General features: G+C 47.0%; 1 protein-coding gene across 1 annotated transcript; it reads left to right on the forward strand.

The window, feature by feature from the left end:
• Positions 1 to 20,040: 20,040 nt before the first annotated feature.
• Positions 20,041 to 87,342, forward strand: ST8SIA2 (ST8 alpha-N-acetyl-neuraminide alpha-2,8-sialyltransferase 2). The gene is made up of 6 exons (XM_027067980.2): positions 20,041 to 20,328; positions 52,779 to 52,841; positions 56,567 to 56,695; positions 60,583 to 60,840; positions 66,581 to 66,874; positions 82,840 to 87,342. The coding sequence occupies exons 1-6, from the start codon at positions 20,231 to 20,233 to the stop codon at positions 83,123 to 83,125; spliced, it is 1,128 nt and encodes a 375-aa protein (XP_026923781.1). The 5' UTR covers positions 20,041 to 20,230; the 3' UTR covers positions 83,126 to 87,342.
• Positions 87,343 to 144,179: the final 56,837 nt, after the last annotated feature.

The following is a 144,179-nucleotide window of genomic DNA, read 5'->3' on the forward strand; positions in this document are numbered from 1 at the left end:
GGGAAATATTCATGGGTGCTTGATCAAGGGATCCAGATGTAAGATTGGATTGGGCAGGACTGTGGGAGTCATTAATGTGTATGCATGTCATAGTGTAGGGTCCTTCCTCCTGGGACTCAGGTACCTCTTCAATCAAAAATTGGCTGAAACCAAGAATATGGGAAAGGAGATGTAATATTTTATGGAGGTGATTGCCCCCAGTCTTCTTCTCATCCATCCTTGATTTCTTCTGGTTTCACAGCTGAGCAGTAAGTACCCTTGTTGGATGCCATATATTTCATCTCTACTGCCACTGTGTTCTATTACTTGTCTCCAGAACATTCTGAATTTTCTGTGGGTCAAGCCTCTTGGATTCCACTCCCGCCCTGGTCCTCATCATGATAAATGTGCCCACATGGCCTTCATTGTTCCAGTGCCCTCTCATCCCTATTGCTCTCCGTGTGCCCAGCTCAGTAACAGCTTCTCCTATCACCAGCTCTGGCTTATAGAGGAGTAAAAACCAGTGAACTTTTTGGTGATTCTGGTGCTCCCGAACCACTGGTCTTAGAAAATGGTATCTTTGAGACTTCCTTAGATAATTTGTTGAGTCTCCTGGCTTTACATGACATATCCACTTCCTAAGGGACCTACAGCCATTAATTTGCATAGGTGTACACCTAGAGAAGGGAATACTCAAATGTTTGGAGGACTGTTGGACACAGGTCTGAATTAACACAGATACTTACAAACCTAAAGCATCATTATCCTCTCCTGCTCTGTTAGGGAAGGGATCAGATGGGGTCCAGGTAATAAGTGGAAGCCTGGCCAAGTCATGGCTTACAGTAGATCCTCTGGGTCCATAGGCCCACCTACTAGTCACTTCAGGGCCCCAAATGCATATTTATGGTTAACATACATGGGAGTTGATGCAACCCCCATATTGGGTTCTTGATCTGTGAGATGAGAACTATCACAATAGGGAAGACCAAGTGGAAGCTTCTGGAATGGTATTCACATTTGGAGGTAATTCCCATAATTCTGACATTTCTGTTCATCTTTCAAGCCAAAGGCCGTGCAGGAATGTTTCTATAACAGATAGCCTCAGAAGCTAGAAAGAGTGTTTCCCTAAAGATAGAAACTGCAGGAGACATTCCAGGATGATAAAATCTCCCTCCTCCCAGGAGAGGATTTTCTTACCTTCCAGAGTAATGAGCCTAATCTGGAGAAGAGGATGGGCATGTTTGCCAGCAACCCTTATAAGATTTAGCATTTCCTAAGCTTAATGTTTCTTGGCTGTGACACAGACCTGTGTGTGCGGCATCTATCCATTCCACATCACCCCATGGTATTGGGGGAGGGGGGGTGGAATGGGAATCCATGCAAATACATTGTGCCATGACTAATGAATTGTCTAAATTCATTTTTCCTCATTTTTCTCTTACCAAATTTATGGAAATGTAGAAACCAAATTTTAGGAACTGCTTGACTGCTTGGTTTAACACACCCTCCTCCAAAACAAGATAGTAAAATTTCTTTAGGATGGTAGAAATTAGTGACACTCTTAAAGACCTAAAGCTGGGGTTGGCAAATTAAAGTCCATAGGCCAAGCCCATTCTACCACCTCTTTCTCTAAATAAAGTTTTATTGGAACACAGCCATGTTCATTTGCTTATATATTGTCTATGGCTGTTTTTGCACCACAGTAGTAGTGTCAAACAGTTATAACAGAGATTGTGTGGCCACAAAGCCTAAAATATTTATTATCTTGTACTTTAAAGGTTTGCTAAAATCTAAAGATTGCAGGGTATGAAATCCACATCATACCTCAAATGAATTCATCAATATGGCTCCTGGCAGAAACCAAATGGATCCTGAAAAATGACAATAAAGTGCCACAAACTCAACAATAGTACCCCTAATAGCAGCTGTCATGTCAAATACACTGACGTTGTTAGGGCAAATTAACATGGGCTCAGGTACATGGTATGAAAAGAGGATCTGAAACAGTATTCATTCACACGGAATGGGCAACACTATATATTCATTTTGTCCCAGAGATATAGGAACCCTCCTGATAAAAGAGATAGGGATGATTTGGACATCCCACAAAGCCTCACATCTTCTACATTGATTACATTATGATAATTGGGCCAGATAAAAAAGAGTTGGCTAGCACACTGGATGCTTTGGTATGACACATGGTCCTGATGGTGGAAGGTAAACTGTACCTATGCAGGGCCTGCTACATCAATACAATTTTTAGGGTTACAGTGGTCGGGGGCATGCCAAGACATCTCCTTCCATCTTTCTAAGTAAAAGATAAAGTATTACATTTATATCTCCAGCCATGAAGAAGGAAGGAAACATAGTGCCTGGTAGGCTTCATCGAGTTCTGGAGGTATCATATGCCACACCTGACATTACTGTTCCAACCTACAGACTGGGTAAATTGAAACACTGCATACTTTGAGTGGATCCAGAACTTTCCATCATGATCTAAGTCTCTCAGACCCACCACGTCCTAAGGTTGGGCTGGCCCAGCAGCAGCCCATCATAAAACGGAAAAGAAGTGTGCCCAGAGGGCACAAGGAAGCTGCAGGAACAGATTGCCCAGGTGTCTATGACTCCTCCCTTAGCTCATGTCTGCAGCTGTATTGGAACCACGTATAACTGGTTAAAGGAAGAAAACAACAAACCTTGGTTTATAGATGGATCAGTACCATGGACTGCATGCTTACATACCCTCAGAATTCATACGTTGAAGACTTACCCTCAATGTGATGGTATTCAAGGTGGGGTCATTGGGAAGTAATTAGGTTTAGCTGAGGTCATGAGGGTGTGTCCCTTGTGATGGGATAAGTGCCCTTATAAAAAAGGAAGAAGCACCAAAACTCCTCTCTCTACCATGTGAGGATACAGAGCGAAGGCAGCTGTCTGAAAGCCACGTAAAGAGCCCTCACCAAGAACTGAACCTGTGAGAAAATAAATGTCTATTGTTTAAGCCACACAGTTTCTGATATTTTGTTATAGTAGTCTGAGCTGACTAAGACAGCTTGGTACATAGATGTGAGCAAAAACTGGATGATGGTTGCACTAGAGCCTCACTCCAGGGAGTCTTGAAAGACAGTGGTGAGGAAAATTCTCCTGACAAGTAGCATTTCCAGCAGCATGCTTCGTTGTCCTCTTTGTACAGAAGGATAAGTGGCCAAAGGTGAGAATACATATGGCTCATAGTTAGTGTGATTAGTCTGGCTGAGTGGTCGGGAGCCTGGACACAAAGATTTGGAGATTGAGAACAAAGAGATTTGGGTAGTGGCATGTGGATGGGCATATGGCAGTGGACACAAGGTGTGAAGATCTTTACATCAAATGTTAACATCTACCAATGAGCACCTACCATGAATGAGGCCCAAAACAACCAACAAGACAAAATGACTCAGCCATTTGAATCATCCACCCTGAGTTATTGGTCACCCCAGTGCTCATACAATAGGCACATGAATAGAGTGGCCACAGAGGGAGGGGTGAATGCTATGCATGGTCCCAACAGCATGGGATCCCACTTACCAAGGTTGGTAAACTACTGCTGCTACCGAGGGTCCATTTGCCAGCCACCGAGAAAACCCTGAGTGCCTAATATGGCAACATAGTTTAAAAAATATACAGCTGGCCACTTAAATTCTTCCATTCTGGAAGAGCTAGAGATCCTTTTTAAGAGGAATAGACGTATATTCCAAGTATAGTTTTGCCTTTCTTGTCCACATGGCCTCAGCTAGCACCACTCTCCAAGGGCTTAAAACGTTTGATCCACCAACGAGGGATCTTACATAACATTGCATCATAAGAGGCACACTTTGCAGCAAAGGAGGTGTGGAAGTTGGCTCATATGGAATCCACTGGTCATATTACATAATGCACCACCCAGAAGCTGCCAGCCTTATAGAGCAACGGAATGGCTTGTTGAATATTCAGTTGAAACACCGCTTAAACACAATACTTCATGAAGATGGGGTACCATTCTCCAGGATGCAGTATACACATTAAATTAAAGACCTTTATATGGCATTGTGTGCCCAATGAGAAGAATGCATGGGTCTGGGAACCAAGAGGTGGAAGGAGGAATGATCTTACTTAACATCCCTCTCAGTGACCTGCTGGAGAACTTTGTGCTTCCCATCCCTGTAACTGTGCTCTTCAGAGTTAGAGGTCCTTTTTGCCAAAAGGGGCACACTTTTGCCAGAGGCAGAGCAAGAATGCTATTGAATTCTAAGTTATGATTGCCACATGGGCACTTCAAACTCCTTCCGTCCAGAGACAAGGAAGAAAAGCAAGGAATCACCATTTTGACAGAGAAAACTGTCCCTGAATGTGAGGAGAGGTAGAGCTCCAGGTTATCTACTCAGTGCCTGTCAGCTGGTCTTCCCTTCCAAATGTGAAGGTGAGGGGATGGTGCACAACCCTGGCCTAAGAAGGAACGGCGACAAGGGACTCAGACCTCTGGACCACTTTATCAGGTAAGCCACTGAGACCAGCAGAGGTACTAACTGATGGTGGGGGAAATCTAGAGAACAATGAGTTCCAGGTGGGGCCCCAAGACCAGCTGTCATAGGCCCTTATAATCTTTTTCTCCTAAATTTTCCACAGGAGGGGAGCAGCACTCTGGGATCTCGGCAGAGCTGCTTGAGAATGTACGTGAAGAAGTGAGTCTGGTGGTGCAAATAGTGGACTGTGGACACAGAGACATCCACTAAGATCCCTATGGAAGAGAAGGCTTGTTCCTGCAGCTGTGAAGGTTGCTCTCAGAGGACAACTTCCAGCTGTCAACTCCTCCAGGTTTTCTCAGCTGCAGAGAGTGACGTCACCCAAGGGCATGTCTTTCCTAGGGTAATACAACCAATGACCCATTGTGAGGAGTATAATATCTGTCATTTTCCACTCAATGGGGAAAAATCTCTGGTTGGCCAAACATAGTCAAGAGTTCCCCATGTAGTTGGCCAAGCTTTTGTTAGGTCCACATAGCACCACTCCCCAACTCCCAACCCCCAACCCAGCCTTGCTCCCTTTACCTCTTTTTTACTGTGGTTCACAGAAAAATGAGCTGCCCCAAGCCCTATTCAAGGAAAGATATGGTGTCCAGAAAATGCAGTTAGCAGCTCCAGTGTCAGCTCCTTCCTGCTCTGTGTCAGGGACAGACAGCCCCCAAGCAGAGGTCACTCCCCTTGGGGGCAGCTTGCATCCAGTGGCCCAGAAAGCTGGGCTATAGAGGCTCTGCCATTTCAGTCCCATTCCAGACACGTCTGATGGACAATATTTGCTCCAGAGTCCTCCCAGCCCCAATTAGATGAAGCTGTATTAGTGGACACTGTGATTCAGTTCTCTTTTCTGCCCAATCCTGTTCCCTTCCCTTCCTTTCACAGATGTTGAACCCTGATGAACGTCTTGCAAACCAAACTCTGTTTCAGAGAACCCAACCTACAATGAAGAGAAGGGGGGAAATGTGAATTAAAGTCACCCCAAATCACAATTTCCACCATAAATATAGAGTGTGTCTCAGAGACATGATAGCTCTGTCATAAGTATATGAAATCAGCCAAATAAATTGTAAACTGTTAAGTCACCCTTCTGTTTACTCAATGACAATGTCAAAATCTCAATGTTTTCATCAGAATGAAATATAAAAGCCTGTCAGTGCTGCATCTAAGTGATGTGTATCCCCCAAACATTTTAAGAATGCTGGATTTATGCCATCCAGACACATTGACGTCTACTATTTTCCTATATATACCTCTAGATCTCTCACCTGGGGTGTTAGTTATCTATTGCTACGTAACAAATTACCACAAGCTTAGCAGCTCAAAACAACACACATTTACTATTTCAGTTTCTGTGAATCAGGAATCTAGACACAGCTAAGTTGGATCCTCTTTTTAAGAGTCTCCCAAAATCTGCAATCAAAATGTTGTCCAGAGTAGGGTCTCATCTGGAGGCTCAATAGGGGAAGCTCACTCAATGGTTATTTGCAAGATTCAGTTCCCTATGGGCTACTGGCTGAAGGCCTCAGTTCCCCACTGGCTGCTGGCTAGAAGCCACCACCTCCACCCTCACCCCCCGTCCCCGTTCCCTGCCTGGTGGGCCTTTCTGACATAGTGGCTGTCTTCACCAATGTGAACAAGACAAAAAGGCAGCATAGAGAGCCCAAATGCAAGACAAAAGTCACAATCTTTTGTAGCCTAATCACGGAACTGACATCCCCTCAGTGTTGCTGTATTCTATTGGTTAGAAACAAGTTTCTCACAGGAAGAGTGTTATACAAGGCTGCAACACCAGGAGGCAGACATCCCTGGGCGCCATTTTGAAGGATGCTCACCACACCATGCATCTATGTGCATGTTAATAGTTGCAAAACTGGGGTCATATTGTTCTATAATCTTCAACTTACTAAAATGAAAAACAACTTCGATATATCACCTATTTATGATGACATAAATATCACCTATTTATGATTGCTAGTGACAACATTGTATTCCACTGGATAGCTGTCACATGATTTGTTCATGAAGGCCTATTGCCAGCCATTAGGTTATTCTCAATATTTCATTTCTATAAATGACATTGTCATAAACATCATGTGTCTAGACGTGTCCACATTCAATTATGTACTTCCTAAGGAAAAAAATTTCTAGAGATGGGTGGGATTGTTAGGTTGAGGGAATTCTCTCTTTAAACACTTCTGTTATGTTATGGGATGTTTTCAACTCCAATTAATGGACTTGTTTGGTTAACGAGAGGCCTCCACTCCTCTCTGTAAATCATACTGCTAACCGCTTCCAGGGCATGCAGACTGTGCAGGAGGTGCAGACCTCCTTCCTGGTGGGTCTGCACACTTGTATTCTCACTGATCATCAATTCTCGTATAAGTGCCTCGTATAACAGGGCTTCCATATATTGCCAAATTGGCCTCCAGAGGTGCTGTTCCAATTTACCCTCTCTGAACAGTATAGGGGATTCTCCCCCATTTAATATCTATTATGTGAGAAGGTGCTAACCCATCCTTAGTGAGGTACACACTTTCTAGGTTCTTTTTCCTAATGATGCAGGTTTCATGTTGATCCAGTTCCCAGATGGCCCTAGAGCCAGTCAGAGATCACAGCGTGTGAATCAGACTAGATGTACAACGACAGGGAGTGGTGGAGCCTATTGAGAGCTGGGAAGCCTGTGGTCCCCTCGAGGTTTTCAGTCTCAAAAACATTTTCAAACACTTGGCTAGTCCAAGAAAATATTTGGGAGGCTCGGATTAAACTTGGGCTATGAGTTTATGACCCATGATTCACACTTCAGAGAAAGACAGTGGAGAACAGTTATTGCCTCTGAACATGGAAAAAAGGAAAGAAAAAAAAAAAAAAGCATTGCCTAAGCAAAGCCAACTGCCTCAGACAGGTGACCCAAAAGCAACACATCCTTACTACAAAAAAAAAAAAAAAAGTCATACAAAATGGGCCAGCAGGAACTCCAAGATGGACAAAATGCAAAAATCAATAAGCCTTCTCTTCTTGGGAAGCAAAACGAGGTGTCATAAAAAGCATAAATGAATGAACAAACAGTGACAGCTTGTGGGAACAGTGTTCACTTCCTCCTTATCTGCCACAGGACCAGAGCTCTCCTGCTTTCAGAACCTGGGAGCAGTGGGAGACACACTTATAAATACTCTGCACTCACCATGAATTGCAGTAGCTTCAATTCTACATCCCTGGGGGACTGACTATAGGAATCCATTAAGTTAATGAGGGGTTGGGTGCAGCTATATCTGTGCAACATGTGACAAGCGTCACCCCATAATTGAATCAGGGATCTTTTCCAAAGACTCTGGGGGAAGAGTTCTGATTTCTATTTCTTAATACCATAGCACTGGGCACAGTGGTGGGCACATAAAGGGATGATGCCAAATAGTGCCTCATGGCCAGTGCATGAGTTGTAAGGACATGGATGCCGTATTAATATCACCCCCGTCCTCCGTTCCCTAGGAAGCGAGCAGATTTGCAGTTTTATGTACCCTCCTTGGAGGAGGGGGGAAAGGCACCAAGAGAAAGGCTGATTCTTGGTCTAATTATATGTCGGGATAACTGGGAAAGTGGAAACATTTCATATCTTCTAACTCTTCAATTTGAATAGCTGGAAATGCACATCTACTGTTGTTGTGCCCAAATCAGGGTCACTGCATTGATTTTCACCGATAGTGCAAAGTGTCCATCTATTATTGATTTCCATTATGGATTATCTGAAGAACTGCTCAAACTTACTTCCTCCACCAAGGCTGGAAGGGGCATTAATAAAAGGACCCCGCTGCAGAGATAACTTGGATCTTCCAACCAGTTTTAGGTGATCCATGGTCATCTCCTGTTTTGCTTGTCTTGAATACTGATTGCTGGAGATGCTATGTCTACTTCTCATCTCAATCCCAGTTACAAGCTTGAAAACTGGCTGATGGAAACTGGCTTCCGTGAGTCAAACACAGGTCAATAAGCAAAATGCAAGATTCTTGTCCCTCGGGTGCTCCTGTGCTCTCTCTGTTCACATTCCCTCAATCTCTCTTTTTGACCCTCCCTGGCCCAGGATCCACCCCGCACAGGCTCAGCCCTGTAATTCCATTTCATTTTTGGACACCCTTGTCTAGCACGGCGCCACCTGGTGGCCCCTCTCAGCGATTGCAAAAGCCCAGAAAAGTCAACCAAATGAGTGAGGATGAGAACATCCTGGATTGATTGCATGAAAGAAATCAAATGAGGGATAAAGAGAGACAAATTCCTCCTTTTGCGGAACGGCCCATAAATCCCCAACCTGTATGACAGCACAGGAAGGATTGATTCTGCAGAGACTATTTTACAAATATCAAAACTATTCTCTTCTCAACGTCTTCTCTCAAAATACCTTCTACATCGTGTTTTGTCAGTGGACAAGGATCACTTTCGAGTGGTTAACCACTCCCAACGGAAGCCTTCTCTTTACTGGCTTCTGAAAGCAAAACTGTAAAATGGTTTTCTACTATCTAGCAAATTATGATGAATCATCAATATTATTGATACTTAATTCCTGCTTTGCACAAAGCGTCTGGCTCTCACGATGGCTAGCTACGTGCTATAGTCCTGGATCCCAGCAGGTACTCTGCTGTGAGAAGAAAAAAGGAACAAAGTGGCAGTTATCTTTTTAAGCAATTATCTTTTTTTTTTTTTTTAGCTACGCTTTGGAAATGACAACGAAAATGTTTGTTGGATATGATTTTTACATTTCTCTACCTTTTAAAGTGGATGCTGCTTAGTGATTTCCACCACATCGTTATTTGTGGTCAATTACATTCTAGAAACAGAGAAAAAGAAGTTCTTTTCCATCAGCTTCCTCTTTCCCATTGGTTTCCTCGCCCAATGCATGCCCCTAATGGATCTTGAAATGAATATAGTGCTGCTGTTATTTTCTTCCTTTGTGCACACACCTCTGCCAGGGCCAGGCTCCATCTAAGCCATGAGGACACTCATCCTGCAAGGATGACGCCTGCCCCTGGGGTAAGCAAACAGGAAGTAAGAAAGAGGAGGGGAAGATGTGTCCCCCCCTTTGCTGAGCCTGGAACCATAAGAGAACGTTTTCTTTTGAAATGAGCCTCACTACAGAAAATAAAAGAGAACCAAGAAGTTGGCAATTCAGGTGGAAAGGTAGGGTGGCAATACTAGGTGGGAGCTCCTTAGAAAAAGCCAGATGGGGGTGCCTGGGTGGCTCAGTCGGTTGAGCGTCTGACTCTTGGTTTTGGCTCAGGTCATGATCTCATGGCTTAGTGGGTTTGAGCCCCACATCGGGCTCTGCACTGGCAGCACGGAGCCTGCTTAGGATTCTCTCTCTCTCTCTCTCTCTCTCTCTGCCCCTGCCCCACTCTCTCTCTCACTTTCAAAATACAGAAATAAACTTTAAAAAAAGTAAAAGAAAAAGCCAGATGAAGCCCTTTATACCTTTTAAGTACAAAATTAAGTGCCAAATAAGTACTACAAGACTCATCTTAAATGGTCCACACTAGGGATTATTCACACAGAGAACAAGGCAAAAGGAAGGATATTGTAAAGAAAGCGTTCTGAATCCAGCTGTCAGTGGTTCGTCGTCCGATTTGACCGCCCCCGAGCACTCAAGAACCACAACCCACACAAACAGCTGAATCCATGGACGTGAGCCAGTGTGTCCCTCTGGTAAAATTTAGAGAGTTTGGCCAAGGATCTTATGGGCATTTAGAGAAGTATAATAAGCCTCTCTGGGGCCTTTCTGGATCTGAGACCCTGGCATTTTCCTTTTGGAATAAAACTGAAAGATCAAGCTGGCCTTCCTAATCTCTCTTGGACGTATGTTCTGCTGTACTGGGAAAATCACATAGCATTTTTCTGACTCAGTATGTGAGTAACTTAAATGCTCACAGGGACTGCTGTTATGTGCCCAATTTACCTCTGGTGATGTCAGGTGGCTGGAGGCCATGGCTGCTCCCAGGGCCACTCAGGAAAATTTACGAACCTGTTTTCAGAAGAAAGAATGACCCAGAACTTACTTGTCATGTCAGTGAATTTCCAGAAACCTGCAAAATGGACCATATTTCTTCCATTGGATCAAGGCTATGACTGGGGTTCTGTTACTGACCAGCGGGCTTGGAAGCAAATAAATGCTAGCTATTACCAATAATATGTGGATATAAAGGCAGATACACAGCTACAAATCTCCATAATCATTTAAAATTATCAAAATCATCTCCCTGTTGGTGAACATCTGCTCTTAAGCTTTAGTTATACACGGGATCCCAAAGCACTCTGAAGGATATTTGTAACAACAACAAGAACAAAACAAAACAAAACGAAACATGCAACACTACTAAGCCGTAAAGATAATCTTTCTCCCAAAAATGTGAACGATAATAAATGTTATGTAGTAATAATGCCTTTAGAATTTGGAAGAGTTTGAGACAATTTGGATTTTACTGTTCAGATTTAAAAAAAAGTCTGGGGGATCTTAAATTATCGCCTTCTTTTTTCATCTCAATAAATTTCTTCCCACCAAAAAAAAAAAAAAAAAAAAAAAAAAGTAGGGAGGGGTTAGATATTCCAAAATAGGAAGTAGTCACATAGCTGCATTCAAAGTGAGGGTCATTCTTCTCAAAGAGAGCTGTGTACAATGAGATGCAAGGACTTTATGTGTGAGGATTTGAAAAGGAAAGATGTCTTGATTATGTCCCTCGTGTTTCTCTTTCCCCCTCTGCCCCTCATTTTAATACATCTTCAGTACAGTCGCCTGCACAAAAACTTCAGTGGCGGAGTGTGAGCCATGGTGAGAATGGAGAGGAGAGTCAGTCCCTTCAGCCCCAGGAGCTGGGTGACTTGAAGCATCGTGTGGGTGGGAGGCTACTTCCTTCTCTCCCTGCACACCAGTCACCCCTTTGGTCCAGAAGCTGGGACTTGGCTGTGACACAGAGCCACAGAGAAGTCCGGGTTCCATGCTGAGCGGGTGGCATCAGGTGAGAACGAGAGGAAAGCATCTCCAGGGCTCCTAATGCCGGTGGGCAAAGTTTTATGGATTGTGTTTTTCCTTCACCAGAAACGGCAGTATGAATATTAGGCAGCTGCTCACAAAACATCAAAGAAAGAAATTGCAAAACCAATTTTCTTTACTAAATACGTGTGTTTCTATTGGCTTATTAAGAAAGAATATTAAATTCTGGCAGAAAAAAATTCAAGGCAGAGAAAATAGGCGCAACAAATTGTAATGACTTTTTTTTTTCCTGATCACAGAGTAATTTACGGTCATTGTAGAAAACGTATAAAGTGGAAAAAAGTGTGGAGAAAATAAAAAGCAACCCAAATTTCACCACCCGGAGATAACCACGCCTTGCATTTTACATATTGTGTATCTTTTCTCTTTTTGCATTATCCTAAATAATAAACAAAAGCCCGGCTGTAACGAACACTTACTTTATGCAGGCATCCTCCTAAGTACTTGAGTTAACTTCTTACCAAAACTCATGAGCTAAGTAAGTGTTATTATCTCCCCCATTTAATATCAAGAAGACAGGAACTTAGATCAATACCACGGAAAAAGCGAAGTTCCAAACAGGAATCGGTGTGATCTCAAAATCAGCTCCTGTCAGGACCTTTCAAGGTGTGGCACAGGGGCCAGCGCTGGTGTGTGAACTGTACCTTCTTGGTCCATGCTGAGACAAGCACAGAAGCCAAAGACAAACGTTTAGAAACATTCACAGCAGTTCCACGTTTTGCAGCATCTGTGTGTGCGATCAGGGACTCCCCTCGATGAAGAGGGTTTAGTTAGGGGTGCTCGACAGGCATGGTGAGCGGCGCTCGGTGTGAAATGCCCACTAGTGGGTGCTTTGCAATCAATGACATTTAAAAGCGAATAAAAACCCCGGTCCTGTTCCACTAATAGTTTGAGAAGCTCTACCCCAAACCATGTCTTTAAATGTAGGTGTTATTATAATTCAGCTGTGGTGAAGCCAGTGATCTGGAGACCGTGACCATCGAAAAGATCCTTTGTTACAGCTCCCGCAAGGAGAGCACAGGCCGTGCCACACAGGGCCACAGCGTCCTTCAGGAGGCAAAGGAGTGGGAAGAAAACGTGGGCAAGAGCCTTTATTGTGGTTTTCACGGGAACGAACAGGTGGGTGGGTCAGGCTTAGGATTCACTTGTTTGTGTAATTTCAGGGGACTCTGGGGCACAGGGGCTGTTTCTGGCTGTCTGGTATGAGGCCTTGGGGTGATGAGGGCACAGAAATCATGGCCCAGAGAATGAGAGTCCACAGAGGAGGTGGATGGGCTCTGGGCTCTGGATTGGCTGGTTTGCATACGAAAGGCATACTCCCAGGCAGAACCCTTACTATCTCTAGGAATTGACTAGTCCTCGGAGGGTACTTTCCAGGGTCAGGGAAGCCGTAGATGTCAAAGCATTCGAATAGAAAGATCTGCTTAATTCAGATCACTGTGCTGCCTCCCTAGGGCGATAACAAAGAGATAAATGTGGCAAACTAGGGAGCGGAGAAACAGGAAGACATCAACAACGTGGAACTCAGCTTCAGAAACAGCTCTGTTGCCACGGACTCGGGCATTTCTGGTCAGTCCGCACAATTATCTGAAGGCAGGGCTAATGAGGACTGGTGTGCAGAGCTGAAGACGGGAGAGAAAAACCCTGCGGTGAGTGGTCTCTTCGTTGCCTTTGCGGCAGATCCCGGCACTTACCCCTCACATCTGCGCTGCCCTTGTTCCATAATGGACTATTGAGCTGAGCGCCCAGAGAGCCAGAATCAAGGTCTGCTTCATGCTTGCCCTGCAGCTGGGTGAGGCCGTGTGACAGCATTCTTCTGGCTGAAGGGGACTAAGCAGAAGCACCGTGTGGCAGGTTTCAGGAAGTTTCCTTGCTTTTTTATCTCTTCCTCCATTCTACTGCTTGGAATCTGGATGCGAAGAGCCATGAGGAAGAGCCTCATCAAAAGGGAAAGCTGGAAGGACCTGAATCCTAAGGACGTCAGGAGCACCCTGGCCAAAAGCCAGCCCTGCCTGCCTCCTTGGGCATTTGCACAGGACAGAGAAATAAACTTGTTTCGAATAAGCCATTGCCATTTAGGGTTCACTGTTGCTTGCCGCTTAACCTAATCCAAATACACTCATGCAGCCCAAAAAAACCACTGTCTTTAGATCTTCCTGCAGTTTCCCAGTCTGCTTTGTCCAACAAGACTGGGGGAACTGGGGAGAGAGGAAGTGCAACCACAAAGACTCTGAGGCAGGGAGAGGTAGAAGACGACGCCCAAAGGGACATTTTGCAAGAAATGCATTTGGGTCCCAGGGCACTCTCCTTTGGCCACTGCTTTATGCCAAGATCCTAGCAGGTCGATATTCCACTGAATGCTGCCACCGCTTTGAAGACTATCCCATCTGGAGTTTGCTGTAGAGATGTTACTTCACCGGGGCGCCTGGGTAGCTCAGTCAGTTAAGTGTCTGACTTTGGCTCAGGTCATGATCTCCTGGTCTGTGAGTTCAAGCCCCACGTTGGGCTCTGTGCTGACAGCTCAGAGCCTGGAGCCTGCTTAGGATTCTGTGTCTCCCTCTCTCTCTCCCCCCCAATCACTCTCTCTCATTCTCTCTCTCTCTCTCTCTCTCTCTCTCTCTCTCAAAAATAAAATAAACACTTTAAAAAAATTTCTTTAAATGATATTTCACCAGGGCACCTGGGTGGCTCAGTCGGTTGAGCGTCCAACTTTAGCTCAGGTCATGATCTCACAGTTTGTGAGTTCAAGCCCCACGTCGGGCTCTGTGCTGACAGCTCAGAGCCTGGAGCCTGCTTTGGATTCTGTGTCTCATTCTCTCTCTGCCCCTCCCCCACTTGTGCTCTGTCTCTCAAAAATAAATAAAAATGTAAAAAAAAAATTTAATAAAAAAATGGTATTTCACCAAGCATGCTCACCAAGTTCATTGTTGCCACTGGTCACCAGTATTGTGCTGACGGTGACCCATGCTGATTGCTAAACAGAGCCATGTAAACTCCCACTAAATAAACTTATTAAACACAAAAGCCGTACGTACTCAGAACTCATCACTTCCTAATTTTATTTTCTAACTTTTACTACTACCTATGCCCTTGAAATGATTTCATTTATCATACGTATGTGATGGACATACTATACCATGGTGTGCCACTGCACACCCTTCCCAACATTGCCTTCAATGACATGATGTTGGTGGCTTGAAATTGGCCATGGGGGGAACCGGTGTTCATTGGGTTTCTACAGCACTAGATAATGTGGGACCAGAAGAGGAATAAAGCTCTCTACCCCTTGGGACTTTACAATCTCCTTGAAATGTCATGAAAAACGAGATGAAATTGTGTACGTGTGGGACACCTGGCATGGAGTTTAGCTAGGGGACAAAACAGAGAGGATCCTGTTCTCAGCTCTAAAACTCTAAAACTAGCAATGGGCCTGCGGGTTGTCCCTTGATCTCTGGGTCCCAGCATTCTCTACCTGTAAAATCCCATGGGACCCCGAGCTCCACAAGGGCAGAAACTGTGCCTGCAGTTCACCACTGCCGCGCGGGCTTCTAGCATAATTCCAGACACACCATAGGTGATGCAGCAATATTTGCTGAGTGAGTGAATGGACAGGGGGCATGCTCTCTACCCAACTTTCCAGCTCTGACAATGGAGAGGTCTGTGATCCAAACAGAGGCTAGGAAAAGTGATACAAGAGGGAGAGCCAGGGATGGCTGACAAGGGCCAGCTTCCTTGGATGCTCATGGGGAGGGAGTCATGCTGGCGTTTGGGCAAAGTTGGACGAGCTGATTCAGACATCCCAGTTGTAATTTTGCTCAAGCACTGTTGAGAATCATGAGAGCACATTCCTTTTCATTTATCTCTGCCATCTGGTCCTTGACTTCATGTTTGGGTTCAAAACCACCTTTAATCCTGACTGAAGACTTTGGAAAAATCCCAGCAAAATACTGAACCACCACCCTCCCCCACCCCCCACCTTCTGCTATTACCTCCAGCTCCCCTGTGGAGCCCATTCCAAGTCCCTCCCAAGGTCTCTAGCAGATAATCCCAGAAACATTTACAGCACTTGCCTGGGTATATTTCTTTTCTTTCTTTAGCTAATATACAATTTTGCTATTTACGAAAGCTACAAATGGAATGCAAATGTGTCCATTTATTTTCCCATATTGTTATCAACGGGTTTAGATTTTGAAGGGGGAAATGTTGCATTTGTGAGAACATTCAAATTTGGTGTAAATTTCAAAAGGGAAGGCAGGTTCTCTCCTTATGGGAGGTGCAGAAATACAATAGCCTATTAGTCTGTTCCAACTATGATATTCTAAACTCTTTACCCCCTCCTAAACAGCCCCCTCCCCTCTACTAGGCTATTCATAGCTCCTCCTTCAGAGATGTGAAAACGCAAGGCTATTACCACTCTAATTTTTCCTTAAGCGTTCTAAACTGCTTTCTGAATGAATTCAAGGGTGTTCAGGACTGGGTCAGAATTCTGGATAAGAAAATTATCATTTATTATTGAGGGGTTTGGGGTAGGTTTTTGTTTTGTTTTGTTTTGTTTTTTGAGATTGGATTAAGGGGCACCTGGGTGGCTCAGTCAGTGAAGCATCCAACTCTTGGTTTCAGCTCAGAACATGATCTCAGAATTCATGAGATCGAGCCCCGCATCAGGCTCTGTGCTGACAACGTGAAGCCTGCTTGGGATTCTCTTTCTTCCTCCCTCTCTCCCCTCACCTGTCTCTCAAAATAAATAAAAAATTTTTTTAAAAGATTAGATTAAAAGGACTGGTTTCTTCTGTGTGGAGAGATAAAAATTGAGATTTATGATTACAGTCTCACCAGTGATGGAGGGTGTACTGTGAGTGAAGATAAATTTGTTCCCTGAATCCTGACATACCCAGGCCGAAGGGGATTCCATTAGAATCAAAGATGCTGCCTACTTATACATCCATTTAGAACTGCCCAAAGTGCTGAGAGGACCTTGGCATTCCCACAATCCCAGAAGTCAATGAAGCCCAGAGGAGGCCAACTGCATTGCAATTCCCTCTCTGCCAACTGAGCTATCTTGGGCCATCGAGCCTCCTTTGAGCCTCAGTTTCCTCACGTGTAAAGTGAAGATGATGGTACCTGTGCAAAACGATTGCCAAGAGGTGTCTTTTTTGCCCCCAGGAAGTAGTTCAGATGGAAACTCGCCATATCTGGGGTGAGCGGTATAGAGAGTTTGTTGATGTGTCAGTGATACATACGGTTTTGGGGTTTTCATGAACTTCAGCTCTGGATGGGGGCCCCCACTGTTGAGGTCAGCAGCTGGAAAGAGAAGCACGCCCTTAGCCAGAGTCAGAGACAAGGAAGGGCTGCCTAACTGCCACATGTGAATCCACTAGGTGCCTTGGGGGCTCTGCAGAACCTCCTGTTACTCTATCCCTCATTAATATGAACTTCCTAGGGCCTTATCAGTTGCCCAGATAACGAATATACTACCATTAATGTGAGTTAAACTGTTAATGTGTGGTAAAGACTTTTAATTTGCTGTCACTCCCATCTAACACCTGTGTTTTAACCCAAATACTAACTTAACCTAAAGATGTGATCACTGTGGGTTTTCCCAGTTTCTTGGAAAGACCAAGGCAGGAAAAGGGACTTGTTTAAACGGAGGGGTCGGAAAGAGGGGAGCAGTCAGGATGGCTGAGCCAAATATGTGTGCGTGTGGCAGTTAACTCAGCATCCACAGCGATGACACTTACTGCCAAAGCAATCATGTTCCCTCTTTCCAGACTCCAGGAACAAACTCAGTGTTCAGAGACAGCTGTGAGGCAGTGAGTGTGCACGGGGCCATGCAGATTCAAACTGCCTCCAGACAGCATTGCGGTCAACTGTCATGAGGGTTCCCTATCACCCTCCAAATAAAATCCTGTCCCAGTAACTCTCAGTACAAGGACAGCCTCAATAACAAGGATAGCCAGTTTTTTCCCAGCAGGTGTAGTTGAAGATGTTGCTCTGTGGGTCTGGTTACAAGCATTTCTCTATAAGGGATGGAACTGTCCAACAGTGTCCACGTTTCCTGTCCGGTCCTAATGACTCGTCTCAAGTGAGTCCAAAGAAGGAAGGCCCTGATTTGGATGAATTTAGGATCACAATAATCTCTCCATGCTGTTCAGCATAGTAAGAGTGTAGCTGGTAGAGAAGCAGGGAGCAGAGAAGAGAGAGGCCAGCCAGTTTCTTCTTGCTCTCTTGTGTGATCTTATTAATTAGTTATAAGCTATGCAGGAGACCATAGCTATAGTGTAGCTCATCCCATACCATAATTACATCTGTCTTCCTCCTAAACCATGAGCCACTAGAGGGCAGGAAATGTCTCTCTCTCTCTCTCTCTCTCTCGCTCGCTCGCTCGCTCTCGCTCTCGCTCTCTTCCTCCCTCCTTCCCTCCCTCCCTCTCTCCTTCTCCCTCTCTGTCTCCTCTTCATAGCTCTAGCCTGAAGCACAGAGTGGCTAGCACAGGGTAGGTGCTCAATAAACATTGCTGAGTAATGAAGTGAATGAATAAGTGATTGAAATATTGAGTAGCGTAGCAGGTACAACCTGTTCTTTCTTACCTCTCCCTGTTCAGATATCACAACCATTCATCTCAGAAAAATAAAACAACAACAAATGCGATTCAACAACTCCTTAACCACCCATCCAGCAAGACAGAGGGAAAGATCAAGGCGATCAGAAGATGTGGAGACGCGATGGTTAGACCATGTGGCCAGCCACACACACAGATGGTAAACCCTCTTTTGGTGCATGTTACCACCTCTAATGGACTGGGAGATGAACATCCTACATTGTACCTCAACATCACACTCCAAGAAAAATATGGGGTATTCTGGAGAAGCTCACTGTAGGAATGGAGGTGCAAGAGGCTGGGAAAGAAATTAAATGCTGTCGCGGGCATTGGTACACCCCTCCAATGGAGACAAGACGTCTGCTCCCCACAACCAAAGCTCTCCCCCTTTCTAAGGGCTGCTTCCCTTTCCTGCTCTCCAGGCAGGCTGATGGAACCCCTCCTGCAGAACAGAACTTATCTCCACTTCCAGGATCAACAACAGCTGTCCAGCAGCCTCCTAGCTTGGAAGCCTTGGTCCTGTCCCTCCTTCCTAACACAAAGAGGCAGGATTCTGGCCAAAAGCAGTGCTTTAAAGGCCCTCTTACCTCCCCAAGGTGACCCTGAAAGGACTTAGCCACTGCCAGCCCCTCCCCAAACCCTCTGAGAACGGGGCTCTGAACTGGTGGCCCTGAAGAAATAGCCAATCTGCACCCCCCCCCCCAATTCTTCAGTCCTTTCCAGGCAGTTAAGATATTCCACACAGCTTCTTGAACAGGACCCTTTTCCCCAAACTCAGACCTCAAAGACCCTTTCATAAACCCGACCATCACTTCTGGGAAGTTACATTTCCTGATTTCAGGATTGTTACAATTAGTGCAAGAAAAAAAAATTAGGTAATTATCTAATTCCAGTAAAACTTAATGGGGCCCTTCCCAGGCTAATGGTTGGTGCAAAATGTAATTTGAGTTAAATTGTCTAAGGCTGGGAAAGCGAAAAATATTCGGCATGGGGGGCATTACCCCTTTGTGGGAGCCATATTTTCTAGGAGGCCTTTAGATCAAGGTAGGACTGGGTGGCGGGGGTGGGGGGTGTTGATTTTGCAAGGAGAGGGTATAAGAGCTGGGGAGAGGAAGCCCAGCCCAGAGTTAGAAGGGCGAGGGTCAAGGCAGGGTGGGCGCTGAGTCTGCCATCGTGGGTAGAGCCGCCACTCCCGCAAGAGCCCAGAGTTCTAGCCAAGGCTGTGTGACCTCAGGCAACTCGGGGAGCCTCTCCGGATCCACTCTCGGCTGTATCAGTGGTGACCAAGATGACCGCCCTGAGGGGGTGGTTTCTCACGGGCCGAGCACCTGGCCCTCAAATTGCAATCTGCATCTCCGCCGAAGTTGGCCTATCTTAGGTATCTTTTCTCTCCTCCCCTTCCCCCACCGCCCCTCCTAATTCGTCAACTGCTGAAACATCTGCCTGGTTGAAACCGCCTCCTCGCCGAGGTCCCCAGGTGTAGGTCTTTGTGTCGCCAAAACTTTGCAAGGAAGCGAGGGCGCTGGACAAAGAGCGAGCGCGGGAGGGCGTCTGCCAGCCGTCTGGGGACGCCGGGCGGTGCGCGCTCTTCCCTGGGCTCCGCGCGGTACCCGGACGCCCGAGGTGCCCCGAGCCCAGCCTCCCTAGGCGGGGAGTGGCAGGTTCTGGCCACATCCCAGCGCCCTCGGGAGCTGAGAGAGGAACCAGGCGGGAGAAGCAAAGGCGGATGGCTGGACATTGGAGTTGACTAGGGTGGGAGGAGGCGAGCTGAGGCGCGGAGCAAAGCTGTCAAACTGCACTCAGAGCCCCGCGCGGGGCGGAGGAGGGAGGGGAGGGGAAGAGGAGGGAGGAGAAGGGAGGGGAGAGGAGGGGCGGGCAGGAGCGGAGAGGGAGCGAGCGGGCTCGCCGCGCCTGAGCAACCCCTGTCTGCCGCTGTCGCCGCCGCCGCCGCTGGCCCGCACTCGCCCGGAGCGCAGGGTGTCTGCCCCGCTGCGCGCCGCGCGCGGAGGCTCCGGCGCCCGCCGCTGCGCCCTCCAGCCCCCGCTCCTCGCGCCGGCCCGCGCGGGTCCCGGCGGGCGCGAACCCACCATGCAGCTGCAGTTCCGGAGCTGGATGCTGGCTGCGCTCACGCTGCTCGTGGTCTTCCTCATCTTCGCGGACATCTCGGAGATCGAAGAAGAAATCGGGTAAATAGCTGCGCCCAGGCCCGTGCGGAGCCCTGGCGGGATCTCTCCCACCCCGGTACTCCGCCCCCCACACCCGCTTTGTGTGCGCCGCGCCCCCCTAACGCTCAGCTGGAGAAGTGGGGGGGAGGTTTCGGCCCGGGGAGGCGGTGCCGGGGGACCGGGACGGTTTGGGGAGCGGAGGATGGGGGGCGCGGCTGCCGTGGGGTGTCCCCAAGCGGGGAGCACGGGCAGCCTCCAGCTGGCCCGCGTCAGGGAGCAGACTCGCCCACCCTACCCCCCTTCCCTAGCTTGTCCGCGGGCGCTGTCGCCGGGTCGAGGGAGGGCGCCGGGGAGTGTCTGGGGTGGGCGGAGGGGCCGAGAGTGGAGGAGGCAGGAGTTTCTTTGTCTCCAGCTCGGCCGCTTTCTCGCCTTGGCAAAGTGGGCAGGGGGCGCGCGGGGATCTCTGCGCTGGGGGAGGGGATCCCCGGGTCGGAGCGGAGGGCGGGGGCTCTGCACTGGCTCCCGGGAAGGGGAGTGTCCCCAGTACCCACGGACTGGCACACGATCCTCCCGCCGGCCCGGGAGCCCGGCGTTGGGGCGCCGGCTGGTACCGCTAGAGGCGGAGCGCTTGGGGCTGCGCTGAGACTCTCGCTGTCGCCTGGCTTTGGACGCTCAGCCAACCCCGCGGCGCCCCCTGCGCCCCCGGGTTCCCGTGCGCTCCCAGCGCCGATACCGAGACCGAGACCTTTCGAGAAAGTCTGTACCGTCGCCGGGGGGTCTTCGGGGGGCCCCCAGGCGCGCTGTCTCGCCCCGGCTTTTCTGGGATCTCTCCAGAGGTGGGGAGGGACCACGAGCCCCTGCCCTTGGCGCGGGACTTCCAGGAGTGCGCACTTGCGGCTCGGGACGCACCCGCCGTGGGTCCGGGAGGCTGAGACTCGCGCCCCGCCCGGCCACCTCCCGCACGCTCCTCGCGGTCTCTCTGCTTCAGCGCCACAAAGAGCGTCCAACCCGCGGCGGGCAGGTGGGGAGGCAGCTAGGGTTCTGAGGGGCCCTGTGGAGAGCTTCCTGGCCCAGGGCAGGGAAAAGGTGAGGTCGCCGAGTGGGCAAAAGGTCCCCTCTTCTTTGGGGCTACGGCCGAGCCGGAGCCCTACTCGAGTCTGCGCCGCGCGCGCCCCCTCCTTTGTCCCATTTGTTGCCTTCATTATCACAGCGAGTTTAGGGCCCGCTATGCCGACACGTCCCTCAAAAGGGGAATGCCAGGATCCTAAGGCCCTAAGGACCCAGACCCCAGACACGGGGGAAGCGCCCACCTCCTAGTCTCTCCTTTTCTCCCTGCCCCTTCCCATCTCAGGAACCCAAGAATTCCTTCTGTGAACTCCACAGCACTTCAAGAACCCCTCTGTCTGCCTCTTCTTCGTCCTCGGTTTCCCCAAGAGCTCCGCAAACTTTCACAAATACTGTTCAGTTAATACATGACGTGCTCCCAAGCGGAGATAGAGGAACACGCTACTTTCCGGAGCTGTTCGCTTCAAAAACCAGGGTCGGAAAGGAAATCAGGCAAGCCAAGTCTTGGGGTGATGGATGACCCGGTGGGGAGGGCCTTCCTCCCCGTTCTCCCTCTCTCCTCCCAGATGTGGGCTGGCGTGGCCCAAACCACTTGCTGACCTTGCCAGGTGAGAGGGACGGATCAGCAGCTGCCCATTGTTCTACTATAAAAACCTAAGGAGTGCTGCACTCATTCAGGCATCCCTGGCTTATCCATTCCCCAAACTTTTACTGAATAGCTTCTACATGCCAGGGACTTTTAATTTTTAAAACACAGTCAGGAAATCACTTTGCGCAGAATGCTGCACTTTCCTGCCAAATGCCTTATAGAGCCCCCACACCCCACATCAGGTTACTCCAACACTGTATCCAGGAATAAGCCAGAAGGCCTGAGCTAAGAAGGACATTTGCATATATATTTAAAACCCAGGGCTTTTCTGCTATGTGTGTGCCCCTGGAGACCTGTTTCATTGGGAGGTTCCCTGTTTAGGCTGACCCTGGGGAAAACTGTCAGACAGGTCAAATGTGTTATCTTCTGTGGCATTATCCTTCCTTCTTGGTGCCCCTGTCCTCAGGGTGACCCCTGGCTAGACCACTTGTGACCCAAGCTTGAGAATATCCTCCCACTTCAATCCCTCCCCCAGGCCGCCCCACAAGTGTTTAAGTGGAGTGGAGCCGTATCTAGGATTCGCCGTGACTGGAGGAAGAAGGACATGGAGCAGAAGACTAGAATCCCAACAGGTCTGATATCTGCTTCAAAGCCAGGTTTCAAGCTCAGTCGTGTATAGTATATAACCCTTGGAACCAGCCCATCTTCGAGTAACCAGTAGGGGCTCAGTGGTTTAAGAGCCCTGGCACAGTGGCCAGTAAGGGGCGCCAGGAGTAGGGTTCTGTCTTCCTTATCATAGTCCTTCCTGGGGGACCTGGAATCACACTGAAGACCATGGTGCTATTATACCAGGCATGCCCACCCTTCCCCAACTTGACCTCCCCTATGCTAGGGGAGATGGAAAATTACCTGCCGGAGAAGACGATGGTTCTGTAAAAGGATGGCTGTTTCTGGAAGGCAGTGAAGAGTGGGGACCTTGTGATTTTGGTAGGAAGGAAAGAAGGAAGGAAGGGGAGGTGGGGAAGGGGAAGGGGAAAGGGAAGGGGAAGGGGAAGGGAAGGGAAGGGAAGGGAAGGGAAGGGAAGGGAAGGGAAGGGAAGGGAAGGGAAGGGAAGGAAGAAGGAAGGGAGGGAGGAAGCGAGGGAGGAAGGGAGGGAAGGAAGGAAAGAGGGAAGGAAGGAAGAGAGGGAGGGAAGGAGGAAGGGAAGAGTGAAGGAAGGAAGGAAGGGGGAAAAAGGAAGGAAAAAAAGGAAGGAAAGGAAAGGAAGGAAGGAAGGAAGGAAGGAAGAGAAAAAGGAAAGAAGGAAGAGAGGGAGGGAAGGAGGAAGGGAGGAAGGGAGGGAGGGAGGGAGGAGAAAAAAAGGAAGAAAAAAAGGAAGGAAGACTTGTCTTTCTGGAGTAAATATTCAAAGGATTAAGGAATGAGAAGTGAACAAGGAAAGAGAATTGTATATGCATATCAGGTCGAAAAAACTGAGATACACTTTTCTTAAGTTCTCCATCCCCTTTCTTGTAAAATGAAGCTTCTGGTATGGTAGTCTCAGAGGTCCTGTCCTGCCCAAGTAATCGTATGGTGGGTTATGAGGGGCAGGATTTTCTTCCCGAAGCTTTTTCTGAGAGACTCGTTTCTTTTCCTTGGTGATGGTTTTCAACTTCTAACTTGCGCACTTGTGAAAATGCCTCCCTGGGGCTGGAAGAGAAAAGGAAATGTAGAAAGATGAATTCTCTGCAAAGCACTCAAAGAGCAAATTCAAATTCTACATCCAACGTTGGATGGGGCTTTGATAAAACAGCCCCCATGGATTCATGCCATGCCCCAATTTTTAGACTCAGTTGTAAGCTACAATGTTTTTCTGATTGTCCCCTGAGCTTTAGTCTTACATGTAACCCACAAGAGAGGAGCGTGAGGCATGGCTGTCTTGCCCACCATGGTGTCCCCAGAACCCAGCACACAGAGCATTCAATACACATCTATTGCACTGGCCCAGTGATGGCCATGCATGGCATCCTTGGGCAAAGCAGACACCCACACAGCCTTAGGATGGAAAGGAAGTGTGAGTTTCCCCCTAGGAAACCTCCTCCCTTTTTACAGTTAGGGTAAATTTGACCCTGAGAAGCAACTTCACCTATCCAACATCACACCCTGACCTGGTAAAGAGAGGCCAGGCCCGCACAGATCTCCATATTTGCAACCCAATCCCCTCCTCCCCAGAGGATCTCCATGAACATAAAAGAGTCTCTGGTTTCAAAGGAGGTAACTGGCAATAATAATAGTCATCGTGATAATGGTGAAGATGAAGATGATGACGATCATTAGCATTTATTGATTTACTGAGTGCTTGCTAGGAGCCAAAGGCCATTCCAAGTGCTTCATAGATGTTAATACATGTTATCCTCATGGCCACCCAGTGGTCACCTCCCACTGGCAACAAGAGCTACTATTTGTTGAGTTCTGTTGTGTCAAACATGGGCTAATTGCTTTAAAGTACCACTTCACTCAATCCTTACTGAACCTCCTTAAGCTAGGTACTTGTGGCTGTCTCCAAATTATCAATGAGGAAACTGAGGCTCAGAAAGGTTTGGTGATCAAGCAAGTGACCCTAGTTCTGTGAGAAGCCAAAGCCTGTGCCCTTTTTTTTTTTTTTAATTTTTATTTATTTTTGAGAGAGAGCGAGTGGGGGAAGGGCAGAGAAAGAAGGAGAGAGAGAGAGAGAGAGAGAGAGAATCCCAAGCAGGGTCCACACTGTCAGCACAGAGCCCCACGTGGGGCTCAACCTCAGAAACTATGAGATCAGGCCCTGAGCCAGAATCAAGAGTTGGATGCTTAACCAACTGAGCCACCCAGACACCCCACAGCCTGTGCTCTTGACCACCTTGCTAGACTGCCCTGCCCTGTGGGTTCTTTCCCCCTGTGCCAATAGTAGGGAGTGGGTCTCAGAACTTAACCCATTCCCCAGGGATCTTCCACAGGCCCAGAGATTTCCTGAGAGACTGGTCTGGCCTCAGAACCTTATAAAGAGGGAAGGTGAATAAAGAAGACTGTGGAAGCACTGAGCGCCTGTCTCCCCAAAATGCCCCATTGGTCTAGTCAAGTTCAGTAATGGCGCCATCCCCCTGGCTTGCCGGACAAGCTCCCATGCCATAGGCATGGGCATCCTAGACTCACAGCTGGGGCCTTGGCTAAAGCTTCCGGAGGGAAAACTCTCATCCCTCTGCAAATCTGATTCAGATGTCAATTGAAAGAGAATGCTGGCATCTATGTGCCATATGATTGGGCATCCAGGGGCCTGGAGCAGGGGTGATAGTAAAGATATTTAACAACGGGTCTATTGGAAGAGACATCCAACACCCTGGCCAGGGGTCCCAGTGCACCTCAGGGAGACATCAGACCATGTCTGGGGAAAGTAAAGGCAAGTTGGGGGGCAGGGGTGGGGTTCTACCTCTGGTCCTTGGCTGTGACCAGATCTGGGAGCAGGCAGCAACTGTGGCCGTCAGCCAAGAGTGAGATGAGGTGCACCTTTTGGTGGTGGATGAGTCCAGGCTGATGTGAAAGAAAACAAGCTCTCCTCTTTGAACATTTGAAGTGCAGGCACTTTGTAAGAAGCATACATATTTGCTCAAGATGATACAATCTTTTTTTTTCATTCTTTCTTTTTTTTTTTTTGGAAGAAGCTCATTCTTCTCCCCAGTCATGGTGTACTTCCCTCACCTCGTGTAGAAATATGACTGGAGGGTAAAATAAGAGAGAAAGCTCTGGTTTTTAAGTCACTTGCTCCAAGTCCTCTTGCCAACTGTTCCTAGCATCAAATTTAAATTGTAAATACAGATCCGTCTTAGAAACCAATTCACCACTCAGGGCCTCTTTCCCCTTATAAAGCAGGGTTGCTAGGTTTTTAAAAATTATTTAGGTTTTACAAATTGGGGATGTTGTGAGTTGCCAATTATAAATACTTCTCAGAGAGAGTGGAATTCCAGAAGGGCTCTCATGGCTTTTAGCACGGTGTACAAGGTAATACATAATCTGGCCCCTGCCTCCTGTTTCAGCCTCCCTGGGTTCCAGCCATTCTGTTTTGCTTACAATTTCCCGGGATGAGCCATGCCTCCATGCCTCCATGCTTTTGCACATGTTCTTTCTCCTTTCTGGAAAAGCCTTCTTGCACATCCTAGCCCTCCTGAGTCCCACCCCACCCTATCCTTCCTTCCCCTGCCTCCGCTTTCAAGGCTGAGGTCTGGTATCAGTTCCTTTGTAAAGCATTTCCAGACCCCAGACCCTCCTTGAACAGTCCGCGGTAGCTGCCCTTCCTGTGTGTTCCCTTAGCATGCTGTCATGCCAGTATCCACGCCAATGAAGACTCGATTCTGTTTTAGTTCTCCCTGCCCCCAGGCCCCTGGTGATAAGCATATGATCTAGTGCATAAAGCCCATAATATATTTTTTTGGATGAGCAAGTTCAGGCCTAGGACATGGCGAAAATAAGCTTTCAGTCTTTCTGCCCCCAAAGGTCTATACTAGTCTAACAACAAGTAAACACCCTCCACTTAGTCAGAAGGTCCTGCTTTTTCCGCCATATGCATCCAACATGGAGAGCACAGCCCTGTTAAGGGCATTGTTCATCATCTTAGAATGTTGGAGGCGGGCCAATGGAAAAGCCTTTCTAGTTTGTAAAAGAAGGAGACCTGGTGGTATGTTCAGAACTGCCAGTTCAGATAAAAACCATAGCTGTAGAGACCCACCTCCAAGCCTCTGTTTAGCTCTTTATCCTCCACTGAGCCCCTTCCAGCCCTGCCACTGCCCAGAGTGCCAGTGCCCCCAGACGTCGTCCTTTTGCCCGGAGAGAAAGTGCCAGCCCTTGTGCACCTGTATCACCTTAATGCTTCCATACGGGTGCTAAGAGCAGACTTCACTTAGAGCCAACTATTTCCTTCCAAGGGCTGATCCCCAGAGAGGATGCTGGAAGTTGCATGTTTGCAACATTGAGAGGGTAAGAGACGTGAGGTCAGGTCAATGTGTGTGATCTCCAAGACTTTTGTTATTAAGCATTTTTAACTGGTGTTCTGATTTTCAAACACTGAGCAAACCAGGGAATCGTGATGGATGGGTCAAGATTTGTGGCAGCTGTGTGGACCCTAGAGAAGCTCCAGAGATTCTGGAGGAAGTTCTGGAGACAGATGGAAAGACAGAATGAACATAAATGCCATGGTGGGGGGAGGGGGGGGCGCAGGAGGGGTGGACATATCAGGTGGCCATCTCCTACCAGGGGATGGGGTAGGTCCATTTGTCCAAGAGAAGCCCCAGGGTGAGACACTTGGGTGCCATCTGGGTCCAGGAAAACTGTCTCCTGTGTCTGAAGGACTGCCGGTCTGGGGCTTCTCCTTAAGTGTTGAGATTACTCACTCTCCTGGGTGGCAGCTGGGTTGGTTTTAAATTCTCCCCAGTCGCCTGCAATTCGTCACCAGGCTAGGAAGCTGCCCGGTGTCCTGACGGGACCTGTTTGTCCCCGCGTTTTCTCGGCTTCAGCTGTCACAGACTTTTCACAGTGGCAAGGGGAACTGCTCCATCTGGGGAGAGAGCAGTGGCTGTGACGAGACATGTATCCTGGTGACATGCCAGCAGGAGCGGCCCTTCCGGACACTTGTCCACTTGGAATCCTGATTCGCTGCTCTTGGAAATCCAGCGTCCGCCTTGCGGGGTGGGTGTGGGTGTGAGGTCCTAAATTGCTTTGCTCTGCAAACAAGGAGGCTCTTGCTTTGACCCAGACTTTCCCCGAACACTTTTGTGTTCTTATTGGAGGAACATGGAGGCCCTCAGCCCTGCCTGTAGCCCCTTTTTGAGGCTTAAAGTTTTTCCTTCCCCTCTAGCCTCTTAGTCAATGACTAGGGGGTCGAAATGATCCTTAGATCAGTGGTCCTGAAGGCTGATCTGCAGACGGGCAGTGATCTGAAAGGGAGAAGAGAAAGAAAAAAGAGAAAAAGCACAATGCATCCATGACAGTTATGTTCTTTTCAAGTTGCTCATCACCATTGCTGACAATGACTCTTCTTTGTTCAGAGATGACGTCCTTTCTTCTTTGGGGGTATTCCTCCCTGAAAGAGGGTGTCAGTAGATAGTGATTGTGACAGTCTTCCTTAGCCAAAGAGGTTGATAACCCTATGACTCCCCAAGTCCCAATCTGGGGGAAACATTACCCGTCCCTGAAATCAAACATACTGGGGTCCGAGTTTGCCTTGAAAGGTAAAGGGAGGTGGTTGCTTCTGGAAGCATGGCTTCACTACTCACACATCTTTTCTGCTCAGAGGCTGAAGCCAACAGAGAATAACGCATCACCTGTGGGTGTCTGCTCTGCGCTGAATGATACTCTAGACCCATGAGCCTTCTTCACCCCTGTAGCCTTCCCAGAAGTCCTGTGAGGGCTGTGTTACTGCCTCATCCACAGATGAGGAAACTGAGGCACAGAGCAGTTAACCAACTTGGCCAAAGTCACACAGCCAGTAAGCTGTGCAGAGCTGGGATTTGAACCCAGGCTCCAGGAAACAAGGAGAACTATCCAGAAACGATGTGCTAAATAGCATCCAGTAGGGAAGCAGGCATGCTCCTGCTCCAAAGGCTAAAGCTGGGAAACACAAAGGTCTGTGGGAAGCACCAGTGCCAAAAGAGACCCGCGGGGCGGCGGGCCAGTGCCAAGGCCGGGACAGCATCCTGCAGCCTAAGGACCACTGCCGCGTCGAATCACCCTGTGGCACAACGGTGCTTCCGCTCTGCCTTCCGTCTTTCTGCCTCCCCCAGCCACCTGCTTGCCCCGCCGAGTCTCATCACATCGGCTCTGGAGCACGGCATTTGTTTGCCTGTCTCATTACCAGACAGACAGATACACACTGAAGGAAGAGAGAAACAACACAAATGATTAAGGCCTGGAGCAATTTTCTTCTGGGGAAAGACAGAAGGGCTGGGGCTTTCAGCTTCCTCAGGCCGGGCGGTGGGGGGGAGGCTGGCGAGAAAGGAAGGAAGCTGCCAGGGAAGGGGACAGGCTTCTGCCGGGAGGAGGTACCCACCCAAGGAGCCCCCGTGGCCTGGGGGCTGCCTCTGGGCCCCCGTTCTGCCAAGAGCCCCACGGGTCACCCGCTGAAGCCTCACAACCACCCTCTTTGCCCATTTGCAGAGGAGGAAGTGGAGGCCCGGAGAGGTTCCAGGATTTACTAAGGTCCCGCAGGTGGGGAAAGTGAGGAGCTGGGGTTCCAGGCCGGTTTGCCTGATTCCACGGCCCACGCAGGCTGTAGCCGCTTTTGTGCACGGCAACTACAAGGCGGCTGGTCCTGGTCTTCCAGCTCCCGAGGCTTCCTCTGTACACTCTGTGCCACACAGTTTGTACAGGGGACTGGGGACATCTGACACTGCACACTAGACTCCCGGCAGGGGAGGTGAGCCTCCGAAACGCAGCGATGGCCTTTGCCCTTGGGCGCACCATTTCGGCAGATGCTGGGGGAAGGGGCAGCCGCGCTCAGACTCTGCCCGGTGAGGCGTGGGTGTGTGTCGCTAGTTACCCATCTCCGATTTCAAGAACAAGAACATTGGCTGCACTCGAAGGAGCGATACCCAGGATTAAATCACACCTTCTCTCTCAGTAAATGCCACCGTGGCTTAAATAATGAAGGGAGGAGGCAGAAGATATCCAGAGAAAATGAGTTGGTAAATTCATCAGGCCAGTGGCTTTCATTTGCCGTTCTCCTGTGAGAAGCAAATCCTCTCCCATTGAACCTCTGCAGTTCCCAAAATTTGGGAGTTGGTGCTAAGAGGACCCTGGGTGATGTCTGACTATACCCTGATGGGTAGATTTAGTTCCAAGGAGAAGCAAAGAGAAGGGCAAGAGAGAAACCTGCAATGGTGCCTCTATCCCGGCCCTGGGCAGGATGCCTCTTGTGCTGCTGTGCATGAGGACGGCATGCTGACAAACTGCCTTGCATGGGCCCGCGTGGTCCAGCCTTGGGGGTGGAACCAGCCAAAGCGCCATGCCCCTTCTCCAGCCTGCCTGGTGCTGCCCACCAAAGTTCCAACCTCTAGCAGTGTCAGAATAACTCATTTAGGTCTTCCCTGTAAATTTCTCTCAGCTGCCAACCTGAGGGTTACTGTGGGAACATTGAGGCTCTGGTCTCTTGAGAAATACTTACTGCCTGTGTGACCGCAGGCGGGTGCCCTCACCTCTCTGAGCTCCACTTTCCTAATCTAAATAATGGGGTCAATAATATCCAACTCACCGTGTTCTGAGGATTAAATAAAACACGGACTATGGGAATGAAAAATAGTACAGCCGTTATGGAACTCAGGACGGTGGTTCCTCAAAAAACTAAAAATAGAATTATCGTACGATCCAGCAATTCCACGTCTGGGCGTCTACCCCAAAGAATTGAAAGCAGGGGCCTGGACAGGTATTTTATATTCCTATGTTCACAGCAGTATTATTTACGGTGGCCAAAAAATGTCCATGGGTGGATGATAGGATAAGTAAAATGTGGCATATACGTACAACGGGATATTACTCAACCTTAAAAAGGAAGGAAACAACGTGGATGAGCTTTGAGGACATGATGCTCAATGAAATAAGCCAGTCACAAAAAGACAAATAGTGTATGATTCCACTTACAGGAGGGGCCTAGAGTCGTCAAATACATCCAGACAGGAAGTAGCAAGGTGGTGGCCTGGGGCTGGGGGAGGAGGGAGCTCCTATTTAATGGGTACAGAGTTTCAGTTTTGCAAGACGAGGAGAACTCTGGAGACTGGTTTTACAACCACGAGAATGTACTTAGCGCTACTGAACTGTGCAGTTAAAAATGGTTAAGAAGGTGAATTTTATGTTATGCGCACTTTTACCACAATTAAAAACACACATACAGATGCGAGCCGCCGAAAAAGTGTCTGGCAGGTGCTCAACACCCATTGATTTATTTTAGGAGGGTAGTTACGATATTAACCGAGCAACATCAATGGGAACGTGCTTTAGTTCAAAAAATAATATAGTGACCAAAAGCGTGGTGCGGAGGAAGTAGAGGGCGAAAAAGAAGAAGGGACGTAGACGTAGATTTACAGAAATACAAACCGGTGTTTGTTATATTTGGACACACTTGCTGCAGGTGAGCAAATACCCAACACCTGGGATTTAGGATTGTGGAAAGTGCAAACGCATAATTTTTGTGTGTGTGGCGTTCTGTAAATACTTGTTGGTCTGCCTGCCTGTCTCCATTCAGTGGAGGAGCCCATGAGGTCTCGTAAAAGCCCAAGCCACATGTAAGGCGCCAAATGGTGGGGGAAGACCGTAGGGCGGTGCACAGCCAACTCATCCTCCCTAGCAGAACTAGGTCCCTAGCTGCCCCTTTCCTTACCACCTGCATTGGGGTCGCCTGGTCTAGTGTTTGGGGGTCAACAGTGAATCTGGAAACAGAAAAGAGCCCCCACATGCTAATGCCCAGAGATTTGGCTCTTTCTGGCCTAGGAAGGGCTGAGATACAGCTGTCTCGTCCCTTTCAGGCTCAGGCCACATGGTTCCCATAGCACAAGAGGAATGAGCAAGTGCTGTGGGTGGATTCCAGGGACGGGAAGTGCCAGCGCTGTGGCTCAACATCACATGAGGATGTAAGAACACACACACATTGCTAGCCCCACCCCGGAGGTTCTGACTCAGCAGGTCCCGAGTGGGGTCTGAGAATCCAAATCTCGAACAAGTCCCAAGGACCCTTGGTCCTTCCAGGCACCATCCTTTGAGAACCACTGGGCTAGAGGCTTGTCACTCAAAGGGCAGTCCTCAGACCAGCCACATGGCATCCTCTGGAGTTTTGGTGAAAATGAAAAATCTCAGGCCTCACCCCAGGCCCAGACTTAATGAAATGGAATCTGCATTGTAACAAGACCCCGGGTAACTTGTGTATACACTCCCTCCATTGGTGGGAATAGTTGGTTTCTGCAGAGTCCCAGCCCAAGGCAGTGATGTAGGCCCATGAGACAAGGGGAAACCTGTCTGAGGATCCCTGTTACCCATCACAAAGTTGGCCTAGAATTATGTTCAAATGGATGTCAAAAGACATTAATCATAATTATAGCCACTTGCTGGATGCCTGTGTATGCACCGGGAGCCTTTCATACATTGTTTCACACATGGATTATAAAGCCCCTGCAAAACCCACTTTATGGAGAGGTAAACTGAGACTGAGATAAAGTAACTACTTACTAAACACAAAAAAAAGAACTGAATTTTCTCAAGGTCTAGCTGGCCATTTCCCAGGTGCTGGCAATTTAGCCCTAGAGATTAACCTGCTTCTCTCTCTTTGACCATCCCCCAGATGAGGCGAGGCAAGGCAAGGAGAGGAGAAATCCTAATCAAGTATTTAACTGACTTACTAAATCAGTTTTTAAGGAGGCTGCGGCCGGTCTGTACCAGAAACAACTTTGACCCAGGCCTAGAGCACGTGATTGAAATTTCTGGAGAAGCTGGACAGCAGAGCACTCCTCGACTGGATCATTAGGCCCCCTCATGACTTGACTGAGAGGTGGTCATTCACACAGCAAATGGCACTCCCTTTATAGTTGGCATATACAATAACACTCCCCTAGAGTTCTTGGGGTTCCCGAGTGTTTTTGGTGACCTGCCCAGCCTACAGTCTCATTCCAAACTGTGCTCTGTTCTGGAAAGCAGAAGATTTGAGGGAGGAGGCCTCTGGGGGCGATCTAAGACAAGTATAATGGAGCCCTTTAGAACCAACCTGCTCCTTCAGGTAAAGACAGCCTCTGGGCAGGTCGGTAGCAGAGAATTTAACTGTGTTTATTTTTGCCGTTACTTTCTACTCGGGGCAAGGGATATTGGTATTCTATTTATGGCAGTGATATAAAGATTCCTTTTGTGATAAATTCATTTAAATTTTTAAGCGAGTCATTGCAAAGTAAAGTATTAAGTCAATAATGTGGAGCTGGCAGAACACGTGAAGGTGGGTCCAGGAAACCATTGACGTCTATGCAGTGACCACGTGCTAGCCTTTCTTCTTCCCCCTGGTCACTATCTGCCCCTTTGGTAGCAAACCTTCGACAACTCCTTGCAAAATTCCTGTAGAGAAGAAGTGAGTTTCATCTTCCCAGAAAAGTACCTAGTGACAGATACATTTTCTCACTGTACCTGGGAAACTGCCCAGCGTGCAGATAAGGAATGGTCCGATGAAACAATCTTGTGAATGACTCAAAAGACAAGGACAATTTCGACTCGAGAGACCTCCCCACCCCCAGCAATGCCACTAGGTTAGACCCCTATCTTGCCGTCTGAGGGCATGCTCTCCTGCTTTTTTGCACAATCCCTTGGGCTTTATGAGTCTTGTGTGTCTTGCATGGTATCTTTCTTGCCTGCTAGACGGTAGCCCGAGGAAGGCTGGGACCATTTCAGACCTGGGCTCCATGGTACTTCCAGCTCCCTGCAGGGTGCCTGGCAGAGAGTAAGTGCTGGGTTGGAGAAACAAAGAAGGAAAGGAGGGAATTAGCTCCTTGGGGTTCAGAAAGGCCCCTGCCATCGACATCCTGAGATCATGTATATGTTTCTCTCCATGGCCAGAGGTGAGAAATGTATTGAGTTATATGAGCCCCTGCCATAGAACTGTCTTCTGTGAAACCCTTAGAGTTCTACCTTATTTATAGATGAAGCCCCACTTTCCTTCTTCCTGATTGCATGAAGAAAGACCAGCCCCCTGCTAAAGTATTCCTTGCAGGGTAATTCACGGTTCTATACCGGCTCCGTGGCCTGGTACACAGAAGCCAGAGGACTGGAGGGATGTGGCCAGAATCGGGAATCAGACAGGCTGGCTCCTGGCAGGCTGAGATTAAGCTGATAAAGAAGGAGATTAATAAGGGTCTGCAACCTCTTCCATCCTGCAGCATCAAGGAGGGTTTTTAAATCAATGCTGGTCCGACTGGCTTAATGGTACCTAATCTTGCCTTTTGAAGCTGGAACATTTGGGAGTTGAGATCAATTGAGAGAAAATAAAGTAAAACGTGTTGACTTTTGGATTTCTTAGTCTTCATCAGAGTCCCATTGTGTAGCGTTGTTTTTATTTTCTGTCTTGGAAACAGGCGGAGATTAGCCGCAGAGAGGGTCGTTCAGCCTGGACGAGGCAGTGGTCTGTTTACTTTTGTTCTTACTGTTTTCATCTGCCACAAGATGATCTCCGTGAGGGAAGGATCCGTTTCTGTCCGGTTCACCAGTGTGTCTCAAGTGCAGGGCACACGGTACAGGCTCGAGTGTCAGTTTCTCACATGCAACATTTCAGTGTAACCAGGGCATGCTATGCGCCACGGGCCAGTCTGCTGGAAAAGTCCATCTGCTCCCGATGCGGGGCCGGGGCAGAAACAGCAGCCTTACTAGGCGTTCACGGTGCCCCTGGAGAAAAGCCCCGGGAGGCTCCTTGGTGCCTACTTTTCTGTGACAGTGACCATGAGCTCCGTGCAGCCATCACAAAGCTGTGTGAGTAAAATGCATCCGACTCAGTGTATACAGGTGCTCACAAGCCCTCTGTTGGATGCTGGCACCGTGCAAAGCTGAACCCAGTAACAGAGAAAGGACTCAAGGCGTTTGTGGTGTGACGGGGCAGAGAATCCTTAGGGGTTGATGACAGGCGTGTCTGGAGTGAGCAACAATTTGGAGACAGGGCTTTGGTTGTGGATCCACCACCACCGGGCTGTTACCTTAACGGCAGGCCCTAAGCTTTCTGGGCCTCAGTTTCCCCATCTGTACAATGAACATTCGATGAACTCACACATCACAACTGGGTGCCTCCCTGGATGAGCTTCCCTGCTGGATGGAGTCCAGACTCCCTGGAAATAGCAAATCCTTTTGCTATGCCTCTGAATTCCTTGCCCTGAAATTTTAGAGCGGGGCAGTAATAGGTGCTGGTCTATTTTCACCCACCATCTGCTCTACATTAAATAGAATAAAAAGGCCACTGTCAGAGCGGGCAAGCTAACACACTGAGCACCTGCCACACGCGAGGCATTGCAGTAGACACTTATACATCTCAACGAAGCGCCTTGATAAACTTGCAAGAGAGGTGCAGCAGCATTGTTGTTTCCCACCTTCCAGCACCACTTGGAGACTCGTTCTATTACGGCAGGATTGGCGTTCCAGATAAATTATGCTCAATATTCCATGTTTCAGAAAAGCGCCTGAGTGTGTGTAATAAAATACGAAAAAGCTATTATCGAACATAGCTAGGTTGGCGGATTTGAAAAGCCTTCTTCCTTTGGTTTTCAGGAAGATTCATCGTCACCAACCAATCTCTCGGGTGTGCAACGGCAGAGCCTGTCCTCAGCAGTGAGCCCTGCCTTGTAATAAAAATGAAAGTGACATTATTATGCTAACGGTACTGATGATTCGTACTATAGGAGTTCCAAAGAGGGAGTCCCCACCAAGGGCTGGGGACAAGGTAGACATTTTCTAGAGGAGACAGGATCAGGGTGGGACTTACAGGAAGGTTCCAAGGACTTAGCTGGAAAAAAAAATGAAGGTGGTGATCCAGATGGGGAAAATGGCCCAAGGCAAAGAAGGTATGAGTGACAGCAAGGGGCTTGGCTGGAGTGAAGGCTTCTGGGTGCCTGGAGGTGGAGGGAAATATGCCAGGTCAGAGGGTTCAGAGCCAAGCTGTCTGTGCTGAGGAACTCACACTTGGTTCTTTGGGGAGTCACTTCAGGTTAAGCTGGGGTCCAAAGACCTCTAAAGAGTCTGTGATGGATCTCAGGAGATCTGTGAACCTCCTGAAATTGTAGGCATTTTTCTGGGCAAAGGATACATGTATTTTAAAGGATTCTCAAAGGGATCCACAAAACTGAAGACAAGATGCTATGGACAGTGGGGACCCCTGAAAGGTTTTGAACAGGAGTGTGCAGAGAATATGTGAGTTGCTCAGAAGGGGACAGGCTGGGGAGACCAGTCAGGTCATCTACAGGAGCAGCTTGGAGGGTGTGGGGTGTGGTCATGTCAATGGAAAGGAAGACAGAGTTAGGGCATCTTGGTACAGAGAAGAAGTGACAGCACTTTGGGGACCATCAGTGGTGGCCGGGACAATGGCTTGGTCTTAAACATCATGGTTTTAACAAGATGGAGTGTATCTATGTGGGAATGAAGACATTTAAAAATAACTGAATCACCAATTATTGGAGCACAGGGACAAAAGGCCAGGTGGTCCATTCTCCCTTATGTTTCAAGTATGGCCACAAAGGCGCTGAGATGGTGAGAGATTGTCCGTGGTCACCGAGATGGTGAGCAACAGGGGACCAATCCATGAGAGAATTATATTCAGGAGGGAGGTCATGGAAGATGGAGATGGAAATTGGAAGCCATTTGTAGGGAGACGTTGACTGAAGCCACGAGTAGAGATGAAATCCCTAAAGTAGCAGAGACCCTAGGATTAAGCCTTGGCCATTGCCCTCATTTAGAGGGTGGGAAGGAGAGGCCAAGACAGCAAAGGCCATGGAGAAGGATGGGCAGAAAGATGAGAGGGGAACCAAAGGAAAGGCAGTGAGCAAGAGAGGGGAGTGCTCCTGGCAGGAGGACCACAGGAATGAGTGTCTCGGCTGTTGTCAGGCCCCTGGTGACCTGTGAGACAATGATGAGGTGGAAGGAGAGTTCGAATCACGGGAATCTACCCCCAAAACCAACAGCACACTGTACGCACTGTATGTCAGCCAATTTGACAATAAATTATATTATATTCAAAACAAAACAAAACAAAAAGAGGTCCCTGATCAAAGGAGCAGTGATCACAGTCTGGCCGTGCCAGAGGTTTGAGAAGGAAGCAGAAGCAGGTCAGGGGCGGGGAGACCAGGCAGGAGGACACTATTTTACAAAGGGAAGAATGCGTTTGTAAAAATAAGGCAGAGAAACCAGGAGTGGAAGGAGGAACGGGAGGTTCTACGATAAAGCCACAATGTTGAGGTGAAAACAGGCCCGGTATCAGAGGTGGGGAGGAGGAGGGGGGTGGGAATGAAGGTTCAGAGACCATATTCTGGAGTGGGGAGGGTCCAGAAACATGAATTTTAAAGGAGAGAAGGGGCGCCTGGGCGGCTCAGTCGGTTAAGCGTCCGACTTCGGCTCAGGTCATGATCTCGCGGTCCGTGAGTTCGAGCCCCGCGTCGGGCTCTGTGCTGATGGCTCAGAGCCTGGAGCCTGTTTCAGATTCTGTGTCTCCCTCTCTCTCTGCCCCTCCCCCACTCGCATTCTGCCTCTCTCTCTCTCTCTCTCTCTCAAAAATAAATAAAGATTTAAAAAAAATTAAAGGAGGGAAGATTTGGGATCCACTGACCCATCAGGAGCTTCTTGCCTGCGTGCTCTGGCCTCAGCTGACCCCTCTGCCTGGGGCTCTTCCCACAGTCCTTGGCAAGGCTGGCTCCTCATCAGATTCTAGGATTCTGACAAAATGCGGCTCCTTCAACAGCTCTTCCCCAACCACTGCCGAGTCGCCCCCCAGTCCACAGGCTCACCACTCCCCCTGTTTTGTTCTCAGGGCCACTCTTCCTTTGCTGGGGCATTTGCTTTCCTCGGGTGTGTATGTGTGCAATTCCCATCTCCAAATGGAGATGCTAAGCACCTTCAAACGGGGAGCTCCCTGTCTATCCCCACTGTGCCCCCAGGGCCCAGCTCAGGAGCCTGTCACATAGTAGGTGTTCAGTAACTGCATGCTCATTGGCACAAAATGACAGGAAGGCAGAGGAATTCAGCTGTGACCAACCTCTCCTCTCTGAAAAGTTTTAACAAGAACAATAATAAAATAAAACAAAGCATCTGCCAAGCTGTTTGTATGTATTCACCATCTCAGTGACTCTTCAGAGTTTACTCCCTTGAAGGAGTGAGGAGGCTCAGTCTTAAATACTCTGATTGTGAAGGCGGAGCTAGGGAATCACCCTAAAGCCTGTGTTCTTTTGCTATTCATTTTTTGACAGCATTGGATCAAAGACGCCTTTCTGTCAAAAAAAAAAAAAAAAAATGCCAGGCGGTGGTAGGTGCCCTGTCCCCATTCCTCCCCATTCCAAACATGCCATACAAAACCCTTCACATGCCGGGGTGTTTTACCAGAGCATGAAAAGGGTTACATTCCCCATCCACTTGTCAGTCCGCTCTGGTCACATGGAGAGGAATTCTCTTTGCCTGTGGATTATTCTCAACTCCAGGGAGGGGCAGACTAGCCCCTCCCCCTCCACTTCACCCTAGCTTCTTCCCTGGCATATTCCATGGGAATTTGGTGGCAGGAGAAGTGGGGAGAGGGTAGTGCTCTCAAGCAGCCCCAGTACAAAGCCCAAAATTGTACCCTGAACCACTGTTCCCAGAGCACCATGCACAGCCACCAGCCCAGACGCTGGAGGCAGACAGGCCTGTGACTGTGATGCTCCCAGGCCCCAATCTCCCCCTCTGGAAGTCTGGACTGAGGCTCAGGGCAAGAGGAAAAGCAAAGGAGGGGCTAGTTTCTAGTGCAGCGTTGCACCTCTCATTTGTGCATATTCACAACAGACACCAGGCACAGCCTGAACTCCCTGAAAAGCTGCTAGAAACATTCCATGCATGAGGGCCAAAGCCTTCTAGAATGAAAGGGTAGGAATCCAGTCGGATGGACAGTCCCAGACCCCTGCGCGCACACCCGTTATAGGACTTGGCTTCATGCTTCCTCCTCTCCACTCTGCCCAGTGACGTTTTTTGGGCATCTGTCTGGAGTCAGGTGTAGTGTCCCAGGTACAACGACTGCCTGGCCCTGCTCTCTGGATTCTCTTCTGGGTTTGTTCCGGTCACACTAAGCCCCAGTTTGGACTCCACTCAGGCTTTGCCAGGCTTTACCTGCCCCCTCACCCCAGCCCCTTACACCACGTTCCTGATTTGGAGACAATCTGTCAGACAAAGCCGGGTTCAGATCCTGCCTCCAGCCCCTCCTTGCCGTAAATCCTTGGATTTAATGCTTACCGTCTCTAACTGAATGGGAATACTAAAAATGTCCAGCTCACAGGGCTGTGATAGAGATGGAAGGAGAAAATCCTCAGCGAGGGCGTGGCCGGTGAGTGCTGCATGCTAGGTGCCCAGCAGTAGTAACTCTGCGTGGTCCCTCCTCTGGGCTCTGTCCACCCACACAAAGTTCTTCTTAAGCCCCCATGCAGACACCTGTTTCTAGATCGACCTGACACACCCTCTGTTGCCACCATCCTCCCTACGCCTATCCCTACCCCACCCCCACCTGCTACAAGCTTCAGTGATCTTTGTTGAGTGGACTCATTTTTCCATGCCCTAACTCAGCATGGCTGGAGGTCGTGTTTTCCACCCTGAGCACCATCTCTGGGCTTTTCTCTAAGGCAATCAAGAGTGGGCTCACAGAGAGGACCGAAGGAGCAGAACCCCACCACGATCCCTCCCTAGAGCCCCAGACTCCTGCAGAACACAGGGCGGGGTTGACGATGGAGGCCACGACTGTCACCTGAAGACAGTGGGGCTAAGTATCCTTCCGGAGCATGGGCTGGCTTCCTCTTACTGTTCTGTCAGTTGGCGATTCAATCAGTGAGCCTCAGGGAGCAGCCTTGCACTGTATTGTAGGAAGAACAAGGCTCCCAGATATTCCTTTCCAGCAGCTTCGTCTTCTACACGTTGCAGGGGGCAAAGGGCTAGGGTCCTGGGTGTTCCTCTTCTGTCTACGGTTGACTTGGTCAATAAGCATCTTGTCAGTTGTCCCTGAGGAGCAAGAAATTAGTACCCCCCAGCCACTCCCTGCACATCATCAGGTCCGGCAGGGTTACTCTGCCTGGCATAAGATGGCTTCTGCATCAGGGGAGTTAATGGAGAAGATGACGTGCACGTTGCTACCTGAGTAACAAAGAGTCGGTCCAGGGATCTCAAACTTCAGAGTCAGGTGGGACACATACGTAAGTGAGGCAGCTCGGTGTAATACAATGGGGAGTGGAGAGGACTGTGGCCTATCCCCCGCCCCAACTCCAGCCAACGTGAGGCATGGCTGCTTCTCCTGTGTGTCCAGTACATGTCACTGCAGTCCCACAAAAAGACCCCACTTTATCAAGAAGGGCATCAAGACCTACAGAGGTCTAGAGCTGCGAAGGTAGAACCATCAGGAGCCAGAAACCCTAGTCCCCTAACTGATGGTCCTGGCTGGCCTCCTTCTTTTTTTTTTTAAACTTTATTTATTTATTTTGAGAGAGACAGAGCGTGCAAGTGGAGGAGGGGCATAGAGACAGGGGGAGAGAGAATCCCAAGCAGGCTCCATGCTGTCAGTGCACAGCCCGACACAGGGCTCGAACTCATGAAGCCACAAGATCACGACCCGAGCCAAAACCAAGAGTTGGACGCTTAACCAACTGAGCCACCCAGGTGCCCCGTGGCTGTCCTCCTTCTGTATGACACAAACACTCCCTGCTGTTGACCGCTGGGCAGGCAGGGTGGGGACACATCTGACACCCAGAAAAAAACATGACTTCAAAGTCCTCTGTAACACTGGTGCCCTCGGGGGGTTTCCTCGGGAAAAGGCCACAGCTGGCATTAATGGGGATGCTGTTTCTGAATGTGGCTCTATCAAGAAGTGAACAAAAGACAGGGAAGAAAGGCCGGCTTAAGGTAGAGGCCTTTCAAGTGCTGGCGAGGTGGGTTCAAGAGCAAAGCACGGCACGGTGGACGGGCATTCTGCTTCTCTTTAAAGAGCAGGGATTTATCCACAGCAGGCCACATGAATGAAATGAGAAGTCTTCAGAGCTGCCAACCTCTTGCCTCAGGTTTTGCAAGAGTATATTTCCAACACAATGCGAAAGGGAAAAATGACAGCCAAGTTTAACATTGCATCTGCAGCAGGTGGCCCAGGGACTGCCGATGATGGATGCTAAGTAACTGGCCAGGGGAGGCGCTACCGTCTGAGTGCGTGTGTCCTCCCCCAAATTCACAGGTCACAATCCTAACCCTCAATGTGATGCTGTTAGGAAGTGGCGCCTTTGGGAGGTGATCACGTCACAAGGGTGGGGCCCCCAGGATGGGATGAGTGCCCTCCCTGTAAACCCCATGGAGCACCCTCGCTTTCCCCACCACGCGAGGCTAGAACAAAGAGGGGGCCTCACCTAACTGTGCTGGCTCCCTGATCTCAATCTTCCAACCTCCAGGACAGTGAGCAATAAATTTCTGTTTATAAGCCACCCAGTCTCTGGTGTTGTTCCAGCAGCCCAAACGGACTCAGACAGTAGGATCGAATGAATTTTCATATAAAACCATTCCTAACTGTAGCTTCCAATGGCTGGATCATGTTTTGTCTTTACTGGGGAGGTGTGGGTAAAGAATCCAACTTGAGTATTTCCCCAGTTAGCTCACCAGCTGTCTCAAGACTACTTGTTGAGCTAACCTTTGCTTCCCCTTAACCCCCTGGAGCCCCCTTGACAATATATTAAATCCTTACTTGCAGCTGGTGAAGGGTGGGGGTCAGGGACTGGCTTCTGTGGTCACAGGAGATCCCAATGCCTGCTCTGTCAGTGTTTCCACTGGGCCAAATCTTTTGGGGCCCAGTGGATCTTATTTTTAAAACCAAAATATGGAAATTAATATGTCTCTTATACCCAGCCTGGCACATGGTGGGCTCAGGCAGATGAGGTTACTAATATTTTGCACCGATCTCTTGGAATCTGCATCCCCGTCCCAGGAATATGTTTTTTTTTTTTTAAGTTTATTTATTTATTTTGAGAGAGACAGCGTGAGCAGGAGAGGGGCAGAAAGAGACAGGGAGAGAGAATCCCAAGCAGGATCTACCCTGTCAGCGCTGACTCCAACACAGGGCGCAAACCCATGAACCATGAGATCATGACCTGAGCCGAAACCAAGAGTCAGACACTTAACCAACTGAGCCACCTAGGCGCCCCAGGAAGATGTTTTATTAACGTGTCCACCTGGGACAGGGATTATCACCTGGATTGGAGAAAGCATCACTCTTAGGAAGTAAATTTTGGTGGGAAAAGAGACTTTTTCATTTGGGAAAAAAAAAAACCACATATTCTGCTATACTGTGTGTTTAAAAATTTTACGTAACTCATATTTTGTGAGAAAAACCATAGAAAATACTGCTGGACAAAACCTTGCTGAGTTTGAATATAGAGAAAAATCAAGACTTTTAATTGGGGGCGTCCTGTCAGGGGAGCAGTGAGAATCAAGGAGGGATTTTATGTCACTGTAAAGTGGAACCTTAAAGTGTTCAGAGGAGATGATTTAATATAATAATGGATTTTCTGAGCCAGAAGGAATCTTAACGATGCCCTGAGGACTCTAACCCATCTCTTCATTGGGGATCATTCATCATGTCATTATCTAGTAGCATATTTCCTCCAGAGGGAGAAGGTCTGTCCCATGGCCAGACCCAGGAAGCCCTGACTTTACCTCTTTACCTCTCCAGGAAGGAGGACGCGGCCACTGGCGTCACACAATGACGGGGTTCAAATAAGACGGGGAACGAGTAACGTCCATTGCGAGATACTCACACAAGAGCTCTTCTGATGGTGTGATGAGGACGTAGACCAGATGGGAATGATGCCAGGAGGGGATGGAATGAGAACACAGATGGTTAGTATAGACAGTGCATTAAGAAGTTTGCAAAGTGCTGGCAAGACACAGAGAAAGAAGTGAGGGGAAATGTCAAATTAAGGTTGGGGTGTTTATTTCAGAAAAGCAAATATAAGTATATAAATGCTAGTGGGTATGAGCCAGTAACTCAGGAGCTGGGCTCCTGAGCCAGTCTACTGGGATCAAATCCTGGTGTCCCTACTTTGTCCCTGTGCTACCCTAAAAAAAGTATTTCAACTTCTCTGTGCCTGGGTGTCGTCTTATATAGAATGGATAAGATAAATATCAGAAGTATTACAGAGCTGAAAGGAGGCTGTTGACTATAAGGAAGGGAAAAGAAATAGTAGAACAAGAGTCTCAAAAGGCAGGAAGCAATGCAATTCAGAGCCCAGGTGGAAGCAGTGGGTTTGGATAAGAGATCAGCCAGCTTCTCTGTTTTAACAAAGGAAGGGAGGGGGCAGGCTCCTTCTATTTACAAATATTCATTGGGCCCTGATGACGTCCTGGCGCTGTGCCCAACACTGGGGGCGCAGCAGTCAACAAGACAGACACAACACTTCCATCACAAAGCTTACATTCCAGGGGCAGAAGCAGACAGGGTGCTTAATACACAAACATGGTGATAAGAAGACAAAAGGAGATAGGAGTGAGAAGGGCCAAAATAGGAGAGGGGGGTGGGAAGAGCAGAGCAGATGCTATTTTATGGGATGGATGGAGAGGTCTCTCTGAGAAGGTGACATATGAGCCAAGGTTTGAACTAGCAGGGAGAGAGCCATGGAGATATCTGTAAAAAGAGTGTTCTAGGGAGAGGGCACAGCCAGTGCAAAGGCCCTGGGACTGTAGCACCCCTGGGGGAACATGGGTAGGTGGGCAGTAGTATTGGAGGTGAGGCTGGGATTTCCCTTCTTCTTCCCCAAGCCATGCTTCTGGGAGGCTGAATCCTCTTCTCTACAGCAGAGGGACACTTTTAGCTTTTCTGACTCATCTATTCATTCAGCAGCACTCTCCAGAGCATGTTTGATGTGCAGGAGAAACACACCCACCCCTCGCAATATGGAGATGAGCAGGACCTTGTCCTATGCTTGGCCGCGTTCTGGCAAAGCCACATGCTAGGCGACACTGCAAGTGGTAGGGAACACGTGGGTGCAGATACAACCAGGACACTGAGTAGGACAAGTGCACTGGCTCGCTGTAAAGTGGGGTCTTCAGAATGGGGACAGGAGTCCGGGGGACTCAGAAAAGCCTCCATAGCCATGAACAACTTACAGAAGTCTTCTCTGCCAACAGCTTTACTATTTCCAGCTCAAGCGACACAATAAATATGTCTCCTCTCTGACTTACAGCTGCTTTGGTTTCTGGGTTTTTGAGTGCTCAGGATTTTGGAATGAAGCATTCTCTTAGAAGTCTTTCTATTATAAAGTCCATCGCCTTTATAGCATGGGTGTGGATTGGACCATCGATGAGACCCACATGGATTGGTAATCGGTGCCTCAGTGTACTCTGAAAGGGATCTGGTTTGGATGATAGGTCATATGGCCCCCCTCTCCCCCACCCCATTACAAGGGACAGTCTGACGATGAGAAAGGATCAGGAATAAACATGGTACAAAATGTTTGGCGTCCGAGTGACTTGTTTACTTGAATTTTGATGTGCAGATGCCTCACTGCACCTTTATATGAAGATGAGGGAAATTGGCTGGCACATAATCAAAGCCCTAAGTTCACACAGATGTTTTCTGAAGTTGAGCAAAGGGAAGAGCCATGAGCTGGTTGCTTTTTGTACACCGACAGAAGCTGAGTAACAAGCAAAAGTTTGCCGAAATCAAAGCAAATGGATAAAATTTAATAATTTAATAATAAGCTAATATGTAAAGTGAGGACAGCAGAGAAGGGAGCTGAGTAGCCAACAGGGAGAGCGCAGGGGCATAAGAGAGACACCCACAGGGGTGTAAGAGCGACACCTGCGAGCTTGCTGACATAACCCTCCTCCCTGGCATCTACAGCAGATATCTCAATCGCCATGGCAACACCACGATCAAGGTGGAACCCCACACAGGTGTCTTCAGAGCTCTGTTCCCAGGGTGTTTCAGTATCTGTGAGGTTCAAGAGCTTCTGTACAGTAAGACTTGCTGTACAGGAAAAGGTGACTCAGAGACTGTTGGGCACATCAGTAAAACTTTAGGCTTACCTGATAAGCAAGTAGCTGAGTTCATGGAACCAGAGGGGAGGGACAAACTGGTGACAGACATGGGTGGCATGGAAAATAAGTGTAAATTTGATGGAAATACCATACCCAAAGTGTCACCTGCTGCCTATAAAGTCAGAGCTGCTGTGACCTTTACAGTGACACGCAGTCCTGGCTGGCAATCCAGAAGTGACTGGTCAGTTCCTGCTTTCTATGTGATCCACGGTAGTTGTCACGGTGGGGAAGAGCTGGCAGTGCAGGAGGACATAGTCCTCCTGGTTGGAGCTGTGCCCAATCAGAAGGACATCATCAAAAACAAATATAGCAAAGACACCTCCCATGTGCAGGATGAGGGGCATTTTGCTCTTGACTTCCTAGAGCAGAGGTCAGCAAAGTGTGGCTCACAGGCCATAATCCAGCCAACTACCTGTTATCACGTGGCCCTCAAGCCAAGAATACTTGGACATTTTTTAAAAGCCAGGGTAAAAAAAATCAAAGGAAGTCTAACACTAATATCGAGTGCTTTATAATATGTCCTGCAGTGTTCTAAAGCCTTGCATTCATTAGCACATGCAATCTTTACAGAAACCCCATGAAGTAGGTAGTGTTACTCATTTTGTAGACGGGGAACCCAACGGAAGCTTCTAGATAGGTTAAATAACAGTCAGAGGTCGCACCACTAATGATTAGTCCAGCTAGAAGTCAGACCCAGGGAGTCATCCCAGAGCCTGTGTTCTCAACCCACATCCCCATACAGAGTAAGGGTAGGTAGAGTAGAAGTCTGAGAGATTCGAGTCTCATGTTCCAGTGGGTTCATGGGAGGGAAGATAACAGTGTGGTGGAGAAGCAAGGGAACGGAAGGTTTTGTGGAGGAATGATACAGGAAGACTATTAACTCTGAACCTCAATTAGGCAAATTCTAATCTCCCCCAAAAAGAACTATATTCTTCTCATTGACAGACCTATACCAAAAAAAAAAAAAGTATTCAATTACTTTTTCTATTTCATCAATGAGAAATATGTGAACATTTGTTTTTTTCTCTTGTTTAAGTTCTTCAATTTTCCCTCTTGGACCACAAAGCCTAAAATATTTGCTGTCTGACCCTTCAAAGGAAAAGTTCGCTGACTCATATCCTGGAGAATATAGAACCTTGGAGCTGCAATGAATGTGACTAGAAAGGCTGGCTCCATTGGGGCACCTGGGTGGTCCAAGCAGTTAAGCATCTGACTCTTGATCTCAGGGTTGTGAATTCAGGCCCCACATTATGAAGGCAAAGAAAGGGAAGGGAAGGGAAGGGGAGGGGACGGGAGGGGAGGGAAGGGGAGGGGAGGGGAGAGAGAGGGGGAGAGAAAGAGAAAGAAAGAAAGAAAGAAAGAAAGAAAGAAAGAAAGAAAGAAAGAAAGAAAGAAAGAGAAGAAAAGAAAAAAAGAAAAGAAGGAAGGAAAGAAGAAGGAAGGAAGGAAGGAAGGAAGGAAGGAAGGAAGGAAGGAAAAGAAAGAAAAAAAGAAAGAAAGAAAGAAAGAAAGAAAGAAAGAAAGAAAGAAAAGAAAAGAAAAGAAAAGAAAAGAAAAGAAAAGAAAAGAAAAGAAAAGAAAAGAAAGAAAAGGGGGCTACATTTACATGGTGGTGAATGATGTGAATGCAATAGCCTCTAGTTCTTAGAGTTTGGAAAGTATGACCTTGAACTTCAGGTTTCTTGACGACCCCAGCCATTGCCTCACTCCTGACTAGCTGGTGACTGGGTGCAAGTACTTCATCAAGGACTACCCAGTGGTGTCTACTGAAGATGCCTTAGACCAAGATGACCAGAAAGCTTGCAGGTAGTATACAGGTTGTAGGAGATGGTCTCACAGCAACCAACCCAAAACGGATTACTAAGCCTATGGACAAGAAGGCCTGCAACTACCTTCTGCTTAGAGTGAATCAGAGACCAGTGACAGAGAATCTTCAGGAATGCAAATTGGCTTAGTCTAAAGGATGGGGTGCCATGTTTCCCACTGTGCTAGGGCAACTGAAGATAGTTTCATTGCCAGACTCATAGTGAGGATCTGCACTGGATCAACAAGGCCGGGCCCCTTGCCCATCTGAGCACTTGGCCAAGTACAACGAGCTCCATGGAGGAGGAGATGGACAGCAAAGCTTAATTTTCTGGCAACAAACTCAGGAAGCTCCTGGGCAACAGAGCCCCCGAGCCATTCAAACACTGGTCAACCGGTAGAACCTCTGCTCCTATTCTAATCACAGGTGCTCAAGAATCAAGACATGAACGCTTTGGAGGGGTCTTTTCTTCTCTGGTCTCGATAACGTTCTGCCTCCTTACAACTGCCACATCAAAAGCCAGGCTTCTGATACATGCAACTACATGGAGGAATCTTGAAAACATTATACTAATTGAAAGAAGCCAGATACAAAGGACAAATATTATATGATTCCACGCATATAAAATATCTAGAATGGACAAATTCACAAAGATAGGAAGTAGAGGGGCGCCTGGGTGGCTCAGTCGGTTAAGCGACTAACTTCAGCTCAGGTCATGATCTCACAGTTTGTGAGTTCGAGCCCCATGTCGGGCTCTGTGCTGACAGTTCAGAGCCTGAAGCCTGCTTCGGGTTCTGTGTCCACCTCTGTCTCTGTTCCTCCCCTGCTTGCGCTCTGTTTCTCTCTCTCTCTCTCAAAAATAAATAAACATTAAAAGAATGGGGGAAAAAAAGGAAGTAGAATAGAGGTTGCCAAGCGCTGGGAGGAGGAGGGATTGGGGAGATATTGTTTAATGGGTACAGAGTTTCTGTTTGAGGTGATAAAAAAACAAACAAACAAAAACCTGTTTCTGTGTGAGGAGAAAAATAGTGCTGATGGCTACAGGATTTTGTGAATATACTAAGGCCACTGAATTGTACACTTTAAAAGGGTTAAAATGGGAGTTTTATGGGAGCACATTTTAGCACAATAAAAAAATTTTTTTTGAAGAAACCTGCTCTTGAACTCTGTAGGGAAGCCCTAGCTCAGTCCATGTGATTGATCCCAAATGATTCATCCCTTTCGTGACTGTCCTCCCAACCATGCGTCTGTGGAGCCATATACTTATAGTGTGTCCCTTGGATGTCAACAAGTAGGAACCCCAAGTGGTTTTAAGGAAAAATTAAAAAACAACAACAACAACACATTTAATATCCTCCCAAAACTCTGAAGGAAGAACCATCTGCAAATTCATGAATTATGCTTTAGTTTAATCTTTTATTCTCAAGACTAGTCAATTGCTTAAGTTGGGTCTAGACTCTTAATTAAAGCTGACAGTTTGTTTACTGAGCCTGACTCTGCAGTGAAAAACAGAGAACACAGGAGATTCTCACACAGCTACAAGACCCCAACATGCCGGGTGTTACCTTACCCAGAAACAACTGGGCTTGGGTGAAGAGGCAACACAGAAATGCAGTTTTCAGGTTTGCTAATTGCTTTTCACTAAAAACAGAGCTAACTGTGCATGATGTATTTTTTTAATATGCCATTTTGATGTATTGTCTTAGTTGACCACATACACTGTACTCAGAGGAAGTATTAGGTCAGTGGTGGAAGGGAGATCACTGTGCTAAAATGTAGAGCTTTAAAGCAGTCAATCTCTATTGTCGCTGTGGCTGAGAATATTTAGCAGGGTCAAATGAACAGTGGTTATTACTAGTATTATACCTTGTTTTATAGGGTTCTTTATGTGTGCGGAGTGCTTTCCCATATATTTTCTCCTTTGCATGATCTAAGCGCCTTTGTTTCTATGACTTAAGCACACTGTGAATTATCTTTAGCAAACCTTTCCCACTTGATCACCTTCTTACGTCACTCACCCAAGCAGATATCAGCATTCCCCTAGCATAAGGAATGTAAGCTTATTTTAATAACATTGAAGGCAAAACCTAATGAGGAAAAAAAAAAATCCCTTCTTAATTCATGTGATTCTTGTTGAGCCAAAAATCTGCAGTCTGTTTCTTTGAATGTCTGTCTGCCCCATTCTATGGACATGTGAGAGGCAAAACTATGTCTGGTACAGGTGGAAATAATATGCAGGAACACAGTGTGCACACTGAAGAGAAGACTTTGGAAGAAAAGTCCCACTAAATCTTGAAGTCAGATTTGATTCACTGAGCCCCAGATGGGTAAGGCTGTGAAGGTGAACAAGGCAGGATCCCCCCGTCTTAATATAGGTTTTATTATTATTTAGATATGGTCAGGCCAACAGATCAGGGGACAACTGCCATTAAAAAGATATTGGTTATACTCCTAGACCCGGAGAGGAGAGGACATGGTGCACCGTGCAGGGCCACATGGACGAGCGCCAGGTCACTCAGGAGGCAGGAAGATGGGGAAAACTGTGGACAAGAGCCTTTACTGTCATTCTCACCAGAAGGAAGAGTGAGGCAGGGCAAGCAGGCTGAGGGTTGGCTAATTTGAATAATGTCAGCAAGCTCTGGGACATAAGGGCTGTCCTTAGAATCTGACACCTAGCTCTGGGGTAATTAGGGCAGGGGAATAGTAGCCCAGAGTATGAGACTCCAGTAAGGGAGGTGGCAGGGGTGTGGGCTCCAGATTGGTTGGTTTGCACTCCCAGGTGAGTTGTTTACTGTCCCTAGGAATTGGCTAACCCTGGGAGGGGCAGTCCCTCCAGAGTCCACAAGACCTCAGACATCAAAGCATCAGAATACAGAAAATTAAAGATGTGGTTAATGCATGCCCTCCAGGGGCTTACATTCTAGTGTGGTGAGCCGCCAAGAAAGCTGCAACCAGGACCAAATCTCTAGTCCCTGATTTCAACTCTAAGAAGAGGAGTTTAGATGATACAAATGAGATTTTTTTTTAAAGCCTCCCATCTGTGAGTCCATGATATAATTAAATACAGAACTAAGGTGACAAATGCTATAAGAGAATTGAATGCTCTGGGAGAAGGAAAAGATGGTGGAGAAATGAAAATGGAGATGGTTCAGAAGGAAGGCGCAGGCATTGGCTTGGGGTTTAGCATGGGAAGGTGATGTGGATGGGCTGGCTGGTGGGGGATTCATCTTCCCAGGGGCACCAGGCAGAAAACAGGAGTTAGAGCAGAGATCCTGAAATGGAGACAATTTGGCCCCACGGCCCCAGGGGACATTTGGTGATGTCCAGAGACAATTTGGGGTTGTCACAGCTTAAGGGGTAGGGCGGGAGGCCTGCTACTTACCGAAAGTGATGGAGGCCAGGATGCTGCTAAACACCCTACCCCAGAACCCGCCAACAAAGAAATATCCCAACCAAATGTCAACAGTGCTAAAGCTAGGAAGACCTGAGGTAGAGGAAGGCTTGGTAGAAAGAGTGAGTGCATGGAGGTGTGGTGCCACGTTGGCAAATCTGGGTGCCACTCAGCACCTGGCCTGGAGGCAGGTGAAGAGAAAGACCAGGGGCAGCTGTTCTCTGGCATATGGTCCTCTCTAAACTCGGGTCACATTAAACCAGAGGGTTCATACAGACAGTGCTCTCTCACCTGGTGCCTGCTTCCATCTCATGAAAGACACTGTGCATGGAGTTTGTTGAGGACTGTTTTTTGTACAAGCAGAGTTTTACATTTTTATGAAGTCAAATCTGTCTTGTATTTCCTCTCATGATTTCTTCTTACCCTTCTGAATGTAAAAAGTCCTTCATATACACTCTTCATACCTCAACAAGTATATGATAAATATTCTCGTCCATTTTCTTACCAATTTCTTATGGGATACCCTCCTTAAATATGTAACTATTCAATTCAGTCTTTCCCAGAGGGTGCTATAAGTATTCTTGGGGATAATGTAAGATGCTTCTAGGAATTCCGTTGATAAATACTTCTGTGTTAATGATTTTGTGTTGTCAAATAGATATATAACCATCATATCAAACCTGTATTTTCACAGATGGCATTGCTTAGGATAAGGAGTTTTTAAAGATGAGTCCATTTAAAACTTAAGTAGATAATGATGTGAGTGATAAACAAAATCCAGCAAACTGGTGATAGGGGTATGAGAATGGCTGAAGTTTAGGAAACACTAGTTAAATCACTTGAAATTTATTTCACGGTGTAGAATAGAGCAACACTCAACTGACTTCCCTCCACCTCACCTCCTGGTTGTTAACCAACTACTCTGAACCATTTATTGAATTTCTCATTGATCATGATTTTTTAAAGTCGTAAATCAATTCTTATATGTAGCCTTTTTGGATGATCTTTTTTGTTCCATTAACATTTCACTAGTCTTGAGCTATTACCACAGTTTGAATTACTGCATTTGACTTAATATCTGGCCATGCAGGTCTCCTCTCCCCACAAGGAGTACTGATTTTGAGGACAGGGGTCAGGGTGGGGGTGTGAAAGGTCAGTGACATGTGGACAGCAGTACACCCAGGAAAGCCCTTGGGGTTTGACCTGAGTAGCTATAGTTACAGGGCCAGAGCCCTGAGTTACAAGGACCAAAGATCTGTCATCGCAGGGAGAAACCAGGAGGAATAAAAAGGAAATATGAGACATTGATTTAAAATGTGAAGAACAAATGATATTCCATGTAATCAAGAACCAGACAGGAAGTGATGAAATCTGAGACCCGAGGGAAGAGCTGGGAGGAGGCTCTGGGTAGGACATAGCACGCTTCCTCTTGTCTGGCTGGCTGTGAAGTAGGAGGACACTGCCATTGCCAAGTAATGCTAAAAAGACATTTCAGTCCATCAGGAAAAGCCATGTATGTTTTCACAGACACACACACAGACACACACACACACACACACACACACACACACACACACACACACACAGACTTATACTTACAGATATGCTAACCCTAAAGAAAGCAGACAGAAAAATTCAGATGTAAAGCCAGCATAGAGATAGGCATTAACATCCCCTGAAGAGTTCTCATTAAATCATAGGATCCCTCGAAACACAGAGCTTTGCTAGTAATTTAATCATTTCTTTGGATTGTACCAACACCCTGACCAAAAAGCTAGATGGAATTTTAAAAAAATGAGAAAAGTATGAAGAAATAGCTCTTCAAACCACATAGCCTATATAGACCAGTGGGGAAAAATTGTTTAATTTAATAAAAATAACTCATCTCACAACTTTTTAAAAACACACACAGAGCACAAAGTGGACTAGGTACCGGGGATGGACGGATTCATCTGTTCCCTGGCCCATTATGATCGCAAAGCGGGGTGAAACTTCATGGCCTGAGAGTCCCCTGAGAATGGAATTTTCCAGAACTGAAGGGATCATGGGGCTAGAAAGGGCCTTAGAAAGCTTTTATTCCAAAACTTGATATGCCAGAAGAAGCAAAGGACTCCATTATTCCCCCAGCTCCTGCTCCCCCCACAAAGTGACACCGCTTAGTATTTTTTCTGCCACCAAAAAGCAAATCATTATTACATTCGGTTGGAGGCAATGACTGACTCGATCACTGCTGCCTCTGTTGAACTTCTGGTGTCTCAGTTTTGGAAAGAATGTGATGGACACCATCCTAACACACGTGAGTGAGAGCAAGAGAAGACTAGGGGCAGAGGCTGAATCATGCTAGCGTGAATGCCAAGCCATGCTGAGTCATACTAGAGCACATGCTGAGTCATGCTGAGTCATGCTAGAAAGATGCTGAGTCATGATGAGTCATGCCAGAACAGATACTGAGTCATACTAGAGCACATGCTGAGTCATGACGAGTCATGTTAGAGCACATGCTGAGGTGTACCTGTCCTGTGGGATTAACTACTGGAGATTAATCTCAGAGGAGTTTGTCTCAAGAGTCAAATGAGAGTCTCAAGTGGAAATCTTTGTGCGGATTCAAACAGTGTTCAAGTGGGAGGCAGGGAGGATCTGGGAGGCCTCATTCCCTGAAAATTGCTTGGGTTTGTAGCTGGGCCAGGGTGTTACCCATCCTGGAGAAGCCAAAGTAAGATCTCCTTCTCCCTCTGTAGTTCTCCAGGCGGGCGGGCTGCAGGATCTCCTGGTGATTGAAGAGGGCTTTACAAAGAAGAGCTGGGTTTATAAATAATGCATTTCCTTTGTCTTGCAGGGATTCTGGAGGCAGAGGTACAATCAGATCAGCTGTGAACAGCTTACATAGCAGATCTAATAGGTTTGTAAATTAGATTTTGTGTTCATTTGTTTTTGCTGTAAGGCGGCTATTAATCTGCTTCTCCTCTTTGCTGGATGGTGCCCTTCTTCCTTAGCAAATAGATCTGTTTTGTTTCACTTTGGCTTTGCATTTCCCTAATCACTTTTGGGGAGGAGCTGTCGATAGAAGAGCCCATGAGATGGCCCAAGGTCTAGAGGCTTCAGAGGTGGAAAACTGAGATGGGTAAGCGCTGCTTTCTGGAAAAGAGCCCACACTCTTTGGAGCACTTGAGCCGTCAATGTGCTTACTCAGAAACTTGGCATTTTTGCTGAACGGTGGAGGCTCTGAAGAGAATCCGGACTTTCACTCCATTTCATTGTGGTAGGTGGCTTGTCCAAGAGATTAAGACAGAAAATAAAACATTCGGGAACTTCACAAAGATCTCTTAAAATTTTTAGGGAGCCCACTCAGTAATGTTAACCTTGATTATTGAATGCACAATCTAAACTCTCAAAAAAGCATTTTCTCCTGTGATGATCCCTGGCCAGGGGCAGCTGGGTATGGAGACGTGAGCACATGTTTTGTAAGCCAACAGACTCACCCTTGCCACTGGCTATGGTTGGACCATGCCTCTGAGTCCTCATTCTCCATTAATGACAACTGCTCCATAGCTCTGGAGCTCCAGCTAAAGGAATGGTAGAAGGGAGAAAAGAATGCCAAGTTACTTAATATAGACAACCACTACTGAAAATGAAGGTCTTGCTTTACTTCCTGGTGGCCAGTCTTGGAATGAAAGACCTAAATTATTTAGAGCAGGGTCTGTTATTTGCTCTTCCGTAAATTTTTTTAGGTCTCTTGACCCTATTAGACCTATCAGTTGTGTCCCTCCCTGACCCCACATGATTCAGGAAACTGACCCTCTCTCCCTGGATATCTAATGACCCCTTAACCACCTGGGAGCTACAGATGAAGCTTATACTGTGCCTGGTAAAACGCAGAAATAAAAAAGGAGGCCATGCGACCCTAAGTTCCTCTCTCTTCTACTGTGGAAAGATGTCCCCTATTGGAGAAAAAAGATCTTGCCCCCCGAGGGAGAACCCTGTGTCCCACGGTAACTTCAGGGTGGAAGAACCTTTCTTGAAATAGCGTGAGAAGAGGGAAGAAAAGTCTTGGGAGCCAGGCAGACCTGGATTCAGTCCCCATGCTTGTTAGCTGGGGCTGTGGGCAAATGATCTCTCCCCTCTGAGCCTCAGTTTCCTCACTCAATTAGAACAACCCACCAATCCAGGTGTGTTGGTGCAACATACAGCACGTAAACCAGTGAGCTGAAGTGGCTCCTGGGGTCACCTAATCCATCCCCTCGATGTTATAGAGAAGAAGGCAGAGGCGAGAGACCCGAGGTGACTTGACCAAGTTCCCCAGCTCAATAGCCACAGAGCCAGGTTTAGTCCAGGAAGACCATGGCCGGTGGTGGTAGATGATGTCCCCTCTGAAGTTTCACTTGGAAGTGGAGACAGAAACAGAACATTACCCCCAGCCACGCCAGTGTTTATCTCCTTCCCTTTATTGCCTCCACCACACTGTGTCCCAGAGAAGCCTGGAAACTCCTTCTGGAGTGTTCCAAGCAAATCCCCAGGGCAAGCAGCCATGACAGATCCCTCTGCAGATCCCTCTTGCCTGAGATAGCCTGGGGTCACCCAATGTGCCCCAGTTTCTGAGGAGCTTCACCTTAGACTGAGTCCACTTTAGGCCACAGATGCCAGGTTCTAGTCACCTGTTACTGACGAGAACATCAGCTAGCCTCTTAAGAAGACAACTCCCCATCACAAGTAGTCAAGTGTTTCTATCATAGATACCATCTGATGTAAGCTGCAGTAAAGCTTGGGCTCTTCGGGTGTGACAGCTGAAGCTGTGGTCCCAAGTGTCACTGCTCCTGCCTGTGCCCTGTGCAGAAGTAGGCTGTACCAAAGGTTGACAGCCACAAGCAGCTCCTGCTGGAACCTCATGAGAGTGCAGTCAGTGACAGGTGCAGGTGACACCATGGTCCTCACTGAATTCCAGAACCTTAGAGGTGGATATCTTCTTCTTCCACACCTTCTTTCTATACGTGGGCAAACTGAAGCTCAGAGAGGTAAAGTGGTTTACCCACAGTCACAAAGCCTGTGAAATCTTTTCACTACGCCTTCTGCTCCCTTTCATGAAAACACCAAAATTTCCAAGGGTCGGGTCTTTGGTTTCCTTTTCTAGTCCTCTGCAAAAGTTACATATGTTTGAATCCAGGGCCAGCTGTATCATCCAGAGGAGTCAGGAATATAGAGAAATGGAGGTGTGTGAGGAGAACGTGCAGAGAAAATTTGCACCCCCAACTTCTCTACCTACAAAAAGAAAAATAGAGCATTGACTGTATACCTCCTTAAAAGGCCTGCAGCTTTTTTTAACTTAGGTGCTCTGAGATAAACGCCGAGGACATAGATGTTTGGTTTGAATTCTTTTTTTTTAAATTTATTTATTTTGAGAGACAACGTGCACAAGCACAAGTGCAAGTGAGGCAGGGCAGAAAGAGAGGGAGGGAAGGAGAGAGAGACAGAGAGAGAGAGAGAGAGAGAGCAGGTGAGGGGCAGATAGAGAGGAAGAGAGAGAATCCCAGGCAGAGTCTGGGCTGTCATCATGGAGCCCAACATGAGGCTCAATCCCACAACCGTGAGATCATGACGTGAACTAAAATCAAGAGTCGGACGCCTAACCGACTGAGCCACCCAGGCACCCCTGGTTTGAATTTTTTAGAGCTCCAAAATTTGGCATCACAAACCCACTTATTCTAAGTGGGAGAATCCACTTAAGTGGGAGAATCCACAGCAAAGGAAATTCTGCATTTGTACATATCCGACAGAGGCAGGCTGGCTACCACACTGCCTTTAGAGATGTAATTGTAACCTAGTTTCTTAGAAACCTACTAGCATAGATTGCAACCCTCAGAATTCAAGTGGGTCCGAAATGCCTAGCGTTCCAGCGTCAGGCGGAAAGACCGTGCGCAGCCAGAATTGTGATTTGCCCCGAGGCAGGCAGGGCCAACCAGCTCCTTCACACATCCAGGCTCCCCCCAGAGTGAAATTCAAACTCAAATTCAACAAATGGTTATTTATTGAGCACCTGCTATGTTATACCATCGGGGAATAAAGAAATGAATGAGGGAGCTCCCCTGCTCACAGCCTAGTGGGAGAGACAGACCCAACACCGATAACTCTGGAACAAGGCGGATGTGTGAGGTGGCATCGGAGAGTACAAACGAGGCAGTGATAAGATAAGGGGGAGGTGGGGGAAGCCGCAGGCTGCATCTCATTCCCCTGGCATGAGCTTTTGTTTTCTCTTTATTAAGTTTGCATCGTATAACACCCAGCTGCTAATGCAACTGCGGAGTTTCACAAAAGTAACTCGAGAGAAGACGTATTACCGTTCTGACAGTGACAGCTAGATCTCCCTGGGAGGAGACGGTGGGGCGGAGGGTGGGGAGAAAGATAGTTTTAATACCCCCTCCCTGTCTCCAAAGCGTAAGGAGCTTATACCTAAGGGAGAGAGCTCGGGCATTCCAGAGGATAAACAGACTTCCTTCTCTTCTCAGGTAATAACCTCAATTTTGCTCTCCCGAAGTTTACATCCAAGCCCGTGCAAAAACAAAACTATTAGACTTGTCATCGGCATGCTAACACATCATGTCTACCCTCTTCCTTTTTCTCCCCCCCATCCAGAGCTGAAGTTGTAATAAATGGTTCCTCGTCGCCAGCTGTTGTTGACAGAAGTAATGAAAGCATTAAGCACAACATCCAGCCCGCCTCGGCCAAGTGGAGGCACAACCAGACGCTGTCTCTAAGGATCAGGTAGTGGTAATTACCAATAGGACAAGAGACAGACCTGGCCTTCTTCAGCACAAGCCAGCAAACTGCCACTCTCCATCATCTAAAGAAGTCAGGATAGAAATAAAATGTTTACCTCCCGCCGAGGCAGGTGTCATCTGTAAGCGATCAATTGGAAATAAAAACCCGAGACAAGCCGAGCCGGCCAGCACGTGTATGCAGCAACCGGGGCCTGAGAGGGGGCAGGAGCACCCAGCTAGGGTCCTGGGTCTGGAAGGAGTGAGGCTCTTGGGCCAGCAGCAGCAGGAGCCTGGGGGCTAGAGACCACAGGCAGGAGTCCTTCTCTGGCAGGATATGTCTCCTGCTTGGGCCAGTCTGGCACCCGTGGCCCCCTTTCTGTGCATGACCCAGAGTGACACGACACCTGTTTGCCAAGGGAGAAGGCTGCTTAGCCAGAGAGCAGCTCTTGTCCAGCACTTGGACCGCGTGACTTTGACGTAGCCATGACTGACCCAGCAGAGGGTGGTCAGTATAACCCCAGCATCGTGCTGGGGGCCCAGGGTGCTAATGTGAAATCAGACATGCTAGCAGGGAGACACCAATGTCAGACAGGACAGGGCCACGTGACGTACACAGATGGTGTTGCTTCTCATCAATAGGTGGAAATACAGAGATCGTGCTGAGAAGAGAGCACACTTCATTTTGTAAGGGAGCTGAGAGGGATAGCAGAGAAAGGAGCAATGTGTTTTGAGCGGTAATTAGGGGTTTGCCAGGCCTGCCAAGCTGCGTCCCGCTTGCACACAGGCTGACTTCCGCTATTCGCGCTCAGTGCCTCTGGAGCTCTAAGTAGGAGGTAGGGGATACGGGTGGTGAGGTGGGCACAGTCGCCTGGACCAGACGGGGAAAGCCTCAACTATGGTGGCCAACCTTCCCAGGCCTTCCACCATTGGGAGGGAGAACAGGGGGCCCAGCTACCCAAAGTGTCACCACACAGAGAGGGGGGCCCCTTCCAGGTAGGCTCATTGTCAAAATGGAAATGCCCCCACCCCGTAGCCCTCAAGGTTTTGTGTGGGGACATGAGAGGGTGTAGGGGCTGGAGAGGCCTGAGACCCAGATGGCAGCTGAGAAGCCATCTGAAGGAACGGACTTCCGCTGCCCCCAATCTGCCACCCTCACCAGTGCCCCTCCTGGGGCCCCCTGGGTGGACCAGCTGCAGGCCTTCCTCACTTGCCCTTGGATCAGTCAGTGAGAACAGCTGTGGCAGTAACCAGTTCCCACCCACTTGGGGGCTTCAAACAATGGGAATGTATTCTCTCCGAGCTCTGAGGCTAGAGTTCCAAATGCTCCCTCTGCAGGCCCTGGGGAGATCCTTCTTTGTCCCTTCCAGATGCTGGGGGGGGGCAGGTGAAGGTTCCAGCCCTTTCTCACCCTGTGGCCTCATCACTCCAATCCCTGCCTCCATGTCACATGGTCTTCTTCTCTGTGTCTGTGTATTTCCCTAGCCTGCCTCTCGTACAGACACTTACCACTGGATTTAGGGCCAGGTAATCCAGGACCATCTCAAGATCCTTAATTTCATTATCTGCAAAGATGCTCTTTACAAATAAAGCCACATCACAGGTTCTGAGGGTTAGGGACCAGACATATATTTAGCGGGTGGGCACTGTTCACCCACTGCACCACCTATGAGTGAAATCCTTTCCCTGGCCCTTTCTCGGCCACTGCGTAGAGAAATGGACACTATACACACACACACACACACACACACACACACACACACACACACACACACACACCTCACTTTCAGAGAAGACCAGACCATGGGAGCCTACACACAGCCACCCTGGCAGGAGCAATGTGCCTTCACCAAGGGGGAAAAGAATTTCCTTTAACTTCCTTCAATTAATCACCAAAATTATTCTTAATAAAAGATGCTGGGAGTGATTTGGAATGATGTTTAATAATTGATAGTAATTTCTCATAATTAGCTATAAATTAATTCACTCACAGAGGTGTTTATTTATGGACTTTCTGGGGGGCTCTCCTTAGTTTTAAATACTGTGGGGTAAGTGACTGCCGAGGCTGTAGTAATTTCCATACTGTGTCAGTTTGCCAAATTGTATAATCCTTGGTAAAGGGCAGGGTGGTAAATAAAATTAATGCCTCTGTTTCCTATCAAGAGATACAAATTATTCAGCAAAGGGTGTCTCCCCTGCATGATGGCAAGAGTTCCCGGTCATTAATCAGGAAAGACTAGCAGAGAGGTGGTGCCCTGCCAAGCATTCTAGTTACTCCTTGGCTATTCCAGAGGCTCCCAACCCTGGGCACATGCTGGAGTCACCTGCTGAGCTTTGGGAAGCATGCTGGGACCTGGGCCACTCTTGGAGTTGGGATTTCTCAGGTGGGATCCCAGAACTTCTGAATTCTTTATAGTCCCCTGAGTGACTGAGTGGGCACCCTACTGGGATGCGCTGCAGGTTGTAAATATCTCACATCTCACAGGCTCTTAGGCATCAGTGTTACCATCTGCACAATGGGGCAACCGTCTTGCAAATTCTCACCTTTGCCAAGTGCAGGAAGGTTCTATCCCTCCAGTGTTCTGTGGAAAAGAAGACTGCCATCATTGTATCTATTCTAGATAGGGGTTTGCTGTAGGAAATGAAGTGCATTTAGGCTAGTGTGGGTACCAAGTTTCTTTCTATTACTTGAATCATTTCTTTTTTTTTTTTTTAATGTTTATTTTTGAGAGAGAGAGAGAGAGCGCGCGCCCACAAGCAGGGGAGGGGCAGAGAGAGGGAGACAAAGAATCTGAAGCAGGCTCTAGGCTCTGAGCTGTCAGCCCAACGCAGGGCTCAAACTCACAAACCACGAGATCATGACCTGAGCTGAAGCCAGACACTTAACCAACAGAGCCACGCAGGTACCCCGACTTGAATCATTTCTAAAGATCTTTTGGGAGATTTAGACAGTTCTTCATGTCACTGCAGCTCCCCCCCACCCCCACCTAGGATCCCCTACCTTGGCCTGAGTGGTTTCAGTAAATCTCCCCAGGTGATTCTAAGAGGACATCTATCCTTTTTCTGACCATCCCCCCTTCCAACTGTGTACTTTGCCAGATGATTCTAGAACTTTCATCCTAGAGCCTAGAGAGCTGTCATTTGCTCACCTTTGTTCTGAAACAGCACAAAGGAACTTGCTCAGAGGGGCAAGACAGGTATCAATATTTACAAACTCCAAACTAGACAGCAGTGGGTTCAGGCAGCACACTGCGTGGAATGGACCGGCTCAGGGACATCAGGCGGCATGCTCAGTCTCTCAAAGGGAGAGCAGCTGACGCACCTCACAGTATCCATTCCCACTCACCCCATAGGAAACCCTTTGCGCAGAGAAGAAAACAGACCACTGAGGAGTGAGGGACAGGTGCCATCCTGGTTCAGGACCTCCTGTCAGATGATGGCCCCGAATCCTACTGAGAGGAGAGTGTGATGTATGCTGACCGCTGTCTGGGTTTATCCGAGACACGGGTTCCCTGCCATGTGGGATTTTCAGTGATAAACGCAGGTCCTGGGCAAACCAGAGCAGTAGGTCACCCTTCCTTCCAGGGCCTTCTGTGATGAGCTTACAGTGTATCCTAATGGAGTCATTTCTCTGGGCAGTTATCACCTCTCACAGGAAGAGGGCGTAACCACAGCAACCAGACTGGCCACGCCCGTTGTTGCCTCTGGGTCATTTCTGATACTCCCCACCTGGAACCCCTTCTCAGAGGGCCTCCGAACTCAGCTTCACCCGGGGGCTGGCTGCAGCAGGCCACAGGGTGACACAGGACTGGGAAAGCCGGGTTGCAGGGCAGAGGGCAACTAGCAACAGGACAACAGGAAGACCTTTTCTTCATGTGTATTTGGTGTTTGTAGGAAGCAGATCTTGAAGTTCTTGGATGCTGAAAAGGACATTTCTGTCCTCAAGGGGACCCTGAAGCCCGGAGACATTATTCATTACATCTTCGACCGTGACAGCACAATGAACGTGTCCCAGAACCTCTACGATCTGCTCCCCAGAACGTCTCCGCTGAAGAACAAGCACTTCCAGACTTGTGCCATCGTGGGCAACTCGGGGGTCTTGCTGAACAGCGGCTGCGGGCAGGAGATTGACACGCATAGCTTTGTCATAAGGTAACGGCTGCAGGGGCTCTGGGCCCAGAGCGACAGGCAGGTTGAAGTTGAGCCTGGCCACTTGTCCCAGTGTCTCTGCAACCAGAGACACTGCTTGGGTTTGTCCCCATTCTCAACCTTGTGCATTAGAATTTCTTCAGGTGCCTTTAAAAGTCCTGGTGTCCAGACTGCACCCCAGTCCGATTAAATCAACCTGAAGGGTCAGGGGCATGTGGCCCAGAATGCTTCTGGTGAACAGCCAAGGTTGAGAATCTCTAATCTGACACAGAGGTCGGCAGACTATGGCCCACAGCCTGCTTTTGTCAATAAGGTTTTACTGGAACACAGTCATGCCCATTCATTTTCATATCCTCAATGGCTGCTTTCTCTCTGCAAAGTTCGATTAGTTGGGCAGGGTTGAAGAGTTGCAACAGAGAGAGCATATACCAGAAGCCTTTATATCAGGTCCTTACAGAAAAAGTTTGCTGAGCCTTAGATAAAGCCCGGGCTGACCAGTTAGTTGGTTCAAGTTTGCAAATCTCTTTTAAGTATTCGTGAAGGTGGTGCTCTGCTCGTAACTATTATCCTGCAGTCAAAATCTGGAAAGTGAAGGGGCGACAGAGAAACTTGGGCTTCAACTTGACCATCATTCTGCTGAAATACCAGCTCTCATTGTTCAGTCTCCGGGGACACATTTGGACACAGTTGCCAGTGGCCCTGATACCTGACCCCCAACCCAGACAGACTTGGAAACAAGGCCTTGCTGTCCTCTGGTCAGAAGTAGGGCACACAGAGCCTCGAGTTTCGTCCCCAAACAGTGCCCCAGCCCTGGCAGAAGTGCATACGGCATCTCACGTTTCCATCAGGGCTGTCCTGATGCAAAGAGAGCCTTGTCCTGAGGCTTTGGGAAATGGCCTTTATCACAGAATTCCCTGGGCCTCAGGACATGGGATTTTAGAAGGTGTGTTTACTCCTGCGTCCACTCTCATGGAAAAGCCACCGCAACCTTGCAGCCGAACTTGTGTTAGTGTCCCAGGCTTTGTCTGTGCCTGGCATAGCCAGTGGCTCAGTCCTTCCAGTCTAAAGACTCAGGGACAGAGGGGGAGAAGAAGGCAGGCAGAAAGCGGAGCAAATGTCTGACAGAAGCCGAAGGAGGGTCGGGGGGAGCGAAGGGGACAGAGGTGTTAAAGGTGCAGGCGGAGGGTAAAAGCAGGGGTGCCAGGCAGCATGGAGGGAGGCCTTTCTGATTTGGTGTCACACATATAAGCCATGCCTTTGTCACTAGTTTTGATGACAAGGTTTCCCTCTCTGAACTAGCCCTGCCCTAGCAATTTCCAAAGGCAACGGCTGATTCCAGCCAGAACTTTCCCTTGTGGGCACTGACACAGCAAGATGAGCAGTGTGGCGTCAGAGTCCCATCTTGGCTCTGTGGCTCATTTTTGTCACACGACTCGGGAGTGTGTCACTGCCCTTTCTGGACCTCTGTTTCACCCTCTGTAAATGGAGCGGGTTGGACTTGTTGTCTTTGAGGTCCTTCTGTCAGGAATACCGGCTGTGCTCTGGGCCAGACCCAGCAAACTTTGACCTTCACAGGAGCCCCCTGAGCTTATTCCAAGGGCAGAGTCATCCAGTCTGGGGCGGGGCCTAAGACCATGCATATCTAATGCCCTCCCTGCTGCTGTGCGGGCTGTACTTGGAAAGCCATGCTTTGCCTCTCCCGGGGGTCCTGTCCACACCTGTCCACACGTGCTTAGAAAAGAGGGAGCTGAAGCACCAAGGAGAGAGCGCCTCAGAACAACGCACAGTTGTCCTTCGAGCTTTACACTCTGCACGTGGCTCTCATACACCTGTGTGTTTGGGGGGTGGACTTGAGTGGTCTTTTAGGACAAGATCACAAAGCTGTTCCGGGTACAGACCCCTGCTGGTGCCGAGTGGCAGCACTGGCTCCTCCGCCCCAGTGGGGCCATTCCTCTGGGCTCTTCCCATCTGGAGGATCCTCCGTGTCCTCCCCCGGGGGGATCCCACAGGCCAAAGGCCCCATAAAGAGTAAACGGGGTGTGATGCTATGGCCACTGCCTGAGTTGGCATGTGTGAGTGTGCCTGGGCCATGTCTCCCACAACAAAGCACAAGTGTTCATCTCCCCGCTGCCTTTCCCTTGGGGTGCAGGGAGGTCACCCCACAATTCCACACCATCTCTCCTGTACCATTTGCCTCTGCAAATGAGAGCTCTCCGTGGACCCTGTGTCTCCACCCCACCTGCCTCACACTGACCATGAGCTCCCCTAAAGCGGACTGCTTGTGTCCATCCCTGAACGCCCAAGCCTGTGCCTGGCATAGAAGAGGGGCTCGGGCTCAGGCTTGGAGCAGCTTCGCTGAGAGAACAGATGCCCGGAGGGTTCTGATGGGATGTTCTTTGTCTCCATCAATTGAAGTCTTCAATCACTTTGCCTTGCTCTGTGTCATTTGGGCCCCTCTTCTGCATGGGAGACAACAAGACCTTGCCCCCTCTCAGAAAACTCAACACTGAACCATGGGAAGACAACCCCATGCAAAATGCAATGAGGTTGCAAAATACACAGCCTCCTGGGGGACCTGAGGGCAGGCTTCTGGAAGAAGGTGGCTGAGTTTAGCACATGAAAATGGTGAGCATGAGGACGTAGTGTGAGGAAAGCCATGGAAGCAAGAAGCTAGACTCATGGATCATGGAAGCTGATGCCTGAGTGAGCCTACGTTGTCTCGGGTGTGGCTGGGAAATGGGGCCAGACAGGAGGGCTGGTCCCCACAGGGTCCCCGTGAGCCTGCAATGGCAGGTTGAAGAGACTACCTAACTCAGAGTCATATATGTACAGAGTATATTCCCAGATGTTTAGGGATCAAAACTTCACTGTTTGCTCACATTCACATGTGTGCGCATGGACACACACACACACACACACACACACACACACACACACTTTCAATAGGGAGAGTCTTATGAACAAACGCCCTTTCACAGATAAATCCCCATCATTATCATCATGCTCATCAGTTACTTAGCATACACCAGGTGCAAATCTATGCACTTCATGTTTATTAACTTATTTTATTCTTGCAACAACCCTGTCAGGAATGTTCTATCTTGCGCTGGCTTTTGCAGGGAGGAAATTGAGGCTGAGAGAACCAGAGGTCCATGGCACACTCGGGCCAGGCTCAGGTTGTGGGCCTCACCCTGTGCCTGTGGACATGCCTGTTTCTGGAATGGACGGACTCTTGTCCAGCCCACCCACAGCCCACCCAGAATTTGCTTTGGGAGGCCGGGCCTGCTGTGGGATAAGATAGAGCTGAGCAGACTTACTCTAATGTCTCCATCATCCTCACTCAAGAAGTGGCCCTGAGACATGGTCATGGGAAAATCCTGGCCTTTGCAGCCTTCCCCTCCCTGGAATACCTTCCATTAGCCGGGTCCCATGTTGAATGAGGTTGGGAGCCTGCCCCAGGGAGGTTGAAGCCCCAGGGCTCCCCAGAGTCTACCGCACCTTACTTGGACGATATCCCGAGTGACCAGTATTGTAGCTGGGTAAGGACTTCCGTGGTTCCTCTCCCCTAACCACCCCAGAAGCCTCCTGGGGTCAGGCTCCACATCAGTTCCTTCTTTGCCTCTCCCACAGCCCTCACTGGCCCACGATAGACTCAGTACACCTGAACTGCACTGGGACCCTGCTCTCAGGACCTGGTGGTTGTCCTGGAAGAGGCCCCAGGCCTTCAGGAAGCCCTTAGAAGCCTGGTTCACCTGGGCTATAGGACAATAGGGGTAACTGTCCAACTGGTGGACATGATGAGATGCTCTGTTCCTCTAAGGTCTGCAGCAGGGGCCCCTGAAGGTGTCTCAAGTCAGTTCTGCCCCCTTGCAATGTGTAACCACAGTCAGAGATAGCAAGGCCAGGGTGGGAATGGGGACAGCGGGCATTTTAGGGGGTCTAGTCTGAGCAGCAAACAAGCTTTTGAGCCCAACACACCAGAGACTGAATCCTAGAGATTCCCTTACTAGCTCTGGGACTCTGGCACATTCTGGGCCTTGTAAAATGAGGGTGATTAATACTGAGCCAGAATAAGATGAGCAGACCTGTGTTAAAGGACTAGGGGCTGGCAAACACCCGGAGCCCCAGGATGTTAGTTTTCCTTCTGATGATCCTACTTTTTCTCCCCAATTGTTGAAGGAAGAAAGTCCTGGCTTGAAAGGAGGGTAAGGTGGTGTCTCTCTGGATCTCATCATTTGGCAATGACCTGTGACCCTGGTCTTCATGTCTCCAGCCTCTGTTCTATAAATACTTACTCTAATTTCTCAGACTTAACTCCACTGGTCAAAGGGCTCCTCCACCAACAAATCTTCCAGGCAGACAGCAGCAAGGCCTCCCCAGCAGTGCCCTTGGCCACCCTAGTCTGATCAGCTTGCATCACAGGCAAGAAGCCCCAGTGTGCACATGCAAGCTGGACCTGTGAAGGTGGGAGAGTTCCCCACAAAGCAGGCCTCTGGTGAGATATCAGAGGCCACCCACCCAGAGTCCCAGGCTTGTTCAGCAAGAGATTGCAATGGCCTTTTAGTTTGTCCTCCTAGATACAATTCCATCCACTCTAAATACCTGTACAACTTCATCTTATTGTTGTCTAGCTATTGCCTAAAATGCAAATCTGTTACTCTCCTGCTCGGGAATCTTCAGTGACTCCCTATTGCCCCTGGAGCCAAATCCCTGACATATAGGCCCTGCTGACCTCTCTAGATTCATCTCTTCCACACAATATGCCCCAGAAGGCAAATCGCTTGCCTTCCCCTTAATACCCACACTGCTCCACACCTCTATGCCCTTACATACATTTCTTGTGCCTACAATGCCAGAGCCTGATGTTTCACAAACTGCCTGGTTATAAGAATTACCTGAAGAGCTTGTAAAAATAAGTATCAATTCCTAGGCTCACCTGCTGAACCTGGATGCCCAGGTGAGAGACACAGTGAATCTGTATTTTTAACTACTGCCTGAAGTGATTCCTCTGCTCGGGCAAGCTGGAAAAACACTCTTCTAACTGCCTCATCCACAAATGGACTAATGCTCACCCATCCTTCTAGATTTCTCTCAGTGGTCACCACCTCTGGGAACACGACCAAACATTCCTCCTTCCCATACTAATATGGGAATATTAATAGGCCAATAGTTTGCATTTACTGAGATCTTGGTGTGGTCCAACAGGTCCTAAGTACTCAATATGCAATGACTCCTTTAATCCCTGGAATGGGATGCTGTTGCAATCTCTATCATAGCTAAAGAAACCGCTGGGCATATTCCTTAGCTGTAGGGAAAGCTCTTAGGAAGCACAGAGAGGTTGAGCAGGTTGCCCAGAATCACACAGGTAAGAAGTAGGAGTGTGCCTTCAGAGCCCTCACTGTTACCTAACGTGGCCAGGTCACACCTGCAATAGCATGGTCATCTTGTGAGCTGAGGGTGGCTTACTTGCCTCCTTCCTCTGCTACATCCTCAACTCCAGAAGGCAGGCACTGTACAGCCCCAGGGACCAGCAAAGTTGTATGTGTGTGGTAAGAGCCTAGCAAATACGTTTGGCAGGGAAGAAGGAGCAAGGGTGACAGGAGGGGTGGGTGGGTCCTGGAAGATGCCCTGGGTCTTTGGGGATGAGGAAGAGATGAGGGGAGGCAAAGGTTGGACAAAATGAAATACAAGCAACAGCGTCTCATCTTGCCCCAAAGGACCATGATGCTTTTCTCCCTGGCAGGTGCAACCTGGCCCCCGTGCAGGAATATGCCCGGGATGTGGGGCTCAAGACAGACCTGGTGACCATGAACCCCTCCGTCATCCAACGGGCCTTTGAGGACTTGGTCAACGCCACTTGGCGGGAGAAGTTGCTGCAGCGACTGCACAGTCTCAATGGCAGCATCCTGTGGATTCCCGCCTTCATGGCCAGGGGCGGCAAGGAGCGCGTTGAGTGGGTCAACGAGCTCATCCTGAAGCACCGCGTCAACGTGCGAACTGCATACCCCTCTCTGCGCCTGCTGCACGCCGTCCGCGGGTGAGCGGCCTCTCCCTGGGGGTGGGGGCCGTCACTGAGTATCACAGGTGCTTGGTGGGCAATACTCCTTTCCCAGATGCATTTCCATTCCACCTTACCCCCCTCACTGGTTGTATGACCTCAGCACATCCCCGGCCTTTCTGAGCCTTCCCACCTGGAGGAAGGAGGGGCGCTGGCAGGTGGGTTCCATCTGGCATGCCAGTTTTGACCAATCAGTAGTGCCAGCCTGGAGAGCTGTGTTGAGAACAGTCCTCCCCTTGCTGCTGCATGAGTGATAAACCATGAAGGGCAAGGATGGAAGGAGGAACATGTGTTGGAAGCTCTTGCAATAGTTTGGGTTGGGGCTGACTGTGGCTTTGACTGGGACAGTGGTGGCAGATAGGCAACAGTTGGCTCAGATTTGCTGAATACTTTGGAGGAGAGGCAGCAGGATTTTCTGGTGGGTTCTGCTTAAGGACCTCCAGGGTGTGAGAAAGAGAAACATCCAGGATGGCAGTTAGGATTAGAGCTTGAGCAGGTGGATGGACAGTGGCACCATTTTCTGTGAGTGGAGAGCTGGGGAGAACCCCATGCATGCCTGGGGGTATTGAGGAAGAAGGATTTGGGGCATATTAAGCTTGAGATGCCTGTTACAAACATGCCCCTGCACACTCCTGACCTTGCAGCTTGGGTCAGGCCCTACAACCAGATGCCCATCCAGTCACATGGCGGGAGTTCACTGTCCTGCTCTGGGCATAAGCGAGCCCCTTGTACAGACCCCCTGTGAAATTGAAATGCTCTTTACTGGGGCCTGAGCATAACTCAGTGTGACCCTGGGAAACTCTGTAGCCAATCAAAGGACTCTTGCTGTCCTCACCAAGGTGACCCCTGAGGCACCCAAGCCTGTGACCAGCTCTGGTCTCTTTAGGGTGGGTGTCAACACAGAAACCCATTGCCCCCCAAAAAGGCCTAAAGAGACACTCAGTAAGAGGCAGCTATGCTCGTGGCTGATGGAGCAGAGTGACTCCTGATGGACACAGGGCTCACTGGGGCCACATCCCTTATCCTGGAGGTTCACCTGTCAGGCCTTCCTTCAGCATCCACTTCACCCCTGTCACAGCGTGGGTCTTGCCCCCAGAAACCCCCATCTCTTGGATTTAGGTTCCAGGCCTTAAATGTTGCCTCTTCCTGGAAGGAAGAAATTCTTTGCATGGTTTGGAGGTCAGACAGGATAAGAAAAGAAGAAGGACTGCCCCTTGGTAAAGAGAAACAGTCCCTTGGACAGGGAAAGGGCCACTACCTGGAAGAGACGTACACAGCCAGAGCTATTTCCAGCTATAATTGACTCACTTTCATCTGTCAAAATAGCATTAAGCACCAGTAATAGGCCCTTTAAACAAACAGGCTGTTAATCCTGGGATGGCAACATTTTCTCTTGCAGCAACTCCCAGGAGGAAATCCTGCAGGAGAGAGAACAGGGCAGCCTTCTGCTTTTAGCAAGGAAAAGAGGTGGGGGGCGGGGGGCGGAGAGGGCTTCAGGGGCCTTGGAATGGATTTCTGCCAATGAGCCTCTCCCTCTGTGGGGTCTGGGGTCCAGGAGGGCGTTACAGGAAAGGTGGGCAGCATCTGTAGTGAGAGGGAGGGCTTGCCTTGGACTTGGTGGGAATTTACCTGGGGTTTGCTTCAAGAGGAGGAGTGGGCTGGTGGGGGCGGGGGGCACATGGAAAAAAGCCACAGGAGAAAAGACCAAGGGATCACAGAAAAGATGGCTGAGGAGGAACCTGGCCCAGAGGCAGACCTGTCTAGCATGAAAATTGTGGGCTTTGGAGTTAGGGAGCCCTGGCTTCAAATCCCGGCTCCGCTACTCATGCGGTTGAAGAGGCCCATTGTCTGCCTGAGCCCTGTTTTTTCTGTCCCTTTGCTGGGGAACACTTCCTACATCTGAGTGTGTGTCCTGTGCTGATGAAGGAGACACACAGTCAGTCAACCATAGCTCCTGCCACCATGCCAGCTGCCACCAACCACCCACCAAGGGATTAGACTTGACCTATAGACTTAAGAGGTAGAAGTTAGGGGGTGCCTGGGTGGCTCAGTCGGTTAAGCATTCAACTTTGGCTCAGGTCATGATCTCATAGTTCCTGAGTTTGAGCCCTGCATCGGGCTCTGTGATGTCAGTGCAGAGCTGCTTCAGATCCTCTGTCCCCCTCTGTCTCTGCCCCTCCCTGCTCATTCTCTCTCTCTCTCTCAAATAAGCAAACTTAAAAAAAAAAAAAAAAAGACCATATTTAAAAGGAAGAAGTAGAAGTAGGACCAGAAGGTGAAACCACAGGAAGGAGCCATATTAGGCTCAATTTTGATAAAGGATCCTGATAAAGGATCCATCAGTGATGGATGAAGTCAGAGTCACCTGTCGGGAGTTCTTCACCTCAAAGTTCCAGTATAAACTAGTTCACAGGATAATCTTGTTCCTTATTTAAAAATCTATAATTAAATTCTGTTTATGAGGTGGGAGGGGATAAACATTTTCATTGTAATAAAATATATACAACATAATATTTACTACTTTAACCAGTTTTAACCAGGCAGCTCAGTAGCATTAAGTATATGGACACTGTTGGGAAACAGATCTCCAGAAATTTTTCAGCTTGCAAATCTGAAACTCTGTACCTATGAAACAACAAGTCCCCTTTTCTCCAATCCCTCCAGCCCCTGGTACCACTTTCTACTTCGCTTGCCATGAATTTGGCTACTTTATATACTTCCTACAAGTAGATTCGCACAGCAGTTGCCTTGCTGTGACCGACTCATTTTCACTTAACATAATGTCCTCAAGGTTCATCCATACTGTAGCATATGTCAGAATGTGCTTCCTTTTGAAGACTGAGTAATATTCTGTTTGTCCATTCACCCATCAAAGGACATTCAATTTTCTTTCACCTCTTGACAATTGTGAGTAGTGCTATTATGAACATAGGTGTGCTCTCTCTTCAAGACCCTGCTTTCTTTTTTTTTTTTTATGTTTGTTTTGTTTATTCTTGAAAGAGAGAGAGAGCAGGGGAGGGGCAGAGAGTGAGGGAGGCAGAGAATCTGAAGCAGGCTCTATGCTTGCAGCACACAACCCAGCTCAGAGCTTGATCCCACAAACTGGGAGATTGTGACCTGAGCCAAAGTCAGTTGCTGAACCAACTGAGCCACTCAGGCACCCCAAGACCCTGCTTTTGATTCTTTCGGCTACATACCCAAGTAGAATTGCTGGATCATATGGTAGTTCTGTTTTTAATTTTTTAAAGAACCTCCACACTGTTCTCCATAGTAGCTGCACCATTTTACAATCCACCAGCAGTGCCCAAGGGTCTTGGTTTCTCCACATTTTCACTGACATTTGTCATTGAATTTTCCCACATCCCTGATAACACTTGTTATGTTTGTTTGTTTTTTTATATAGTAGCCCATGTTAGCCGCTTTTAAGTGTACAATTATAAGAAAGTGGCTATTAGAGGAAAACATAGGGGAAAATCCTTATGACCTTAGGTTAAGCCACGGCTTCTTAAGAATGACACCAAAAACACAGGCAACAAAAGAAAAAACAGATAAAAGGGACTTCATCAAAATTAAAACTTCTTCTGCACCAAAAAGCCAATATATTAAAAGAGTGAAAAAAAAATCCACCCACAGAATGGGAGAAAATATTTGGGAGAAAATCACATAAATGGGAAAATAAATGGGAGAAAATCACATATCTGATAAGGGATTAGTATCCGGAGTACACATGGAACTCCTACAATTCAGCAACATAAATAAATCAAACAGCCCAATTTAAAAATGATTTGGATAGACATTTCTACAGAGCAGATGTCCAGATGGCCAAAAAGCACATGAAAAGATGCTCAACATCACTAGTCATTGGGAAAACACGAAACCACAGTGAGGTACCACTCTACACCCACTAGGATGATGGCTATCAAAAAAGTGGGAAATAGCAAGTGTCAGTGAGGATGTGAAGAAATCGGAATCCTTGTGCCCTGCTGGTGGGAATGTCAAGTGGGAATGAACTTTGAGTCATCCTAGAGTCTTCGTTCTTCAAATGAGGAAGTCAATGCCTAGATGGGTTGGGTGATTTGTGGGAGACCACCCAGCCAGTGAGAGGCACAGCCAGGCACTCAAGCACATCACCGCACTCTAGCCAGTGCATGAGATGCAGCAAATTTACACCCAGCCCGGTCTGGATCAGGGGTCCAGTGAGCTCAGTGGGCCGGGCACTGCCGCACTGGGGAAGCGGTGTTAGGAGACCACAGTGGGCAGCAGCATATATGAGCGCAGTGCACAGGGCAGTTCTGAGTATGGGGCAGCTTTCCCACCAGGCACAATGCACCAAAAGGTGAGAATACCTCAGGGTCCCACCAAACACCCGCTGGCACCTGAGGCTTGACACAGTCTTGTGGAACCCTCTGTTGAGGCTCTCAGTGTCGTTTGCCCCTTGACCTCACCTTGGTCTTTGCCCTCCCTCATTCATTTGGCTGTTGGGTGGCTTGCAATGCCCAGATATGTCCACATGCAAGTCACTGTGCTCCCAGGGCTGGTTTAGTGTCCGCAGTCCATCCATTCATGGGGAAAAAATTGTGGGATGCTCTAGTAACCGCCAATAGGCTTATTGTGAGGACCACATGAAATCATGTATATAAATCACTTCTAGAGCCAATGCTGCTTGTGTTAAGTCCATCCGGCACTAACACCTGGCACATGGTAGAGCCATGTCAAGAGACCAAATGACCATGGTTTCAGTTTCCCTGGTTCAACAATCTCCTAGTACACATTTGTGATTATTAACCTACTTCTGGTCACTAATTGTTTCAGGTGTAAGTGCCTTGAGGCCAGGGTGATGCCACTTCCTGCTGCACAGTGCTGATACTCAGAGAGCATCTGGCGACTGGTCAACAGGTCCCCAGTGACCTCAGATTTAAGAAGGACATGTAGGAAAAGAGACAAGGGCCACAAGTAACCATCCCTAACACTTCTGTGCCAGACACCGTGCTAAGCATTGTGTCACGTAATGAGAGAGCTACTACAAATATCCCATTTTAAAGATAAGAAAATTGAGCCTCGGGTGGTAAGCAACTTGTATAAGGTCCCATGGCTGGCAAGAGACAGATTCAGGACTCCTCCCTTGCTCCGGATCACCACCCCCCCCCCCCCGCCCGCCCCCGATCCATTTGCCCCGTTACAATAACCAGGGAATAATGACAGAGGCCCTAGAAGAATAATGTTAGGAAGGCCAAAGCCTGAGTTTGAGCTTAAGAAAATAATAAGAACAACAGAAAGGGCATCTTATGTTTCAAGTAAGGAAAACCAAAAAGATAAGGGCAGGTGGTGCAGAGGCTACAAAAGACAGAGGGAAACTGGACTCTTGATTTCTCTTCTACATCTGTCTTCTCAGCAAAGAAGAGCTGTGGATAGTGTAACAAAGCCTTTGGTATCATTACTTACAATGCCACCCAACTGCTTGAAACCAGTGGTTCTCAACATGGTCCCCAGACCAGCACTATCAGCATCACCTGGGTACCTGTTAGAAATGCAAATTCTCGGGCCCAACCGGGCTTACTGAATCAGAAACTGTAGGACTGGGGCCAAGAAATCTGCATTTTAACAAACCCAGTAGGTGATTCCGATGCATGGCGTAAGTTTGAGAACCTCTACTCTCAACAAAACCGAGACCAATTAACATCCCGGAAGAAATCGTACACTAAGACCACTGAGAAGCTGGCAGTGATCTTCTCCAAATCATACAAAAATTGGAAAAGGACAGTCTGGAACAGCCCATCCTTGCCCCAATTTTCTAAACATGGGTGAAATGTGGACTCCACTGGGCTTGTTGTCAACCCTAAGCCAGAATTTTAAAAAGGTCAGCAGTGCAATCAATGGCTCATGAACACCTGAAGAAGTAAACACCGAGAGCAGTTGTGCTCACTGGACAATGCCAGGGCACACTGTCCTGCTCTGCTTTTCCAAGGAGGATGGCAGACAGGTAGAGCCAGGATCAATACTTTGACAAAGTATTTCTTGAGCAGCATGGAGAAAGAACTGCGATCTGATGGATGGTTCAAGGAGTAAAAGGGAGCGAATGTAACTCTCTTCTCAGAGAAGCCTTGTAAGATAGACGCTATTTTCATCCCCATTTTCCTCACAAGGAAACAGGCTCAGAAATGCTAAATGGATTGCCCCAGGTCACTCAGATGAAGAGCAGCGGGACTAGAACCCATGTGTATAGGCTTCAGTTGTCTCTACTCTTCCACTGCCATCCCTCCTCTCATGTCCTTGACAGATAGGCTGACCACTGTCTGTTGACCACTGACACCCAAAAGACACTAATTAATTAAAGGTTGATTTCATGGGGATCTCTAAGAACATTCCACCAGCCTCCCATCCTGCCAACTATCCCCATTTTTACCAATGGCTTAGATGAAGGCATCAGTTGTCTCCTTAGCCAATGCACAGAAGACATGACTTTTGGGACATTCCTAATATTTGGGGCTCAGAGTTGAATCCACACTTCTTTTGATGGGCTGAAACAATTAGTCAGTCTAAGAGGGAGGAATTTAATATGGATAAATGCGAGATTCTGTGCTCAAGTTCTAAACAACCGTATAATCTAAAATCTTAGATCTTATACAAAATGTATAACATTTCGAGAGTCTGGGAGATCAGTAATGACCTTGGTCAAATCCCACTTGGAGATGTTTTAGGTCCCAGGCCCAGGCATGAGAAGGACCACAGTGGCAGAGAAGTTCGAAAGTTGAAAGCTTTAGACAGAGAAGTCTCCAAAGAGCATGAGAACAATCTTTCTCCGATTAACAAGTATTTATAGGCTCCCAGAAGGCTCCAGGCCTGTCCTGGGAGAACACAAAAGTCAATGAAGCAAGGATTTTGCCCTTGAGGGGCTCAAGGATTTGGCCTGTGAGGCTCCAGGTGTAGAACTAGGGTTGAGAAGGGATATACAGGGAGTCAGGTTTCATCTGGACACTGGGAAGAACATTCCAACAAATAAAGGTCATCTGAAATGAGCTTGGTTGCCTCTTGTTCAGGCGGCAGTGAATGCCTCTTGGTGGGCCATGACTTGGGAAACCTGCATCAGGCAGAGTTAGTGTATTAGTTTGTAAGAACTGCTATAACAAAGGACCACAGGCCGAGTGACCTAAATTGACAACAGGAAATTATTGTCTCACAGATATGGAAACTGGAAGTCCTTCCAAGAGCTCTGAGGGAAGAATCTGTCCCAGGCCTCTCTCTCCTGGAGGACCAGCTCCATTGTTCTCCCTGTGTGCCTGTGTATCTCCAAATCCCCCCTGCGTATTATGACATCCATTGCATTGGAATAAGGGCCACCCTAATTACCTCATTTTAACTTCATTACCTCTGTAAAGACCCTTATCTCCAGATGAGGTCACATTCTGAGGTTGACTTCCACAGATGAGTTTTGAGGGAACATCATTCAGCCCACAACAGTTGAGCTAGATGGTCACCTTTTCCACTCAGAGAGTCTTTGATTCATTGCACCTGTGCCAGGAGACTCTCTAACCACTGACTACTCTGCAGATGCTTGCCCATCTGGGGTAGTTCTTGGGCAGGGGCTTTGCAGGGAGGGGGCAGCCTGGTGCTAAGAAAGCCTGCCCTTGACTCTTCGTACTGGCCCTGCCCCTGACTGAACAGCTCTTCCAGAGGGCTTCTGGCTCTGCCACACTGCAGGGTGGCACAGTGCCCCGGCTGGCTGCTGGCAAGGGAGATGATCAACCCAGCGGAAGGACACCCAGGCAGCTGAATGTGGCTGCAGGATGGGGAACACTCTGGTCCGCAGCTGGTAGTGAATGGCTCAGATTCAATGACAACAATTCGGAAGGCTGTGACCCACTGAGAGGGTGGCCCTCGGGCAGGAAAGCAGCCTGCTGCCTGGCCCGTTTAGCTGCCCAACCGTGGGCCTGGTGCAGAGGAAGCCTGTGAATTGATGCTTAATTGGGCACCAAAAGTGCTGAACGTAGGCCGTAGGATGGCAGTGATCCAGCGGGCATCCCAGCCAGGGCTGGAGCAGATCTTCAGAGCGGGCACTGCTGCCTGGCAGCCTGGAGAAGCCTGAGGTTGGATGGGTGAGAGAGCAAGCCTGGTGCAGAGAATGAGAGGCAAGACCAGCGCAGTTGGGAGGTGGCCCCTCCCACACATGCCCGTCTCAGTCCCAAGAACGTGTCCCTAGGGCCAGTCCAGGAGCCGGGTTCCAGTCTCCTCCAGGGACGTGGAGTGTATATTCCATGACAGCGTTACATGGAGGAAAGGAGAGAGGTCTGCGGTATTAAGTCATTTTTCATAGACTGTCTCTCTATTTTTTAAATAGCAAATGCACATAGTAAAAAGAAAAATCCAAACAGTCTAAAAGGATTTAAAGTGAAAAGCAAGCAAGCCTTCCTCCACAGAGGCAGCCTGTTAAACTGGTTTTCTGTGTATACTCCTCCAGAAATAGCCACTTTTAAACATAAGGGAGCGTGTTTTAAGCACCATACCTTGATATATTCTGGAAATCATTCCACATCAGTACACAGCACCTAGCTCTCCTTTACAGTGTCTGGGCAATAATTTCTGTGAGCAGAAGCCATTGGTGGTCATCGTGGGTTTTTCCAATCTTGTCCCAGTATAACCACTGCTACAGTGATCATCTTATGCTGACACCTGCACACATACATGCATGTATAGGCTTGCTCGTTAGATGTGCCATCGCTAAAAAGAGATGAATGTGGGTATTGTTAGTTTGTATAGAGGTTACCAAATTGCCCTCACTAGAGGTAGGTACCAATTTACACTCCCACCTATGATTGTTGAAAATTCCTGTTTTTCCATAACCTTGCCAACGTGGTATATTATCAACATTTGTTATGTTTCCAATCCAGCAGAAAATGGCATCTGACTGTTGTGTGAAATTGGATTCCTTTAGTTATGAATGAGGTTAATTTTTTTTTTTCCCTGTCTGGAGTGGTGTCAATTTAACCTCCAGGATCCAGCCACAAGTTTTCAGCCCCCAAGAGGCAGTCTTTCTGTCCCTGCTGGGCCAAAGGGTGATCCCTGTGCATGAGCGACAGTCTCTTGACTCCCCAAGGGGCCCTCCCTGTAGCAGGAGGAAGCCCTGAAGGGATCAGCATCGTGATTTTTCCTCATGTTTTTTGGCATCATACCGTTAGCCTGCCTCTCTCATGTGCAGACCTGGTGGCTGCCTAGAAGGGTCTATGGTAAGGCCAGCCTCCTTCACTTCTCTGACCAGTGCCCCCACAGGGAATCACTGGCCTCTGCTTGCTCGTTTCCACTCATTGCTTCATTGAATAAAGATTTGTGATTCACCCACTTTGTGCATGAGCTATGCTAGGATCTGGGGTCATAAAGAAGCAGGAAGTCAGTCCACTTGCTCACAGAATTTTTAATTGTAGGGGAGGAGAAAGACAAGTAAATGAATAATTATAGCATAGGGTGATAAGTGCTCTGCTAGGGAAAGAACAGCACACAGGCACAGACCCATCTGGGGAGGTCCGGGAAGTGACATCGAAGCTGAGACCATACGAAGGAATTGCCAGCCAGGAGAACTGGGAGGTGGTGATGTCCTGCTAGAAACCAAGAAGTACCTCGTAGCCATGTGGCTGTGTATGCCAGGCGGTAGGAGGGATTTCAGGCCCAGCTCACGAGGGCTTCACAAGCCTGGCTGAGGCCACTGGACATTCTCCCGGGAACTCCGAGAGTCACTGGGGAGTTTTTGGTGGCATGGTCATACTTGAGGTTAACCTTGCTGACTCGACTGAAGAGCATTGGCTTGGGTAAGCACGGAGGCCTGAGGACCAGGAATGGGCCTCAACCATCCACGGGAAGTAGCTCTGCACTGCCCCCCTTCCAGATTTTGAGACAAAATCCCCAGCTCTCCATCGTCACAAAGCTGGGCAGCCTCATCCTGAGATGTTCCCCAGGATATCAGAGCCCTACGCAGAGGGCTGTGGTCAGAAAAAACAGCTGTGGGCCCTCAGATCAGGGCCCAAGCTGTTGATGTGCATAATGGGAGACCAGGAGTCTGAGGGTCTTGTCCCCTATTTTGCTGCTGACCTTGCACAAAGTGACACCAAGTGGTCCCATGGTAACTACCTGTAAGGCATTCCTGCTCCTTAAGGACAACATGAGCTATGTCCCACAAAGTGCTTTTAGTGTCTTAGAGAAAGCCCTTTTGGCGTCTTTTTCCAACAGTGGCAACCATTGCGTTTGCCACATCCCGAGCCCAGGGAGCCAGGAAGAAGGACAAATGTGCTTTGGAGATGATTTTGGCAATCCTCATCTATTGCTGTCCATGCTCATAAAATACGGCACTTAATCGTCTTGGCAATTGGGGTAACCAATTTGAAAAATAATTACTGCCTTCTTTGAGATTACTTTGCCTTCTAATTAAAATCTCAAGACTGGGATATTAAAGGTGCATTGTCAATACAACATCCCGGATGCACCCAGCTAACCTCATTTGGGAAGGCAAAATTAATTAGTTTGTGTTTTAACACCCAGCTGTTATCCTAAGGAAGGAAATAGTGTACAAGTCGGCCACACACACAGTCTCTAAATTGGCCAGAGCGGCTGAGGAGATAGAAAGGAAATCAAGGGTGATTTGTTCCCACATGACTCAGCCAGCTTCTATTACAAGCTGCTCATTAAACGGCACCCCCGTGTCCCTGTCAGACATCACTCAGGAGTGTTCTTGTTTACCCATGGCTGCAGGATGGGAATTAAGTGGGTCCCTCTGTGCCCCTGAGCTCTCGATTCAATCTGGAGCCTCCTTTGCTGTTAACACCTTCCCCAGTGATTGACTCTCGGTGGAAAGGCTGGCAGCAGATCCGAGAGGGCAGGCATCTCCGGCCCCGGCCCCGCCAGCCACAGGTACAAGGCCGTGTGCGCTGCTGGGCTTCCCCCTTTCTGCTTTTTGACTTCTTTGTATTTTCCAGTTCCATTTGAGTCAAACGTTTGCTGAGCACAATGGAAGCCAGGATAATAGTGGTTCTAGGCTGTGCTACAGTAACAACCCCCAGACCCTTCATGGTTTAGCACAACTGAAGCTCATTGCTCATTTGTGCAAGGTGTGGTGCAGGTCGGCTCCCAGCCTCTTCCAGCCAGTGATTCAGGGATCTAGGATTCTTCCTTCTTAGGCTGACACCGTCTTTATGAGAGGCTTTGAGGTTCTCCAAGGCAGAAGAGAAGAAGGGAGGGCCAGCTCTCAAGAAACATTGGCCCTGGGGCGCCTGGGTGGCTTAGTCAGTTGAGTGTCTGACATCAGCTCAGGTCATGATCTCGCAGTTTGTGAGTTCGAGCCCCGCGTCAGGCTCTGTGCTGACAGCTCAGAGCCTGAAGCCTGCTTCAGATTCTGTGTCTCCCTCTCTGTCTGTCCCTCCACTGCTTGCACTCTGTTTCTCTCTCTCAAAAATAAATATTTTTTAAAAATTAAAAAAAAAGAAACATTGGCCCCCAAGGGACACATTTCTTGTCACAGCCTATTGGCAAAAGCTGGTCACATGACTCCTGTCCAATTGCAAGGGATACTGGGAGATGTAGGAGGGCACATGGAGTGTTTGTTGAGTGCTGCTGTCCTCACCACAGTGCCCTGGCTGCCCCGTGCAATGAGCCAGGTGCCTCTGAAGCTCCTACCAGGAGTATAAGGCACGGCCCCTGCTCTCGAGGAAATTCCAGCACTGTTTAGGGGGGGAGACCAACCCATACACTAGCGAATTATCAGGCCAGATTGATAAGCACCACAGGAGAAGCGGGAGCAATGTTCATAATAGGTGGAAGCGACTACCTCAGTAGGAACTGGGAAGGAATGGAACAAAAAGAACATTTCCAGGAAGATGTGATTCATGTGGTTAGTTTGGGGGAGGGGGGCAGCGAGGGGAGGGGAAAGACAGTGTTCACCAAGGAGACGTGGGGATGAAAGTCACATCTGCAAGGGAGGGCAGAGCATGTGTCTGTGTAACCTCAGACCTCCTCCTGATCAAACTCTTCCCTGCCCGTCTCTGAGCACAGCACTGATGTCCTGAAAAGAAATTCATATCCAAAAGCCTTCTCAGGCGAAAGGTCTTACAATCAGAAAATAAACAAACCACAAATCCCTTAATCTGGCATGTGGCCGGTGTTAGGGCTTCAATTTGCTCAGGGAGCAAATGGAGCTATGCTCTCGTGCAGGGACACTGCAGTGGCTCACACGCCCCTGGGTAGGGTCAACAGCCTCTGTGGCCAGCTCGGTCCTGGCCTTGACCCTCTCAGAATCACCCTAGGGCGGAAGAGGCCCAAAAACCAGGAGTGGGGAGGCAGCGTTTTATCTAAGCTCTATCTAACCTTTTCTCAGGCACATCTAGGACTGCTGCGTTTTCCCCTGGAACCTGAAAGAAGAGGTCAAGTTCAATCTAGGAGACCCATCGATTACCCACAGATACAGTCTGTTGACTCACCCAATAGGGCCTCACATGATGTTTTTATTTTATTTTTTTTTGAGAGAGAGAGAGTGTATGTGAGCAGGGGAGGGGCAGAGAGAGGAGACACAGAACCTGAACCAGGTTCCAGGCTCTGAGCAATCAGTGCTTAGACAGACACGAGGCTCGAACCCACGGACTGTGAGATCATGACCTGAACCGAAGTTGAATGCTTAACTGAACCACCCAGGAGCCCCTGTTTGTTTGGTTTTTTTAATTAGTTGCCAACATTTAAAAGCTTCGAGAAATTGCATAAAAATCCAGATCTCTGATACTCTTGGGAAAAAAAATCAGAAAATTCGGCACCACCATACTGGACAATGGTAAAACTGAGTGCCCTATTAGATGCCACAGTCCCATCACTGGCAAGCCTGAGGGTGGGCACTGGTTTTCTCTACACACATCCCAGCTCCCAGCTCACTCTGTCACATCCCCTGCCAGGCTGCCGGGCTAGATGAGTTCTCTGGGCTCAATCGTCTTTAAAACTCTACAACTATTCCTTTCAGACTCACTCGTTGCCCATCTTTTCTCTAAATATACCTTCCTCTTAGCAGAACCACCTACCAGTGAGAGCAGGGCTTTGTAGCCCTGGCTGCACATTTGAACTACTGGAGAAGGTTTTAAAATTCCCAGTGTCCAGTCTGCACCTAGAGGTTGCATTCAGGTTCAGTGCTCTTAAAGCTCCAGGCCATTCAGTGGACAGCCGAGGTCGAAACCATCGAATTAGAACCGAAAATGCAACAGGCTAGCACAGGAGTGGGAGAGCTCCCTGTTATCAGAGGTAGTTAAGCCAAGGTGAATGAGCGCTTTGTTAAAGATGTGTGGGGCGATCCAAACATCAGCTGCTACTCTGCTGGGATTCTTCTCCTCCTTGTACTCTCCCTGCTTTTGCCCCCGCTCCCCCGGGGCCCTTCCAAGCTCAGCTCAGCCCCGTTGAACATACAAGGAAGGACACCTTCTCTGGTGAGCCTCGACCTCAGCACCAAGCGCCCGCCCTGAGCCAGCTCCATGACCTCCACGTATCAGCTGGGAGTAAGCTTCTCAGCCGTGCAGGGAAGAAATGATGAAGGACGCGATGTCCACACAGGTTTTCCCCCTATTTTTTCCCAGTTGTGTTTGTGGTTAGTGGAGCCATTGTCTTGCTCTCTGCCTGTGTCCCCTCCTTCTGATTCTGGGTTGAAAAATTCAGCCGCAGGGAAATTGCTTGGCCCAGACAGGATGAAACAAGAGACCCAAGCACAGTGGTCTTCAAGTGACAGGCTCATGAGATAACAGCAGTTGCCTGTACCCACCTCCCCCCAGAGCACACGGTGCTCCAGAGAATCATGTTTGCTCTGATTCTGGCCACCTGGGACCACAGCCTCCACCAGCAAACTCTAAGGGGAGATTCAAATCACCCACCCTGACAGGATGGACCAAGGGAGGTGGGGGGTGTCCTGGAAATAGGTTTCATTATAGCAAATATTCCTGATATACTGAAATTATATGGGTTATTAGGAATCTGTAAGCTTGTCTGAGCCAACGGCTAATACCTCCTCCCCCCCACAAAAAAAAAAGGATTTTAAGGTTAACTTTCTGGAATGTCTTGGGGTTTCCCTTTGGGGGCTGCAGAAAGAACCACTTGCAAAAGACAGGGCATACCTGAGCTTCAAGAAAATCTTCCCCCTGCTCACCCAGCTTTTAGCTAAAAACCACTGTGACTAATGAAGCAGTTTCAACTTCCAGCAACATGTAAATGTTCTGTCTGGCATACTTCTACTTCTGGCGTGAATTCAGTTGGTGTGTGTGACTATACAGTCACACGTATCACTGTGCTCAGGTGTCATCAGGAGCCGCACTGTGGCTGGGGAGTGCATGTGTCTCACAATGGCAGGTGGAGCTCATGGGGTGTGAGGTCAGAAAAATACAGTCAGCGTCTGGCGTGGACACATGGTCGTGAGGAGTCGGTGGTAAGGAATTCTGTCTTTCCACCGAAGCATATGTACTGCATGTAAAGGGATTCAGCCTAGGGTAAAGAGAAACTTTTACAAGAAAGAAAGAGGTTATACCACACACCCCAGTGAGTTTGAAAACCAAGCAGAAGAACCACAGTGGAGGGGCGCCTGGGTGGCTCAGTCGGTTAAGTGTCCGACTTCGGCTCAGATCATGATCTCAGGTCTGTGAGTTCGAGCCCTGCATCGGGCTCTGTGCTGACAGCTCAGGGCCTGGAGCCTGCTTCGGTTTCTGTGTGTCTCTCTCTGCTCCTCTCCTGCTCATACTCTGTCTTCTCTCTCAAAAATAAGATTAAAAAAAAATTTTTAATTGTCCCCTTCCTAGAACCCTTTTGTACTATTGGTGGGAATGCAAACTGGTGCAGCCACTCTGGAAAACAGTGTGGAGGTTCCTCAAAACATTAAAAATAAAACTGTCCTATTACCCAGCAATTGCACTACTAGGAATTTATCCAAAGGATACAAAAATGCTGATTCTAAGGGGCACATGCACCCCAATGTTTATAGCAGTGTTTTCAACAATAGCCAAATTATGGAACTATACAAATGTCCATTGACTGATGGATGGATAAAGATGTGGTGTATATATACAATGGAATACTACTCAGTGATGAGAATGAAATCTTGCCATTTGCAACAATGTGGATGGAACTGGAGGGTATTATGCTAAACGAAATAAGTCAGTCAAAAAAAGACAGGTATCACATGATTTCAATCATATGTGGAATTTGAGAAACTTAACAGGTGATCATATGGGAAGGGAAGGAAAAATAAGATAAAAATGGAGAGGGAGGCAAACCACAAGAGATTCTTAAATACAGAGAACAAACTGAGGGTTGATGGGGGTGGGGAAAATAGGTGATGAGCGTTGAGGAGGACACTTGTTGGGATGAGCACTGGGTGTCATATGTAAGAGATGAATCGCTGGGATCTACTCCTGAAGCTAAGACTACACTGAATGTTAACTAACTTGAGAAGGAAGGAAGGAAGGAAGGAAGGAAGGAAGGAAGGAAGGAAGGAAGGAAGGAAGGAAGGGAGGAAGGAAAGGGAGGAAGGAAAGGGAGGAAGGAAGGAAGGAAGGAAGGAAAGGGAGGAAGGAAGGAAGGAAGGAAAGGAAAGGAAAGGAAAGGAAAGGAAAGGAAAGGAAAGGAAAGGAAAGGAAAGGAAAGGAAAGGAAAGGAAAGGAAGAAGGAAGGAAGGAAGGAAGGAAGGAAGGAAGGAAGGAAGGAAGGAAGGAAGGAAAGAAAGAAGAAGGAAGGAAGGAAGGAAGGAAGGAAGGAAAGGAAAGGAGGAAGAGAGGAAGAGAGGAAGAAAGAAAGAAAGAAAGAAAGAAAGAAAGAAAGAAAGAAAGAAAGAAAGAAGGAAATCTAACATTTCAAACCTTAAAAAAATAAAGAAATTGTTCCCTTCCTGGAAAAGTGATTCACAAGCTCACGTTTCTTTTTTGTTTCTCCTCACTTTTTCTTTTTTTTTTCAGATACTGGCTGACCAACAAAGTCCACATCAAAAGACCCACCACCGGTCTCTTGATGTACACCCTGGCCACACGTTTCTGCAACCAGATCTACCTCTATGGCTTCTGGCCCTTTCCACTAGATCAGAACCAGAACCCCGTCAAGTACCACTATTACGACAGCCTCAAGTATGGCTACACCTCCCAGGCCAGCCCCCACACCATGCCTTTGGAGTTCAAGGCCCTCAAGAGCCTGCATGAGCAGGGGGCTTTGAAACTGACTGTTGGCCAGTGTGACGGGGCCACGTAAGCTGGGCACCTCGTGGGACTCAGTGGCTCACATTTCCTGCCAGCTACACCACAGGCAGATGGGAGTCGGGGTGGTACAAATTATACAACAAGCAGGCTAGTGGTTTTCTTTGTTCAAGTGTAAAACAGTGACCAGAATATATATATCTATACCTGCATATATATATTGACCTGAGTATTTATAACTGTGTGGTGTTCATCTAGCATTAGGCAGATAAGCCACAGGAAGAAGGTGTGGAGAACCCACCCAAACCAGATGGAGACTCAGTCCATCTTTAAGGGCAGAAGGACTTGACATGAAAAAGAAGCCAGTCCCATGACTTTGGATGACAAAATGCTTCCTGGATTGGAGAGATCTTTGGGCTCATGGATGGATGGAGAGCCACCTGTTGGCAGCTGCCCCAAGCCTCTGAGATATGTGGATCCTGGGTGAGCCAAGACCCAGAAGGGACATCTTGACCCAAGTCTAAAATGGTGCTGTTCACAGAGGAGAAGGAGATTGAGGGGTCCAGCCTGGCAGAGGAGTATAGGGACACTGGGAAGCAGAAGCCGCTTCAGAGCCGTGGGCCTTGTTCCACAAACTTGGAGTTTAGCTCTCCCAGGGATGATCCCCGGTGGACCCACCTGTCCCAGCCAGGCTTCCACAGCTGTGGAGGGAAGGCTAGAGAAGAAACTATGGTCAGTGCACATAGGTTCTGGCTTTGCAAGAACCACCAAGGACCTGGACAGAGCAGGCAGATGACACTAAAGAGCCTTACGTTTTTCAAAATTTGAGACCTCCTGCTCAGGGGGCATTCCGCCCCACAGTAAGGCAGAAGCGTGTCCAGAATGTGGTGGTTTGGTGGGTGTTCTTTAAGGCAAGTAGAGTCCACCAAGGAGCAAGGGGCCCTGGGATTCCACCCTCTGGGTTAGCCCCCTTCCTGCTCTGTTAGAATGTCACTGGAGGGACCGGACTGTCCCCTTCTGCCACCGGGGAAGCCATGGCAAAAGCCTGAAAGGGCACCATCAAGATAAATGTCACCCTTTTTAAAATATACATGATTGCCTTTCTGGGTGCCTCACAGAGCCCCAGAGCGTGAGACCTGAAAAAATGTTAAGCACCCAGCTTCATTTCTCTGTAACTGCTCTGTTTGCTTTCTGCATCCTGCACTCGGGGGGCCTGTGCAGCCAGACTGCCTGTGTCAATGTCACTTCCTTATCATCTTCCTATCCTGATGGTCACATTAGCCGGCGCTGAGCTCCAACACTGAGGCTTTCAAGTCTGCAGGGAGCGGTTCCAATCCCACCTCGACCCCCACCGGCCCACCCTCCCCCACGGAGGCAATGATTTTAGAATTTCACGAAGATCCTTCTTGCCCCCTATTAAGATTAATAGTTAAGACTTTTTTTTTTTTTTTTTTTAACCCAAAGCCAAACGCAGTATCCAAATAGCGGACACAATCTCCCTGGGGAAATCTGGGCTCCATGCCAATCACTTAGGGGCTAGAATCAGAGGTCACATACAGACAAGCATCAGCCGGCCTGATTAGTTAGATGTATTCCCTCACCTGATAAATAACAGTGTTTTCAAACATGTTTGCAAGATAAGTAAAAAACCATTATCTTGAAGGTGAAGGGAGTTAAGAAAAGCAACCCAGATCTGCTCCCAAGCGCATGCGACCGGACATAATTAATCAGCGGCAATTCAGAACAGGACGTTGGCTCTAAATTCATGACTGAGGGGAAGAAGAGGCTGTGGGAGGGTACGCAGAACCATCAACCCCCGCACGTGGATACCCCAGCTCCAAACCGCGACTACGATTGCCACCCTGCATCTCTGTGTTTCTTCCCTTGTTGTTCTTGCCGTTGATGCTCGAAGTCTGAGATTTGGGATTTGCGTTATAAAATGAGTATTTTAAAAAGCAACAGCCCTAACAGCCTCTGTGGGAACTGAGTGGTTGGACTCCCTCACAAGAAATGGAAGTAATTAGTATCATATTTTACACTTCTCCAGGGCCTTTCATCTTGAGGATCTCAAAGGCCCTGGAAGACATTTAACGTCTGAAGCTGGCAATGCCCTGGGGAACAGGTAGAATTGCCTGGGTCTCAGTGGATTAACTAAGGCTTTGGACTCCAGAACGTTCCAGTGGTGAGTCCTAGGGAAGCTGGGATGCCAGGTCCTGGGGTTGGCCCCACGCTCTGTGTACCGGCCAGAGCTCCGTGGAAGAGATGATTTTCCTTCTGTCCCATATTGAGCATTGTCCCCCATTGTCCCATATTGTCCCATTGTCGTGGCTCCTTTAAACTGACAGTGGCGGCTGTTGAAGTAGAAGGAGCCCTGAGAACCTGTCCTCAGCTTCTCCCCAGAGAAGGGCTGGGGAGCCAGGACCATCCACACCCTTCTGTTCCCCAGCTCACAGGTCCTGCGCCACCAGAATGCTCTGGCCACTGATGGCAGAAGCTCCAGGGGTCTGGGCTCCCCCACCGGCTCCTGCTCCTCCAGCTGGGTGCACAGTCAGGAGGCAGCCTGCCCCCTCTCCCCATTCAGAGAAGTTCAGTTTGACTGAGGCGACACCGTAGCCTCTGGCACAGGCCAGCTAGCCTGGGTGGCCCCGAGTCCCAGCCTGCATCCTGTCCCTACCACCTGGTCCACCACCTTGTGACGACAGTGGGCATGGCCATCCTCGGAGCAGGAGACCCTTCCAGTCACCTCCTGTTGACCGTTAGTCCCCAGTACTCTGCCATCACCCACCCTGGAGCCCCCGAGACCCCCATGCCCCTCAAGTCCCCAGATGACCACCGCCCTCCAGCAGCCACCTCCTTGGCTGATGGAGCCATCTAAAACAGCATCTCTCCTCCAGATCTCCTGCTCTCTTTCCTCCCTGCTCCCCTCCTTCCTCCCATTTCTGGGAGGAAGTGACATCTGTCCTCTGACCAGTGACATTTTCCCCAGCCACTCCTCTGCCACCTCTGTCCTCACTTCCAGTAGCACACACCACCCATCCCGGCTTCTGCGGCCTCTTCCCTCCCTTCCCATCACTACCAGCCTTGGGAAGCGGTCTCTGGTGCTTGTGCTGAGGTCCCCCCAACCTGGCCTCCATGCTCCAGGGACCTGCAACTCAGCACCCTCCACGTGGCCACATCAAAAGACCCCTTGTCATCCCCAAGCTCCCCACATGGCTTGGTTCCAGAGTGACCCTTCCTGGAGACCCCTGTCCCCTTGGTGCCCAGGATGCCATGCTCTCCTCCCTTCCCAATGCCTCATCATGTATTTATGTATTTATTTATTTATGTATTTATGATTTATTTATTGCCACCCTTACCTGGATCCAAAAAGGACCCGAGGAGGGTCAGACCATATTTCCTTCTCTCCACCTTGCCCCACCACATGGACACTCTGTACATGGGCGCCTTCCGTGGCATCCCCACACTACCCCTTGGTGGCGCCATAGACCTCATGCACCCAAAGGCAAGTTTATCACGTCTGCCCCCCCTTCTGCCACAATCCTCTCTCTTCATGAGAAAAGCCCCACGACCTTCTCAACCACCCAAGTCTGAGACCCAAAAGTCATCTTCGACTCTTCTCCAGGGGTCCCCTTGTCACCCCTCCCCACCAGCTCTGTCCTTGCCTCCCCGTGGCTCACACAATTGCAGCAGCATGCTCCCTTGCCCTCACTCTGGGCACGTTGGCACACCCCCGGCATCCTGCACCTGCATGGCAATTTTTATCTCCAGCCATTCACAAAACTTTAAACATTCCCCTGACCCACAAAATAAAGTACAAGTCTTCACCCTGACACTATAGACCACCCAGTAACACCCCATTCCTTCTTTACACCTTGCACTGGTCCATCTAGAATTGTTGCTACTTCTGGAAGGGGTGCCCGGGTTTCCTGTCTCTGTGCCTTTGGTCTTGCTGTTCTTCTTCTGTTCCCTTCAAGGCCCATTCAGAAACTACATCTTCCATGAAGCCCTCCCTGATCTACCAACCACTGGGATCTCTCCCTCCGCTGGACCACCATAGCACTTTATTTGTACCTTTCTCATGGCACTTACCATACTCTGCCTTGTATTATAGTTATTGTGCACTTGTCCTATGACCGTTCTTAGATTGTAAGCTCGCCAAGGGCAGGGACTGTGTTTTACTCATCTGTGTCCATCACAGCACCAGGAGAGGTGCATAGCACACAGCAGTTGCTCAATAAATGTTTGTTGGATTAAATCCTGAATGCCTGTGGAGGGCTGTATACTTAATGAAGTCATTTTGCATCTGTAATGTCATAAGAACCTCCAAAAAAAATCATATGAACTGGGCAGATGCAGAAATCATTATTCCTATTGGATGGGTCATAAAACTGAGGCAAAAAACTGCATGAAGCCCCATAGCTCACTGGCAGAATTTGCACTCAGGTCTTACCCCCTTATGGAATCTTCTGTTAATCCTTGTGGCTGGGTCACTGCAAACAGGAAACTGACCTTAAGCACAGTCCTGGCTGCCAGAGGTCTGGGCATTGCCTTCACAGAGTCAGACATGAACATGAACCTCAACATGAACCCCAGATTTTGCACCCACAAAGGCAAAGCCTCCCTCCTTTTGGGGGGAGGACAAAAGCCATTCAGGTTTTACCAGGTCCCTGCGGGACCTCATAAATCATTCCCGCTGTTGTTGTCACAGGGTACGAAGCCATCCGTCCAGATGGCAAAGAGACCAACAGCTCCAAGGGGCCACCGTTTGATAAATCTCTTCATGCCTAATTAAAGCCCCCCTTCCAGAATGAACGGAACAGGGACATTTGTTGATGCCAGTCAGATGGGACTCCAGACGTGTGTGCTGCCTCATGAATGCCCTTAATAGCATCCCCAATGACACTGACAGCCTGCCCTAGCCCGCCTGTCTCTCACCAGCACTGCTGGATGGAATCATCTCTTCCCGTCTCCATCCGCCTCCTTCTGCTTCCCCTAAGCAGGGCTCTTCCCTCTGGCATCCACCAAGAGCAGGGTGAGCCTGGGGAGCCGGGTTGCAGCTCTTCTCGGGTATCTGAGCCTTGACTGGGGCAATGTGGGGGGATGGCAGAAAGGGAGGAGGGTGGGGAGCACCCTATGCCATTTCTCTGGGAAGCAAAATCCCAAGGGATTCTGCTCCAGTGGCAGGTTATCCACAGCAACAGGCAGGCAGCAGAAGGAGGTCTATCCGGAAGCAATTACTGCCCTTGGGCTTCATGGTAAGGGCAGGAGTTTCACCATTAGTGGTCCTGGTGGTGGGGCCATATTCTACATACTACACATTGAGCCATCTATCCCCAAATCATCCAGTTTCCAGAATCACCCCCGTTGTGTATATCCAGAACCCAACAGAACCACCCAATGAGGACACTAAGGGTCCCCTGTGGCTGTTCTTAGTCTTCCTCTCCATTTCCTCAGCCATCCCTCCCCTCCTGAGAACCTGGGGTGAGAAATGGGTCTCCCAGGAGATCCAAGGGCTATGTCAGGAAAGACCCAAATGCTCCAGCCATGATGTTCTAATATTAAAGAGGTTTCTCCAAAACTGACCCAGCACCAGCTGTGAGCAGCCAGAACTTGGGGAATTAATATAAAATGAGAGCCCACAGCCAAGCAGTGGGGAAGCTGCTCAGTGGCCGCGTGGACCCTGGCAGGGCAGACTCCGTGGCCAAACATGGAGGTGAGTCAAGTCGGGGTTGGCTCCACAAAACACCCCTTCGATTTGGTTCAAAGCACCTTCATGTTCTAAAACGAGGTGGTCACAGGGGAGTGCCAGAGAGAGTCTGTGAAGAGACGACTGGCAACGAGAATAATTAGCCCTTCATGGAAGGTAGACGTTGCAAAGGAGACCACTCTGGGGCAAGCTGCTTTGCTCAAGGAAAGCCAGCATTGTGCATTCCCCTTGCAAGGGCCTGGGGTTGACAAGAATGTAAGTCACTGCAGTAACAACTGTGGCTGCTGCGTGAGCTCAGGAGCAACCCATCTCCCCGCAAGAGCTCTGGGACCTGCACCAGATGATCGCAGAAGGCTGCACTCAGAGCAGCAAGACACAGTCAAGATGAAGCCAGTCCACTTGGGCGCCATCTCTTCTGTAAACTGGAGAAGATGCCTACCTACCTCTTTCACCGAGTCATTGTGAAAATGCATATAAAGAACCGGGTAGAGGGGTGCCTGGGGGGGCTCAGATGGTTGAGCGTCTGACTCTTGTTTTTGGCTCAGGTCGTGATCTCACGGTTCATGAGTTTGAGCCCCCGCACTGACAGTGCTGAGCCTGCTTGGGATTCTCTCTCTGTGTCTCTCTCCCTCTCTTCCTCCCTCCTTCCCTCCCCCTCTCTCTCTCTCTTTCTCTCTCTCTCTCCCTCCCTCCCTCCCTCCCTCTCTCCCTCTCTCAAAGATAAAGAAATAAACTTTCAAAAAAAAAAGAACGGGGTGGAGAGAGAAGCTGGGTGAGGGGAGTGGGGAGGTTCAGTGCCATAAAGCAAATGAAATGGGTGCAGCTATGAGTTTGTAGGAATCTCCCCATGTCATTGCCCTGCTCAAACATGTTAGTGGCTTTCCTTAGCTCTTGGGAGAAAAAAAAAATGCTGACGTTTCCGCGACTGCAAAATTCCATGGCTTACTGGGGCTTGAAACCCCGTCCCCTTTGGCTCATGCCATTCCAGGCACACAGCTTTTTCGGCTTCTCCTAAAACTTACCGGCCTCATTCCAGCCTCAGGGACTTTGCACTTACAGTTCCCTCCCTCCACCTGGATCACAGCTTCCCCTGCCCCTTGCAAGCTGCCACCTCCTCATGTTTCAAGTTGCAAATTGAACTTCACCTCCTGGGGAGTCCATCCCTGGTCTCCCACAGCTAATTACTCTCTATTACCTATCGCATTATCCTGCTAGGTAGCCTCTATAAACTCTCTGAATTGTCTCATTTATCTTGTAGTTCTCAGCTCCAAGAAACGTCATAAAAGGTCCCAATGCCCAGGCCACACTCTGGATAAATTTCATCAGTTTCTCCGGAAACTCATCGGGGACATCAGTATTTTTTAAAAGCTCCTTCTGGTGCACAGCCAGGATTAAGAAACAATGGCATTTGCTCCCTTGTTTGTTGCCTGCCTGCCTGCCTTTCTAGAATGTTCAGTGGGAACTCGTTTCTGACAGCAATGTCTTGTGCCCCGGGAGGGAGAAATGTCCACCCTTCATCATTGTTGTTAATGTGTCTGCCCCGGGTGCTGGCAACAGGCTGGCAATGTGACCAGTTCTCTGGCACTCTTAGGAGGCACAAACCAGCTTTGCACTCTCAGGAGCGACACTTTGTCCCCTGCAGCCGCGTAGGTGGCTGGGTAGCAGCTGGGCAGGTGGCCAGCATTTTACCCCGTTAGCCGAGTTGGGAGTGGAGTTTTTCCGGTGCCCTTTTCACCTACTCAGAGAACTTCACGACTCCTGCCCTACCCGGGATCCCAGCTCGTTTCTGGTCTGAGCAGGCTTGAGAACCCCAGCCCCATCCCACTGCAGAAGCTGGGGGCGCTTTCAAATGGCTGGTACCTCAGCCCTGCACCCAGCAGAATGCCGATACAGTTGGTTCTGAGATGAGACCTTGGCGTCTCTAGAAGGCCCCCAGGGGTCACTGAGGTGCACCCCCACGGGAAGGGCTGACCCAGACCCAGCTCAGGAATCCCTGCACCAGTTCATGGCAACTTCCCTCAGGCCTCTGGTTGGAGGTCGTTCTTTTGTTTCTGGCTTCTGGAGTTTTCCTTCCTCGATGTCAAGCTTGGTTCTGTTGCATGTGCTGGGTTCTGTCGATGCTGCTGCTGATGAAACACCTCCAGGGTTTGAGATCTCTGTGTGCTTGCAGCAGGAGGAAAGGCCTGGCCTCACCTGCCTCCCCTTCCCAAATGTAAAGCTCTGTGAGGCCCGGGGCCTGCCTGGCATGTTCACTGAAGCATCCCCAGCATTGGAACTATGCCTGGCACAGAGAAGGCACTTAACAAAGTCTTGTGGCCTGAATGAACAAACGGGCCCCCGGGCTGCAGGGAGTGAGTGCTTTAAGGAAGATTTGCACCCCACTGACCCCCAGAGTGGGAAGGACTCCTATCTTAATGGGAAGAACACCGGGGCCTCCTGAAGAGGAACAGAGATTGCACCCATTTCTCCTTGTGGGCCCTGCATGCTGGGCCCTGTGCTTTCTGTAACACTTATCTTTACAACAGCTGTGTGAGCTTCATGCCCCCATTTTATAGATTAGATCACCAAGGTCTCAGAGGCTAAAAACTTGTGCAAGATGCCAAAGCTCATGAGCAGATGGTTTGATGCCAAAGCCAACACGTAGCACAGGCCCCTCGAACCCCCTACTCTCTAGACACAAGCTGAGCCCGCATACAGGAAGGGGCTCAGGAGCACCCAGACCCCTCCCGGCCTACAGCTTGCATTGGCTCTTCCCATGGGCACAGCTGCTATGACTTGCACAACAATGTCAACTGTTAAAAGTACTTCCTTAAACATTAAAAAAAAAAAAAAAAATTAAAGGGGCACCTGGGTGGCTCAGTTGATTAAGCGTCCGACTTCGGCTCAGGTCATGATCTCACGGTTCATGGGTTCAAGCCTCACGTCGGGCTCTGTGCTGTCAGCTCAGAGCCTGGAGCCTGCTTCGGATTCTGTGTCTCCCTCTCTCTCTGTCCCTCCCCCAGTTGTGCTCTGTCTCTCTCTCTCAAAAATAAATAAGCATTTAAAAAATTAAGAAAAGAAAAACTACCTCCTTGCCAGTTGGTTACGAGCTACCATGCTGAGCCCTCCCGAGTGCGCCATGCTCCAGCACCATGACCAGAGTCCACTCTGACTGGCCAGGGCCCCTCACCATTTCCCACATCATCCCCTGCTCCCAGACCCTCCAGGCAAGAGAGCGGTTGGAGCATCTGGATCACAGGGCAGGACAGCACAGCCTCCTCTCCTTGGTGTTTTTGTGGCAGCCAGGCCTGCAGAGGTGGCTGGCTTTCCCCCCTCTTGTTTCCCGTGGACACACCCTTGACCCAGAGCAGATGTTCTGTGCAGCTCATGTGAGTGTGGGTGGTGCATTCAACTGCAGAAGCATCAAGAGACCTAAGAAGCAGGAGAGGCATCTTAGGGCAATCAGCCAGGACTGGTGGTAAGAAAGGATTGCCTTCATGAGTATAGGTGAGGCACAAGTGGAGGGTGGGAGATGGGCCAGGAACAGAGGGCTGGCAGAGGACCAGAAAAGGCAGGCAAGGTTCACTGACCACTAACTGAATGCTTTACGTGGACTAACTCCTCACAGTGGTCCTTGCAGGTGGACATTATCATCATTCCCACCTCACAGATGAGGACACTGAGGCAAAGGTTTATTAATTTGCCAGGGGTCAAAATTCCAGGAAGTGACTGAGTTGGGATTTGAACTGAAGTCCACAGATTCCAAAGTGGTGCGGGAAGCCCCTCACCATCACCTTGGTCAGCATATCTCAGTGGCCTGGGGGGCTGCATTAGCCTCACTGCTGGATGACCAGCCTTTTCCCACAGGTGCTGTTCCCACACCAGTCACAGCCACCAGCCCCCGCTGACCCCCAGCTGTCACCACCAGGCCCAATGAGTGGAAACGCTCATTAGCACAGTGACAGTGACAGGCTCTGTCTGCACAGGGCCCTGTGGATGCAGCTGTTGCTTTTTGAACTTGGCGAGGAAGCGGGGACTGGACATTTCCCTGTGCACACGCCGAGCCACTTGGCCCGTGTCCGGGGATGACATGGGGGGACAGCCAAGCCACAGGCTGCTAGGAAAATGTGGAAGCGCCCTCTGTCAGCGGCTAGCCTGGAAAGGGACAGTGGACAGAGGTGAGAGGGTAAAGAGCAGGAACAGAAGAGACAGAGCATGGAAAAGGTCATGGAGCTTTCCTGTGAACTCTGCCAGATGTCACCAGCTGTCCTGCCAAGACCCTTGCTCTAACAGCCTGCCTCAAAACAACCATTCACACGAGGCTGAGTTACAGCACACAAGGGACCTCCAGACCTGCTTTGCAGCACTGGGGAACTGGGGCACCCCAGATGACCCAGCCCCAACCTTTCCTCCACAGCGTCCTGTCTGAGCTGCTGGGTCCAGCAACTTCATCCCCTGTCTGTGTTTCCCCATCAGCAAACTGGGAAAATGAAAATTTGCTTGGCTTAGATGCCCTTGTGACTAAGTCTGACCAGGCACCTTGAGCCCTCCCCCACCCCACCTCGCAAAGCCAGCGAGGCCTTCTCCAGGGCACTCAGGCCACTCGGGTGAAGCCTAGCCTGTGATGAGTTCTGCTTGGTCCCCGCCTGGCTCGGCCTGTCTGCTTAGCTGTTGCAGAAGTGAGTGGCAGGGCCTGGCATGAATGGATGAACGATGCTTCCCAGTTTCCTGAAACCACTTCTCTCCAGCTCCTCAACAGATGGGCTCCCCAGCCTTGGTTTCCATACCTGAACAAAAGAGGTCCATTCCTCTGCCTTCCTCTACCTGACAGCCACAGCTGGGATCACAGTAGTGCAGCAGATTACCATGGGTTTTGAATGCCAGTCAGAATCCCTAAATTCCCTCCCCACTGCACACCAGAAGAGGGCTTTCTCTAAGTGGCTTTGTGTCCCTGCGACCCCCCCCCCCCAGTCATGTAGTCTTAGGACCTGCCATTTGTTGAGTATCTACCGTGTGCTCATTGCCGCATCGGGCACTTTGCCCTCTGGGGTCAATAGTACTATCCCCATTTCATGGATGAGAAAGCCAAGGCCCATGCCTGTCAGATGGCTAGTATGGCAGCGCTGGGATCTAACTCAGAGGGAGAATTCCTTCTATGAATCTCTCCCTCCCTAATCTATGCAGCAGGTGGAGTCTGCTCATTCATTCATGCATGCATGCATGCATGCATCACTCACTCATTCATCTTTTCACCCACTCAAGAAACACTGGGGAGTTCCTCTGGGTGTCAGGGCACAAGAAGAGCCCGTGCTCACTCCTGAGGGGCTCACAGTCCAGTGTTGGGCATGCCAGAGGGAGGGCAGACACACAGCACAGCACTGTAAGGGTACATGTGAGGGGAAGGAGCAGATTGCCCAGGGAGAGCAGAAAGAAAGGAGGGAGGAACCTGGCTGGCAGGAAGGCACACCAAAGAGAAGGGCCCTTGGAGGGGCAGCTCTCAAATGAGGAGTCCTTGAATGCTTACAGTAAGTGACTGTTCCCCTTGTTGCCAGTTTGCCAGCCCGCACATGTCAGCTCCTTCCTCTCCTGTTTGTCCATTCTCTTTGATGACCTTCACTACGGAGGGGCAGTGGAACTCTAAAACACGCCCTAGGGACTGAGTCTTCATGCCTGTGAAGACAACACTCCTTTCCTCTACAGACACAGGACCCCAGTGGGGGCTGGGACCCTCTGGATCCTACCTCCTCACACCCTGGAAGCTTGGTGACCCTCCGGCTCTGGGAGTTGGGGGGTGTAGTCCACATACACAGCACACGGCCCCCACCAGTGAGCTCACCAGTAGGAGCAGGGCAAGGAGAGGGCCCCAAGTGGTGCCTGTGTCTGCTTGTAGTTGTTCATTCATTATCAGACACACTGAGAGCCAGCAATGAACTAGCTTTCTCTGGGCACTGTGGGAGACACAGAACCTGCCCCCAGAAGCTCAGGTCTGATGGGAAGGACAGTTCTGCACAACCAATGGCAGAATGAAATACAAGGGAAACGCCAGTCCAAGCAACTGGAGATATTCAGGGCAGGCTTCACAGAGGGGAGGATAGATGAGCTGAGGCTTGAGGAATGAGTAGGATTTTGGTAGTTGGATGTTGACTTTCTTGATTGGCCCTCTGGATGGTTCCACCCTCCTTGGCAGCAGCAAGGAGCAGGGGAAGGTTCGGGTAGAGGACTGCCACACTCCTGCCAATCCCCACCAATTTACGAAAGCCACCAAGGGAATAAACCTTGCCACTGGCCTCCCCGCTACATTGAAATGCTGCCCCAGGTGAGGTTACCTGGATTCATGAGACCCTTGATCTGTGGATAATGGTCTCTGCCATTCCAGAGGGAGAGAAGGCAAGCAGGTGCCCACCCAAAGTGCTACAGTTTCCCAAGAGTGCTGTAAACTACGCAGACCACTGAGGCACTGATCTGCTTCCTCCTGCTCTTTCTCAAGGAACACAGGGACCTCCAGCTTCTCACCAATGGGAGTCAAGCAGATAGAAAGGAGGAGCTAAGGATAAAAGTAGTATCACTGAGCTGGGTGAGCAGGATCCTGCACTTTTTTCTTCAGCCCTGGAGGAAAAAAAGACCTGCCCTGGATCTGAGGAGCAGCCTCAGCACCTAATGATGTCATCAGTCGGGATCCCACCAAGCTAACCAGAATCTCCAGGAGACATGCTATCCTATCCCTGCCTGAGAGCATAAAGGATATGTGACAAGGTCCTAAATCTGAGCCCCCACCTACAAGAGGAAGAGGTGGATGGCAGGAATAATGGGGCATGGTAAATAGCGGAGTGCCTCAAAATTTGCCTGCTTGGTTAAAAAGAAAGGAGAAATTAACAAGATGACCTACTCTGAATTATATCTGGAGGTGGTGGTGGAGGACGGAAGAGAAGCCCGTTCTACAAAGTGGCACCTTTTCCCAAAATATTTAAGGTACTAAGCTGACATGACAATCACTAAGACTGATGAAAAGGAGGAGGAGCAAGGTGAGTCAAGACGTAGAGACACATGGCTAAGTGGTGGCGCTTTGCTGGTGCTTACAACCTCACACCCAACAACGCAGATGCCAAAAGAGCTCATCCCTGCTTGCATTTCCAAAGGGAGACACGAGCTACACTTCTGTCTACAACAGATGGTGACTTTGAACTCAGCCTATTTAAAAACAGCATGCACAATGTGGGGTCTAGCCTTTCTCAAGAGCTGGGGCACAGAAGGTAGCCCTGCCTACTTTTGACTCAGGCATTATCTTTGCCAATCATGAGAGAGAATTTTAAGGACAATGGGACTTCCATTATGGAATTATAAAGAGGCTTCCCAGGGAAGCACTAAGTCATAGACTAGATTCAAACCCAATTTTTCCTCCTGCATGTGCCAGTGACAGGAAGCTGGCCTAGATGGCTCTATAATTCCAGCTCATGTTTCCTATGCTGAACACAGGGCAGCTGCCACCAGAGCTTAACTCAGAAGGGCCTTAGCTGTACATCAGGGGACCGGATCATATCAAATATTCACATGTAAATCTGTAGATAGGGGATGGGCTCAGGATGACTCATATGTACCCAGAGTAGGTTTAAAAGCAGAGTTGATTAGCTGAGTCTCAACCATATTCTAAACAAACTCCAAGCACAAAGCATATGTTTATCCTCCCTTTGAAAAGCACAAACAATGACCCATTTCTACTGGAGAGTCTATTTCAGGCTGTACCTTCAATATAGTGTCTCTGTATCCCACAGACACCGCCCCTCCCCTTGAAATCTCCTTTCATTCTGCGATATTCTACAAGAGAAAAAAAAAGATAAATTACGATGTGTTTCTGGAAATAAGGTCTTTTATAACTCCCTATAAAGAGAACAAAGTGGGCTCTCATCAAGCTTTCCATAAACCATTAAATAAACTCTTAAAACATTAAGAGACACTACGCTTCTTCCAAGTTGAAAAAGCCCATGATAAAGCCACAATATGCTACCCTGAAGGTTTATGGTACCAGAGTCACAGCACAACAGTTTTAGGGCTTGAGGGCATATGTGGTGGATGAATTTGTGTTCCAGGTAATGAAAAAGAAAACTCTCTCTCCACATTCAGTGGTCCTACTCTACCAAGCTCCTTTGAATTAACTATGGTTTGTCATCTACAAAAATACTCCAAAGCTAAGATACCTACTTACCACTCTTACTACAGAGAAGGAAGGCAGGGTGAGTAAAGTGCCCTGCTTTGCTTCCTGAATGGGAGTAGGACAGGGCTGTCCCAAGTTCCAATAAAAACAATTTTAAATGATAAGATGTATGTAAGATTCCAGGAATTGTCATTTAACAAGAAAGGGAGATTTCTAAAAATTGTGAGAACAGGTCTTCTGCATAAAGATGGGGATTGAAAGCATCCATTTACCTCTATTGACTTTAGAAATCCTATTAAAATGATTTTTAAAAAGGATACAAATCCAGGCGCCTCGGTGGCTCAATCGGTTGAGTGTCTGACTCCAGCTCAGGTCATGATCTCATGGCTCGTGAGTTCGAGCCCCACATCAGGCTCTGTGCTGACAGCTCGAAGCCTGGAGCCTGTTTCAGATTGTGTGTCTCCCTCTCTCTCTGCCTCTCCCCCACTCATGCACGCTCGCTCTCTCTCTCGCTCTCTCTCTCTCTGAAAAATAAATAAACACTAAAAATTTTTTTTAAAAAAGGATGCAAATCTTCTGGCACATAAATCATGGGAAAGAAAACAAGAGAAATTTGGAAGATGAAAAGCAGAGGGATTAATACAGACTGACCTGACTACGTTGTAAGCTGGCATAGGAAAGGTGGCACCAGGTGCCTGTGAATGTGGGGTGAAGATGAGGCTAAAAAAACAGGAAAAATGGTTAAGACACATTACAGTAGTGATTAAACCCTCTGATTCCCTCTGCCCTCTGGGAAACTAGATGACAGCTCTTCACACATCTAGCACTGGAGAGGATAAAACCAAAGAACGGGGGATACCAGGCAAAGGTACAGGACAGAAGGACTGAGTGATTCCGGGCATATTAAATGTAGAGATTTCCCCTCCACAAACCCCATTTTAGCCTTCTTCCTCCTTCCAGAGCATTGGATATGGGGAGTCACTCTATAGGTAAGAGATTAGAAGAACTTCTTTTGGAATCTATCTCAAGAGAAAAATACAGAAAGATATTAACACTGGGGTCCAGCCAGATCACTGTACAAGAGCCCACAGTTAAAAAGCTTGTGGCAAAGGCAGTGCTGGTCAACAAGCATTCCATCTGCTCTCCCACATTTTCCAGCCCACTTGCAGTGAGGCAGAACCTAATTCTAACTAGATATGGCCAGTTGACTTTAGGCAGAAGTGGCATAGTACTTCTGGAGTAAGACATATAAGAACCAGCACAAACACACACACACACACACACACACACACACACACACACACACACAGAGCCATCGGGTTGACTATTCCTGTACTGTGCCCAAACAGACAACATGACCCAGATGAAACAACAATAGAATGATGGAAACTCCCTCAAGCAGGGACACTGAGTGCAGAGCAGAGTTCTAAAGTAACCTTCACTAAGTATGTTCTGTTAAGTGGCTGAGAACTGGAGATTGTTTCCAAACATAAGTCTGTGGGAGCTCCCCTCTACTTGCTGAATGGTATACTACCCAATTCATAAGTTACTTAACAAAGCCAATTAGATCTTCAAATTAAAAAAAGAAAAGCATAAGTGTAGTCTCTCATGACTAACACAAACACACACACATATACACATACACTGACACACGAGTTTTCAAATGCTATTTTCGTTCACAGTGCTAACACACGAGCGAGCATTCAAGGATCACCAGGCATCGGGTCCATCATCCTTCCAATTGTACCTCCTGGGCAAAGTTTCCAGACCAAATCTCCTCCTCACACCCATTGGACTCACAGAAAATTCACAACATTGCCTGCCAGCAGCCTCCATCCTCCCAGCTCTGGTGCCTCAATCTATAACTTCATCTCTAATCCTTAATCAATAACTCCAACATGTATCAGGTCACAGTCCACTGTGTCGCCCAATTCCAAGGAAGAGCAGCATTCCAGGTGGTCCTCCAGAGGCTTTTCTTACTTCTTTTGCCTCCTCTCCCCTGTGGTGTGTGGATTGGGGTATGGGGCGGGTCATATCACCTACCAACTCTACCCCCAAATATCCTCTTTCCAATTGTCATTTTCCACAATTATGTGGCCTTGAGATGGGCAATGGGCTAAGGATCAGGACACTGGATTTAGGTCAGCCCTTTTGCAAGTCCTGAGTGGATGTGTAGCTCCTGGCTTTGGAATGCAAGAGTCATGTTCCTGGCCTGTGGCATCTCAGCGAAAAGAGAAATAGAAAGTCACATTTTATTTATTTTTTTATTTTTCTCAATATTTATTTATTTTTGAGAGAGAGAGACAGAGTGCGAGTGGGGGAGAGGCAGAGAGAGAGAGGGAGACACAGAATCTGAAGCAGGCTCCAGGCTTTGAGCTGTCACGGGGGTCGAACTCACGAACCGTGAGATCATGACCTGAGCTGAGGTCGGACACTTCACTGAGCCACCCACGTGTCCCAGAAAGTCACATTTTAATGTACCATTACAGGTAATGGTTCAGGCAGCTTGCTTGAAAGCCTGTTCTACAGGGTCAGGCAATCTCAGGGCCTAGATTTCTTAAAGCTCAATCTCCAAGGACCCAGAAAATAGACATTTGGTAACTCAAAGGCCATGATTATAGCTGACTGGAACCCAAAGAGCTACCAGAAGAGACGGGCCACACCTCGGGGATCTGAAACAAGATGAGATTCCATTATCTAACCCTTGCTTCTGGTTTACAATCTCATTAAAATCAGAATTCCAGAGTAGCTGCATCTGTGTTTCCATGACATCAAACGGTCTGTTGTTGGAACTATTCCCTGTCTGGGCAGGAAAACCTCACAGCAATGGGCAGATGGACATAGGGGTTTGTGTACAGGCATTCCTCATGTTTGAGAATGCTTTGAAGAAGTCCGAGCAGCCTTCTTCAGTCACTAAGAGGGTTCCAAATGGTGCCCAGGATCCTTAAGGTCAATTGTTGAACAAACTGAATCATAGTTACAAAAGGTTATTGCTGGAAAGGACCTTGGAGACATTCAATTCTAAACCAAGTAAGTGGTGGCCATGCTCACCTCCAGGCCCCAGGCTCACAGCGAACATCTAATTCACCTCACCACCATGCACACTAAGCCTCAGCCAGTACCCACCAGTGCAAGATACCATGAGAGATGAAATCCATTTGCTATTGCCAATTCTACCTAATACCCGTATTTTATAGGTGAGGAACGTAATCCCAGCACTCGCTCAAAGTCACACAGCTAGTCAGCAGCAATGTGGGTAAACAGGAAAATGAGCCCTTCCTTCTTACTACCTTTACTCTGTCTCTCCTGTCAAGTTTCTCCAAACACTCAAGGCTTATTCTAGTTGTAGATATGATTTAGATGCCATATTTACCAGTCTCTCCTGAGCCACAGTACTTCTGCTTTTCCATTCTGAGATCACCCCAAGAAGCATCAAATTAAGTTCAAATGTGTTTGAAAGGACTAGAACAAGCTAACTCGTTATTTATAGTCTTCAGACTTTAACAAAAAGTCAAATGTTATGCTTTCAAGTTAAAAGGCCTAACATTCTTGGAAAAGTAAAAATGGAATACTTCCAAGTGCCATATTATGGATGCACTAAACTCTTAGAACTGATTGCATTTGAGGTCTTGAGTCTAGAAGGAGCCAGAGAAAACAAAAGCCATCTCTTCAGACTTTCAGCATCTTTCTGAATCTTTTCCAGGTAAACTTGCCTACCTCTGTCCAGAACAGAAAGTGCTTATGGGTTAGAGGTGACCGACAATGCAGACGTAGAGAAATAGTGCATTCTATTCTTGGATTGAATATCACTGTTCCATATGTGGGGGCAAGCCAAAACATATGGCGTTCCATCTGCAAGATGGGGCTGGCTGGGTCCCATGAATGGCTTTTAATGCGAGTAGATTCAGCCTGACTTGGTCTGCCTCCAAAGGAGAAGAAAAACCAGTGATTCAAATATTGTGTAAAACCATTGAAATTAATGGCACAAAACAAGACTCATTTGTATTCCGCCTAATTTAAAAGATGTCTGCTTGGTGTAAAGTAATGAATTAGTTACGGGGGTGTTTGGACTGAATGTTTGACATTCTCCTTGAAGGAATAAATGCCTTTTTTCCTTCTCTCAAGCCACTCTCTGTTATTTTGTGTTGTTTCCCCCCAGGAAATGCACTAAGCATTTTGGCTTCTGTAATAGGCCAGATTTCATGAAGTTCACAACACTAGGCACAGCTGATCCTGTTTCAACTCCCTAAGATGAGGTTGGGAGAGAGAATTCAAGTAGATGTTCTTTTAAAAACTGCGTAATGGGGAGTTGAGTGCAAGATGGCAGTGTAGGAAGATCCTGAACACACTCCTTCCCACAGACACAATAAATGTACAGCTACATATGGAATACTTTCCTCTGAAAAAGACCAGAAAACTGAGTAAACAGAGGATCCACAACAAAGGACAAAAAGGATAGCATCAAGACAGGTAGGAGAGAGAGAGACACTATGTCACAAAAAAAAGGGGGGGACCATCCCAGGCATTACAATCCACAATTGGGAGGGATCTCAAAAATATAGAACTTTATCCTGAGGAGTAATGGGTTTATGTTCCACATCAGGCATCTCAACCCTTAGATCCTGCACAAGAGGAACAAGCCCCCTAAATGGCAGGCTTTGAAAAACACTGGGGATTATGTCCAGGGAAATCATAGAACTGTAGGGAACAAAGAACCCAGTCTTAAAGGGCTCATGCACAGGAACTCACCCTAGGACTCAGCACAAAACATCAATTTGAAAAGTACCTATACCATATGTGAAAAAGACCCACTTATTAACCTTAAATCACCTGCCAAAGAGGCAGGAAACTATTAGGACTTCCTCTGGGGACAGAGACGCTGGAAGGCACTGTATTTGCAACTTCATTCTATTTTGTCAATGATGGCACTGGCACATGCCATTTTGAAACTATTTCCCCAACATGCTAGAGGTGGTGGGCTTACCCAGCTGAAAACACTGCCCAGTGCAACAGCAAGTCACAGATGGGCCAATTACTAGCCCTTCCTGTCCCTACACCACAGCACAACTACACACTACAGCCAAGCAGGTGCCAGTCTTACTTGCCTCTATGCCACAGATGTGGCCCCACCACAGCAGACAGGCATGTGCATCCCACAAGGGGATACCCTTTAAGTGACTAGCTCTAATAGTCAGAGGTGATTATGTTTCTGGGCTCCATGTGACATCTCCTACACAAGATCACTCCTTCAAGACTGGGAAAGGTAGTTGATTTGCCTAACACATAGAAACAAACTCAGAAAGCCAGGCAAAATGAACAGACAGAGGAATATGTTCCAAATGAAAGACCAAGACAAAACAATGGAAAAAGAAATTAATGAAATGGACTAAGCAATCTACCTGAGGAAGAGTCAAAGTAATGATTATAAAGATGCTCACTGAACTTGAGAAAAGAATGGATGAGCCAAGTAGACCATCAATAAAGAGCTAGAAAATATAAGTAAGTTCCAAACAGAAGTTACAGAGCTGAAAATACAATAACTGAACTAACAAATACAATAGAAGGTTTCAACAGACTGGATGAGGCCAAAGATAAGATCAACAAACTGGAAGGCAAAGAAATAGAACTCATCCAGACCAAGCAGGAAAAAAAAAAAAAAAAAAAAAAAAAAAAAACCTTTTAAAAAATGAATATAATTCAAGGGAACTTTGAGACAGTACTAAATGAAATAATATTTGTATTATAGGGGTCCCAAAAGGAGAAGAGAGAGGGAAAGGGCCAGAAAACTTATTTGAGAAAAATGGCCCAAAACTTACCTAAAGAAGGAAACACCCCAGGTCTAGGAATCCCAGAGAGTTCCAAATAAGATGAATCTAAAAAGAGCCACACCAAGACACTTTATAATTAAAAAGGTAAAAGTTAAAGAGAGAATCTTAAAAGCAGAAAGAAAGAAAAACTTACCACATACAAGGGAAATCACATAAGGCTATCAACAGACTTTTAAGCAGAAACTTTGTAAGCCAGAAAAGACTGTCATGACATATTCAGAGTACTAAAAGGATAAAACTTCCAATTAAGAATTCTTTACCCAGGAAGGTTATCATTCAGGAATTAATAGAGATTATTAAGAGTTTTCCAAATAAGCAAAAGCTAAAGGAATTCATTACCATTAAGCCAGCCTTACAAGAAATGTAAAGGGACTAAAGAAAATGGCACTAATTTATAATAAGAAAATACAAGAAAGCAAAAATCTTACCAGAAAAGTGAAAGGGAAATATATAGTAAAGGTAGTACGATCAATTACTCATAAAGCAACTATGAAGGTTAAAAGACAAAAATAGTCAAATTAACTAAAGCCATAATAATTAGTAAAGTGATACACAAATTAAAAGATGGAAATGTGACATCAAAAATATAAAATGGGAGGCAATGTCAAGTTTATAATGCAATCAAATTTAAGTTGCTATCAAATCAAAACAGACCTTTATTTATTTAGGAAATTATATGTGAACCTCCCAGTAACCACAAAGCAAAAATTCATACTAAATACACAAAAGAAAATGAGAAAGTGGTCTAAGCATAACACTAAAGAAAGCCATCAAACCACGGGGGGAAAAGAAAGAGAAAAAGAAAGGAAGAGAAAAGAACTACAAAAACAGCAGAAAACAATTAACAAAATGACAATAAGCACATACTTATCAATAATCACTTCAGATGTAAACACACTAAACTCTCCAATCAAAAGACACAGAGTGGCTGAATGGATTTAAAAAAAAAAAAAAAAAGCAAGAACAAGACCCATCTGGGGGCATCTGGCTCAGTCAGCCGAGCATGCGACTCAATTTTGGCTCAGGTCATGATCCCAGGATCATGGGATCGAGCCCCACATGGGCTCCATGCTGAGCATAAGCCTGCTTAATAAGATTATCTCTCTTTCCCTCTGCCCCTCTGCCCTGCTCACACTCTCTCTCCCTCTCTCTAAAATAAAATTTAAAAATGTTTTATTAAAAAACAATAAAATCAACATACAGAAATCTGTTGAGTTTCTGTACACTAATAGCAAATTATCAGAAAGAGAAATTAAGAAAACGATCCCATTTGCAACTGCATCAAAAAGAATAAAATACCTAGGAACAAATTTAACTAAGAGAGTGAAAGACCTCTACACTGAAAACTATAAAACACTGATAAAGAAAGTGAAGAAGACACAAATAAATGAAAAGATATTTCATGCTCACATATTAGAAGAATATTGTTATAAATGTTCATACTACCCCAAAAAAGTCTATAGATTCAGTGCAATACCTATCAAAATCCCAATGGCATTTTTCACAGAACTAGAACAAATAATTCTAAAATTTGCATGGAACCATAAAAGATCCCAAATAGGCAGGGCAAACTTAAGAAAGAAGAAAAGAGCTGGAGGCATCATGCACCCTGATTTCAAACTATGTTATAAAGCTATAATAATCAATGGGGCACCTGGGCTCAGTTGGTGAAGTATCTGACTCTTGACCTCGGCTCAGGTCGTGATCTCACAATTCATGAGACTGTCCGTGCTGACAGCTCAGAGCCTGCTTGGGATTCTCTCTCCCTGTCTCTCTGCCCTGCCCATAGTCACACACACACGTGTTCTCTCTCCCTTTCACTTTCAAAGTAAATAAATAAGCACTTTTTAAAAAAACAGTGCTACAATAATCAAAACAGACACACAGAACAATGCAACAGAATTGAGAGCCCAGAATTAAACCCACACATATATGAGCAATTAATTTATGACAAGGAGCCAAGAATATACAATGGAGAAAGGACAGTCTTTCAATAAGTGATGTTTGGAAAACTGGGCACCCACACACAAAAGAATGAAACTATATCATTATTGCATGCAATACACAAAAATAAACTCAAAAATGTATTCAAGACTTGAATGAAAAATCTAAAACCATAAAATTCCTAGAAGAAAATATAGGTAATAAGCTCCTTAACATTGGTCTTAGTGGTATTTTTATAGATGTGACTCCAAAGAGAAGGGAAACAAAAGCAAGAATAAGTGAATGGGATTCCATCAATTAAAAAGCTGCACAGTGAGAAAAAAAAAAAACATCAAAATGAAAAGGCAATCTACTGAATGGGAGAAAATTTTTGCAAGTCATATATATGACAAAGGATTACGTATCCAAAATACATAAAGAACGCATACAACTCAACAACAACAACAATCAACCCAATTTAAAAAAGGGCAGAGAACCTAAATAAGCATTTTTCCAAAGAAGACATACAACAGCCACAAAAAAAGACATTTAACATCATCAATTATTACAGAAATGCATATCAAAACCATAATGAGTTATTACCTTACACTGGTTACAATGGCTACTGTCAACAACAGAAGAAATAACAAGTGTTGGAGATGTGGAGAACAGGAAACCCTCATACGTGCTGGTGGGAATATAAACTGGTACAGACACTATGAAAAACAGTACGGAGATTCCTCAAAAGATTAAGAATACAACTACAATATGATCCAGCTATTCCATTTCTGGGTATTTCTCCAAAGAATACAAAAACACTCATTCAAAAATATATAGGCACCACCACTCATGGCAGCATTATTTACAATATCCAGGAGAAATGGTAACAATCCCAATGTCCATCAATGGATGCACGGATAAAGAAGATGTGGTATATACACATTTCATATATACAATGGAATACTAATCAGCCATAAAAAAAAGAATGAGATCTTGCCATTTGCAACAATATGGATGGACCTAGAGGGCATTATTCTCAGTGAAACAAGTCCAATAGAGAAGGACAGATATCGTATGGTATCACTCAAATGTGGAATCTAAAAAACAAAACAAATGAACAAACAAAATAACTCAAACTCATAGAGACAGAGAACAGATTGGTGGTTACTAGAGGGGACTGGGGTGGGAGGGTGGGAGTGAAATAGGTGGTGAGTGTCCATAGCAGATGGACAGTAACTAGACTTTTAATGGTGACCACTTTGTAGTATTACTGATGTCAAATTATAATGCCATACACCTGAAATTTATATAATGTTGTATACCAATTTTACTTCAATGTAAACAAAAATGCATCATGGGGCCTTCTTGTTCATGCCCCTCCAGCAAAACTCCATGGGCTGCTTATCCTCAAGGGACCAGTGGGCAGACTTGCCCTTTCTAAATGTAGCAAGAGAGAATTTGGAGTTCATCCTTGAACAATTGCGCTGTGCTTCCATGTCACACATTTCACGTCCCAGAGGGCTCACCTGCAGCCCCTGTGATGCTCAGTCACTGACCCACAGGCCATCCACTCCTGAGATGATGGTGATGATGATGATGATAATTCAGTGAGACTCTGATCTGTGTCAGACAGCATGCTATGCGTTACATGTGAATGATCTGATTCCGTTTTAGAAGAACTTCGTAAGTTCTGTCCTCCCCACTTTTCAGATGAAGAAAGTGTAGCTGCCAATGTCACAGAGTTAGTGAACGGCAGGCCAAGAACACCAGTGTTCCTGCCCCAAGCCTATGCTGGGATCAAACAGGAAAAGGTGGGGTGGCATCCTCTGTGAGCACCCACGTGGGCTGCTGCATCTTGTGATGGGACAGCCCAGCATGCCTAAAGTGCCAGTTCACTCAAACCAGGGCTAACAAGAAAATCAACTGCTCCCTAGTCATGGTCCTTGGTCAAAGCAGTACAGGGCAGAAGCCTACACAAAACATCGATGGTGTCATTCCCACCTGGACGGGACTGGCTTCCTCAACACTGTAATATGACTCCGATTGAGACATTTCTGGGGCGCCTTATATAAGGGTGGCTCAGTCAGTTAAGCACCTGACTTCAGCTCAGGTTGTGATCTCATGGTTCATGAGTTCAAGCCCCACTTCCGGCTCTGTGCTGTCAGACCTGGAGCCTGGAGCCTGCTTCGGATTCTGTGTCTCCCTCTCTCTCTGCACTCCTCTGCTCATGCTGTGTGTGTGTCTCTCTCTCAAAAATAAATATACATTTAAAAAAATTACCTTTAAAAAAAAAACACTTCTGATCAAGGGGCATCTGGGTGACTCAGTCGGTTAAGCATCCAACTTTGGCTCATATCACAGTCTCAGGGTTCAAGGGTTTGAGAGTTCAAGCCCCAAATTGGGCTCTCTGCTGTCAGCACAGAGCCCATCTGGGACTCTCTGTTCCCCTCTCTCTCTCTACCCCTCTCCCTCTCTCTCTCCCTGTCCCTCTCCTGCCTGTGCAGGTTCTCTCAAAAATAAACGTTTAAAAAAAAACAGGGTGCCCAGGTGGCTCAGTGGGCTAAGCGTCCAGCTTCAGCTCAGGTCATGATCTTGCAGTCCACAAATTCGAGTCCCGCATTGGGCTCTGTGCTGACAGCTCAGAGCCTGGAGCCTGTTTCAGATTCTGTGGCTCCCTCTCTCCCTGCCCCTCCCCCACTTGCACTCTGTCTCTCTCTCTCTCCCTCTCTCTCTCGAAAATAAATAAAACATTAAAAAAAATTTTTTTAAAGACACTTCTGATTGAGGCTGAAGTTAACCAAAACCCCACACTCAATCTTTCCCTATGGAGTGAAGGCTTTTGTCCATTCGGGGCTTCCTAGTCACATGGTTTTCAAACCTATTTCAGCAACAGAGACCTTTTCCCCTCCAGATGAAATCGGCAAAGAGAACCCCTCCATTTGAAAAGTGAGTGGGGGGCTCATGGCTTCCTTCTCTGAAAGAAGGAAATCTGGAAATCTGCTGGAAATCTGTAGTTGTAGACCCATTTTTCACCTTCTACCTGTAAGAGTCCTGACAGACCAGCCATGGACACATCTCTTGGCTTTTTGCAAGGAAGCAGAATTGTTGTGGAAAGCAGCCAGGCTCGTCGTTAACAAGAGCCATTTTCATAATTGCGTGCATTAAGAGAACCGTATCATCCTACGTGATCACAGAAGGTGGAGTTCAAGGGAGTCCCCACCTGCATCATTTCCAAGAGAGAGTGTTACTGAGCCCTCTGTCTGGAGCAGCCCTCGCTCAGGTAGCAGACCAAGCATCATGTGCAAGGTGACCGTGCCTTGCTCGGTGCTTGATAGGAAGGAGGTCACAGAAGAAGCCGCTGCATCGGTTTGTGATGTGTCTTCTGGTGTTTTCAAGATCCAAGTGAAAGATATAAGGAAATTAAAAGAAGACAGTTTTAGCTCCCCGGTATCCATTCTAAAAGAATGGATTCTGAGAAAATGAAATGTAGATTTCTTTTACTGGAAAATCGTGGAGTTTTTTTTTTTTCTGGTTCCTCCTCGTTCCTCATTTTGACACCCAATGTAAGGCTTAGCACAATTTATTTCAGGTTTCCCTATCACAGAACACACCCATCAGAGCATTCATTGAGAAGCTATTTGTCAGCAGCTGATCCAGGAAATGCCACCACAGGGCCGGTAAATGCAAAGAAGCCGCAAGAGAAGTAGGAGATGCTGAGCAGAGCTGGAGGCCCAGGAAGGCAGCCTGACGCACAGGCTCCCAGCTTTCTCCTGCCTCCAAAAGAAAGCTCCTTGTGGTGGCCATGTCTGGATAATTTACGTTATGCTGAGACGCTGGCCTCTGCCCCCTCCCCACCTCTCCTGGGACAAAGACACAAAATTGCATCCGCCCACCAAGCGCCCCCTCCCCATCCGCACTCACCCTCTTCCTATACAGGCCTGTATCCCCCTCCCCTAATTCAGGACCAGCCCCTGCTTCCTTCTCCAACATCCAGTCTGTAGAAAAGGCCAGAGTCCTGCCCCCTGAAGAAAGGGCCTTTAAGTCTGGCAACATGGGTGGCAGACATGAACTGTGGTCCCCCACTCGGTGTGCAAATAAGGAGACCTGCTTGTCTTTCCCTAACTCGTAACTCGGGTTTAGTTCTGTTTGGAGCCATCGCTCCATAAGGCTGGGAGAAAATCTGACTTAGTTCAGAATGTCCTCATCTCCCTGTGATGGCCCCCAAATCCTGAGGACCTCTGCGGTGTCACCATCTGGTCCTTGCTGTCAACTGCCAGATGTCTGCCCACATTCCCTTTGACCCTCTCTCTCCTCAATGCCCTTGGGGCCAGCTCTGCCCTGCTTCTATGCCTGTTGGAAGGTCTGGAAATGATTTCGCTCTTCATGGGGCCAGGGGGTGCTGGGGGCAGTCACCCAGCCTCCAGGCTCTACCCCTGGTGTGCCCATGAACACGCTCGCTGCCTGGGGCTCTTGCCTCCCCTGGAACACAGTTGCCTGTGGGCCCCCACTGATGTTGTCTACTTTGAGGTGACTTGGTACCACGGTTTGCAAGGTAAGCGAGGTGGGGCAGGGACAACAAAGACAGGGATTGTTAAATGACAAGAACACAACAAAATCTCACGGTCCGTGAGTTTGAGCCCCGAGTCAGGCTCTGTGCTGACAGCGCAGAGCCTAGAGCCTGCTTTGGATTCTGTGTCCCCCTCTCACTCTGCCCCTCCTCTGCTTGTGCTCTGTTTCTCTCCCTCTCTCAAAAATAAACATTAAAAAAAAATTTTTTTTTAAATATGTTGTCACCTTCCAGGTGGCCACACAGCAGCAGCCCCGGGCTGGGATCTGTTTTCCACCCTCTTTTGAAGGTGAACCAAGCCTGAGAGGACGGGAAACAAGGATGCCTGTGGTCGTGGTGGGGACGACCCAGGACCCCCTCCTGATGAGGCGGGTTGTAAACCAGAATGGAAGGAATGTCCCCATGCAGATGGCGCTGGCCTTCCCCCAGAGCTCCCGGCCACTTACGTGGCCAGCTCCTAAGGAACTTGGAATGTTTGCAGCCGGCGTGTTCCTTCATCTGACACAACGCACACCATGTGCTCAGGATGGGCACCCCAAGACTCCTGGGGTCCTTCCTACGACCCAGGGAATTGAGACTGCGGTTCCTGTTGCACTGAAGACGTTTTTATTTGTCAGTCTCCACCTCTCAGGTATGAGCTTCTCAAAACTGGCTCAGAAGAGTTCTGTCTCTACCCACTAAAGGAGAGAGTAGTGAGAACCTGTGGGCCAGAGCCCTGGACAGGGCCAGTTTGGGAATCAGGGAATCAAGGTTTAAAGTCTGGCCATGCCTCAAGCTAGCAGTGTGATCTGGGTCTCCTGGAGTCTCCCATTTCTCTATCTGTTAACTCAAAGGCACCTGTAAGAATGGGATGAGAACATTTGTGTGCAATCCTTCGGCACAGGGTCAGGAACACAGTGAAAGCAAATGACAAAGAGAGTTCAGCCAATTCCAATGTCATGATCACCAGCTTCACCTCCAGCCCATCTCCTTACTCCTCTTCCTGGGCAGGCAGAGCCGGGGAGGGGTTCTCCAAGACCCCCTCCTCACCTCCTCTGAGGAGGGGCATAAGCCCCGGCTACCTCTACCCCAGAGAAGACCTGTCTCTATGAACTGACCCAGTGAGCCCCGATTTTGTCCTGTATCTGCAGAGTTAAGAGAAGGGGTGGGAAGGGTAATGACCACCTAAGACTGGCTCTGGGACCCTCTCTTTTTCTCCACTCCACTCAGGCTTCACTCTGCACGGGGACACGTTCTGAGTCCCCCAGATAAGCATTCGGGGCCAGAGACCAGGCGGTTTCTGTGCCAGGCACACCCCCCCTGGGCATCTCCACTGCCCCTTGCTAAAAGCTGAGCCTTTCTGGGCCAACCCACTATCCCTTAATGTCTTAGAGTGCCACCTTGGCCCTAATTTATGGGTAAAGAGACCTGCAAAACCAGAGCCCCAGACACTGAACCCCAATATCTCTGAGGCTCAGATAGCTAGAAGCCAAAACCTGGAGCATTAATTTCTAGTGGCTTTGGGCAGAAGTTGTGGTTTTTCTTTGGGGCAGGACCTGCCTGGTGTTGGGAAAAGTCACCACAGTGGCTATTTTCCAGGGTGCAGACCCAAGTCTCCATGTAAGTGTCCTGAAATGGGGAGTGCTTAACAACGCAGAAGCCAATGCTATGATTGGGATGTGGGTCGCCAGGTGTGATGACCTAACAGGAAATCTTCACAGAAGGTGAGGGATACCTCTCCGAAGACAGTTTTGATGCCAGCTCTGACCTTCCCAGGCACAGGGGTGGGGAGGCTCCAGAACGAGGTAGGGGGCTAAGTGGATAACACCAGATTGACTCAGCTGTGCAAGGAGAAGCCTCACAAGCTGGGGACAGGCCTGAGGCTCAGCAGATAGATTGCTCTGGAGATGGGAGGGAGCCGGAGGCAGGTCTGACACCTGGAGGTAACAAACTTTGAGGAAGTGAAACCCCAGGACCACTTCTAAGGTTTTATTTTCTTTAATACAAATCCTTCAAGCTTCAAGTGAAGCTTTTAAAACAGATCCATGTTCGTGTTTATCTCTTAGAAGACAAAGGGAAGAGTCAGTGGTTAACTCTGGGCCAAGGCAGCTGGAGGAGGTGGGGAGCCCTCTCTGGTGGAGGGTCCCCCTTTCAGCACTTGTGGGTAGATTTCCCAGATGGGTTGGGGGTGGGGGTGCTGGACACTGACTTACCAGAAAAGCACTTGAGTTGTGGCCATTTGTTTTGTAACAGAGGGAGGAATAAGAATGCATATAAACTTACTTATTCACCGTTTAGTTTGTTTATTTGTTTCAAGTTTTTATTTAAATTTTAGTTATTTAACATACAGTGCAATATTTCAGGACTAGAATTCAGTGATTCGTCACTTACCCAGTGCTCATACAAGTGCCCTCCCTAATACCCATCTAGCCCAGTCTCCACCCACCTCCCTCCATCAACCCTGAGTTTGTTCTCTATAGTTAAGAGTCTATTATGGTTTGTTTCCCTCTATCTCTTCCCCCCTTCCTATATGTTCATCTGTTAAGTGAAATCATATGGTAGTTGTCTTCCTCTGACTGACTTATTTTGCTTAGCATAATACACTCTAGCTCCATCCATGTCATTGCAAATAGCAAGATTTCATCCTTTTTTATGGCTGAGTAATGTTCCAGACTCACCATATTTTTTTAGCATTTTCAATATTTACTTATTTTGGGGAGAGTGCAAGCAGGCAGGGGGAAGGGGGTGGTGGGCAGAGTAAGGGGACAGAGCATCCAAAGTAGGCTCTGTGCTGACAGGCTTGACAGCAGTGAGCCTGATATGGGGCTTGAACTCACAAACTGTGAGATCATGACCTGAGCCGAAGTCGGACGCTCAAACAACTGAGCCACCCAGGTACCCGTAACCATTTATTTTCAAGTACATGCTGTGTAAAGTGGTTAGGATACAGAGTGAAGAAAACAGTCACAGTTCTTGCCCGGATGGAGCTTCCAACACCAGAAACGAATGAACAATAATCATGCTGTACACAACGTATTAATTAGGGCTCTATGGAGTACAACAGGAGAGATCCGAGAGCCCAAAGAGAGTGTAATGAGTGACCTCACCTACAACTCCTATTTATTGGAACATTATGCTTTGTTATATTTTTTTAATGTTTATTTTATTTTTGAGAGAGAGAGAGAGAGACAGACCACAGAAGAGGGGCAGAGAGAGAGGGAGACACAGAATCTGAAGCAGGTTCCGGGCTCTGAGCTGACAGCACAGAGCCCGACATGGGGCTTGAACCCACAGACTGTGAGATCACGACCTGAGCCGAAGTCAGACGCTTAACCGACTGAGCCACCCAGGTGCCCCTATGCTTTGTTATATTTTTAACCGCAGATCATTATATTATTTAAACATCAAATTTTGTTAGCATTTCATCATAATGGCAACCAACATCTAGTAAAAATGGGGTTCCAGACACTGTACCAGTTTTCCGGTTTGCTTTTGAGACATGCTTCTTGAACAGAATCCTGGCGACTCTCCTCAAGAAACACAGCATGGGGGCAAGGGTAGCCCAGTAAAGATGACTGGTCAGGAGCAGGTGACTATTTGGGACTGAACTGAGTCCTACCAAAGTTCTTATGGGGAAGTCTTAACCCCGAGCACGTCAGAATGCAACTGTATTTGGAGACAGATAGGATCTTCAAAGAGGTAAAATGGGGTCATAGGGGTGGGCCCCAATCTAATCTGACTGGTGTCCTTATAAGATGGAGTGATTAGGACATAGATATTCACTTGGGAGACCATGTGAGGACTCAAGAAGAAGACAACCATTTGCAAGCCAAGGAGAGAGGCCTCAGAAGGAAACAACTGTACCATCATCTTGATCTCAGACTTCCCACTTCCAGAAATGTGAGGAAATAAATGTTTAAGCTGCCCAGTCTGTGGTATTTCATTATGGCAGGCCTATAGCAGACTAACACGGGGGTCAGGGTGGGGAAGACACTCTGGGAGGAGGTAAGGACCAGCAGAGTTTGCCCACATCTCCAGCCCCTCGTCTCTGCACTGGCCAGAGGGTCAGGCCTCCCCTCCTCTCAGAGCAGATGTGGGGCCTCTGCTTCTAAAGGCAGGGGGACCCGAAGACTGATGGCAGCACGTGCCCTTTCCAGGAGCGACCTTTATCTTCCCCGATGCCCAATCATCCCTTTCGCCAGACTGACTGTTGGCAAGGAATTGAGAGCCTGATCTATCCTCCTGAAGACTCTGTGAGCGTCACATATTTTTTGCCTTCTCCCCTCTTCTTTTAACCATGGGGTGAATACAAAACAACCTCTTGAAAGTCCCCAGCAGTCATTGTGCATTCCAGCTCCTCTCCCTTTACAAGAAGCACCGAGCTTGTAGTTTAAAGGAGATTATCTCCTCAGATTTAATGAGAGTCACAGTGAAAACAGAGTCCCCAGGAAAAGAAGAAAAACACAATTAAAAAAAAAAGGAGGAAAAAGGAGATCCGTCCAATTAGTGTCTCTAACACGGCCTCATTATACATCCACTTCTGACATTTGCCAGTGATGTTTGAATTGAGCTGCAAAAAAATGGCTTCTAAAAGGCAAACTGACATTTGCCTAACTATCCCCCACCCCTTCACCCCCTAAAATGTAAGCATTTACCACAACAGCTGGGATTAGGGCAAGGAGAAGCAGGGCAGGGACCGGATTCATGGCAGAGGAGGAGAGGCTGGTAATCAGGGAGCGAGACAAGGCGAGAGCACATCATGGCTACATGTGAATGACCCTCATCGCCCGTGTCTCTGTGTGATTTCCTTTTTAGGGAACATTTAATAAGATACAGAAGCCAGATTTGGTTGAGCTGAATGCAGGATCGCCATGGCAACCTTCCTTTGGAGGTTATCCAAGTCAGGTAGTGACAGCAAAGCTGAGTTAAAGGTCACCCCTGCAGAGAAAGATGGGCATTGATAAAGTATTTTAACAAGACCCAGAGGAGCTGGTATTTGAAAGCTACCTGCAGAGGACCAGCGAGGCACCAGGAATGGGAAGCAAACAACAGCGGGGGGGGGGGGGGGGTCCTGGGGGGGATCCCACCAGAGCCAACACTGTAAACACCTCGTCCTACAGACAGAGAACTCAGGTCTCCACCGAAAGCTCAGACTTGCCACAGCCTGTCCCTGCTCAATGGAAGGTTTGACAAGCTTTTTTACCCAGGCATTTGGATAGTAAAGAATCCTGCTTGCGCCTAAGACATGTATGCCTGAAAAGTTCTCCACAAGCCAGAGTTTTGCAAATGGAACAGCACTGACCTTCTTTATCACTCCCGAAATGCTTTATTTAATCTTTTTTCTATTAGAAAGTCACTTCAAAATCGTGGAGTTCAGAAGACCCTGCTTTGCATGACACTGAAGCCAGAAACTTGCAGAAACCATATAAATATGAATGTCTGTGTGGCTGGCCCCTCGAGAAAGGTGATAAACTACATTTTAAGCATAAGAAAATATGGAAAATTAACCCAACCTTCCTTATATATAAGTATATGCCAATTTAAATGGTGACAAAAAGATGTACATTAAAATAATTTTTTGCTTCTCCAATAAGCAAAAATCTAGATGTGTGGGACTACCTTGAGCTGGCGGAGAATGGGTCTCATACATTCTCGGTGGCAGTGCAAATTAGTATCATTCCAGTGGGGAATAATTTGCAAATAACTATCAAAATTCTAAATGGCTCTCCCTTTGAGCTGGAAATTCCACTTGTCCATATCTGGTCTCAAACAAAGATGTGTGGACGTAGATGTTCACTGCGGCCTTGTTTATATTAGCAAAACATTAGAAAAAACTTCAAGGTAGAGGAGACTGATGGAATACATTATGGAACATTCATGAAATGGAATGATATACAGCTTTTAGAGAGACTGAGATTCGTGGCTATGGACATAAAGCAATCTCCCTGGCATTCTGAGTGAAAAAAGCAAGTATAGAATCATGAGTATAGTATGCCCACCTATACCTTTCCACAACTAGAAAACGTTACTAAGTGCATGTATTAATTTTTTAATTTTTTTTGAGAGAGAGGGAATAAGCGGGGGAGGGGCAAAGAGAGAGCAGGCTCCATGCTCAATGTGGAGCACGAAGCAGGGCTCAATCTCACAACTGCGAGATCATGACCTGAGCCGAAATCAAGAGTCAGACACTTAAGTGACTGAGCCACCCAGGTGCTGTTTAATTTTTGTATTTAACAAGTTGCATTTAAAAGGTCATCTGGGTTTGAATTATGGGCCATTTGTCCCATGTAGTGACCTTTGCTGGTACCTCTCCAGCTTTCATTTCTCTCTTCCTGCCTCCCAGAATCTCAGCTTTACTCAGGAGTCCATCCCTCCCTTAACTACTCTATGTGATTCAAGGGACATACCCACTCAGCTCCAGTGTTGGGCCCTGAGCCAGTGGGTTTCAGGCTTGAGGGGGCATTTGAACCAGCTGGAGGGCTTATTAAATCAGAGAATTTCTGATTCTGTAGACCTGCAGTGAGGCCCTGAGAACTTTTATTTCAAAGGAAGGTTGACGTTGCTGTTCTAGAGACCACACTTTGAGAACCCCTGATGTAAGCCAAGAGTATAATACCCCTCCTTTTTGCCAATGATGGCTTCTGGGATAGGTCACCTATGCCTTCTGAGATACAGTGAGATGTTTGATAAAAGTTTTTTGGAATAAAACTTCCTTAAGATAGAGCCACAGGGCAAGTCAGACTTTCTCTCCTTTTTTCCTGCCCTGAACACGAAACAAGAGGAGAGTTCTAGGTGTCCTAGAATAACAAGAGAAATCAGCCTTAAGATGCTATCGATACTCTGAAAGGTGGAAAGATCTGAGTCCTTGATGTGAAGCCCACCCCATTGCTAGACCTACCTTTACATTAACCAATACCCCTGATTACAGTTTAAGCTCCTCTGCATTGTGTCTTCTGTCACCTGCAGACAAATACATCATCACTGACACAAGTTTAGGAGATAGTATTTTAAAATATTTAAAATGAAAACAATTTTTTCCTTCCTGGCAACATGTCATACGCAATACAAAGACTAAGAACAGATAAAGGAAAATGTTTGCAAAATGCACCTCACTTGCCCCATCTCAGTTAATAACCTGGTCAAATGAGTCTTCTGGCTCTCCTTAAATCCAGTGTCACATAGAGCTAAGTACTAAAGAAATACAGCTCTGTATCAAAGCTCAAGAAAAGAATTTTATTGACTAAAAAGCTCAGGGAGGGGGAGGAACCAGAGTCTACAAAGGAAAGGTTACAACACTCAGAAAAACGTTCTTTAAAAAACTGTTTGGCCCATCTATCGTCCCCACACCCCAGAGTGGAGCTGCTCCCCTCAATCGTCTCTCTTTCCATTTTCCTCCATTGATTCTTCTCTTTATACTTCCTGCCTTCTCTGGATTTGTCACTATTATGTACAGACCCAACCCTCTTGGCTGCTACCAATGCCATCTCTCCCAGTTGTCCCTGGAGGGGTGTGGTTGAGAGGAAAAGACTAATGTTTTCTACCTGTCCAATATGGACTAATTTACAGATGAAGTGACAGCAGAATTTAAATATCTTAGTTTGATCCCGAAAACCCAAGCTCTCAGCCACCACTCTAATCTGCCATCAACAAAGGATGGAGATCCCTAACACAAAAATAACTCTTCCAAATCAAAGAAGGGGGAGAAAAACCACCCTAATGGAAAAATTTGTAGAGAACACACACAAGCAAATTAAAGAAGAAAAACAAATTGGAAAAGATATTCAAGCTCACTAGTAATAAAACGAATGGAAATTAAAACAATATTTCAGCTAGCAGATGAGCAAAGATTTTTTTTTTAATTAATTACAGCCAGTGTTGGCGAGGGTACAGAGGAAAAGGAACTCTACACTGCTGACGAAAGAATTAAGTAATTAGAAAAATTAGGTAATACCCCTCCAAATTTAAAATTACCATACATTTGACCCTACAATTCTGCTTTGAGTAATTTATCCTAACGAGTTCATCAGACAAGTAGGAAAGAAATACGTACAAGAATGTTTACAAAGCCTGTGTTTTAATAGTAAAATATGGAAACAATTTAATGCATCCATAGGGGATTAAGGGAAAGAGAGAGAGAGAGAGAGAAATACTGACTATGGCTTCCCAGTACAGAGCCCCACCACTGACTGCCTTGCCTACTGGATCACTGGCAACATTGGGCAAAAGCAGGCTCCCTCAGCAGGACCAGATCCTGTCCCTGTAAGACTCACAGTAGGGAGCCCCAAGGCAGAATGGGGGCTCTCTGCATGTCTCAGGCAAGTGGAGGTAGTGACTTTTACAGGCCCAGCATCTCCAAGCTCCTCCTCTTCAGAGGACTAAGTGAAGCATTAGAGAAAGGCTAGAGTGTTCCTCTAGTCCAAGTGTTACCATGTGGAACCACAAACAGCAGAGAAAGGAGGTTCCCTCTACCCACACCCTAAAGTAGATATGTAGTCACAGAAAAATGTCTGGAGGTGGATAAATATCAGAAAGGGAGAAGTGGTTATCTCTGAGCAGTGGACCCATTTCCTTTCCTTTAACCCACTATCGGAGCCAGACGTGTGACTGCCTACTGAAGAAAAAGAAGGGAAGGAAAATTGACGTCTTTTTTACACCCACTATGTACTGGGCTGCCTTGCCTCCAAGAGTGTAAGTTGGACACATTAGTGTCTTTCCCCAGTGAGAGAGCAGCCAGAACTTTTACCCTGGCTTACCACTGAGGAAAGCAGGAGGAAGTAGAACATTGTAAGCCAGCAGGCCTGCCATGAGACTGCAGTGGTGAGGGGCAAGGTGCCACTGAAGGCAGAAATTGATAAGGAGATGGCCCAAGCCATGGACAGATGGAAAGTGAAGAGAATATCTGCAAGGCCCACAAGAACCCTGGTAGGACCATCAAGAATTCAGATGATGACAAAAGGACCCTCCATGAACCAGTCGCCTGCATACTAGCATGAAATCACATACACCTATGCCTACACCCAGATGCCATCTTGAAAAGATGGAGAATAGAGAAAAGCACTTGAAAGAAGAAAAAACTGGCCCAGTAGAGGCTGAACATAGAATTTGATTGGATATTTATAGATGAGAGTTAGAACTAACTTATGACAATTGTTACAAGACTACAAGACTGTGTAAAATTTTTTTGAATTTTATTTGGTGTGTGACTAACATATGGAGGAAAAGGAATGCCCATACTCTGCTGGTAAGACAGTAACTGAGGAAAAATTAGGTAATACCTCTCCAAATTTAAAATCAGCATACAGGGGCACCTGGGTGGCTCAGTCGGTTGAACGGCCGACTTCAGCTCAGGTCATGATCTCGCGGTCTGCGAGTTCGAGCCCTGCATCGGGCTCTGTGCTGACAGCTCGGAGCCTGGAGCCTGTTTCGGATTCTGTGTCTCCCTCTCTCTCTGACCCTCCCCCGCTCGTGCTCTGTCTCTCTCTCTCAAAAATAAATAAATGTTTAAAAAAAAATCAGCATACATTTGAGCCTGCAATTCTGTTTCTAGTAATTTATCCTAACAAGTTTATCAGGCAGCAAGAAAGAAAGCAATACAAACCTACTTACAGAGCACTGTTACAGTGCAAGCGTCCTCAATCTCCTCTAGAATCGGCAGTAACTGATGGTGCCACATGTTTTCTCACATCTGAGTTAGAGTGTGTTAATTTCTACCTTATTATTCCACCATACATTAGTCATATTTAAAGGAAAAAAAATGAGGGGGATTAAATGCTTTGCTGGTTGACCTCTATTGGCAAGCTATGAAGAACTCATCTCGAGAAGGAGAAAATGATGTGTGAGTCTTTATGCAAAAGGAGAGGAGTGAGGTGCTAGAGGCAACTCACACTGTGCCTTCAGGTAAGTCTGTAAGGATTTTGTTCCTACTCCTTGGCCCTTGCTTTTTCTCACTTTGGGCTGTGTTTAATGTGATTTTCATGTAGGATACTGTTTACAGTACACAGGGTTGGTTGCCTGCCCAATTCCGTTCCTTTCCCATCTTTCCTGATGGCAGAGCAAAGCTCAGAGCTCCCTCAACGTAGAGCGAGCGTGAAACTTGACACCCTCCACAAAAAGCTGGGACCCCAAAAGCCATCCCTTAGTGTTAGAATGATTTAGAAAGAAACCCACCCGTCAAGAGCTGCAAGGAAAATGACCTGTCTCAAATCTCTGTGGTGAGTAGAGAAGAAAAAACATCTCCCCTGAGACTCTGTAATCCCAACTCTGACTCGTGCATGTTCACATACTGAATTAAAACACCTGCTTGATTTTAAGAACCTCAAGGAGAGAATGCAGTTCAAACAGTCCCGGGCTGGTGATTTCCCAGGCACCTGACAGCAAGGGATGCCTTCCCTATCTGAGGAACATCATCTTCAACCCAGCTCTCAGAGCATTTCCTCAGATAAAGGTCCAAATCATATGAATTCACAATCTATAGCGAGAAATGACGAATAAGAGTCAGCTGAAAAAACAGCAGAATGAGACCTGAAAATATGGTAGCTAAGGGGATTATTGGACGCCGAATATAAAGTAAGTTTAATATGTTTTTGAAAAGTAGAGAAGAGGGATGCCTGGGTGACTCAGCTGGTTAAGCATCTGACTTCAGCTCAGGTCATGATCTCACCATTCCTGAGTCCAAGCCCCGTGTAGGGTTCTGTGCTGACAGCTCAAAGCCTGGAGCCTGCTTCGGACTCTGTGTCTCCCTCTCTCTTCCCATCCCCCACTTGTGCTCGCTCTCTCTCTCTCTCTCTATCAAAAATAAACATAAAAAAAGTAAAGGAGAGTCAGGTAATAAACAAGCATATCTAAAAATGACTAACCAGATTTGAAGAAAAATGAATAAAACCTCTAGAAATAAAAAATATAGTAACTGAAATTGCAAATATATTACCTAAACACCACACACCTGCTACAACAGCTAAACTTAAAAAAGACTGGCAATATCAAGCGTTGACATGGATGTGGAGGAATTGAAATGCTCATACATTGCCAGCAGGAATGCAAAATGGTATGGAAGCTTTGGGAAATGTTCAGCTGTTTTTTAAAGCTAAACATACATTTACTCTACAATCCAGAAATCCTACTCCTAGGTACTATCCATAATAAGTGAAACAAACGTCCACACACAGACCTACAAGCAAGCATTCATAGCATTTTTATTCATAATAGCCAAAAAATTGAAACCACCCAAATTCTATCAATTGAAAAAAATGGATCAATAAATCATGGTACATCCATACAAAGGGATACTATTCAGGAATAAAACAGAATGAACTATTGATGCATGGATGAATCTCAAAAGCATGCTAAGTGAGTAAAAGAAGCCAAACATGAAAGGCTATATGCTATATGATTCCATTCAGATGGCATTCTGGAAAAGGCAAAACTATAAAAAAAGAAAATAAACCAGTGGTTTCCAGGACCTGGGAGAGGACAGACAGAAATGAATATGAAAGATCTTGAGGAAACTTTTTGTAGGGGATGGAAATGCTCTATGCACTGATTGTGGTGATGATTCCACTATTGTATAATTTTGTCAAAACTGATCATATCAAACTACTAAAAATGGTGAATTTTACTGGCTATAAATTATATCTCAATAAACCTGACTTTAAAAAAACAAGATAACATGGGGGCACCTGGGTGGCTCAGTAGTTTAAGCATCTGACTCTTGATTCTGGCTTAGGTCATGATCTCACAGTTGTGAAATCAAGCCCTGCACTGGGCTTGGCACTGGGCATGGAGCCTGCTTGAGATTCTCCCTCTCTGCCTGCCCCTCTCTCTCTCTCTCTCTCTCTTTCTCTCTCTCTCTCTCAAAAAAAAGATAACATGGGGAAATTTTTCTTTTCTAAAAACACACTACAGAGGTGGAGCACTTTAGACACTGCTGAAGAGAGAATTAATTAACTGGAAGTTACAGCTGAATAAATTATCTAAAAGGCAACACATGGAAAAACAGATGGTAAGTATGAAAGAAAAAAATAAGAAATATAGAGACATGCATCTAATTAGAGCCCAGAAGAGAGACATAACCTATAAGACTCATCAGCTTGAGACTTTCTCTACATGACCCTTCTAACCATAAAGAAAATATACTTCAAAATAAGAAGACATAATTTCCCAAATCAGTACAACTAGAAAGTTTCTAAGAAAAAGGTTCACCAAGAACACACAAGACATCTATGGTGAAACTTTAAAATTCAGTAAAGAATATTCAAAATTAATTAAATGCAGAGATATTGCATTTCATTTTCTTGAATGATATTACTTAATATTACAAAATTACAGTCTGCCCTCAGTAATGTATAAATCCTATGCAATCAAAATTCTGTTTCGATTTTTTAAGGAACTCAATAAATTTACTTTAAAACATACATATAAAAATAAAGATTTGTGAGTAGGTAAATCATTTTTTAAAAGTACAGTTAGTTAAGGGACACCTGGGTGGCTCAGTCGGTTAAGCATCCAACTCTTGATTTCAGCTCAGGTCATGATCTTATGGCTCATGAGTTTGAGCCCCGTGTCAGGCTCTGTGCTTGGGATTCTCTCCCTCTCCTTCTGCCCCTCCCCACTCACTCTCTCTCTCAAAATAAATAAACAAACCTAAAAAAAAGTACAGTTAATAAAGGGTCTTTGCTTACATAAGACAGTCTACAAAGACATACTCACATATTAACAAAAAAACATTTTGGTAGTAGAGAAAAAATAGTTAAGTAGACCAATAGAAGAGAATGAAGAGCTCAGTTCAAACCTACAGATTTGGGCTAACCTTATGTATACACCCACATACATACACACACACATATAAATGCCTATGTACACACACATGTGCATGCATTGGAATTGAATATGTGACGAAGGTGTCACCATGAATCAGTTCGAAAAGAATGGATCATTAAATCTGATTTTAAACCTACTACTAGAGGACTTCTGATGGATCAAAGACCTGAATATGAAACGTAGTATGAACATAAAATTGATCAAAGAAAATGCACAATAACATTCTTGTGGTTTGGGGGCAAGGAAGGACCCTATAAACAAATTTTCAAAAGTATAAATCATAAGGCAAACATGTTGATAAAATCAACAATTTTTCAATGTCTAAAATCAACAAGAGAATAATATCTAGAATATACAAGGAATGTGTGTAAATCAACAGGAAAGAACAGAAACCCAATAGAAAAATGAGGAAAATATAAACAAGCATTTTACTACAAAGAAACCCCAAAACCAAAAAGTATATGAAGAGATGCTCAAACTTATTAGGATAAGAAATGAAAATGAAAATAACAATGAAATATCCATTTTCATGTATTAGCTTGGCAAAATTAGGAAGACGGCCCATGCCATGTGTTGGAGGAGATGAGGACACAGAAACACCATACACCACTGGCAAGAGGGGTTCTGAAGCCCCATGCAGACGACTTCATCAAATTAGGAATATGCAGGACACCTGGGTGCTTCAGTCAGTTGGGCATCCAACTTCGGCCCAGGTCATGATCTCACAGTTCATGAGTTCAAGCCCCATGTCAGGCTCTACACTAACAGTGTGCAGAGCCTGCTTGGAATTTTCTCTCTTTCTCCATCTCTCTGCCCCTCCCACACTTGCACTTTCTCTCTCTCAAAATAAATAAATAAACTGGGACACCTGAGTGGCTCAGTCGGTAGCATGGTCAACTTCAGCTCAAGTCATGATCTCACAGTTCATGGGTTCAAGCCCCACATGGGGCTCTGTGCTGACCGCTCAGAGCCTGGAGCCTTCTTCATTCTGTCTCCCTTGCTCTCTGCTCATCCCCCATGAGCTTGCTCTCTCTCTCTCTCTCAAAATAAATAAACTTTAAAAAATAAGTATATAAACTTAAAAAAAATTAAGAGCCCATGATTCCACTCCCACCTATGGATTCCAAATATGCTCTTACACAGGTCTATAAGGAGATATTTACAGAGATGTTTGCTGTAGCTCTATTTATGTGGCAAAGAGGTTTTCTGGGCATGCATTACTGAGAAACTGAAGAAGCAAAATACGATAGATTTACCATGAAGCAGTTAGAAACTATGGATTAGGTCTTCATATAACGTTTAATATAAAAAGAAAGAAACCTAATGACCTATATAATACAACATATTTGTGTAAACTAAAAGTATATTCCCACCAAACAATAACATCTTCCAAAATACATACAAAGGCAAACATGTAGATTAAACATGCTGAAGCCATTGTCCCTGGAGTATGGTGAGGGCAGTGGGAGTATCAGAAATGGGGAATAAATAAATAATGCGAGAGAGGTGCTTTGCATGAATCAATTATGATAATTCACCATTCACCATGAACTAAGAAGCATAAATAACTTGACCCTCTGCTCTTGAGGCCTCAAAAAAACAAAACAAAACAAAAAAAAAACCCAGAATAATAAAAGGAATTTTCTTTCTCCAAGAAAATAAATAAGGATTGGAAAGGAAGAAACAAAGCTATCATTGTTTGCAGAATATACTATTAGGTATGTAGAATACATAGCATCTATAGATAATTAGAATTAATACGATAGTTTAAGGTTACCAGATTTGAAATCAAAATATAAAAATATTTTTCAGTTCTATATACCAGCAAAATAACTGTTCAAAATGTAATTTTCAGAAGAAACTATTTAGAACAGTACGCAATTTATAGCATATGTCAACATATAGACAGTATCTAAGAATAAATTTAATTAAAATTGTGCAAGACTGGATTCTTTCCCCAGTTATTTACATAGTATTGCACTATATGCACAATTACCTTGGCCCCCTGAATCTTGTCCTCAGAGCAAATATCTCCAGCTCCTTCTATGGCACACATCCAGACCCCTGTTTACCTTACTCTTGAAAACCCCAGCTTGTCACTACCTCTCTTAAAGTGTATTGACCAGGGATATACCCAGTTCAGGCCTGGAAAGTAAGCCAAGGCAGTTAAGGAGGTGATTTTCCTGGCATAGCACTCAGTAGCAGGGCGTTATCAAGGATTTGGCCACAACCCTTTCTGGACCCCAACTTAAAATTCCCTTTTCAAGATGCTGACAATTCAAAGGTACTGTCTTTGACCTTGCATTCTGAGCAAGTCCTCCTCCTCCTGCCACCCAAAGCTGGCCTTCCGATCCAGACTTCGCTCTTTCTCGGCCCAAATCGAACTCCCTGGCCTTAGCTGCTTAGGTCTGGTCTGACCTCCAGAATTCTTCCAGGGTAGCTTATATTAAAGAGCTCAACCTCAAGCGTTAGCATCGCCTTAATAACAAGAAAAGTATTAAGATGGTAAATTTTGTGTGGTGTATTTTGTACCACAATGAACAAGGGAAGGAGGGAGAAAGAGATGGAGGAGGGAAGGATGGAAGGAGGGAGGAAGGGAGGGAGGGTGGGAGGGAGGGAAGGAGAGAGGGAAGGAGGGAGGGAGGGAGGAAGGAAGGGAGGAAGGAAGGGAGGGAGGGAGGGAGGGAGGGAGGGAGGGAGGGAGGGAGGGAGGGAGGAAGGATGACGGATGGATGCTGGCTAAGCATAGTATCTGTAGCACCCAGGAGAAGAGTGTTCCCCACCCTAGCTTACCCTCTTTCTGTTCCTATCCTGACTTCACGGGGACATCACAAAAGGCCTCTATGAACATTTGTGCCCAGCTCAGTACATACATATAAATTCACATAATACTCCTCTCCCTAAACACGGCTGTCCCTCTGACCTTGAGGTGTACAGCCCAACTTCTCAGGCCCTGGAAGCAGGCTGGAGCCCTGTGCAAAGAATATTCCTGGGCCCTGAGGCTCAGAACATGGTCTAGATGAGGGTGCAGGCACTGGGTGGGCAGGGGTTCAGCTGTCCAGCTGTAAGGGGTCCTGCACAGAATAGCCCAGGGCAGCGGGGTGACCATGGTAAGAATGGCTCCCCAGGGGAATGAATCTTCAAGGATCGGCAGAAACTAGCTCATTCTAGGCAAGGAGAAAATACCAGGTGCAAAGCCATGATGGTAAGAGAGACTCAAGAATCCTAGGCACTGCCAATGATCCTGTGCAGAGCACAGGGGGCAAGTGGAATGGGTGGGGGTGGGGGTCAGGGGTAGAGCAAGGAATAAATGGCCAGGAGAGCAAAGGCCAGATCAGGCCTGAGAGGCCATGCTTGGATTCTGTCCAGAAAGCCGTGCGGAAGCATGACTAATTTTATGCTAAGGGGCGATGTGATGGGATTTGTATTTTAAAGAGGCAGCACCCTGCCATCGAGGAAAATAATGGAATAGAAAATGAACATGAACAAAAAGATAATGGCTAGAAAAATACAGCCTGCTGAAAGCAGATGTTGTAGGGGGCAGCCAGAGAAAGCGGGGGTCACGGGGGCGGGTGGAAGGCAGTCCGTGGAAGCACGCCCCACAGGGAGGACTTCAGCCCTGAACTGAATGCAAGTTCTTGCTCAGCAGAAAACTAGCCACATTATCTGACCTCCCTGAGCCTCGGTTTCCCTCATCTCTAAAATAGCATAGCAATTTCTGGAGAGAACTGAAATGAGAATTTAACAGAATATAAATTGCAAAGGATGACGTTACTCATTGAAGGTGGTCGGAATCAGGAAACTCTCCCCCAGAAGATTTTTGGAGAGCTTCCACAGAGAGCAAAGGGGGACAGCAGGAAAGGCTGGGAGGAAAAACATCAGTTATCTCCCAATTTTGTCAAGGTCCTTGGCAAAGGGAGCCAGAGAAAGGAAATAGACAGACAAGTTGGAGCTTTATGAAAATGTAGAGACTCAGACAAGCCTTTGGGAGGTGCTGTGCACTTCTCTGACAAATACCCTGGAACCTGCCAGTAACGAAATGAAAAAGGAATAGCACTGATTTATTAAGAGCATATCATGTTTTTATTAAGACTTTATTTCAGGGGCACCTGGGTGGCTCAGTCGGTTGGGCGTCCGACTTCGGCTCAGGTCGTGATCTCACGGTTTGTGAGTTAGAGCCCGGAGTCGGGCTCTGTGCTGACAGCTCGGAGCCTGGAGCCTGCTTCAGATTCTGTGTCTTCCTTTCTCTCTACCCCTCCCCTGTTCACTCTCTGTCTCTCTCTGTCTCTCAAAACTGAATAGAAGTTAAAAAAAAAATTTTTTTAAGATTTTATTTTGATTCCAGTTAGGTAACATACAGGGTGATATTAGTTTCAGGTACACAATACAGTGATTTAACAATTGTACACATCACCCTGTGTTCATCACGACAAGTGCACTCCTCAATCCCCATCAGCTATTTCATCATATCCCGCCCCCCGCCCTTCTGGTGACCAGCAGTTTGTTCTCTATAGTGAGAAGTCTATTTCTTGGTTCATCTCTCTTTTTTTTCCCCTTTGCTCATTTGTTTTGTTTCTTAACTTCCACATATGAGTGAGATCATCTGGTATTTGTCTCTCTCTGGCTGACTTATTTCATTTAGCATTATACTCTCTATCTCCATCCATGTCATTCTAAAAGGCAAGATTTCATTGTTTTTGATGGCTAGTACCCATTGTGTATGTCCATTCACCTCTCAGTGGACAGTTGGGCTGCTTCCATAATTTGCCTATTGTAAATAATGCTGCAATAAACATAGAGATGCATGTATTCCTTTGAATTAATGTTTTTATATTTTGGGAGTAAATATTCAGCGGTGCAATTACTGGATTGTGGGGTAATCTATTTTTAACTTTTTGAGGAATCTTTATACTGTTTTCCAGAGTGGCTGCACCAGTTTGTATTCCCACCAACAGTGCAAGAAGGTTCCCCTCTTCGCCACATCCTCACCAACACTTGTTTCTTGTGTTGTTGATTTTAGCCATTCTGATAGGTGTAAGGTAATATCTCATTGTAGTTTTGATTTTCATTTCCCTGATGATGAGTGACGTTGAGCATCTTTTTATGTGTCTGTTGGCCACCTGAATATGTTCTTTGGAGAAATGTCTATTCATATCTTCTGACCATTTTAATTAGATTATTTGGGGTGTTGCATTGTATCAGTTCTTGGTTTTTTGTTTTGTTTTGTTTTTTTATTTTAGAGAGAAAGACCAAACAGGAGAGAGGCAGAGGGAGAGAAAGAGAATCTTAAGCAGGGTTCACATTCAACGCAGATCCCAATGCAGGGCTCAATTTTATGACCCTGAGATCATGACCTGAGCTGAAATCAAGAGTCAGACGCTTAACTGACCGAGCCACCCAGGCACCCCTGTATCAGTTCTTTATATATTTTGGACACTAACCCTTTATCAGATATGTCACCTGCAAATATCTTCTCCCATTCAATAGATTGTCTTTTGCTTTTGTTGATTGTTTCCTTCACTGTGCAGAAGCTTTTTATTTTGATGTAGTCCCAATAGTCTATTTTAGCTTTTATTTCCCTTGCCAGGAAACATGCTGCCACGACCAAGTTCAGAAAAGTTATTTCCTGTGCACTCTTCTAGGATTTTTATAGTTTCAGGTCTCACGGTTAGGTCTTTCATACATTTTGAATTTATTTTTGTGTGTGGTGTAGGAAAGTGGTCCAGTTTCATTCTTTTGCATGTGGCTGTCCAGTTTTCCCACTATCATTTATTGAAGAGACTATCTTTTTTCCCACTGCATATTTTTTCCTGCTTTGTCAAAGATTAACTGACCATATAATTGTGGGTTTATTTCTGGGTTTTCTATTCTGTTCTACTGATCTATGTGTCTGTTTTTGTGCCAGTACCATACTATTTTGAATACTACAGCTTTGTAATATAAACTAAAGTCTGGAATTGTGGTACCTCCAGTTTTGTTTTTCTTTTTCAAGATTGCTTTGGCTATTTGGGGTCTCTTGTGGTTCCACACAAATTTTAGGATTGTTTGTTGTAGTTTTGTAAGAAATGCTATTGGTATTTTGATAAAGATTGTATTAAATCTGTAGATTGATTTGGGTAGTAATAAACATTTTAACAATATTTGTTTTCCAATCCATGAGCATGGGATGTCTTTCAATTTCTTTGTGTCATCTTCAGTTTCTTTTATCACTGTTTTATAGTTTTCAGAGTACAGGCCTTTCACTTCTGGTTAAGTTTATTCCTAGGTATCTTATTATTTTTGGTGCAATTGTAAATAGGATTGTCTTCTTAGTTTCTCTTTCTGCTGCTTCATTATTGGGATATAGAAATGCAACAGATTTCTGTACATTGATTTCATATCCTGCAACTTTACTGAATTCATTATCAGTTCTACTAGGTTTTTTGTGGAATCTTTAGGGTTTTCTATATGTAGCATCATGTCATCTTCAAATAGTGAACATTTTACTTCTTCCTTACCAATTTGGATGCCTTTTATTTATTTTTGTTGTCTGCTTGCTGTGGCTAGAACTTCTAGTACTATGTCGAATAAAAGTGGTAAGAGTGGACATCCTTGTCTTGTTCCTGACCTTGGGGGAAAAGCTCTCACTTTTTCCCCATTGAGTGTGATGTTAGCTGTGGGGTTTTCCTGATAAAGTCTTTATTATGCTGAGGTATGTGCACCTCTAACCCTACTTTGTTGAGCGTTTTTATCATGAATGGCTGTCGTACTCTGTCAAATGCTTTTTCTGCATCTATTGATGATCATATGGTTTTATCCTTTTTTTTTTAATTTTTTAACGTTTATTTTTGAGAGAGAGAGAAAGAGAGAGACACAAAGTGCAAGCAGGGAGGGACATAGAGAGAGAGGGAGACACAGACTCCGAAGCAGGCTCTAGGCTCCTAGCTGTCAGCACAGAGCCCGACATGGGGCTCGAACCCACGAACTGCAAGGTCATGACCTGAGCCGAAGACGGACGCTTAATTGACTGAGCCATCCAGGTATCCCTGGTTTTATCCTTTCTAAGAGCATAGTTTTGTGAGTCTTGGGAGAACCACCTCGGGGACTGACAGCAACCCCAACTCCCACACTCCCATCAAGAAACATACTTCCAGGTACTGAAATAGGCCACATTCTTGGAGTTTCCCCCAAACAAGCTGCTCAAGGAGCTGTTCCCACAAAAATGACCACAGCTAGAGCCGCAGTTTACTGGTGCACCGATAACTCTCAATGACCAGGACACATAAAACAGGACAGTTTCAAGGAAGGTGCTGGTAAGAGCTGGCAGCAATGATACAGGCAAGAGTCGGAAAGGAAACAGAAACCCACTAGCTGGCTAAGCTATTTATCAATTGTTCTTTTAAGCCTCTATACACAGAATTCCTTCATCCAGAAATAACATTAGACAATAAATAATAAAATCCCATTAGATCAAAATGAATTAATCATCAATCTGCCATCACTTATTTTGGGCTAAGTTAGAGCTTACCCTTAGCCTATGGCCACAGGACTTCCCTGCCATATGGCAGTTAGGACAGCAAGAGACATGGAAAACCAGCTCACACAGATGCTCCCTCCTTGCCAATTGTATCGTATGCACCAAACACACATTCTCTTTATTTACCCCACGGAGTAACACCTAAGGCAAAATTAACTTAAAAGTAGTACCCTCCCTCCACCGCTACCCAGTTTATCAATAAATCCTTTTCTCGGTTGGATTGAAAGTCTTGTGATTCACCAGGGCAGGAATGTGCACACAAAGCACACCTACCACATCTCATCCTGCCTGAGCCCCCTGCAGACAAGACTATCTGATCAGAGCCTAAGGATCCTTCTCAACTCAGCGATGCCAAAGAAGCAAAGCATTCTAATTTTTAATTTCTTAAATGTTTATTTATTTTTAAAGAAGAGAAAAAAAGAGCGTGAGTGGGGGAGGTGGGGGGCAGAGAGAAAGGGAGACACAGAATCAGAAGCAGGCTCCAGCCTCTGAGCTGTCAGCACAGAGCCTGACGCGGGGCTCGAACTCATGAACCGTGAGATGATGATGTGAGCCGAAGTCAGACACTTAACTGACTGAGCCACCCAGGCGCCCCGAGAAGCAAAACATTCTAAGCATGTTCCTTCTTCTCAAATAACAAATGTGTTATCCTCCTTCCAATGACAAAACATCTGTTTTGTGCCCAAGGTTCTAAGAGCTGAGGGTACTTATCCGGCAAACTTACCCTTTCCATTTCAGAAAGAACTGTCAAGGCAAGTGATAGAACAGGGCTTTCTGGGGGTGGGGAGGACAGAGGAAGGATTCCCCGATGCCCACTGGACTGAGAGTTAGCCTAGTATATGGGTTAAGCACATGGCTCTGAGTTCAAATCCTACCTTTATTATACTTACTGTGTGCCCTTGGGTATGTTACTTAACGTCTCTGTACCTTGGTTTCCTCATCTACAAAGTGAAAGTAACAATACCTGCCTCATAGCGTTGTTGTGCGAATTAACTAAGATAGCCTGTGAAAAGTTCCCAGGGCACACTGTTGTGTACAACAGTGTACCTTTTGTGTTGTTGTAACTCCTCTAAGCAGACAGCGTGTAAGTAGCACAAGATTCAGACGAAGGCGTTGGTTACCTTGCAGGGAGTCCAGAGGTAGGGAGTTCTGGACACAGCTGGTCACATCACAGCTGCTTTCATCGTCCGGAGTCTCGAGGAGGTCAACAATTGTTTCCCCACTGTGATGAGGCAACCCTGCATTCCCAGGTGTCATGTGGCCGCTGGCAAAAAAAGGGAGGGGGCATTGCCAGCAAAGGAGACAGAGGAGACAGCTGGTGGGATGGAATCAATATCGTACGGCTCAGGCTGAAAACAGTGGGGAAAGGAAAGATGTATTTGCCTGTGTGCATGCTCACACGTGGACTCCATATGCTTACGGTTGGCTCACGGGCCGCACCTGCGTGCCTTCCAGGCATCATGGGACATGGCAGAGGGGTTCCACCGGTGTGACCACCCATCCGGGACCGGGGACATTTCGAATTGTCTGTCTCCACCTAGTCCTCTCTAGTGTATGTCAAGCCCTCAGCTGGATTTAACCAGGTTACTTTGCTCTGGAGCCATTAGTGCTCTGAGGAATCCATAGGCTGTGATTCATCACATGCAGGGACCTGTTTGCTACAAGCAGAGTCTCACCTGGGTGCTGCGGCATATGAAAATAAAGTTGCCTACAACCACGTACATACACGCTGTGACAACAATACAAGTAGGCAGCCTTCTTGTGTGGATTGTAGAGTGGCTTAGAAGCAGACGGGTCCAGAAACCTTTTAAGCAACAGTGGTTTACAGGAAATGACACTTATTTGGATACATCTAAAATGCCACAGGTGTAGGAATAAGATTTATGCTCTAAGTATATTTTCTGCCTCCCACTATTCTGCGACCTTAGACAAGTTACCTAAAATCCCTGAGAGCCAGTTCAGTTCCACTGTCTTTAAAACAGGTCTACAATAGCTGCTTCAGAGACTTATTGGAGAGGTAAGTCAGGTAAATCGTGGACATAAAGTGCCTGGACATAATGGCTGGCACTGAGAAAATATTTATGTGGTGGGTTGAATGGGCTCCCAAAAGATATGTCCACCCTGAACCTGTAAATGTGACCTTATTTGAAAAAAGGGTCTTTACAGATGTGATTAAGACTCTCAAGATGGTGGGGGGGGGGGTGTCTCTGGGTGGCTCAGTCAGTTAAGCGTCTAACTCTTGATTTCAGCTCAGGTCATGATCTCACAGTTCATGGGTTCAAGCCCCATGTCAGGCTTTGAGCTGACAGTGAGGAGCTTGCTTGGGATTCTCTGTCTCCTTGTCCCTCTGCCCCTCCCCTGCTCTCTCTCTCTCTCTCTCTCTCTCTCTCACACACACACACACACACACACACTCTCTCTCTCTCTCTCTCTCAAAAATAAACAAACATTAAAAAAAAAAAAAGACTCTCAAGATGGGATCATTCCAGATTATCCAAGTGGACTGTAAATCCAATGACAAGTGTCCTTATAAGAGAAGGGTGGAGGGAGATTTGGAGGCCATGTGACCATGGAGGCAGGGACTGGGGTGATACACACACAGGGATGCCATCAGCTTCTCCAAAGCTAGAAAAGGCAAGAGACGCTTCTCCCCTAGAGTCTTGGGAGGGATAACACCTTGGTCTCTGGCCTTCCAAACTGTGCGAGAGAAAAATTCCTGTTGTTCTAAGCCACTAACTTGGCCATCATTTGTAACAGCAGCCTCGGGGTAGGAACACTGCCTGGTTTGTGTGAATCCCCCATGTTCCCATGAAAGCTCCAAGAGAGGAGAGACAGTGTCTCAGTTCTTCCTGCTGTATCTCCAGTAACATGCGCATTCATCTTTTGGGTTTTGTTTTGACTTTCCTTTGTTCTGGTTTTTTAGTGGTACGACCAAAACTATAACAGATTTCGTGAATGACCTGATACGACACCACCTCAGCCAGGACGGGCTTACAAACTGAAAACCACAGAAGATTATTTCTCGCTCACACCCCTTGTCCGGCCTGGGTTGGGTCTGGAGAGAGGTTTCGCTCTGTGAGGTCCTCACTCTGGGTGAGTTACTTCTGCTACTTGCCGATGATTCTGACCCATGCACCGGGATTAGGAAGGAGCTCCATATTGGAGGATAGTAGCACTATCTTCAGTGGATATGAATCCTGCCATCTCTTCGCCTCCACATTTTAACAATTACAGAGAACCCCGATAGGAGCTGACAATGAATGGAATGATCGCAGGCCTGGGCAGGAGCCATCTGGTTATTGCCATCCAAATGTTGGCCCAGACTCCTCGATGAGGCGGCTACAGATAATAAGAAGTGCTGTGTACAGCTGTCCTTTTATCTTTCTTCTTCTAGACAACCGCTCGCCCCCACCACAAGATTCATAGGAACTCAGGTCCCAAGAGCCTATTAACCTTAGATGCTCCACGGGGTCTGGTGTAATGAGCCCCGGATCGATGCGGTCAAGCCAACAGTTTCTCAGAAGTCTATAACTGAAAGCAGACGGCTGGAAGCCAGCATGAAACACCAAGACGACGCGTCTTTGTGAATGGCTGGTGGGGGCCTGGGAAGCTGTCATTTTTCTAACAGGCCTCAGAGTGGGAATGGATTTTTTACCTGCTGCAAGAGCCACCAGTTAGCAAACAGAGCTCTTCCAGGAAAACAAACACACAGCTGGGAGACTCATTTTTCTTCTCTTACTAAATATTGTTAGCTCGGCTGAAAAAGCTTTCAAATACGGAGGCGCTTTAGAATTCCCTCCCTCTCTCCCGGGTCTTCCTCCCTTCTCCCCCCCCCCTCCCCCCCGCTCCGGGCCCTTTGATGGAGATTCGGCACCTGCACGCAGCAGTGACAACTGCTATTTCATCTTAAATTTCTGTAGCAGGAAATGTAGGTCACTGATCTTAGAAGTGGCCTAGTTTTCCCAGCCCTAAATAGAAATCTTTCCCCAGATCGAGGGATTTTTTTTTTTTTTTTTTTTTTTTTAAGGTTTGTGGCTAATAAAAGTGTCACCTGCTTAGCCGGGCCGAACAGACTGTGCTCTGGCTTCCTCTCCAGGCCGCTGTACATCTGGGAGTTGGAAGTTGGGCCCATAGGGCCTGCAGCCTGAGGAATGTCCAAGGCCACGGCTTTCTGCAAGAGGGCCGGTGCGTGCCTCTGAGGGTGCAGGTGATAGGGCCTAACAAGGAGAGCCTGGCCACTTCTGCTCCACTAGGTTAAGCGAGGCCAGAGCAGCCAGGGTTTGTCAGATGCCCACCTGCGTCCTTCACATGTCATCCCTGTCCAGGGGCAGTTCTGGATGCTTGCCTTGCTTTCTTTCCTTTTCTTCCTTCCTTCTTTCCTTCTCTTCTTCCCTCCTTCCTTCATCCCTCCTTCCTCCCTCCTTCCTTTCTTTACTTTTAATCCAACTTCATTATAGATGATTAGAAAACACAGACAAACAAAAAGAAAAGCAAAGATGATCCACAATACTATTCGAGAAAAACCCTAACATTTCTTTGTGTAACTTTCCAGTTATTTTTCTATTCATATGTACTGATAATAGATTTATTTTAGACAAAATTGGGATCATAATATTCTGTGACCTGGTTCTCTCCCTTATGTTGTAAATATAAACCCTTTTCCTGGTAAATTCATGTGAGTGTGTGTATCCTAAAATTGAGTGGTGTTTTTCCTAAAATTATTCACAGAATTTTGTAAAATGAAATCTAACCCAAAAGAGTTGGCTGGTCAGTTTATTTAAATTATTTTATTTAGGGCGTAAAAACTCAAAATCACCCCTAGTGTGATAAGTTAGGTCCCCAACATCCTACCTCTCCAATCCTGCTTTCCACAAGTAACCACCGTTACCAGTTTAATGGACTAATAGACTCTAGCCAGATCTTTGTTCCTGAGTTCATACAGAACTAAAGATGTATGTGTGTCCACATTTTTTAACAGGGACAGGCCGTCTTTGTTTGGTTTGCAACTCGTCTTTTTCACTGAACAATGTAGCATGGACACCTCCATGTCAGCACAGACGTGAGATTGAGCACATTCTTTTTTTTTTTTTTTTTTTTTTAATGTTTATTTTTGAGAGAGAGACAGACAGAGCATGAGCAGGAGAGGGGCAGAGAGAGAGGGAGACACAGAATCCGAAGCAGGCTCCAGGCTCTGAGCTGTCAGCACAGAGCCCTACATGGGGCTCGAATTCACAAGCAGTAAGATCATTACCTGAGCCGAAGTCAGATGCTCAACCAACTGAGCCCCCCAGGTGTCCCTCAAACACATTCTTTTTAGTGATTGCATGGCACTGGGTTGGGAATGTATAACAACGTGTCCAACCATTCCCTACTGAAGGGAATTTAGGACCTTTTGTGGTTTCCCGTCTTAAATCATGCTTGAAGATACTCACAAGCATAGGGTCCTATAGGATAGGGTCCTGTTAGAAATGCTTCACCATGGACAGGAGACATGTTACATTTTGACTGATTCTGCCAGATAGCCCTCCCAAAGATGCTACCACTTTATTCCCATAGCAACACATATTAAAATTTCCATTCCAGGGTGCCTAGGTGGCTCAGTCGGTTGAGCATCAGACTCTTGATTTCAACTCAGGACATGATCTCACGGTTCATGAGTTCGAGCCCTGTGTCGGGCTCTGTGCTGACATCATGGAGCCTGCTTAAGATTCTTTCTCTCTACCTCTCTCTCTCTCTTCCTCTGCCTCTGTCCCCTGCTCATGCTCTTTCTCTCTCTCTCTAAAAATAACAACAACAACAATAATAATAATAATAATAATAAACCCTGGGTGGCTCAGTTGGTTGAGCACCTGACTCTTGATTCTGGGTAAGAGAAACAGCAGCTGTCTGCAGAGGTCTGGCCTGGCTAGTGTGAAGCAGTAAATGCTAATGCACATCCTCTCCACTCGTTAGTAGACAGCCTTAGGGGAGCAGAGGGATGGGGAAATTGCACTCTAGACTCACCTGCCCGATGATGTTGACCTCTGACCAAAAGTTAACTCAGGAGGAGACAAAATACTCAGGTTGATCAATGCAATTTCAAGATTAGTCCACAGAAACACCAAGACCCCTATTCAGAATCCTCCAGGAGTTCAGAATCCTTTACTGCTAAAAACCAGCAGAAGGAAGAAGCTTCCAAAATGTGTAAATCTGCTCTCCCTCCCTCACCTTGAGCTGAACCCAGTGGCTTTCACCAGGAATTACAGGACCCATTGCCTCTCTTGGTAGAACAATAGTAGGCTCAAAGAGCCTTTCTTTCTAGGAAATTCAGGCCAGACATTCAAGAGATTTAACATCTAAGCATTGCCCCTTCTTAAGTGAGATAATTTCTTAAGCCTACTAAAATTCTAAGCACTTGGTTTTTCCACCTAAAGAGAGAATAACATGGTGGCAGTGACGCTTTTTCTACTTGCTTTGGCCCCAGTTTCGCCCACATTGCTAAAAGGAGAGCATGGCTCTCCACGCTTTATGTTTATTCCACCTACAACATTTGGAAGTTCCTCATTTCACCACTTACGTATCTGTGTGCTCCTTCTCCTGGTTCAAAACCAGGGATGTGTCTTATTGCTGCTGCAGAAGCATTACACGCTCTCAGCTTGGCCTCCAAAGACCTTGGGACCCAGCATGAGCCATGCTTTGTGCAGGACTAGTGTTCATCTTCAGTTGAGAAATGGAAGGCGTGGGCTCTGGGGAGGTGATAGTGTTTCTCAAGTTTGAACAATGTATGTATCCCCGTTAGCACACATTTTTTTTTGAACTCCCAATGTTGATCTAAATTATTTTTATGATTGTGTTAGTTGCAACAGAAAAGCCGATTCAAACTGGCTTGAACAAGAAAGGGAACTAATCTGGTTCAAATGAATGAGGACCCCTGGGGTATAATGACTTCCAGAATTATGTAGTAAGTCTCTGGCTCTGTGTGTGCGTGTGCATGTGAGTATGCATGTGCATGCAGCACTAGGCCTCTCCCTCAGGCTTGTTCTGATCCTGTCACAGGGACTGGCTGTTGAGAATGCTTAGGGGTTATGTGTTATTTTGTTCATAGGAAGGAGACAGACAGGGTTGCCTAGCTTTAAACCACTGGGGCCTGGGGAATGTCCTGATTGTTCATCTTACGCCAGGACTTATGTAACCAATCACTATGGCAAGGGGGGTAGGGCTACCATTCTTGGTTTAGACACTGAAACCAATCAGCGCCCACCCCTGGAGCTGGTGTACCGAACCCATGTAATCAACCTAGCTGCCACACAGGGTGGAAGGGGAGACTACGCATGGAGGGAATCAACCACACATCCACATAATCATGATGGGTTTATCCTTAGATAATTTCTCTACCCTTCCCCTGCTCTGCTCTGCGATGCTGGGGACGGGGGCGGGAGGGGGGGTGGGCGCGGAGCTGTTAATCCCTACAGGATGCATTTCCCAGTTTCCTATGTCAACTGGCTTCTGCAGTTTTCGACCAAAGAGAAACATTACTGAAGAAATGGAGGCAGGGAAAAGGAGAAACCATAGTATTTCCTCCCGTCTCTATCGACCTTGGGCAGCTCCTCTGGAAACAGCTGCATCTCCTGCAAAACTCCAGCTGCCTTTGGTCCCTTTGTTGTCTCAGCTTCTATCTGTGGGCCCCAGTCTGGGCTCTGAAGCCACCACATTTTGACCCTCCAGCCTCAGGGTGAGGGAGCTTCCTGCTGTTGCCAGCGTTCAAGCGCATATGCATCCATTTGGGTCTCTGCACCTCCGCTCCCAAGTACCACTTCCCTGTGTTACGTTGTCTTCGTCTCAAATATCTGGAGCGGTTTCTATTTTCCTCGTCAACCCTGCTACACTCCTCAATATGTACAAACATAAAACCCAGTATAAACTCTATAAGCACAGGGCTCTTGTATAACAATAAAAACAATAAAATCCAAAATAACATTAAGTCAACGTGCTAGGCCATGGGCACCATATCATTTTGCAGAACTAAATCCCCTGTTGAAATGTGAATATAATCCTACCCGCTCTGGTGCATGCTCTTGCTCAGTTCGGCAGGTTTATGCCACCACATGTCACACAATAGGACCCTACTCTTCCACTGATTTTCTCTATCTGAATTTCTGTGAAATTTTAATTCATAGAATATGAACATGGATTGCTGGCTTTCACATCTAAAAACCAATGTAATAATCAGCCAATGTAATCTCACATTGTAGTCTCACCAATGTAATCTCACAGCCAAACTCAGAAGATCATCATCCAGATTTTCATATATATAATGTTTTAATTATTAAAATAAAAGCACAACAGCTTAAAATACACAGGGAAAGAAAAGGCTGGCATGGTTTTCACATAGATATTGGCACATGAAGAAGAGCCATGGGCCATATTTCACAGCCCCAGAATAACATTATTGTGCTCTGACTATGCGCTAGGAGTGCCTTTGTAAATCCTAGTGACAATCTTTCCTGGAAAGTATTACGATCTCTATTTTACAGATGAGGAAATTAAGAGACTTGCCTAAAGTCTCACATCTGGAATAAGCCAGAGCTTCATACATTCTAAAACCCATGCCTCTCCATTCACTCACTTGATGGACACATGGATTACAAAGTACATTCATTCATTCCATAAATACCAGTTGGACCCCTACTATATGTCAGTTACTGGTCTAAGCATTGGGGGATAGTAGTGAACAATACAGACAAAAACCTGCCGGCAGAGTTTGTATTCTAGAAGAATCAGAAAATAAACAACACTAACTAGTAAAATATATGGATAGTGTTAGGAAAGCAGGGAAGGGGTATAGGGAATGCTGTTGAGGTGGGGGTGGGGCAGGGAGAGAACGGTGAAATTTTAGACAGGGTGGCCAGGGAAGACTTTTGAGCAAAGACGTGAAGGAACAATTCATACAGATATCTGAGAGGAGAGTACTTCAGGCAGAGGAAACAGCCAGCACAGGGGAAAGCACACCTAGAGCCCAGTGTGGCTGGAGAAGTAGAAACCATGGGGTATCTGAGGGACAGCAGGGAGTCAGCCATATTGGACATTGGAGGTCATTGTAAGGATGTTGGCTTTTATTCTGAGCAAGACACAAAGCCACTGGAAGTTTCTGAGCAGGACTGCTCTGGCTATTAAATGTGGACAAGAGACTGTAGAGCCCAGGATGGAAGCTGGGAAAGAAGTTAGAAATAAAGGCGAGAGCCAGAAGTAATGGGACCAGATTGTAGGTAGTAAGAAGTAATCAAATTCAGGATATATTCAGGATTTGAAGTATCACCAGGCATGCCTTAACCCCTCAGTCTTGCTGGCCAATCAGTTTATAAGGACCAAATTCTATCAGTCCAGGGAGCCATACAAAAACCTCAGCACGAGGGTGTCTGGGTGGATTCATCAGTTAAGCGTCCAGCTTCCGTTCAGGTCATGATCTCATAGTTCATGGGCCCATGACCCGCGTCAGGCTCTGTGCTAACACCTTGGAGCTTGAAGCCTGCTTCAGATTCTGTGTCTCCCTCTCTCTCTGCTTCTCTACTGATCGTGCTCGCTCTCTCGCTCTCTCTGTCTCTCAAAAATAAACATTTTCAAAAATTTAAACAAAAAAAAAAAATCAGCACACTAAGTGTGCAGAGCAGTATTGTCCAGTAGAATTTTCTGGGATGATGGAAATGCTCTGCATTCTCCAATATGGTGGCCACTGGCGCCATGTGCTCTTGAGCATTTCAGATGTGGCTAGTGTGATTAAGGCACTGGATTTTTTTTTTTATTTTATTTAACTTTAATTAATTTAAATTTTACAAAACTGTATTGGACAGCGCAGCTCTAGAGAGCCAGCCTGATAAATTGCACACAGGCAGCTTTCGCCCTTGTTGGGATTTACAGAGAAGACAATCGCCCGTGCTTTCATTGTGTGCACTCAGATCTCAACTCCTCAGGCTGGAGTCAGGGTGCCTTTGAGAAATGGCTGTGGTGTGAATAAAGTGCTAATTTTATCTCGAAATGGCCCATTAATAAATAACAAAGTGTTTATAAATATGCAAAACACATAATTAGTCAATTCCACAAAGTCCCTGTGATGGGAATGTTAAAGCGTGTCCCAGAGTGAAGGGTGGGGAATCCAAATAAATTTAGTTTCTCTTTAAACCCTACAAGCAATGAATACTGAATAATTTACTTCTGAGAGTTGTAACACAAAAGCAAGTCATTTATTGGTTCCTCTGAGCAGGAGCAGCACATTTTAACTTAATTCATATATCTGGAAACCCATTATAAGAAGTAAATGAGTTACCAATGAGAGCAATGGCAGATGGAGGCTGTTTTGGACTACTTCATGGACCCTAAATTACTCTAATCATCATTTTATTTAAGCCCAGAAGGCCATAAGAAATAAGTTACTGACTCCACTGAAATATGTCTCCCTTAAACATATAAACTAGAACCTGAAATAGGTACATTATTCAAACAATTTCTTGCAGTGACAGGCACAGCCCATGGGCCAAAGGCAGCCAAGAAATTCTGCAGTACTTTCTAGGACCTGGGGAGACCGCTTCCTGAAGATAACTTAGAAGGGGCCCTTTTTCACAAATGAGATGCTCAGCCTTTTCCAGAATCCTTGTTAACATATCAGCTGAAAATGATACTTGCTGGTCCCCGTTGCCTAAGCCAGAAATCTGAGCATCATGTTTCGGGTTTTATTTTTCCAGCATTATTGAAATATAATTGAAGCATAGAAAAGTCTAAGGTGTACAAAGTGTTGGTTTGATACATTTATATATTGTAAAATGATTACCTCCATACCATTATTTAACACCTCCGTCAAGTCACATGATTGCTGTTCCTTTTTTTGTGTGTGTGTGGTGAAAACATTTAAGATTTACTCTCTTGACAACTTTCAAGTATATAATATAGTATTATTAGCTATAATCACCATGCTGTACATTAGATCCCCAAAACTTATTCATCTTACATTTGGAAGTTTGTACCCTTTGACCAACATCTCCCCATTTCCCCCACTCTCCCAGCCCCTGGTGCCACCATTCTCTCTGTTTCTAAGAGTGTGGCTTTTTTAGATTTCACATATAAGACTGTACAGTATTTATCTTTCTCCTTCTGACTTAGTTCATTTAGCATAATGCTACTTTTGCAAATGGCAGGATTTCCTCCTCCTTTAAGCCCTAAGTAATACTCGTGTGTGTGTGTGTGTGTGTGTGTGTGTGTGTGTGTGTGTCTGTTTCACATCTTCTTCATCCCTTCAGCCATTGTCAGGCACTTAAGTTTCTTCTGTATCTTGCTATTATGAATAATGCTGCAATAAACACAGGAGTGCAGTTATCACTTCAATATCCTGTTTTCATTTCCTTTGGGTATATACCCCCAAGTGGGATTGCTGGATCATATGGCAGTCTTATTCTGAATTTTTTAAGGAGCTTCCATACTGTTTTCCACAGTGGCTGCACCAATGTACACTCCCACCAACAGTACATGAGGATTCCCTTTTCTCCACATCCTTGTCAACACTTGCTATCTCTGTTCTTCTTGATGATGGCTAGTCTAACAGCTGTGAGGTGGCATCTCATTGTGGTTTTGAGTTGCATTTCCCTGATGATAAGTGATGTTGAGGATCTTTTCATGTACCTGTTGGCCATTTGTACATCTTCTTTGGAAAAATGTCTATTCAGGTCCTCTGCCCAGCATTTTTAAATTGGATTATTTGGGGGTTTTTTTTGTTGTTATTTTCTCCCATTCGGTAGGCTGCCTTTTCATTGTGTTGATGGTTTGTTTTGATGTGCAGAAGGTTTTTAGTTTGATGTAGTCAGTCTTTACTTGTTGACTTTTGATTTTGTTGTTTGTGCCTTTAGTGTTCTTTCCTTGTGTTTTCTTTCAAGAGTTTTACGGTTTTGAGCCTTGGGTTTTTTTTTTTACATTTTTATTTATTTTTGAGAGACAGAGCACAAGTAGGAGAGAGTCAGACTTCTGGACATCTGAAGCAGGCTCCAGGCTCTGAGCTGTCAGCACAGAGCCCGACACAGGACTCGAACTCACAGACCATGAGATCATGACCGGAGCCGAAGTCAGGACGCTTAACCGACTGAGCCACCCAGGCGCCCCTGTTTTGAGCCTTGTTTTTAAGTCTTTAATCCATTTTGATTTAATTTTTGTGACTGGTGTAAAATAGGGGTACAATTTAATCCTTTTCAGAATTCTTTGAAATTCCCTCTTTTTTCTACATTTGAAAAATTTCTCCCAACTTTATTAAGATATCATTGACATACAGCATTGTGTAAGTTTAAGGTGTACAATGTGTTGATTTGATACATTTAGATATTGCAATATGACTACCACTGTGGTGTTAGCTAACACCTCCATCACATCACATAATTACCATCGCTTTTTTAAGATCTACTCTCTTTGCAACTTTCAAGTATAGGTTAACTAGGGACACCTGAGTGGCTCAGTCAGTTAAACACCTGACAGCTCAGGTCATGATCCTGCAGTTTGTGAATTTGAGCCCCAAGATGGTTCTGTGCTGACAGCTCAGAGCCTGGATCCTGCTTCGGATTCTGTCTCCCTCTCTCTCTGCCCCTCCCCTGCTCATTCTCTGTCTCTGTCTCTTTCAAAAATAAAATAAATATTTTAAAAAAATTTTAAAGTATAGATTAACTATATACATTATCAATAAATTAAAAATCAATATTATAACTATTAACTAAATTAATTACAATCACTATGCTGTACATTATATCCCCAAAACTTGTTAATCTCATAACTGGACACATGTACCCTTTGGCCAATATCTCCCCATTCCTCCTCCCCCCAGCCCATGCTAACTAACAGTCTATTCTCTGTTTTAGATTCCACATACAAGGGAGATCACACAGAACTTCTTCCTTTGTCTGATTTATCTCATTGAGCATAATTCTGGGCACTGCATTTCACCTTTCTCCCTCCCTGATTCCACTCCAGTTGTGTCACTTGATTTAAAAGATCCTCATAACGGGTGTCCCGACTCTGCTCCAGCTTCTTGTTCCAACCCATTCTTCACACAGCAGTGTGAAAGGTACCTGTGCCAAGAAAGGTCTCTGGATCATCGCAGATCCTCAACAGGACTTGTGGGGTGAATTAAGGAGGGCAGAGAGGCAGACAGAGTCAAATAACAGAGGTGTTGAAAAAGAGTTTGACTTTGATGCTGAGAGTCATGGGAAGCAAAGAGGAAAGTACCTTAACCTGATGTGTGTATTGTCAATATCCTCCAGCCCATGATCACCAGAAACACAACTGTGGTTAAACAAGCTGGATTGACCAATTCCTTGCAGTGAATTAGAACATACACCATGGGGACGGTGGGGGCCTCACAGCTGAAGGGTGTTAGAAATGATAGGATTGGGGCTTGTGTTAGGTGATTATGGAGAAGGTTCAAGGAAGTGTGGTTTGCCCTGGATTAGATGTTGTCGGGAAGCGGGGGGAATTCTGAGGCCAGATGTCTGAATAAATCTGTCTTGGAGGTGGGAGGAACAGAGGGAAGCTAAAAGTGTGATTGGCAAAGAAGTGGTAGTAACCCGTATCAGCCAGGACGGAAGGCTTGCCGGTCAGTTCTGTGGTCTGGACATGGTGGATGTTGTCATCTCTGTTCAGGCATGATTACAGAGTGGGCTTGTTTTTGTCTTCATCTGTCTGTTGGGGTTCTGTGATACATTTATGTGGGACAGAAGACCACTGGCCGGCTGTGAGTGCCAGGCCAGCCCTTGCCTGCCAGGGACGGCTTTCCTCTCTCCCAGTATCAGAGACATAGGAGAAGCAGGGTGTCCACATACAGGGGCAATGCGGTGGTCTACGTGAGACGTGGTGGGGTGAGGGGATGGCAGTGGAGCTGATATGAAGTGACTGAATTCAGGATATGAGTGTGATCATGGCCACACTCAAACCATAGTGAGCTTCCCAGCTTCCCAGAAGAACATGGACCCCTCTAGCCCCCACGCCCTGCCTGGAACACTCTCAGCCCAAGCCCTGCTCCCAGACATATTCCTGTTTATCCTGCTCAAAGCTTACTTCCACCAGGAAACTTTCCCCAAATCTCCCATCCCAAGTCTGGGTTAGCTGCCCCTCCTTTGTGCTCCCATATGATATCTCATCTCATTATTATTATTTAGTCATCTATATCCCCCATTAGACTGTAACTTGCATCCAGGAAGGAGTGATATCTTGATCACCGTGTGTACCCAGGTCCCATCACATAATAGATGCTTAATGAATCCATGTTAAATGAATCAATGGATATCAGCTGATATGTACAGCTTTCTCTAGACTGGTTTCTAGAAAGTTATTATCCACCTCCAACCACCAAGTCATAATGCCATTCCAAAATTAAGCTGCCTCTTTTTTTTGCACATACTCACCAAATAATATGATATTCCTGGCACCACTTTGTATATTCGTATTTCCTGAAAATTACATCTATAAACCACTGAAACAGCAGAAGCTACTATGGGATGCTATCATTAAATGGCAATAAGTGCCTTGGTTCTGAATGGTTTTAATTTGTTAGTAGGGATGAAAGATATTTATAAGCTTTATGATTTTATAAGTCAAAAATAGGAGTGCCTGGGTGGCTCAGTTGGTTAAGCATCTGACTTCGG

The sequence above is a fragment of the Acinonyx jubatus genome, chromosome B3, assembly GCF_027475565.1.
Source record: "Acinonyx jubatus isolate Ajub_Pintada_27869175 chromosome B3, VMU_Ajub_asm_v1.0, whole genome shotgun sequence".
Lineage (NCBI taxonomy): Eukaryota > Metazoa > Chordata > Mammalia > Carnivora > Felidae > Acinonyx > Acinonyx jubatus.

What these genes read in the sequence shown, in the direction of transcription:
- ST8SIA2 (XM_027067980.2), top strand. Translation starts at nt 20,231, where the DNA reads ATGCAGCTGCAGTTCCGGAGCTGGATGCTGGCTGCGCTCACGCTGCTC. An exon ending in GAGATCGAAGAAGAAATCGG is followed by an intron (nt 20,329 to 52,778) that starts GTAAATAGCTGC and finishes TTTGTCTTGCAG; the next exon opens with GGATTCTGGAGGCAGAGGTA. An exon ending in ACGCTGTCTCTAAGGATCAG is followed by an intron (nt 56,696 to 60,582) that starts GTAGTGGTAATT and finishes TGGTGTTTGTAG; the next exon opens with GAAGCAGATCTTGAAGTTCT.